Source organism: Oncorhynchus tshawytscha, linkage group LG21, assembly GCF_018296145.1.
Source record: "Oncorhynchus tshawytscha isolate Ot180627B linkage group LG21, Otsh_v2.0, whole genome shotgun sequence".
Lineage (NCBI taxonomy): Eukaryota > Metazoa > Chordata > Actinopteri > Salmoniformes > Salmonidae > Oncorhynchus > Oncorhynchus tshawytscha.
In genome coordinates, this window is record NC_056449.1 from 42,690,770 (window position 1) to 42,810,534 (window position 119,765).

Here is a 119,765-nt window from a genome sequence, read left to right on the forward strand (position 1 = left end):
AAACAGAGAACATCCCTGGTCATCCCTACTGCCTATGATCTGGCGGACTCACTAAACAGAGAACATCCCTGGTCATCCCTACTGCCTCTGATCTGGAGGACTCACTAAACAGAGAACATCCCTGGTCATCCCTACTACCTCTGATCTGGAGGACTCACTCAGAGAACATCCCTGGACATCCCTACTGCCTCTGATCTGGAGGACTCACTAAACAGAGAACATCCCTGGACATCCCTACTGCCTCTGATCTGGAGGACTCACTAAACAGAGAACATCCCTGGACATCCCTACTACCTCTGATCTGGAGGACTCACTAAACAGAGAACATCCCTGGTCATCCCTACTGCCTCTGATCTGGAGGACTCACTAAACAGAGAACATCCCTGGACATCCCTACTGCCTCTGATCTGGAGGACTCACTAAACACAAATACTTTGTAAATTATGTTTGAGTGTTGGAGTGTGCCACTGACTATCCATCAAAAAGAATAATATAATATATATAATAATAATATATATATAAGCTTAATATAAGGAATTTGAAATGGTTTACTTTTATTTTTTTACTTTAGATACTTATTAAGTACATTTTAGCAATTACATTTACTTTTGATACTTATGTCACGTTCGCTGTCTTCAAACTCCCTGTCATAAATGAGCCAAGGCGCAGCGTGCGTGTAGTTCCACATCTTTAATAGAAGTGAAACCTTCACAAAAAAAAACAGGTAAACAGAAACCGAACGTGACGCACACAAACACACACAGAAAATAAATAATTACCCACAAACACAGGTGAGGAAAATGGCTGCCTAAGTATGATTCCCAATCAGAGACAACAATAGACAGCTGCCTCTGATTGGGAACCATACCCGGGCCAACAAAGAAACAGACAAACTAGAATGCCCACCCAAATCACACCCTGACCTAACCAAATAGAGAAATAAAAAGGCTCTGACAACTTAAGTATATTTCAAACCAAATACTTGTAGACTTTTACTCAAGTAGAAATTTACTGGGCGACTTTCACTTTTGAGTCATTTTCTATTAAGGTATCTTTACTTTTACTACAGTATGACATGTTAGTACTATTTCCACCATTGCTTTTTATAGGTTATTTGGAGGTTTTTAAATGACTTCCTTAAAACAATCACTGAATGTTCCAATACGCCTTTTAATAACACTGCTTCTTTTGGGTTAACTATTTTGAACGGCACAAATGAGGACACATGGAAATTCATTTCATTAGGCATTAATCATGCAAGTTTATTACATTTATTTTTTTAGTGTGACACGGCATCGGTAGTCTTCGGTTCTCTATCTATAGAATTAGTCCACCGCGCCTCCAGGATGGCCATGATTTAAAAACAAAAAAATGTTTTTTTTGCAAAACCTTTGCAAAGCTGTTCACTTTAGTCGATTCAAACAATCCCAATTTCACTGGAAAAAAGCACTCATCAAGACACACAGTTTTGTTGATGCTCAGAACTGAATGTTTTTTTAAAATAAGTTTTCTTGTGGTCTTCATGAGAAGTTTTGTGGAAAAAAAAAATGTTGAAAAAAAATTCTACTTCATATTCATCATCATCAGAGCCACCCCAAACTGGTGCTTTTCTATGTTTTGTAGTAAAAAAGATAGCGGAAGAGAAGCGTTTCTAATGACATCATCAACCAATTAGTAGACCATTAGTCGGCAAGTAGTAGTCAATTAGTATGGAAATTGCCTACTCACAATTGATCAAATCACACGATGTACACCGATGATGTAAACACTTCTCTTCCTCTGTCTGTTTTACTACAAAACATAGAAACACACCATTATCACATCTGTTGATGCTGGAGTGATGCTGGAGATGATTAATATGATGTAAAAAACATAACGTTTTGAGAACGGAATGTATGTTTAAAAAAAAAAAAATCCATAGAACATTCTCAGAATGTTACTCAATTTTCTTGTGTTTTTATCTAGGGTTTTCACAACATTCTCGGAGCAATTTGAGAACATTACTTTTAATATAACCATAAGGAAAACCTGTAGAAAACGTTATGCTGAAGTACTGAAATTCCCACAGAAAAACATTGTTTCTTATTAACGTTCTCTGAACTATTCGAGAAAATTCCCAATGTCAAACCAGTTGGAGACTGTTCCAAGAACAGGAAACGTTCTGTTAAAGTAATGAACTAACCAAGAAAATTATGTTTTTTGGTCAAGTTTTTAAATGTGCTGAGAATGTTCCAAAGCCAAGCAACAATCCTGCACCGTTCCAGAATGTTCCAAAGCCAAGCATCAGCCTGCACCGTTCCAGAATGTTCCAAAGCCAAGCATCAATCCTGCACCGTTCCAGAATGTTCCAAAGCCAAGCATCAATCCTGCACCGTTCCAGAATGTTCCAAAGCCAAGCATCAATCCTGCACCGTTCCAGAATGTTCCAAAGCCAAGCATCAATCCTGCACCGTTCCAGAATGTTCCAAAGCCAAGCATCAATCCTGCACCGTTCCAGAATGTTCCAAAGCCAAGCATCAATCCTGCACCGTTCCAGAATGTTCTGGCAAGGTTGTACACATAATAACCATAGGACAACCACCAAGCTCTAAGAAACAAAAGGTCCAATCAGAAACTATTCAGACCCCTTGACTTTTTCAACATTTTGTTACGCTACAGCCAAATTCTAAAATGGTTTGAATAGTTTTTTCCCCCTCATCAATCTACACACAATAACCCATTATGACAAAGCAGAAACAGGTTTAGATTTTTTCATTTTTTAAATTTTTTACAAATGTATGTAAAAAAAAAACGGAAATATAAATTTGCATAAGTATTCAGACCCTCAACTCAGTATCTTGCTGAACCACCTTTAGTAGCGATTAAAGCCTTGAGTCTTCTTGGGTATGAGGCTACAAGCTTGGCACACCTGTATTTGAATAATTCCTCACATTTTTCTCTGCAAATCCTCTCAAGCTCTGTCAAGTTGAATGGGGAGCATTGCTAGACAGCCATTTTCAGGTCTCTCCAGAGATGTTCTAATCCGGTTCAAGTCCGGGCTCTGGCTGGGCCACTCAAGGTCATTTAGAGATTTGCCCAGAAGCCACTCCTGCGTTGTCTTGGCTGTGTGCTTAGGGTCGTTGTCCTGTTGGATGGTGAACCTTCGCCCCCAGTCTGAGGTCCTGAGCACTCTGGAGCAGGTTTTCATCAAGGATCTCTCTGTACTTTGCTCCATTCATCTTTCCCTCGATCCTGACTAGTCTCCCAGTCCCTGCCGTTGAAAAACATCCACACAGCATGATGCTGCCACCACCGTGTTTCACCGTAGGGATGGTGCCAGGTTTCCTCCAGATGTGACGTGTGGCATTCAGGCCAAAGAGTTCAATATTGGTTTCCTCAGACCAGAGAATATTGTTTTTTCATGGTCAGAGAGTCCTGACAGCCCAACTCCAAATGGGATATGGGTTCTCCCATATCCTCAGAGAAACTCTGGAGCTCTGTTAGTGTTCCCTGACGAAGGCCCTTCTCTCCCGATTGCTCAGTTTGGCCAGGCGGCCAGCACTAGGAAGTGTCTTGGTGTTTCCAAACTTCTTCCTTTTAAGAATGATGGAGGCCACTGTGTTCCTGGGGACCTTCAATGCTGCAGAAATGTTTTGGTACCCTTCCCTAGATATGTGCCTTCCCACAATCCTGTCTCAGAGCTCTCTGGACAATTACTTTGACCTCATGGATTGTTTTTTGCTCTGACATACACTGTCAACTGTGGGACCCTATATAGACAGGTGTGTGCCTTTACAAATCATGTCCAATCAATTGAATTTACCACAGGTAGACTCCAATCAAGCTGTAGAAACATCTCAAGGATGATCAATGGAAACAGGATGAACCTGAGCTCAATTTCAAGTCTCAGAGCAAAGGGTCCGAATTATTTTGTAAATAAGGTATTTCTGTTTTTTTATTTGTAATACATGTGACCGACCGGCTAGATGTAGATGTCTAATGTAGAAAAATATGAAATTGTGTTTTTTACATTGGACAAAAGTAGAGAGCTACAAAATGGTATATCATACACAACAGTTGATGAACAATGGGAAAGTAATTCTGCTTTGAAAGTTGATGAACTTGTAACCCCACTTTTGAGAAAATAGCCTTTGAATATTTTGGTACACCTACATCTTTGTCTATACCCATTCAGCATCCGAGAATTCTGTCCTAACAACAGCAGCTAATTGGCTAATGTTGGATTGCTTGCTAGCCACTTCCGATTCAAATTAGAGAACAGCTCACTCTGATCATTTTACTCCCCCTAGCAGAGCTGGCTGTTTTCATGTTATCCAGAGCTTTGGTGACTAACTGTGCTGCTGGCAACAATTTAATTACACCTTTTTTGTCAACGTTTACCAAAACCAGCCATATTCAACGGGTGTTGAGCGTTTGTAAATTCGTCAGTATTTCTGCGCTCTGGCACACTCAGACGAGAGTGCTCTGAAATCGGAGTAGATAGCCAGAGTGAATTTACCAGCTACGTCTAATAACATTTATTGCAGTGACACCTTGAACATTCTATTGAAAGGGTTACTTGCATATTGGAGTCGTTTGTTAAGATATGTAGCTAGCTAGCTGAACCATTAACCATAATCTCAAATCATGATATTACTACCCTGCATGAATCTGCAGGTAGATCACCAACAAGGTTCAATGTTAGCTAGATAAAAAATTAGGCTATAACTAGCAAACCAAATTTCTCTAATATTATTACACAGATCATACACGTAACGTTAGCTAGTGAGCCAGCCAGCTAACGTTAGAGAGGCTAGCTAACAGTACACTTTCACTTGAAATGAAAATGACTTTCTGACAAAACTAGAAATGTGTAACATCTGAAGATTTAGCTAGCTAGACTATCTCCCTCTCTGTCATGGATGCCCTGGTTGCCCTTGGTTTGATGATGTAATCCGGAGATAGGTGTTTACTCCATCCCCTTAGTTATCATACTCTAATTCCACTGATTTCAAAACTCGGTCCTCCAGAAATTAGAGAGTAACACTTATGCAGTTCTCATACGTGATATCTTTTAAAAAAAACGCTGCGATAGAAAGGATTACCTACACATACTTACCAGCTCAAATAAACAGAAGCGTGCTACAATGGGAGACCAATCCGAACTCATTTCATGTCCAGCCCATTCATTATCTCAGCCAATCATGGCCAGCAGGAAGGTTGCTGTGTTTTTGTGTGGCTAAACCAACTAGGCTCAAAATGTAACAATGTTATTGGTATTTACAGATGAAATACAAGTTAGTTCTTAAGGCACATGAAGGTTCACATGTTCCAGAAGGCATTTCTGCCAAAAAACACGTTTTGATTTGAAAAACGGCTCTCCTGTGAAGTAGTAACGTGCAAAATATGCCTAGTTTCTTCATACAAGTCACAAATTAGCAAAACATGTCAACAAATCTGTTTTCGCTTTGTCATTATGGGGTTTTGTGTGTAGATTGATGAGAAACATTTTTTGTTTAATCCATTTTAGAATAAGGCTGTAAAGTAACAAAATTTGCAAAACGTCAAAGTGTCTGTATACCTTCCGGATGTGCTGTATGGTTCTCAGAACGTTATGTGCTAGCTGGGATGTAGTTAAACTGAAGTCTAATAGTCACACAGGCTGCTAAACTTAGCCTGCATGGCTGCTAACATAGTCTAGGTATGGCTGAACTAGTTTGGCTGAGATGATGCATTAACATTGCAGTCCAGTGGCTTGGGAGGTGGTGTAAAGATAACAGTTTACTGCAGTCCAGTGGTTTGGGAGTGGCTTGGGAGGTGGTGTAAAGATAACAGTTTACTGCAGTCCAGTGGTTGAGGGAGCAGAGGAAGAGGTAAGGCCATGATGTAATGTAGTCCAGGAAGTGGTAAGGAGATGATGTAATGGAGTCCAGGAAGTGGTAAGGAGATGATGTAATGTAGTCCAGGAAGAGGTAAGGCCATGATGTAATGTAGTCCAGGAAGAGGTAAGGCCATGATGTAATGTAGTCCAGGAAGTGGTAAGGCCATGATGTAATGTAGTCCAGGAAGAGGTAAGGCCATGATGTAATGTAGTCCAGGAAGAGGTAAGGCCATGATGTAATGTAGTCCAGGAAGGGGTAAGGAGATGATGTAATGTAGTCCAGGAAGTGGTAAGGCCATGATGTAATGTAGTCCAGGAAGGGGTAAGGCCATGATGTAATGTAGTCCAGGAAGGGGTAAGGAGATGATGTAATGTAGTCCAGGAAGTGGTAAGGCCATGATGTAATGTAGTCCAGGAAGAGGTAAGGCCATGATGTAATGTAGTCCAGGAAGGGGTAAGGCCAAGATGTAATGTAGTCCAGGAAGGGGTATGGGGATGATGTAATGTAGTCCAGGAAGTGGTATGGGGATGATGTAATGTAGTCCAGGAAGTGGTATGGGGATGATGTAATGTAGTCCAGGAAGTGGTAAGGAGATGATGTAATGTAGTCCAGGAAGTGGTAAGGCCAAGATGTAATGTAGTCCAGGAAGGGGTATGGGGATGATGTAATGTAGTCCAGGAAGTGGTATGGGGATGATGTAATGTAGTCCAGGAAGAGGTAAGGCCATGAAGTAATGTAGTCCAGGAAGTGTTATGGGGATGATGTAATGTAGTCCAGGAAGTGGTATGGGGATGATGTAATGTAGTCCAGGAAGTGGTATGGAGATGATGTAATGTAGTCCAGGAAGTGGTATGGGGATGATGTAATGTAGTCCAGGAAGTGGTATGGAGATGATGTAATGTAGTCCAGGAAGTGGTATGGGGATGATGTAATGTAGTCCAGGAAGTGGTAAGGCCATGATGTAATGTAGTCCAGGAAGGGGTAAGGCCATGATGTAATGTAGTAAGTCCAGGAAGGGGTATGGAGATGATGTAATGTAGTCCAGGAAGTGGTATGGAGATGATGTAATGTAGTCCAGGAAGGGGTAAGGCCATGATGTAATGTAGTGAGTCCAGGAAGTGGTATGGAGATGATGTAATGTAGTCCTGGAAGGGGTAAGGAGATTATGTAATGTAGTCCAGGAAGGGGTAAGGCCATGATGTAATGTAGTCCAGGAAGGAGTAAGGAGATGATGTAATGTAGTCCAGGAAGGGGTAAGGCCATGATGTAACGTAGTAAGTCCAGGAAGTGGTATGGAGATGAAGTAATGTAGTCCAGGAAGTGGTATGGAGATGATGTAATGTAGTCCAGGAAGTGGTATGGAGATGATGTATTGTAGTAGGTCCAGGAAGGGGTAAGGCCATGATGTAATGTAGTCTAGGAAGTGGTAAGGAGATGATGTAATGTAGTCCAGGAAGTGGTTTGGAGATGATGTAATGTAGTCCAGGAAGGGGTAAGGCCATGATGTAATGTAGTCCAGGAAGTGGTAAGGAGATGATGTAATGTAGTCCAGGAAGTGGTATGGAGATGATGTAATGTAGTAAGTCCAGGAAGGGGTAAGGAGATGATGTAATGTAGTAAGTCCAGGAAGTGGTAAGGAGATGATGTAATGTAGTCCAGGAAGGGGTATGGAGATGATGTAATGTAGTAAGTCCAGGAAGTGGTATGGAGATGATGTAATGTAGTAAGTCCAGGAAGGGGTATGGAGATGATGTAATGTAGTCCAGGAAGGGGTATGGAGATGATGTAATGTAGTCCAGGAAGTGGTAAGGAGATGATGTAATGTAGTCCAGGAAGTGGTATGGAGATTATGTAATGTAGTCCAGGAAGTGGTATGGATATGATGTAATTTAGTAAGTCCAGGAAGTGGTATGGAGATGATGTAATGTAGTCCAGGAAGTGGTATGGAGAAGATGTAATTTAGTAAGTCCAGGAAGGGGTATGGAGATGATGTAATGTAGTCCAGGAAGTGGTATGGAGATGATGTAATGTAGTAATTCCAGGAAGTGGTATGGAGATGATGTAATGTAGTAGGTCCAGGAAGGGGTAAGGTCATGATGTAATGTAGTCTAGGAAGTGGTAAGGAGATGATGTAATGTAGTCCAGGAAGTGGTTTGGAGATGATGTAATGTAGTCCAGGAAGGGGTAAGGCCATGATGTAATGTAGTCCAGGAAGTGGTAAGGAGATTATGTAATGTAGTCCAGGAAGTGGTATGGAGATGATGTAATGTAGTAAGTCCAGGAAGGGGTAAGGAGATGATGTAATGTAGTAAGTCCAGGAAGGGGTAAGGCCATGATGTAATGTTGTCCAGGAATGGTATGGAGATGATGTAATGTAGTCCAGGAAGTGGTAAGGAGATGATGTAATGTAGTCCAGGAAGTGGTATGGAGATGATGTAATGTAGTAAGTCCAGGAAGGGGTATGGAGATTATGTAATGTAGTCCAGGAAGGGGTAAGGCCATGATGTAATGTAGTAAGTCCAGGAAGTGGTATGGAGATGATGTATTGTAGTAGGTCCAGGAAGGGGTAAGGCCATGATGTATGTAGTCTAGGAAGTGTTAAGGAGATGATGTAATGTAGTCCAGGAAGTGGTTTGGAGATGATGTAATGTAGTCCAGGAAGGGGTAAGGCCATGATGTAATGTAGTCCAGGAAGGGGTATGGAGATGATGTAATGTAGTAAGTCCAGGAAGTGGTATGGAGATGATGTAATGTAGTAAGTCCAGGAAGGGGTAAGGCCATGATGTAATGTAGTCCAGGAAGGGGTATGGAGATGATGTAATGTAGTAAGTCCAGGAAGTGGTATGGAGATGATGTAATGTAGTAAGTCCAGGAAGGGGTATGGAGATGATGTAATGTAGTCCATGAAGGGGTAAGGCCATGATGTAATGTAGTAAGTCCAGGAAGTGGTAAGGAGATGATGTAATGTAGTCCAGGAAGGGGTAAGGTCATGATGTAATGTAGTAAGTCCAGGAAGGGGTAAGGCCATGATGTAATGTAGTCCAGGAAGTAGTATGGAGATGATGTAATGTAGTCCAGGAAGTGGTATGGAGATGATGTAATGTAGTCCAGGAAGGGGTAAGGCCATGATGTAATGTAGTAAGTCCAGGAAGGGGTATGGTGATGATGTAATGTAGTCCAGGAAGGGGTAAGGCCATGATGTAATGTAGTGAGTCCAGGAAGGGGTATGGAGATGATGTAATGTAGTCCAGGAAGGGGTAAGGCCATGATGTAATGTAGTGAGTCCAGGAAGTGGTATGGAGATGATGTAATGTAGTCCTGGAAGGGGTAAGGAGATGATGTAATGTAGTCCAGGAAGGGGTAAGGCCATGATGTAATGTAGTAAGTCCAGGAAGTGGTATGGAGATGAAGTAATGTAGTCCAGGAAGTGGTATGGAGATGATGTAATGTAGTAATTCCAGGAAGTGGTATGGAGATGATGTAATGTAGTAAGTCCAGGAAGGGGTATGGAGATGATGTAATGTAGTCCAGGAAGTGGTATGGAGATGATGTATTGTAGTAGGTCCAGGAAGGGGTAAGGCCATGATGTAATGTAGTCTAGGAAGTGGTAAGGAGATGATGTAATGTAGTCCAGGAAGTGGTTTGGAGATGATGTAATGTAGTCCAGGAAGTGGTTTGGAGATGATGTAATGTAGTAAGTCCAGGAAGGGGTAAGGCCATGATGTAATGTAGTCCAAGGAAGTGGTAAGGAGATGATGTAATGTAGTCCAGGAAGTGGTATGGAGATGATGTAATGTAGTCCAGGAAGGGGTAAGGTCATGATGTAATGTAGTAAGTCCAGGAAGGGGTAAGGCCATGATGTAATGTAGTCCAGGAAGTAGTATGGAGATGATGTAATGTAGTCCAAGGAAGTGGTAAGGAGATGATGTAATGTAGTCCAGGAAGTGGTATGGAGATGATGTAATGTAGTAAGTCCAGGAAGTGGTAAGGAGATGATGTAATGTAGTCCAGGAAGGGGTAAGGTCATGATGTAATGTAGTAAGTCCAGGAAGGGGTAAGGCCATGATGTAATGTAGTCCAGGAAGTAGTATGGAGATGATGTAATGTAGTCCAGGAAGTGGTATGGAGATGATGTAATGTAGTCCAGGAAGGGGTAAGGCCATGATGTAATGTAGTAAGTCCAGGAAGGGGTATGGAGATGATGTAATGTAGTCCAGGAAGTGGTATGGAGATGATGTAATGTAGACCAGGAAGGGGTAAGGCCATGATGTAATGTAGTGAGTCCAGGAAGGGGTAAGGAGATGATGTAATGTAGTCCTGGAAGGGGTAAGGAGATGATGTAATGTAGTCCAGGAAGGGGTAAGGCCATGATGTAATGTAGTCCAGGAAGGAGTAAGGAGATGATGTAATGTAGTCCAGGAAGGGGTAAGGCCATGATGTAATGTAGTAAGTCCAGGAAGTGGTATGGAGATGAAGTAATGTAGTCCAGGAAGTGGTATGGAGATGATGTAATGTAGTAAGTCCAGGAAGTGGTATGGAGATGATGTAATGTAGTCCTGGAAGGGGTAAGGCCATGATGTAAAGTAGTCCAGGAAGGGATATGGAGATGATGTAATGTAGTAATTCCAGGAAGTGGTATGGAGATGATGTAATGTAGTAATTCCAGGAAGTGGTATGGAGATGATGTAATGTAGTAAGTCCATGAAGGGGTATGGAAATGATGTAATGTAGTCCAGGAAGTGGTATGGAGATGATGTATTGTAGTAGGTCCAGGAAGGGGTAAGGCCATGATGTAATGTAGTCTAGGAAGTGGTAAGGAGATGATGTAATGTAGTCCAGGAAGTGGTTTGGAGATGATGTAATGTAGTCCAGGAAGGGGTAAGGCCATGATGTAATGTAGTCCAGGAAGTGGTAAGGAGATGATGTAATGTAGTCCAGGAAGTGGTATGGAGATGATGTAATGTAGTAAGTCCAGGAAGGGGTAAGGAGATGATGTAATGTAGTAAGTCCAGGAAGTGGTAAGGAGATGATGTAATGTAGTCCAGGAAGGGGTAAGGAGATGATGTAATGTAGTCCAGGAAGGGGTAAGGCCATGATGTAATGTAGTCCAGGAAGGGGTATGGAGATGATGTAATGTAGTCCAGGAAGTGGTATGGAGATAATGTAATGTAGTCCAGGAAGGGGTATGGAGATGATGTAACGTAGTCCAGGAAGTGGTAAGGAGATGATGTAATGTAGTCCAGGAAGTGGTAAGGAGATGATGTAATGTTGTCCAGGAAGGGGTATGGAGATTATGTAATGTAGTCCAGGAAGTGGTATGGAGATTATTTAATGTAGTCCAGGAAGTGGTATGGAGATGATGTAATGTAGTCCAGGAAGTGGTAAGGAGATGATGTAATGTAGTCCAGGAAGTGGTATGGAGATGATGTAATGTAGTCCAGGAAGTGGTAAGGAGATGATGTAATGTAGTCCAGGAAGTGGTAAGGAGATGATGTAATGTTGTCCAGGAAGGGGTATGGAAGGTGGTTATGGATGATGTTCCTGCAGTGTCACTCAGTGGAATTAGCTCGGGAGCAACATTTGTGCTGCTGCATGTTCTTCAACAGTAAACGGAAAGGGTTCCTCCGGTGCCTTCCCCTTGTTCCCTCCGGCTCCCCACTCTTCCTGGCTGAGCGCTTACCTGACAACACCTGGGTAACCCCAGAGGCTGGAGGAGGGGTGGTGGGCAGGGGCATGGTGGCTGGGTTTAGGGGAGGAGGGGTGGTGGGCAGGAGCATGGTGGCTGGGTTTAGGGGAGGAGGGGTGGAGGGCAGGAGCATGGTGGCTGGGTTTAGGGGAGGAGGGGTGGAGGGCAGGAGCATGGTGGCTGGGTTTAGGGGAGGAGGGGAAGGCAAGGCAGGAGATGGATGCTTTCTGAGTTTCTGAACCTGTTTCTCCAGGTGTTTCTGTATGGCTGACCCCAGGACGGCTACCTCTACCACCGCCCCATACACCTCCCACGTCATGCCCCTCTCGTCCCACCTCACTTCCTGCACCAGCTCGTCCGACCTCTTCTCTTCCTTTGTCTGCTTTACTTGCTCCTTTGCTTTGGCTTCAGTTTTCTCTTCCATTGTCTCCTTCGTTCTTTCCTCCTTGTTTCTCTCCTCTGTTGGCTTATCAGGTTCCTCTTCCCTTCTCTCCTCCTTCTCTTCCCTTCTCTCCTCCTTCTCCTCTTCCCTTCTCTCCTTCTCTTCCCTTCTCTCCTCCTTCTCTTCCCTTCTCTCCTCCTTCTCTTCCCTTCTCTCCTCCTCCTCCTCCTCCTCTCCCATTCTCTCCTCCTTCTCCTCTTCCCTTTTCTCCTCTTTCTTCTCCTCCCCCTCTCTCCCGTTGAGCTCTGGGAAGGCTGCGGGGGTGGCGGGAGCCGTTTTTGGAGACATGGGTGCCGTGGAGAGAGAATGAAACTCCACCTGCCGACCTACTTGCAACTCAGTGTCATTAATCTCCACGCCCGTCCTCCTAGACGATGATAGGAAAAGGAAGGCATCTGCGCTGAACCCCTGGGGTGAGGTCATGGGGCTGGTGGCTACAGAGTGGTACTGAACCACCTCCAGACTCCTAGAGGCTGCTGGGAAGAGGAAGGCATCGGCCCCCTGGGAGGGGGTCATGGGGCTGGTGGCTACAGAATGGTACTGAACCACCTCCAGACTCCTAGAGGCTGCTGGGAAGAGGAAGGCATCGGCGCTGAACCCCTGGGGTGGGGTCAATGGGCTGGTGGCTACAGATTGGTACTGAACCACCTCCAGACTCCTAGAGGCTGCTGGGAAGAGGAAGGCATCGGCCCCCTGGGGTGGGGTCATGGGGCTGGTGGCTACAGAGTGGTACTGAACCACCTCCAGACTCCTAGAGGCTGCTGGGAAAAGGAAGGCATCGGCCCCCTGGGAGGGGGTCATGGGGCTGGTGGCTACAGAATGGTACTGAACCACCTCCAGACTCCTAGAGGCTGCTGGGAAGAGGAAGGCATCGGCCCCCTGGGGTGGGGTCATGGGGCTGGAGGCTACAGAGTGGTACTGAACCACCTCCAGTCTCCTAGAGGCTGCTGGGAAGGGGAAGGCATCGGCCCCCTGGGGTGGGGTCATGGGGCTGGTGGCTACAGAGTGGTACTGAACCACCTCCAGACTCCTAGAGGCTGCTGGGAAGAGGAAGGTGTCGGCGCCGACCCCCTCGGGTGGGGTCAATGGGCTGGTGGCTACAGAGTGGTACTGACCCACCTCCAGACTAACCTGTGTCTGCTGCTTCTGGGCCAGGGAGCCAGGGACTGGATGGCTAATTAGAGGGGGCTGGAGCTGTTCTGTCTGGTTGGTTCGGGCAGTTCCATTCCTGTCCAGTAGACTGCACTGCTCTGTCTGGTTGGGCTGGGCAGTTCCACTCCTGTCCAGTAGGCTGCGCTGTTCTGTCTGGTTGGTTTGGGCAGTTCCACTCCTGTCCAGTAGGCTGCGCTGTTCTGTCTGGTTGGTTTGGGCAGATCCACTCCTGTCTAGTAGGCTGCGCTGTTCTGTCTGGTTGGTTTGGGCAGTTCCACTCCTGTCCAGTAGGCTACGCTGTTCTGTCTGGTTGGTTTGGGCAGTTCCACTCCTGTCCAGTAGGCTGCACTGTTCTGTCTGGTTGGGTTGGGCAGTTCCACTCCTGTCCAGTAGGCTGCGCTGTTCTGTCTGGTTGGTTTGCTCCTCACTAAAGCGGAGCATCGCTTCTTCTCCTATGTGTTCTGGGTGCTTGTTTTTAGTCAGAGATTGTGGTGATGTCATTTGCTTCGTTTCCGTTCGGATGTCTTCACCGGATGGAGGGAGAGAATCTTCCTGTCTGTTTCCGTGTGAGTGTAGGTTCATGACAGTCCCTGTTGTTTTGGGTTGAGCTGTATCGTCACTCTTCCCATCGTCCAGGCTGTTTTGGGGCACCGGAGGAACGACTTTCACCCCTTCACTGTTGTCTATCTCCACAGACCCTTCAGGCTCAGTGCAGTGAATAAATGACATAGTCTCCCTTCTCTCCTCCTCCTCTTCTTCCTCAACTCCAAAGCGGTCATGATGGGTCACCAGAATGGTGATCTCTTGATCAACAGTGTCCCCAGTCGCACCATGTCGCCCTCTCCTTTTAACCTCCACTGGTTCTGGTTCACCAGCGTAGTTGTGACAGAGTCCGTCAGTCTGAGGATCTGAGTAAACCAAGCTATCTGGAGGGATGTTGGACTGAGACTTTGTCTCTTCAGCCACCTCCTCTTTCGGAGCGCTACATTTCAGTACCGGGGCTAACATCAGACGAGGAGTAACTACAACAGGGTCCGATGTCGTTTCCCTTTCGTCCCCCCCCTGTTTCTCTCTCCTCTCCTCCTTCCTCTCCTCGTCTTCTCTCCTGCTGAGCTCTGGGAAGGCAGCGGGGAAGATGGGGGTGTTGTTTGAAGTGATGGATGCTGTGGCAACAGAACAGAACTCCAGCTGGTGCCCCTCTTGCAGCTCTGCATCTTTAGTCTTCACCCCCGGCTCCATACAGGCTGCTGGGAAGAGGAAGGCATCGGCCCCCTGGGGTGGGGTCATGGGGCTGGTGGCTACAGAGTGGTACTGAACCACCTCTAGACTCCTAGAGGCTGCTGGGAAGAGGAAGGCATCGGCCCCCTGGGATGGGGTCATGGGGCTGGTGGCTACAGAGTGGTACTGAACCACCTCCAGACTCCTAGAGGCTGCTGGGAAGAGGAAGGTGTCGGCCCCCTGGGGGGGTCATGGGGCTGGTGGCTACAGAGTGGTACTGAACCACCTCCAGACTCCTAGAGGCTGCTGGGTAGAGGAAGGCATCGGCCCCCTGGCGTGGGGTCATGGGGCTGGTGGCTACAGAGTGGTACTGAACCACCTCCAGACTCCTAGAGGCTGCTGGGAAGAGGAAGGCGTCAGAGCCGGCCCCCTGGGGTGGGGTTATAGGGCTGGTGGCTACAGAGTGGTACTGAACCACCTCCAGACTCCTAGAGGCTGCTGGGAAGAGGAAGGCGTCAGAGCCGGCCCCCTGGGGTGGGGTTATAGGGCTGGTGGCTACAGAGTGGTACTGAACCACCTCCAGACTAACCTGGGTCTGCATGTGTTGTCTCTCACTCTGCTCCTCTCTCTTCTTCTCTTTCTCTCTCTCTTTGTCTTTATTTATCTCTCCATCTTTCTCTTCACCGAACTCCTTCTCTTTATCCCTCTCTCCATATTTCTTTCTAACATCCTCTATCCCTCTCTTCTCCACTTTCTCTCTCTCCTCCTCCAGGGAGAATTCTCTGTGTTTCAATGTGTTTAAGAATGAGTCCTCCTCTGTTGCATGGTCCTGTACTGAGGGGAATATTTGAACAGCGGGCGTTTCAAGCCCTGTAATCTGAGTGCTTTCCACCACAGGGTGTGAGTCCAGCTGAACAGAAACATCACCTGAGTCCACTGCTCTAATAGCTGTGATAGGTATGATAGTTGTGTCTCCATGCTCCAACGACTCCCCATCCACCCCCACACCAATCATAGTGTGCACGTGAGGTTTTGGTTGACAGTCTTGATTAACAGACTGGTGACTGCTATCCATACGAGGCTCCTCAGGGGCAGTGGTGATGTCAGAGGTTCATGTGCACACAGTGGTGATGTCAGAGGTTCATGTGCACACAGTGGTGATGTCAGAGGTTCCTGTGCACACAGGGGTGATATAGTAAATATCTACAGTAGTACAGTGATGCTCTACAGATACCATTTGAGATTTAAGGCATGTGAATCAAGATACCATTTCAGCTCTAAGGCATGTGATTCAAGATAACATTTCAGCTTTAATTAAGGCATGTGATTCAAGATAACATTTCAGCTTTAAGGCATGTGATTCAAGATAACATTTCAGCTCTAAGGCATGTGATTCAAGATAACATTTCAGCTTTAAGGCATGTGATTCAAGATAGCATTTCAGCTTTAAGGCATGTGATTCAAGATACCATTTCAGCTTTAAGGCATGTGATTCAAGATACCATTTCAGCTTTAAGGCATGTGATTCAAGATACCATTTCAGCTTTAAGGCATGTGATTCAAGATACCATTTCAGCTTTAAGGCATGTGATTCAAGATACCATTTCAGCTCTAAGGCATGTGATTCAAGATACCATTTTCAGTCAATCAACGTTGGTACAACATACTCTGAAGAGTCGCACTATCGTGACTTCGGTTGAAGGATCTACAATCACACCTGACAACGACAATGAAATCTTCACCTCACTGGACTCCCAGCCTGCCACAGGTGATAAGCATGAGCCTCGGATTCATTCCTTCAATTATTTACCCTCTTCACCTTGGTGTGAACAGGAACAATTCACACTACTAAAACAAACAATTGGAAAATGTTACGCCAACTAAACTGTCTAGTGTGGAGATCATGCCCCAAGTCATGCGGTTTTAGCATTTCTCCAGAAGATACTCACAATCTATGTGTAGATTGTCTTGGCGTGGAGCACGGTCAGGCGGCCCTCACTCAAACCAGTCCGTGTGCGCATTGCCACGTACTGCGTACAAACTCCCTGGAAAGACGTGTAGCATCCTAGAGGAAGTTTGTAGTTACCGATGGCGACTTGACTTTCCCGGATGCCAGTACCTCGGCTGGGACCGAGGAACAGGAAGTGGAGATGGATTGGGTGGTCAGAGCAAATGTCTCCTCTGCCTGGGTGTGTGGTATGTGGTGTCTGCCTGGGTGTGTGGTGTCTGCCTGGGTGTGGGGTATGTGGTGTCAGCCCGGGTGTGGGGTATGTGGTGTCTGCCTGGGTGTAGGGTATGTGGTGTCTGCCTGGGTGTAGGGTATGTGGTGTCTGCCTGGGTGTGGAGTATGTGGTGTCTGCCTGGGTGTGGGGTATGTGGTGTCTCCCTGGGTGTGGGGTATGTGGTGTCTGCATGGGTGTGGGGTAGGTGGTGTCTGCCTGGGTGTGGGGTATGTGGTGTCTTCCTGGGTGTGGGGTATGTGGTGTCTGCCTGGGTGTGGGGTATGTGGTGTCTGCCTGGGTGTGGAGTATGTGGTGTCTGCATGGGTGTGGGGTAGGTGGTGTCTCCCTGGGTGTGGGGTATGTGGTGTCTGCCTGGGCGTGGGGTATGTGGTGTCTGCCTGGGTGTGTGGTATGTGGTGTCTGCCTGGGTGTGAGATATGTGGTGTCTGCCTGGGTGTGTGGTATGTGGTGTCTGCCTGGGTGTGTGGTATGCTGTGGCTGCCTGCACCCAAACCTGCTCCTGTGCTCGCTGTTGCTGGTTATGGGAGGCTACTTGAAGAGAGGGGATGGTCAGATTTGGTGGGCACCTTCCGCCACCTGTGTCTGCCTCGGTCAAGCACCACTTGCCTCTCTTCCCAGACTTGTTGATGAAGGGTCCAGTCCCACCTTGGTGATCCGATCCTACGTGGGCTTTCGTGACCGGGCTAGATAAATTAGCGCTGCATAGTGTGCTAGCCATGTTGGTTAACTCGCCGAGGCGAGCTAGCTATTGTTAACTATTCCTGCCTCGCCAAGGTGGAGTTGCTGGGGTAGCTCTTTTGTTTAGTATACATAGTGTTAATTCACTTGGTTTTCACTCCCTCCTGACTAACATCGACTAGCACTAGCTAGCACTAGCATCAACTAGCACTAGCTAGCACTAACATCAACTAGCACTAACTGGCACTAACATCGACTAGCACTAGCTAGCACTAACATCAACTAGGACTAGCTAGCACTAACATCAACTAGCACTAGCTAGCACTAACATCAACTAGCACTAACTAGCACTAACATCGACTAGCACTAGCTAGCACTAACATCAACTAGCACTAGCTAGCACTAACATCAACTAGGACTAGCTAGCACTAACATCAACTAGCACTCGCTAGCACTAACATCGACTAGCACTAGCTAGCACTAACATCGACTAGGACTAGCTAGCACTAACATCAACTAGCACTAGCTAGCACTAACATCGACTAGCACTAGCTAGCACTAACATCGACTAGCACTAGCTAGCACTAACATCAACTAGCACTAGCTAGCACTAACATCGACTAGCGCTAGATTAACTTCCGGCGAATGAAACTTACTAGCTTTCTCCCTGCTTTATAGCAACCCCCCGGGGTGACAGTGACAAGTTTGGTCACTGTCCACAAGGGGGCGGCCCTCCCCCATAGGCGGCTCAGTACTGGGATTCATTGGTGATTCCTGCCTGTAGCTCACTAGTCCCTATGAGGTGTCTAGTGATACAGTTTATGGGCTCTATAGGTGATTCATTATTGGTAGCAGAGTCGAGGGAACGAGCAAGGTTGGACAAGACCATGCTATTATCCCACATGTAGTTTATGTGGTTCATAGGAGACCCCAAATGAGCTCCCTGTCTCCAGCTCAATGCTTTTCATTCCTGGGAATAAGATTAATTTATGTACAGCATCGTTTGTCCCATTCCCAGCTAAGTTACAAGGTGCTTTGTCACCAGTACCTCTGACTGGTCGGTAGGGTAAGCTCCATGATAAAGTTCCTGCAATGTGTCTATTTTTAATGCGTCAGGTCCACGATTGGGTGCCAGCCGGTTACCGGAACTCATCTTACCGCCTAAACCAAGTGAGGCTCTTTGTGACAACAGTACCCCCAGGTGGCCAAACGGGGTACGTCACTGATCGCTGGAGACCGTGTACACTGGGTGGGTCTGGGCTTTAGCCAAACCTTGGCTTATAAACACAGTTTTTCCAACCGAGTTCCACAGTGTTAAATGTCTTATCTCCCATATGTGAGTTCAGTGAAAAGTCTTCCTTGTCGACGTTCAGACACACGGTTGTCAGGAGAGGTGGAAATGGAAGAAGCCCCAATCTCTCTCAGTCCACAAGGTGGCGCCCCTTCAGGGCATCCCGCTGTCTGCTCCGACCAACTGTGCGCATGTGCAGTGTCTCCCTGGATTATGCGAACTGTGATGTCAGGGTACAGGCATTCAGTCTGCAAGGGTGCTTTCCACAAGAGGGTTGTATGCGTAAAAATGGCAAGCATTTGAGCTCTGGTCCCAAGATAAAGGACTTGTTCCTTTTCAGTCCTCTGTAAGGGACATTCTTATGTTCCTACAGGAGCTTTTCAAGTATTCTCCACTTGAAAAGTGTACATGGCCGCTGTCTCTGCGTGTCATGTGGGAATTGACGGAACCTCACCGGGTACTCATCCCCTGTTGGTGCCATTCTGGAAAGGTCTAAATCGTCTCAGACCGGTCCCGCACGGGCCGCTGGTTTTGGAGGCAATTGAACAGAACCAGGATATCCGATTATGTGACCCAACTTTTTTGTCTGTTTTTACTAATCCAGCTAGCAGCAGGGCGCTCTCTAAGCGGTGTCTCTCCCAATCTATTGTGGGGGCTATCTCCCTGGCGTATAACAGCAAGAGGCAAAGGTTACCTAGCGGTGTACACATTCACACCACCAGGGGTCTGGGCAGCGTCTTGGGTTTAAAAGGGTTCAATGTTTCTGCTGCGGGGAGTTGGGCATCGCTACATGCTTTTTGTGAGGTTTTTATCCCTTGGATGTCATTGTTCTCAGTATAGTCCACGGTGTGACAGGGACAAAGGAGGAAGTCACTAGGCAGTGTGCCATGTGCAAAATACCCAGACTGACGCCTCTGGCAGGGTAAGTCTGGGTGGTCTGCCATCGGCTGTTACTTTAGTGTCCGTTTTGGGTCGGCTTGAGGGCGTGATTATATTTCCCCATAGTATGTTGTACCGAAGTTGACTGACTGGAAGGGAACGTAATGTTATGACTACTGTTCCCTGAAGGAGGGAAAAGAGGTATAACACCTGTTTGGCACTGCACTGCCCAGGCTCGGTGAAGAGCGGTATTAAACTGAGTGAATTAATCCGAGCTTCACGCTTATCACCTGTGTAAATCGGGCTTCCAGAGAGGCGCAAGGTTTCATCTCATGTCAAGCGTGATTGTAAATATATCAATCAAAGTCGTAAGAGTGTGACTCCGCATAAGTATGTTGTACCTTGTTTTCCCTCCTTCTGGGAACACTAGTTATAGTCATAACGTTACGATATAATTTCACCTCGATGGCCTGAGAATCAAGATAACAAAATAGTGTCAATGTCAAATGAGGGTTAGAAAGCATTACGTTGTTGTTTGTTGAAGAATCAACATCTACCACTTACTCAGGCGTGTAAGTTTAACCGACCAATATAGAACTAGTCCCTATCCTACATGTCGTATCACTAAATCCATTAACGTTAATCCAAATGACGCTGAATTTCCTTTTAATATGTAATCTGTGATATGATTACATTGGTATTTACACGGGGGGGGGGAATATTTCCTGCCAAACAAGCTGTATCAAAGATAAAGAGACTACCAAGTTTACAAAAGTATCCTGAGTGTTTTTTGTTGTTTTTTTGTTCTAAATTAAAATGACAAACATTAAAACACTTTATTATCATCAGATACAGCTCTTCACAATAACGTGCTGCAACTTGCTGATTTGCATTTTTATGATAAGGAATAATGTCTTTCAATGATTCCAATTTTAATTGACGTCTACATTTCATAAACCTCTTCCATAACGCATCCTTGAGACATGCAAAGAAACGTACTCTGATATCAGAAAACCCAGACCTTAAGAGTCAATACTGATAAGAATACCGCTCAACATGAACATTTATCCTCAGAATATGACACTGGAATCACAACACAGTGGAATCTCAGTAGCCAACAGCTAACGATACATACCTCAGCAGTCCAACAGAGAGAGGACTCTTCCCATGATCCTGAGTACAGGTCTCCTATTGCAGCCACGTCTCATCTCTGTGACTCAAGCTACCTATCTCTGTCCTCCTGCGTGTTGTTGATAGATTCTGCTTGCAGTGAGCTGCAGTTTCTGGTTACAGAAGGATCTGTTTCGGTGTTTGGCAGGCAGAAAGGCAGGCAGGCAGGCAAGAGGCAGGCAGCCAGTTCTCCTTGCTATCTGCTCTGTGTGTTAGTGTGTTGTATTGAAAAGGTTCTGATAGCCAGTTTCCCTGGAAACCAGAGTTCTGTGTTCTGGCAGGAAGTGAGTTTAAAAGTAACAATGTCTCTCAAAGAGAGAGCAGTTGTCTTTCTCAGCAGCAAAGGATGATCATTACAACCTTTGCTCTCAAAACAATGCCACTGCTGTAGTCGTGACTGGGCTATATTACAAATACATTAAATAGTTGTGACTGGGCTATATTACTAATAAATTAAATAGTATTGACTGGGCTATATTACATAGTAATAAAATAGTATTGACTGGGCTATATTACATAGTAATAAAATAGTATTGACTGGGCTATATTACATAGTAATAAAATAGTATTGACTGGGCTATATTACATAGTAATTAAATAGTATTGACTGGGCTATATTACTAATAAATTAAATAGTATTGTCTGGGCTATATTACTAATCAATTAAATAGTATTGACTGGGCTATATTACTAATAAATTAAATAGTATTGACTGGGCTATATTACTAATAAATTAAATAGTATTGTCTGGGCTATATTACTAATCAATTAAATAGTATTGACTGGGCTATATTACTAATAAATTAAATAGTATTGTCTGGGCTATATTACTAATAAATTAAATAGTATTGACTGGGCTATATTACTAATCAATTAAATAGTCGTGACTGGGCTATATTACTAATAAATTAAATAGTATTGACTGGGCTATATTACTAATAAATCAAATAGTTGTGACTGGGCTATATTACTAATCAATTAAATAGTCGTGACTGGGCTATATTACTAATAAATTAAATAGTTGTGACTGGGCTATATTACTAATAAATTAAATAGTATTGACTGGGCTATATTACTAATCAATTAAATAGTCGTGACTAGGCTATATTACATAGTAATAAAATAGTATTGACTGGGCTATATTACTAATCAATTAAATAGTATTGACTGGGCTGTATTACTAATAAATTAATTAGTATTGACTGGGCTATATTAAATCAATTAAATAGTGACTGGGCTATATTACATAGTAATAAAATAGTATTGACTGGGCTATATTACTAATAAATTAAATAGTATTGACTGGGCTATATTACTAATCAATTAAATAGTCGTGACTGGGCTATATTACATAGTAATAAAATAGTATTGACTGGGCTATATTACATAGTAATAAAATAGTATTGACTGGGCTATATTACTAATAAATAAAATAGTATTGACTGGGCTATATTACATAGTAATAAAATAGTATTGACTGGGCTATATTACATAGTAAGAAAATAGTATTGACTGGGCTATATTACATAGTAATTAAATAGTATTGACTGGGCTATATTACTAATAAATTAAATAGTATTGTCTGGGCTATATTACTAATAAATTAAATAGTCGTGACTGGGCTATATTACTAATAAATTAAATAGTATTGACTGGGCTATATTACTAATAAATTAAATAGTATTGTCTGGGCTATATTACTAATAAATTAAATAGTATTGTCTGGGCTATATTACTAATAAATTAAATAGTATTGACTGGGCTATATTACTAATAAATTAAATAGTATTGTCTGGGCTATATTACTAATAAATTAAATAGTATTGACTGGGCTATATTACTAATAAATCAAATAGTTGTGACTGGGCTATATTACTAATCAATTAAATAGTCGTGACTGGGCTATATTACTAATAAATTAAATAGTATTGACTGGGCTATATTACTAATAAATTAAATAGTTGTGACTGGGCTATATTACTAATAAATTAAATACTATTGACTGGGCTATATTACTAATCAATTAAATAGTATTGTCTGGGCTATATTACTAATAAATTAAATAGTATTGACTGGGCTATATTACTAATAAATCAAATAGTTGTGACTGGGCTATATTACTAATAAATTAAATAGTATTGTCTGGGCTATATTACTAATCAATTAAATAGTCGTGACTGGGCTATATTACATAGTAATAAAATAGTATTGACTGGGCTATATTACTAATAAATTAAATAGTATTGACTGGGCTATATTACTAATCAATTAAATAGTCGTGACTGGGCTATATTACATAGTAATAAAATAGTATTGACTGGGCTATATTACATAGTAATAAAATCGTATTGACTGGGCTATATTACATAGTAATAAAATAGTATTGACTGGGCTATATTACATAGTAATAAAATAGTATTGACTGGGCTATATTACATAGTAATAAAATAGTATTGACTGGGCTATATTACATAGTAATAAAATAGTATTGACTGGGCTATATTACATAGTAATAAAATAGTATTGACTGGGCTATATTACTAATCAATTAAATAGTCGTGACTGGGCTATATTACATAGTAATAAAATAGTATTGACTGGGCTATATTACTAATAAATTAAATTGTTGTGACTGGGCTATATTACTAATAAATGAAATAGTATTGACTGGGCTATATTACTAATAAATTAAATTGTTGTGACTGGGCTATATTACTAATAAATTAAATAGTATTGACTGGGCTATATTACTAATCAATTAAATAGTATTGTCTGGGCTATATTACTAATAAATGAAATAGTATTGACTGGGCTATATTACTAATAAATGAAATAGTTGTGACTGGGCTATATTACTAATCAATTAAATAGTCGTGACTGGGCTATATTACTAATAAATTAAATAGTATTGACTGGGCTATATTACTAATAAATTAAATAGTTGTGACTGGGCTATATTACTAATAAATTAAATAGTATTGACTGGGCTATATTACTAATTAATTAAATAGTCGTGACTGGGCTATATTACATAGTAATAAAATAGTATTGACTGGGCTATATTACTAATAAATTAAATAGTATTGACTGGGCTATATTACTAATCAATTAAATAGTCGTGACTGGGCTATATTACATAGTAATAAAATAGTATTGACTGGGCTATATTACATAGTAATAAAATAGTATTGACTGGGCTATATTACATAGTAATAAAATAGTATTGACTGGGCTATATTACATAGTAATAAAATAGTATTGACTGGGCTATATTACATAGTAATAAAATAGTATTGACTGGGCTATATTACATAGTAAGAAAATAGTATTGACTGGGCTATATTACATAGTAATTAAATAGTATTGACTGGGCTATATTACTGATAAATTAAATAGTATTGTCTGGGCTATATTACTAATAAATGAAATAGTCGTGACTGGGCTATATTACTAATAAATTAAATAGTATTGACTGGGCTATATTACTAATAAATTAAATAGTTGTGACTGGGCTATATTACTAATAAATTAAATAGTATTGACTGGGCTATATTACTAATCAATTAAATAGTATTGTCTGGGCTATATTACTAATAAATTAAATAGTATTGTCTGGGATATATTACTAATAAATTAAATAGTATTGACTGGGCTATATTACTAATAAATCAAATAGTTGTGACTGGGCTATATTACTAATCAATTAAATAGTCGTGACTGGGCTATATTACTAATAAATTAAATAGTATTGACTGGGCTATATTACTAATAAATTAAATAGTTGTGACTGGGCTATATTACTAATAAATTAAATAGTATTGACTGGGCTATATTACTAATCAATTAAATAGTATTGACTGGGCTATATTACTAATAAATTAAATAGTATTGACTGGGCTATATTACTAATAAATCAAATAGTTGTGACTGGGCTATATTACTAATAAATTAAATAGTATTGTCTGGGCTATATTACTAATCAATTAAATAGTCGTGACTGGGCTATATTACATAGTAATAAAATAGTATTGACTGGGCTATATTACTAATAAATTAAATAGTATTGACTGGGCTATATTACTAATCAATTAAATAGTATTGACTGGGCTATATTACATAGTAATAAAATAGTATTGACTGGGCTATATTACTAATAAATTAAATAGTATTGACTGGGCTATATTACTAATCAATTAAATAGTCGTGACTGGGCTATATTACATAGTAATAAAATAGTATTGACTGCTATATTACATAATAATTAAAATAGTATTGACTGGGCTATATTACATAGTAATAAAATAGTATTGACTGGGCTATATTACATAGTAATAAATAGTATTGACTGGGCTATATTACTAGTAATAAAATAGTATTGACTGGGCTATATTACATAATAATAAAATAGTATTGACTGGGCTATATTACATAGTAAATAAAATAGTATTGACTGGGCTAATTACTAATCAATTAAATAGTCGTGACTGGGCTGGGCTATATTAAAAATAGTATGTGACTGGGCTATATTACTAATAATTAAATAGTATTGACTGGGCTATATTACTAATAAATTAAATAGTATTGACTGGGCTATATTAAATAAATTAAATAGTTGTGATTGTATTGACTGGGCTATATTACTAATCAATTAAATAGTCGTGACTGGGCTATATTACATAATAATAAAATAGTATTGACTGGGCTATATTACTAATAAATTAAATAGTATTGACTGGGCTGTCGTGACTGGGCTATATTACTAATAAAATTAAATAGTATTGACTGGGCTATATTACTAATAAATTAAATAGTATTGACTGGGCTATATTACTAATAAATAAAATAGTATTGACTGGGCTATATTACTAATAATAAAATAGTATTGAAATTACATAGTAATAAAATAGTATTGACTGGGCTATATTACATATAAGAAAATAGTATTGACTGGGCTATATTACATAGTAATTAAATAGTATTGACTGGGCTATATTACTGATAAATTAAATAGTATTGTCTGGGCTATATTACTAATAAATAAAATAGTATTGACTGGGCTATATTACTAATAAATTAAATAGTATTGACTGGGCTATATTACTAATAAATTAAATAGTTTGACTGGGCTATATTACTAATAAATTAAATAGTATTGACTGGGCTATATTACTAATAATTAAATAGTATTGACTGGGCTATATTACTAATAAATTAAATAGTCGTGACTGGGCTATATTACTAATAAATTAAATAGTATTGACTGGGCTATATTACTAATAAATTAAATAGTTGTGACTGGGCTATATTACTAATAAATTAAATAGTATTGACTGGGCTATATTACTAATTAATTAAATAGTCGTGACTGGGCTATATTACATAGTAATAAAATAGTATTGACTGGGCTATATTACTAATAAATTAAATAGTATTGACTGGGCTATATTACTAATCAATTAAATAGTCGTGACTGGGCTATATTACATAGTAATAAAATAGTATTGACTGGGCTATATTACATAGTAATAAAATAGTATTGACTGGGCTATATTACATAGTAATAAAATAGTATTGACTGGGCTATATTACATAGTAATAAAATAGTATTGACTGGGCTATATTACATAGTAATAAAATAGTATTGACTGGGCTATATTACATAGTAAGAAAATAGTATTGACTGGGCTATATTACATAGTAATTAAATAGTATTGACTGGGCTATATTACTGATAAATTAAATAGTATTGTCTGGGCTATATTACTAATAAATGAAATAGTCGTGACTGGGCTATATTACTAATAAATTAAATAGTATTGACTGGGCTATATTACTAATAAATTAAATAGTCGTGACTGGGCTATATTACTAATAAATTAAATAGTATTGACTGGGCTATATTACTAATAAATTAAATAGTATTGTCTGGGCTATATTACTAATAAATTAAATAGTATTGTCTGGGCTATATTACTAATAAATTAAATAGTATTGACTGGGCTATATTACTAATAAATCAAATAGTTGTGACTGGGCTATATTACTAATCAATTAAATAGTCGTGACTGGGCTATATTACTAATAAATTAAATAGTATTGACTGGGCTATATTACTAATAAATTAAATAGTTGTGACTGGGCTATATTACTAATAAATTAAATACTATTGACTGGGCTATATTACTAATCAATTAAATAGTATTGTCTGGGCTATATTACTAATAAATTAAATAGTATTGACTGGGCTATATTACTAATAAATCAAATAGTTGTGACTGGGCTATATTACTAATAAATTAAATAGTATTGACTGGGCTATATTACTAATCAATTAAATAGTCGTGACTGGGCTATATTACATAGTAATAAAATAGTATTGACTGGGCTATATTACTAATCAATTAAATAGTCCTGACTGGGCTATATTACATAGTAATAAAATAGTATTGACTGGGCTATATTACTAATAAATTAAATAGTATTGACTGGGCTATATTACTAATCAATTAAATAGTCGTGACTGGGCTATATTACATAGTAATAAAATAGTATTGACTGGGCTATATTACATAGTAATAAAATCGTATTGACTGGGCTATATTACATAGTAATAAAATAGTATTGACTGGGCTATATTACATAGTAATAAAATAGTATTGACTGGGCTATATTACATAGTAATAAAATAGTATTGACTGGGCTATATTACATAGTAATAAAATAGTATTGACTGGGCTATATTACATAGTAATAAAATAGTATTGACTGGGCTATATTACTAATCAATTAAATAGTCGTGACTGGGCTATATTACATAGTAATAAAATAGTATTGACTGGGCTATATTACTAATAAATTAAATTGTTGTGACTGGGCTATATTACTAATAAATGAAATAGTATTGACTGGGCTATATTACTAATAAATTAAATTGTTGTGACTGGGCTATATTACTAATAAATTAAATAGTATTGACTGGGCTATATTACTAATCAATTAAATAGTATTGTCTGGGCTATATTACTAATAAATGAAATAGTATTGACTGGGCTATATTACTAATAAATGAAATAGTTGTGACTGGGCTATATTACTAATCAATTAAATAGTATTGACTGGGCTGTATTACTAATAAATTAATTAGTATTGACTGGGCTATATTACTAATCAATTAAATAGTCGTGACTGGGCTATATTACTAATCAATTAAATAGTCGTGACTGGGCTATATTACATAGTAATAAAATAGTATTGACTGGGCTATATTACTAATAAATTAAATAGTATTGACTGGGCTATATTACTAATCAATTAAATAGTCGTGACTGGGCTATATTACATAGTAATAAAATAGTATTGACTGGGCTATATTACATAGTAATAAAATAGTATTTACTGGGCTATATTACATAGTAATAAAATAGTATTGACTGGGCTATATTACATAGTAATAAAATAGTATTGACTGGGCTATATTACATAGTAATAAAATAGTATTGACTGGGCTATATTACATAGTAATAAAATAGTATTGACTGGGCTATATTACATAGTAATAAAATAGTATTGACTGGGCTATATTACTAATAAATGAAATAGTTGTGACTGGGCTATATTACTAATCAATTAAATAGTCGTGACTGGGCTATATTACTAATAAATTAAATAGTATTGACTGGGCTATATTACTAATAAATTAAATAGTTGTGACTGGGCTATATTACTAATAAATTAAATAGTATTGACTGGGCTATATTACTAATCAATTAAATAGTCGTGACTGGGCTATATTACATAGTAATAAAATAGTATTGACTGGGCTATATTACTAATAAATTAAATAGTATTGACTGGGCTATATTACTAATCAATTAAATAGTCATGACTGGGCTATATTACATAGTAATAAAATAGTATTGACTGGGCTATATTACATTGTAATAAAATAGTATTGACTGGGCTATATTACATAGTAATAAAATAGTATTGACTGGGCTATATTACATAGTAATAAAATAGTATTGACTGGGCTATATTACATAGTAATAAAATAGTATTGACTGGGCTATATTACATAGTAAGAAAATAGTATTGACTGGGCTATATTACTAATAAATTAAATAGTATTGTCTGGGCTATATTACTAATAAATTAAATAGTTGTGACTGGGCTATATTACTAATAAATTAAATAGTTGTGACTGGGCTATATTACTAATAAATCAACGAAAACAGAAAGGTTACATAATCTATGTACAGTGCATTCGGGGGTATGTATGTTTGTATGTACATGTATGTGTTTATTTCCCTATAGTCATGGATTAATAGGCAGGGCCCGGTTTCCCGATAGTGATGGATCAATAGGCAGGGCCCGGTTTCCCGATAGTGATGGATTAATAGGCAGGGCCGGTTTCATGACAGTGATGGATTAATAGGCAGGGCCCGGTTTCCCGATAGTGATGGATTAATAGGCAGGGTCCGGTTTCCCGATAGTGATGGATTAATAGGCAGGGCCCGGTTTCCCGATAGTGATCGATTAATAGGCAGGGCCCGGTTTCCCGATAGTGATGGATTAATAGGCAGGGCCCGGTTTCATGATAGTGATGGATTAATAGGCAGGGCCCGGTTTCCCGATAGTGATGGATTAATAGGCAGGGCCCAGTTTCCCGATAGTGATGGATTAATAGGCAGGGCCCGGTTCCCCGATAGTGATGGATTAATAGGCAGGGCCCGGTTTCCCGATAGTGATGGATTAATAGGCAGGGCCCGGTTTCCCGATAGTGATCGATTAATAGGCAGGGCCCGGTTTCATGATAGTGATGGATTAATAGGCAGGGCCCGGTTTCATGATAGTGATGGATTAATAGGCATGGCCCGGTTTCATGATAGTGATCGATTAATAGGCAGGACCCGGTTCCCGATATTGATGGATTAATAGGCAGGGCCCGGTTTCCCGATAGTGATGGATTAATAGGCAGGGCCCGGTTTCCCGATAGTGATGGATTAATAGGCAGGGCCCGGTTTCCCCCGATAGTGATGGATTAATAGGCAGGGCCCGGTTTCCCGATAGTGATGGATTAATAGGCAGGGCCCGGTTTCCCTATAGTGATGGATTAATAGGCAGGGCCCGGTTTCCCGATAGTGATGGATTAATAGGCAGGGCCCGGTTTCCCGATAGTGATGGATTAATAGGCAGGGCCCGGTTTCCCGATAGTGATGGATTAATAGGCAGGGCCCGGTTTCATGATAGTGATGGATTAATAGGTAGGGCCCGGTTTCCCGATAGTGATGGATTAATAGGCAGGGCCCGGTTTCCCGATATTGATGGATTAATAGGCAGGGCCCGGTTTCCCGATAGTGATGGATTAATAGGCAGGGCCCGGTTTCCCGATATTGATGGATTAATAGGCAGGGCCCGGTTTCCCGACAGTGATGGATTAATAGGCAGGGCCCGGTTTCATGATAGTGATGGATTAATAGGCAGGGCCCGGTTTCATGATAGTGATGGATTAATAGGCATGGCCCGGTTTCCCGATAGTGATGGATTAATAGGCAGGGCCCGGTTTCCCGATAGTGATGGATTAATAGGCAGGGCCCGGTTTCCCTATAGTGATGGATTAATAGGCAGGGCCCGGTTTCCCGATAGTGATGGATTAATAGGCAGGGCCCGGTTTCATGATAGTGATGGAATTGAAGTTATCGGTGGTCACAGAGAGACGGATGAATATCTTGATTCTATGTTTAGCGTAGATCTCCTGTGTATAATGTGGCGTGGAAGGGCAAATAAGCATCTAAACACCCAGTTAGCTGTTCTACGAGTGGTCGGAGGCAGTTTGTAAATAACACGTGTTTTCAAGGGCAACTTTAGTAATTATGGTTTTGGGAAACAGCTCTGAAATTAACAATGAGTCTATGAAGGTTTTAACTATGAACTTATTATTAGCCTTAAGATAATTTTAGGAAACCAGGCCCTGGACAAGAAATTATGTGAGACAAAACACTTACATTTTTTAAAACATAATTTAAAGTGCAAATGACCTTTTCAAAAGGCAATGGTAAGCATTGGTCTGAAGGAAATTCACATGAGCACCACAATGCCAACTCCACCCAGACTCTATAGCCAGTAAAAAAAAACAGTTTTACTCCTGAACTCATTTATAACCAAATCAAATCAAATTTTATTTTGTCACATACACATGGTTAGCAGATGTTAATGCGAGTCTAGCGAAATGCTTGTGCTTCTAGTTCTGACAATGCAGTATTAACCAATGAGTAATCTAGCTAACAATTCCACAACTACTACCTTATACACACAAGTGTAAAGGGATAAAGAATATGTACATAAAGATATATGAATGAGTGATGGTACAGAGCGGCATAGGCAAGATGCAGTAGATGGTATCGAGTACAGTATATACATATGAGATGAGTATGTAAACAAAGTGGCATAGTTTAAAGTGGCTAGTGATGCATGTATTACATAAAGATGCAGTAGATGATATAGAGTACAGTATATATGTATACATATGAGATAAATAATGTAGGGTATGTAAACATTATATTAAGTAGCATTGTTTAAAGTGGCTAGTGATATATGTTACATCAATTCCCATTATTAAAATGGCTGGAGTTGAGTCAGTGTGTTGGCAGCAGCCACTCAATGTTAGTGGTGGCTGTTTAACAGTCTGATGGCCTTGAGATAGAAGCTGTTTTTCAGTCTCTCAGTCCCAGCTTTGATGCACCTGTACTGACCTCGCCTTCTGGATGATAGCGGGGTGAACAGGCAGTGGCTAGGGTGGTTGTTGTCCTTGATGATCTTTATGGCCTTCCTGTGACATCAGGTGGTGTAGGTGTCCTGGAGGGCAGGTAGTTTGCCCCCGGTGATGCGTTGTGCAGACCTCACTACCCTCTGGAGAGCCTTACGGTTGTGGGCGGAGCAGTTGCCGTACCAGGCGGTGATATAGCCCGACAGGATGCTCTCGATTGTGCATCTGTAGAAGTTTGTGAGTGCTTTTGGTGACAAGCCGAATTTCTTCAGCCTCCTGAGGTTGAAGAGGCGCTGCTGCGCCTTCTTCACAACGCTATCTGTGTGGGTGGACCAATTCAGTTTGTCTGTGATGTGTATGCCGAGGAACTTAAAACTTACTACCCTCTCCACTACTGTTCCATCGATGTGGATAGGGGGGTGTTCCCTCTGCTGTTTCCTGAAGTCCACAATCATCACCTTAGTTTTGTTGATGTTGAGTGTGAGGTTATTTTCCTGACACCACACTCCGAGGGCCCTCACCTCCTAGGCCGTCTCGTCGTTGTTGGTAATCAAGCCTACCACTGTTGTGTCGTCCGCAAACTTGATGATTGCGTTGGAGGCGTGCGTGGCCACGCAGTCGTGGGTGAACAGGGAGTACAGGAGAGGGCTCAGAACGCACCCTTGTGGGGCCCCAGTGTTGAGGATCAGCGGGGTGGAGATGTTGTTACCTACCCTCACCACCTGGGGGCTTGATGACGAGTTTGGAGGGTACTATGGTGTTAAATGCTGAGCTGTAGTCGATGAACAGCATTCTCACATAGGTATTCCTCTTGTCCAGATGGGTTAGGGCAGTGTGCAGTGTGGTTGAGATTGCAACGTCTGTGGACCTATTTGGGCGGTAAGAAAATTGGAGTGGGTATATGGTGTCAGGTAGGGTGGAGGTGATATGGTCCTTGACTAGTCTCTCAAAGGACTTCATGATGACGGAAGTGAGTGCTACGGGGCGGCAGCCATTTAGCTCAGTTACCTAAGCTTTCTTGGGAACAGGGACAATGGTGGCCCTCTTGAAGCATGTGGGAACAGCAGACTGGGATAGGGAGTGATTGAATATGTCCGTAAACACACCAGCCAGCTGGTCTGCGCATGCTCTGAGGGCGCGGCTGGGGATGCCGTCTGGGCCTGCAGCCTTGCGAGGGTTAACACGTTTAAATGTTTTACTCACCTCGGCTGCAGTGAAGGAGAGTCCGCATGTTTTGGTTGCGGGCCGTGTCAGTGGCACTGTATTGTCCTCAAAGCGGGCAAAAAAGTTATTTAGTCTGCCTGGGAGCAAGGCATCCTGGTCCGCGACGGGGCTGGTTTTATTTTTGTAATCTGTGATTGACTGTAGACCCTGCCACATACCTCTTGTGTCTGAGCCGTTGAATTGCGATTCTACTTTGTCTCTATACTGACGCTTAGCTTGTTTGATTGCCTTGCGGAGGGAATAGCTACACTGTTTGTATTCGGTCATGTTTCCGGTCACCTTGCCCTGATTGAAAGCAGTGGTTCGAGCTTTCAGTTTCACGCGAATGCTGCCATCAATCCACGGTTTCTGGTTTGGGAAGGTTTTAATCGTTGCTATGGGAACGACATCTTCAACGCACGTTCTAATGAACTCGCTCACCGAATCAGCGTATTCTTCAATGTTGTTGTTTGACGCAATACGAAACATATCCCAGTCCACGTGATGGAAGCAGTCTTGGAGTGTGGAATCAGCTTGGTCGGACCAGCGTTGGACAGACCTCAGCGTGGGAGCTTCTTGTTTTAGTTTCTGTCTGTAGGCAGGGAACAACAAAATGGAGTTGTGATCAGCTTTTCCGAAAGGAGGGCGGGGGAGGGCCTTATATGCATCACGGAAGTTAGAATAGCAATGATCCAAGGTTTTACCAGCCCTGGTTGCGCAATCGATATGCTGATACAATTTAGGGAGTCTTGTTTTCAGATTAGCCTTGTTAAAATCCCCAGCTACAATGAATGCAGCCTCAGGATGTGTGGATTCCAGTTTGCAAAGAGTAAAATAAAGTTCGTTCAGAGCCATCGATGTGTCTGTTTGGGGGGGAATATATACGGCTGTGATTATAATCGAAGAGAATTCCCTTGGTAGATAATGCGGTCGACATTTGATTGTGAGGAATTCTAAATCAGGTGAACAGAAGGACTTGAGTTCCTGTATGTTGTTGTGACCACACCACGTCTCGTTAACCATAAAGCATACCCCCCGCCCCTCTTCTTACCAGAAAGATGTTTGTTTCTGTCGGCGCGATGCGTGGAGAAACCAGCTGGCTGCACCGACTCCGATATCTTCTCTCGAGTGAGCCATGTTTCCGTGAAGCAAAGAACGTTACCCTCCATGACAAAGGGGTTGAATGCTTATTGACTCAAGTCATTTCAGCTATAATTTTTTTTATTAATTTGTAAACATTAAAATATATATATATATATATAACACTTTGACATTATGGGGTATTTTGTGTAGGCCAATGACACAAAATCTAAATGTAATCTATTTTAAATTCAGGCTGTAACATAACAAAACATGGAAAAAGTCAAGGGGTGTGAATACGTTCTGAAGGCACTGTATGTACAGATGTAAGATCTTAATTTGAAAATAATCCTGCAGCAACAGGAAATGTGAATTATTATGTGGATTATAATTAATGGAAATGTTTGCCGTGGTTGATACATAAACCCTGAATCGCAGCAAAATTCTCAGCAAGAAAAGAGTGATCAAATTAAGATCCTACATGTGTAAGAATGCTGTTCATTGACTACAGCTCAGCATTCAACACCATAGTCCCCTCCAAAAGCTCATCACCAAGCTCAGGACCCTCGGACTGAACGACTCCCTCCACAACTGGATCCTGGACTTTCTGACGGGTGGTAAGGGTAGGCAACAACACATCCGCCACGCTGTCCATCAACATCGAGGGCCCTCAGGGGTGCGTGCTTAGTCCCCTCCTGTACTCTCTGTTCACCCACGACTGTGTAGCCAAGACCATCATCCAGTTTGCTGACGACACAATGACATCGATGAGGTTGTAGTGGAGTGGGTCGAGAGCTTCAAGTTTGTCCACATCATTAAGGAATTAACACGGTCCACCACACACCCCCACACAGTTGTGAAAAGGGCACGTCAGGAAGTTCCCCCCTCAGGAAGTTCCCCTCAGGATGTTCCCCCTCAGGAAGTTCCCCCTCAGGAAGTTCCCCCTCAGGAAGTTCCCCCTCAGGAAGTTCCCCCTCAGGAAGTTCCCCCTTAGGAAGTTCCCCCTTAGGAAGTTCCCCCTCAGGAAGTTCCCCCTCAGGAAGTTCCCCCTCAGGAAGTTCTCCCCTCAGGAAGTTCCCCCCTCAGGAAGTTCCCCCCTCAGGAAGTTCCCCCCTCAGGAAGTTGAAAAGACAGCATTGGCCCTCAGATCCTCAAAATGTTCTACAGCTGCACCGTTGAGAGCATCTTGACTGGCTGCATCACCGCCTGGTACGGCACCTTTACCCCCGAGCCATGTGACTCCTAAACAAGACTGCTAAATAGCTAATCAAATGGCTACCCGGACTATCTGCATTGACCCTTTCTTGCACTAACTCTCTATGACTCTATGTACACACACTCGACTCTACCCACACACTCACAGATACACTACATGACCAAACGTATGTGGACGCCTCATTCCAAAATCATGGACATTAATATGGAGTTGGTCCTTTGCTATAACAGCCTCCACTCTTCTGGGAAGGCTTTCCACTAGATGTTGGAACATTGCTGCTATAACAGCCTCCACTCTTCTGGGAAGGCTTTCCACTAGATGTTGGAACATTGCTGCTATAACAGCCTCCACTCTTCTGGGAAGGCTTTCCACTAGATGTAGGAACATTGCTGCTGTAACAGCCTCCACTCTTCTGGGAAGGATTTCCACTAGATGTTGGAACATTGCTGCTATAACAGGCTCCACTCTTCTGGGAAGGCTTTCCACTAGATGTTGGAACATTGCTGCAGGGACTTGCTTCCATTCAGCCATAAGAGCATTAGTGAGGTCAGGCAGTGATGTTGGGCGATAAGGCCTGGCTCGCAGTCGGCGTTCCAATTCATCCCAAAGGTGTTTGATGGGGTTGAGGTCAGGGCTCTGTGCAGGACAGTCAAGTTCTTCCACACCGATCTTGACAAAACATTTCAACCTCACTTTGTGCACGGGGGCATTGTCATGATGAAACAGGGAAGGGCCTGTCTAGAATGTCATTGTATGCTGTAGCATTAAGATTTCCCTTCACTGGAACTAAGGGGTCTGGACCATGAAAAATAGCACCAGACCATCATTCCTCCTCCACCAAACGTTACAGTTGGCACTATGCATTGGGTCCAGTAGCGTTCTCCTGGCATCCACCAAACCCAAATTCATCCTTCGGCCTGCCAGATGGTGAAGCGTGATTCATCACTCCAGAGAATGTATTTCTACTGCTCCGGAGTCCAAGAGTGACGAGCTTTACACCACTCCAGCCGACACTTGGCATTGCACATGGTGATGTGCTGCTTGTATGCAGCTGCTCTGCCATGAAAACCCATTTCATTAAGGTCCCGACTAACAGTTATTTTGCTGGCGTTGCTTCCAGAGGCAGTCTGGAACTCGGTAGTGAGTGTTGCAACCAAGGACAGACAATGTTTACGCACTACAGCACTTGGCCCTCACGTTCTGTGAACTTATGTGGTCTACCAGTTTAAACTGAAAGTCACTGAGCTCTTTATTAAGGGCATTCTACTGTGAATGTTTGTCTATGGAGATTGCATGGGTGTGTGCTGGATTTTATACACCTGTCAGTAGTGGGTGTGGCTGAAATAGAATTCACTAATTTGAAGGGGTGTCCACATACTGCTGTATATATGGTGTACTTACACTGTCACCCCAACACACACACACACACACACACACACATACACACACACACACACTTTCCCGCTCACCACATACGCTGCTGCTACTGTCTATTATCTATCCTGTTATCTAGTGACTTTATCCCTACTTATATGTACATAGCTACCTCCATTACCTCTTGCCCCTTCACAATGACTTGGTACTGGTACTCCCTGTATATAGCCATGTTATTTTCTACCCCCTGTATATAGCCATGTTATTTTCTACTTCCTGTATATAGCCATGTTATTTTCTACTTCCTGTATATAGCCATGTTATTTTCTACTTCCTGTATATAGCCATGTTATTTTCTACTTCCTGTATATAGCCATGTTATGTTTACTCGTTATTGTTAGAAGTTAGTCTCTGTGTATTTATTCCTTGTGTGACTATTTTTGTATTTGTGTATTTTTTTTATCTTAAATTTTTAAAGGACCCGTCAGTCAGCATTTCACCTGTTGTTTACAAAGTATGTGACAAATCAAATGTTATTTGATTTGATTAAACACTCCCTTCAGCAAATCAACAAATAATTGTGTTATGTGGAAACATGCACGTGATAAACTAGCTAAGCTTTACCAATAAAAACTAAGCCAAGCTTTATCATTTCCACGGGCATCAATACATTGTGTAGGCAGGAGCAGCACCGTTTCTTTGGGGCCACAAGCTTAGCCAGAACACAGTGTTCCAATGTTCCACAGGCAGAATCCTCACTATATCACTTTCCAAGGCCTCAGCCAATCCCTGGCCACCTCACAAAACTCTGAATTCTGTTGCCTAGCAACCATTGCCGTGATGGGAGGGAGGGAGGGAGGAGTGTGAGTGAGGAGAGCTGAAATAAACAACAGATAAAATGCTCATCGGGAGGCTGATTCCCCAAAACACTGTTATCATAGCGATGACCATAGTGATGATAGTGCATCTGTTAAACAACCCCGTAGCAACAGTTTATTTGCATGATAAATGGATAAAGTGCCTAATATAGTGAGATACAGTGCCTTCAGAAAGTAGTCATACCCCTTCACTCAATCCACATTTTGTTGTGTTACAGCGTGAATTCAAAATTAATGAAAAATATTTTTTTCAGAAAAAATGACCAAGTGAAATTATATTTATTTAGTTTATTTTCAAATGTATTAAAAATGAAATACAGAAATATCTAATTTACGTAAGTATCCACACCCCTGAGACAATACATGTTAGAATCCGCTTTGGCAGTGATTACAGCTCTTTCTGGGTAAGTCTCTAAGAGCTTTGCAAACCTGAGCTGTGTTGAATACCCATACTAACATACTGTATACTACATACTAAATGAATATATACTACACACTATGTACTATTAGTTCATTTTAATATACTGTAAACTAACGGTATCCTTTCACATTCAGTTGAGTGTACTAGTGCTTCACCTCTTTACCGGAAGTTGATGCTGTTGCTATGCAACCTCTTGGTAGCTTGTTAGCATAACATATTACTAGCTAGACATTTTACGATTCGTGAATTCAATCTGGAGTGCCAGGGTGTACTTGAGATGGAGGGGGAGGGGGTGTATTTGAGATGGAGGGGGAGGGGGTGTACTTGAGATGGAGGGGGAGGGGTGTACTTGAGATGGAGGGGGAGGGGGTGTACTTGAGATGGAGGGGGAGGGTGTGTACTTGAGATGGAGGGGGAGGGGGTGTACTTGAGATGGAGGTATCTAGAATTGACATGGTAAAGCTCATATTATTAAAATATGGAGTTTAAAGTATAACTCTGACTTGTGTGTGGTTTGTAAACTCTCCATTCACTTAGTAATACAGGAAATTACCACGACAAGCGTGATCTGGGTTCCACATCTTTTGATTTCTAGGTGAAACTCACAGCCAAACAAAAACAATACATCTCAAAACGAAATGTGAAGCTAACAATAGTGCTAATAGGCAACTATCCATAGTCAAGATCCCACAAAACACAAAGGGGAAATGGCTGCCTAAATATGATCCCCAATCAGAGACAACGATAAACAGCTGCCTCTGATTGGGAACCATACCAGGCCAACATAGAAATATCTTCACCTAGATGTCCCACCCTAGTCACACCCCGACCTAACCAACATAGAGAATAAAAAGCTCTCTATGGTCAGGGCGTGACACATGATAAAATGTTCTGATGTCGTGATCTTTGTGTCCACGCGTGCGAGTGTGTGTGTGTTTGTGTGTGTGTGTGTGTGTGCGTGTGCGTGCGCGTGCGCGTGCGCGTGCGCGTGTGTGTGTGTGTGTACTGTACCTATGTTGGTTGTTTCCTTGGAGGATAAGCCTGGACAGCAACACATTAATAATGTAGTAGTCAGTTATGACGATGTTATGACAGGTTATGACACACACAGCTGTCATATCATGGTTTATGCTTCAAATAGTGTTACCCAACATTCTCCTTCAACAAGACAGAAGATTAGCTAAGGGTTTAGTGAATTTAAAAAAATTCTTTCCACTCAAAATAGATTTTCACAGACTGCTGTATGAATGAGGATTTTCTGGCACAGGAGGAATGATATTCAAAAGCAATCCAGGCCAACTTCACAGATTAAAATAATGATTATTTCAACTATTTATAAAGCACTTATAATGTAACATTTGTATTCACTGACTTGAGACACAGATAATAAACTTTACAGGTAGGATATAACTTTACAGGTAGGGTTATGGATATTATCTAAGCTGTTGAACTTTACAGGTAGGGTTATGGATATTATCTAAGCTGTTGAACTTTACAGGTAGGGTCATGGATATTATCTAAGCTGTTGAACTTTACAGGTAGGATATAACTTTACAGATAGGGTTATGGATATTATCTAAGCTGTTGAACTTTACAGGTAGGATATAACTTTACAGGTAGGGTTATGGATATTATCTAAGCTGTTGAACTTTACAGGTAGGATATAACTTTACAGATAGGGTTATGGATATTATCTAAGCTGTTGAACTTTACAGGTAGGATATAACTTTACAGGTAGGGTTATGGATATTATCTAAGCTGTTGAACTTTACAGGTAGGATATAACTTTACAGATAGGGTTATGGATATTATCTAAGCTGTTGAACTTTACAGGTAGGATATAACTTTACAGGTAGGGTTATGGATATTATCTAAGCTGTTGAACTTTACAGGTAGGATATAACTTTACAGGTAGGGTTATGGATATTATCTAAGCTGTTGAACTTTACAGGTAGGATATAACTTTACAGGTAGGGTTATGGATATTATCTAAGCTGTTGAACTTTACAGGTAGGATATAACTTTACAGATAGGGTTATGGATATTATCTAAGCTGTTGAACTTTACAGGTAGGATATAACTTTACAGGTAGGGTTATGGATATTATCTAAGCTGTTGAACTTTACAGGTAGGTTATAACTTTACAGGTAGGGTTATGGATATTATCTAAGCTGTTGAACTTTACAGGTAGGGTCATGGATATTATCTAAGCTGTTGAACTTTACAGGTAGGGTCATGGATATTATCTAAGCTGTTGAACTTTACAGGTAGGGTCATGGATATTATCTAAGCTGTTGAACTTTACAGGTAGGGTTATGGATATTATCTAAGCTGTTGAACTTTACAGGTAGGGTCATGGATATTATCTAAGCTGTTGAACTTTACAGGTAGGTTATGGATATTATCTAAGCTGTTGAACTTTACAGGTAGGGTTATGGAGTGAGTACTATTTCCAGGGTGCAGACCATGTGTTTTTGTTTTGAATGATCCTCCAGTTTAAAACATCAACTAAAAACATCAAGCAAATAATGAGGTGGGTGTGCAATGGTAATTATCTAATTAGTAACTATCTCATTTGAATTATCGAATGATCTAATTAGTAATGATCTAATTGGTAATTATCTCAATGTAATTATATCATCGTAATTATATCATTGTTATTATCTAATTATCTAATTAGTAATTATCTAATTGGTAAATATCTAATTGGCAATTATCTAATTAGTAATGATCTAATTGGTAATTATCTAATGGCCCTCTGTCCTCATGTCACTGTGGTTTCTATATATCTGTCTCTCTGGTCCTCTGTCCTCATGTCACTGTGGTTTCTATATCTCTGTCTCTCTGGTCCTCTGTCCTCATGTCACTGTGGTTTCTATATCTCTGTCTCTCTGGTCCTCTGTCCTCATGTGACTGTGGTTTCTATCTCTGTCTCTCTGGTCCTCTGTCCTCATGTCACTGTGGTTTCTATATCTCTGTCTCTCTGGTCCTCTGTCCTCATGTCACTGTGGTTTCTATATCTCTGTCTCTCTGGTCCTCTGTCCTCATGTGACTGTGGTTTCTATCTCTGTCTCTCTGGTCCTCTGTCCTCATGTCACTGTGGTTTCTATATCTCTGTCTCTCTGGTCCTCTGTCCTCATGTGACTGTGGTTTCTATCTCTGTCTCTCTGGTCCTCTGTCCTCATGTCACTGTGGTTTCTATATCTCTGTCTCTCCTGTCCTCTGTCCTCATGTGACTGTGGTTTCTATCTCTGTCTCTCTGGTCCTCTGTCCTCATGTCACTGTGGTTTCTATATCTCTGTCTCTCTGGTCCTCTGTCCTCATGTCACTGTGGTTTCTATCTCTGTCTCTCTGGTCCTCTGTCCTCATGTCACTGTGGTTTCTATATCTCTGTCTCTCTGGTCCTCTGTCCTCATGTCACTGTGGTTTCTATCTCTGTCTCTCTGGTCCTCTGTCCTCATGTCACTGTGGTTTCTATCTCTGTCTCTCTGGTCCTCTGGCCCTCTGTCCTCATGTCACTGTGGTTTCTATCTCTGTATCTCTGTCTCTCTGGTCCTCTGTCCTCATGTCACTGTGGTTTCTATCTCTGTCTCTCTGGTCCTCTGGTCCTCTGTCCTCATGTCACTGTGGTTTCTATATCTCTGTCTCTCTGGTCCTCTGCCCTCATGTCACTGTGGTTTCTATATCTCTGTCTCTCTGGTCCTCTGCCCTCATGTCACTGTGGTTTCTATATCTCTGTCTCTCTGGTCCTCTGGTCCTCTGCCCTCATGTCACTGTGGTTTCTATATCTCTGTCTCTCTGGTCCTCTGGTCCTCTGCCCTCATGTCACTGTGGTTTCTATATCTCTGTCTCTCTGGTCCTCTGGTCCTCTGTCCTCATGTGACTGTGGTTTCTATATCTCTGTCTCTCTGGTCCTCTGGTCCTCTGCCCTCATGTCACTGTGGTTTCTATATCTCTGTCTCTCTGGTCCTCTGGCCCTCTGCCCTCATGTCACTGTGGTTTCTATCTCTGTCTCTCTGGCCCTCTGTCCTCATGTCACTGTGGTTTCTATATCTCTGTCTCTCTGGTCCTCTGTCCTCATGTCACTGTGGTTTCTATCTCTGTCTCTCTGGTCCTCTGTCCTCATGTCACTGTGGTTTCTATCTCTGTCTCTCTGGTCCTCTGTCCTCATGTCACTGTGGTTTCTATATCTCTGTCTCTCTGGTCCTCTGGTCCTCTGTCCTCATGTCACTGTGGTTTCTATATCTCTGTCTCTCTGGTCCTCTGGTCCTCTGTCCTCATGTCACTGTGGTTTCTATATCTCTGCCTCTCTGGTCCTCTGTCCTCATGTCACTGTGGTTTCTATATCTCTGTCTCTCTGGTCCTCTGTCCTCATGTCACTGTGGTTTCTATATCTCTGTCTCTCTGGTCCTCTGTCCTCATGTCACTGTGGTTTCTATATCTCTGTCTCTCTGGTCCTCTGTCCTCATGTCACTGTGGTTTCTATATCTCTGTCTCTCTGGTCCTCTGTCCTCATGTCACTGTGGTTTCTATATCTCTGTCTCTCTGGTCCTCTGCCCTCATGTCACTGTGGTTTCTATATCTCTGTCTCTCTGGTCCTCTGGTCCTCTGCCCTCATGTCACTGTGGTTTCTATCTCTGTCTCTCTGGTCCTCTGTCCTCATGTGACTGTGGTTTCTATCTCTGTCTCTCTGGCCCTCTGCCCTCATGTCACTGTGGTTTCTATCTCTGTCTCTCTGGTCCTCTGTCCTCATGTGACTGTGGTTTCTATCTCTGTCTCTCTGGCCCTCTGTCCTCATGTCACTGTGGTTTCTATCTCTGTCTCTCTGGTCCTCTGTCCTCATGTCACTGTGGTTTCTATCTCTGTCTCTCTGGTCCTCTGTCCTCATGTCACTGTGGTTTCTATCTCTGTCTCTCTGGTCCTCTGTCCTCATGTCACTGTGGTTTCTATCTCTGTCTCTCTGGTCCTCTGTCCTCATGTCACTGTGGTTTCTATATCTCTGTCTCTCTGGTCCTCTGTCCTCATGTCACTGTGGTTTCTATATCTCTGTCTCTCTGGTCCTCTGTCCTCATGTCACTGTGGTTTCTATCTCTGTATCTCTGTCTCTCTGGTCCTCTGTCCTCATGGCCCTGTGGTTTCTATATCTCTGTCTCTCTGGTCCTCTGTCTCCTTGGAGGCGCTGGTCCTCTGGTTCTGGTCCGGACAGCAGCAGTGGTACAGTAGAGCGGGTTAGAGAGGGGCAGTACAGAGAGCACTGGTGCAGAGAGAGGGAGGTTTAATACCCTCTGTTAGTGGCCCGGGGCTACTGGATGTTCCGGATGGATTAACCAGACTAAACCTCACTACACAGCCTAGATTACACAGACATCTCAGCTATAACAGGGCCTACCTCACTACACAGCCGAGATTACACAGACATCTCAGCTATAACAGGGCCCTCCTCACTACACAGCCGAGATTACACAGACATCTCAGCTATAACAGGGCCCTCCTCACTACACAGCCGAGATTACACAGACATCTCAGCTATAACAGGGCCCTCCTCACTACACAGTCTAGATTAATTACACAGACATCTCAGCTATAACAGGGCCCTCCTCACTACACAGCCTAGATTAATTACACAGAAATCTCAGCTATAACAGGGCCCACCTCACTACACAGCCTAGATTAATTACACAGACATCTCAGCTATAACAGGGCCCACCTCACTACACAGCCTAGATTAATTACACAGACATCTCAGCTATAACAGGGCCCACCTCACTACACAGCCTAGATTAATTACACAGACAGCTATAACAGGGCCCACCTCAGCGAATTCTAAACAGTCTGTTGGTATGTCTGTTATCACAGAGGCACAGACAGACAGACAGACAGACAGACAGACAGACAGACAGACAGACAGACAGACAGACAGACAGACAGACAGACAGACAGACAGACAGACAGACAGACAGACAGACAGACAGACAGACAGACAGACAGACAGACAGATAGATAGATAGATAGATAGATAGATAGATAGATAGATAGATAGATAGATAGATAGATAGATAGATAGATAGATAGATAGATAGATAGATAGATAGATAGATAGATAGATAGATAGATAGATAGATAGATAGATAGATAGATAGATAGATAGATAGATAGATAGATAGATAGATAGATAGATAGATAGATAGATAGATAGATAGATAGATAGATAGATAGATAGATGGTGTGTGTGTAAAGAGGTCTGTACTTCCTGGTTTGAACATTCTAATAAACAACCCAGACTTGGCTTCTTTTTTCTCACGTTTTTATTTACAGAAGGTGTGTTAGTTTGTCTGCGTTGACACATTAACCTTTATATTGATAAGTCCTGCACTTTAAAGCACATATTGATCTGACAACCATTGTGATTTCAAGACATAATATATTGACTTTAACTTGTTAAAATCTTCAGTACACACAAACACACACAAACAAACACACACACACACATACATACAAACAAACACACACACAAACACACACACAAACACACACACACAAACACACAAACACACACACACACACACACAAACACACACACACACAAACACACACACACACACAAACAAACACACAAACACACACACACAAACACACACAAACACACACACAAACACACACACACACAAGCACACACACACACAAACACACACATACAAACACACATACAAACACACACATACAAACACACACACACACAAACACACACACAAACACACAAACACACACAAACACACACACACACATGTAGTTTATCCATTTCTAACAGATAGTTCCACCAGAATGATTTCACAAGCAACTATAAAGATACAATGTATAAAACTCTGACGTAAAAATATGTTAAATAAATAAAAACTTGCTCCAAAAGTAAATTCAAAAGAGAGAACCCACAAACAGGCATTGTACACACTTATAGAATATTATTGGTAGTAGTCATATCTGTTTGCAACCGGATTGATAATTTTCTTTCGCTCCCAACGTCGTTGTTGGAAGATGAGAAAAATACACCTATTATTATCTCACATTTATAAATACAGAAACACACAAAGAGTCACACGCATAGAAATAGAGTCCAGTCTTGAATGGGGAGGCCTGTTCTATGGATTGTATTTCTATGGTCACAAGCCATAGGCCTGGTCCGGGGGTCTCGTTCCATTGGGAGGGAATCAAGGAAACGAGACTCGAGACAGCGGGCGGCTCTTCTACACCTCAAGAAACAACTACACGACCCAACACATTACAGCAGTAACAGGACATTTACAATACAGCATCGATTATCATAAAAGATTCGTCTTCAAGACGAAGGAAGAACAATTCTTGTTTGTGTTTTTTTTTTTGTTTTTTTTTTTTGCAACAGGATTAGATTTGTATTATTGTGGTACTTTCGGCGTTTGTCCTTTTTGTTGTAATAAATTGTGCTGCTGGTTGGATGGAGATTTGCAGTGATGGTTTTTATGCTTCTTGTTCGTAGTCCTGGCCCTGCTCCTTGGAGAGAAGAGAGAGACACAGAGCTCAGAGAGAGGGACAGTATTTAAATAGAGAGAGAGAGACAGAGCTCAGAGAGAGGGACAGTATTTAAATAGAGAGAGAGAGACAGAGCTCAGAGAGAGGGAGACAGTATTTAAATAGAGAGAGAGACAGAGCTCAGAGAGAGGGAGACAGTATTTAAATAGAGAGAGAGACAGAGCTCAGAGAGAGGGAGACAGTATTTAAATAGAGAGAGAGAGAGAGCTCAGAGAGAGGGAGACAGTATTTAAATAGAGAGAGAGAGACAGCTCAGAGAGAAGGAGACAGTATTTAAATAGAGAGAGAGAGACAGCTCAGAGAGAGGGAGACAGTATTTAAATAGAGAGGAGAGAGAGACAGAGCTCAGAGAGGGAGACAGTATTTAAATAGAGAGGAGAGAGAGACAGAGCTCAGAGAGAGGGAGACAGTATTTAAATAGAGAGGAGAGAGAGACAGAGCTCAGAGAGAGGGAGACAGTATTTAAATAGAGAGGAGAGAGAGACAGAGCTCAGAGAGAGGGAGACAGTATTTAAATAGAGAGGAGAGAGAGACAGAGCTCAGAGAGGGAGACAGTATTTAAATAGAGAGGAGAGAGAGAGACAGTATTTAAATAGAGAGGAGAGAGAGAGAGACAGTATTTAAATAGAGAGGAGAGAGAGAGAGACAGTATTTAAATAGAGAGGAGAGAGAGAGACAGTATTTAAATAGAGAGGAGAGAGAGACACAGTTTCTGGGTCCCTATTCCCTTCACAGGATTCTATTTGGGACAGATACAGAGTTCACATAAGCAGAATTATGGAAGAAACAGACATAAGTGGAGTTGTTGGATCTCATCAGAAAAGCTCTTGCCCAGAGTCATCTAACGAGACAAATCAGATGAAGACAACCTGGCAATAAGGACACACTGTCCTCTTTTTAACCTGACAGGGGAAAAAGGATCATTACACTACAGTATAACGAGTACAACGTTAGAGCGACCTCAAACACAACATCTAGCAACCTCCTCAAGATCTTTGGATCTCTTTGACCGGAGTCGGGTTTGAGTCCCGACCAACAGGGACTCCCGACCGACCGCGACTCCTGACCGACCGTGACTCCCGACCGACAAATGACTCCTGACCGACCGCGACTCCCGACCGACCGTGACTCCCTTTTTAACCGACCGGGTCTCCCGACCGACCGCGACTCCAACGTTACCGCGACTCCCGACCGACCGGGACTCCCGACCGAACCTCGACTCCTGACCGACCTTTGACTCCCGACCGACCGGGACTCCCGACCACCGTGACTCCCGACCGACCGCGACTCCCGACCGACCGCGACTCCCGACCGACCGGGACTCCCGACCGACCGCTGACAATATTATCAGCTTCAGTCCAGTGTTAATTACTTTGAATTTATCCACCAGAGGGCAGCACTAGCTAACGTAAACTATAAGAGCTGCTCCAAGGAAACAGAACAGACGCATTAGTAGCATCCTCTCATTAGTATACTAGCTCTAACATCTTCAGGTTAACAGACACTGCTACTCATATAATGATGCCTTCAAGTAATTTATCTATGGAAAAGAATGTGTGGTTGGGACACATATTACATCCACATCCTCACTGTGTCTGCTGTGTTTAGATCAGGGGTGGGCAACTCCAGTCCTCGACTGCCTGATTGGTGTTACCATTTTTCTCCATCTCTAGCAAACACAGCTGATTAATCAAGTCATATTCTAAACTGAAGATCGCGATTAGGTGATTATTGGACTCAGGTGTGTTAGCTGGGGACCTGGGGGTAAAACTGTGACACCAATCAGGCTCACGAGGACTGGAGTCGCCCACCCCCTCAGGCAGATCAGCTGTACAGAAAGGCTCCATGTTGTTTACAGCAACACAGGGAATCCTCTGACACTACCCATAATGCATTGCAACTCTGATGTCATCACCACCACACCCCGTTCAGCTAAAAAGAGTGAGAGGGAGAGAGAGAGAGAGAGAGAGACAGAGAGAGAGAGGGGAGGGAGAGGGAGAGAGAGAGAGAGGGTAGAGAGAGACAGAGAGACAGAGAGAGAGAGAGAGAGAGAGAGAGAGAGAGGGAGAGAGAGAGAGAGAGAGAGAGAGAGAGAGAGAGAGGGAGAGAGAGAGAGAGAGAGAGAGAGAGAGAGAGAGAGAGAGAGAGAGACAGAGAGAGAGACAGAGAGAGATAGGGAGGGAGAGGGAGGGAGGGAGAGAGAGAGACAGAGAGAGAGACAGAGAGAGACAGAGAGAGAGAGGGAGGGAGAGGGAGAGAGAGAGAGAGAGACAGAGAGAGAGAGACAGAGAGAGGGAGAGACGTGGAGGCAGAGGAGAAGGGGGAGGAGGCGAGAGCAATAGGGGGATGGTGGAGGTTGAGAGAGAAAGAGAGAGAGAAACAGGAGAGAGAGACAAGGATGGAGATAAAGAATGATCTGGAAAAGGGAGAAATAGAGAGGGATGAGGAAGGATAGGGAGGAATATGGAATACATACCTCCCTATCCGTCATGATATTTTAGTGTAATATTACAGGAGTCATTTGCGTTAAACAGAAAGGAGTTTAATGGAGTCAAATATTCATGTAGGGCAGGAGAACATCACAGTTAATAAACCACTGAATTGGTTCTGAACCGTTCGTTTAAGATTACTCCATTGAGATTATTTGATTCGTCATTGGTTCCCTGCTGATTCTCAGGTTCCAGATGAATTGATTCGGTACTCTGTGTTTTTTGCCCTTGAGAAATGAATCCATTCAGGACAGTTTGTTTTGCCCTTGAGAGCTGCCTTCCCAAAATAACCATCTGTCTCAACCACTGAGACACACACACACACACACACACACCATATTGGAGGGGCTGTGCCCGCCTGTCTATCTGGCATTTGACAGAGTGTGCAAAGCTGTCATCAAGGCAAAGGGTGGCTACTTTGAAGAATCTCAAATATAAAATATATTTTGATTTGTTTAACACATTTTTGTTTACTACATGATTCCATTCGTGTAGTTTCATAGTTTGTTTTCACTACTATTCTACAATGTAGAAAATAGTTTAAAAAAATAAAGATAAACCCTGGAATGAATACTATACCTTAGGTCCAAACTTTGACTGTTACTGTATACAAAATATAAAAAAATGTCTAAACCTATTGAGAGAGAGACCAAGCGCCAACTCACAGAGTTCTACTGTTTAGTTTCTCCGGTACAATAGCAACAAATGGAATAGTCCCAAAAGTGCAAAACCCTAAGACAAACCAAGTGCAAGTATTTTACACGAATTTGACCAAGTCCTAGTGTGTGTGTGTGTGTGTGTGTGTGTGTAGTTTGGATTTGTTGCTTGATAAAGTAGTTTATTCCATATTAGGCATTACATGGAACAAAAGTTGTTTTTAAAAACTCGAAACGGTTTTGTTTGACTGTCGGAGGGAGTGAAGGCATGCCGTGTGCTCTCTACCAAATGTAGGCACCATATGTCACTAAATTAATTGGAAAATAATCTTCAACCAAATCAGAAATATCTTGGTCACAACGTTTATTACCTAAATGGTGTAGTCTGATGTTCTGTATTTAATTCAGAATTTTGGAGTAGGCTACATTTGCGGGAAAGATTAGCCTATACGAGAATCCGCATGTAGCCACTCCACGACACAAGACAACTTCATATGCGCTCATGAAATGTAGACTACAAGCGCTGTTTTTTTCATCCACGCTGTTTTTTCATTACGAGAAAAATATCGGCCTACCTTTCTGTAATGTCAACCATCGAAATACAACAATTCCCTTTCTGTCTCTATACAATATGTTGTGAAAATGGATCATCTGGACGAATAAGTCTTCGCTATAACAGAAGCAACCAATGGCAAAGAAAAGAGTTGCGCCGTTTTTCCATTTTTATGGACATACTGTCATCACATTCTCCAAACTGTTTTTTCTCTCCGCTCTCGCTTGATAACTAAATGAGGAAACAAGTGGAGATTGGATCAGGGAAACACCGAGCCTGGAAAGGAAATGCTTTCTGAAAGTAGCGGGTACGTTACTAGAAAATGTAGCTGTAATAATATGGTAATATTTAAAGGCAGTAACGCGTTATAATACTCCATTACGCATAAAAGTAATATTATTACATAACGATTTTCTGTTGTAACACTTTACCCCTGACACTATGTGGGTGTGTTAGAGCTCTGCTTACCCAAGCCCGACAGAACCCAGATATTATACATTGGGTTAGGGCTCGGATATCACTAAATTCAACACTAACATTTTGAAGCTCATTTGCTCGTGCTCTGCTGCTCAGTACAGTCAATCTTATCTGACTAAGATCATAGCATGGTGTCAGATCATAGCATGGTGTCAGATCATAGCATGGTGTCAGATCATAGCATGGTGTCAGATCATAGCATGGTGTCAGATCATAGCATGGTGTCAGATCATAGCATGGTGTCAGAAGTGCTTCACAGAAAGAAGATTATTTCACAGAAAAGCATCATGTTCCGTGATTTTTAGAGTGATGAAATGTAGCTTCCAGCTCACTGCTCTCTCCTGCCTCTTCATTGAGGAGCCGTTGCTATGGATACTCACAGACTGAGAGCGCCATGAGCAGAGAGCACACAGAGCGAGCTGAGCGCAGGGAGCGAGTGGATTTACTCAAATATTTGGGGTTTTGGGCAGGGCCGGGCCTTAAAATTGGCAGAAGCAATCACGCCTGGGTAGGGCTCGGGCTTAATATTCACGGCTCTAGTGTGCGTGTGTGTTTGTGTGTATGTGTGTGTGTGTGTGTGTGTGTGTGTCCCACTTACCTGCTGGTTCTCGTCATATGTCTCTCCCTCCTGCTGATCTCCCTGTGGTTCTCCTTCCATGGCCTCCTGCCCATACTCCTCAGGCTGTGGACACACACACACACACACACACACACACACACACACACACACACACACACACACACACACACACACAGACAGACAATTGTAAAACAAAACGAACACACGTCCTATTTCACCACAACACTACTTTTCATTTTACAAACAAGGAAATAAATAAATAGTAAACTGTTAGGGAGAGATAGTCCAGTACAGGAGGCAGGAAACAGTGCTTTGGCCTCCTGATGATAATGGGATCATACGGACTACAAAGGGAATCCGAGGGCTGCTTAGTGACACGAGTCTGCCAGACGAGCTAAACTACTTCTATGCTCATTTTGAGGCAAGCAACACTGAAGCATGCATGAGAGCATCAGCTGTTCCGGACGACTGTGTGATCACACTCTGCATAGGTCGATGTGAGTAAGACCTTTACTTAGGTCAACATTCACAAGGCCTCAGGGTCAGACGGATTACCAGGACGTGTACTCTGATCATGCGCTGACCAATTGGCACATGTCTTCACTGACATGTTCAAACTCACCCTGACCGAGTCTGTAATACCTACATGTTTTAAGCAGCAGACCATCATAGTCCCTGTGCCCAAGAACACCTACAGTGAGGGAAAAAAGTATTTGATCCCCTGCTGATTCTGTACGTTTGCCCAGTGACAAAGAAATGATCAGTCTATAATTGTAATGGTAGGTTTATTTGAACAGTGAAAGACAGAATAACAACAAAAAAATCCAGAAAAACGCATGTCAAAATGTTATAATTTGATTTGCATTTTAATGAGGGAATTAAGTATTTGACCACTCTGCAAAACATGACTTAGTACTTGGTGGCAAAACCCTTGTTGACAATCAGAGGTCAGACGTTTCTTGTAGTTGGCCACCAGGTTTGCACACATCTCAGGAGGGATTTTGTCCCACTCCTCTTTGCAGATCTTCTCCAAGTCATTAAGGTTTCGAGGCTGACGTTTGGCAACTTGAACCTTCAGCTCCCTCCACAGATTTTCTATGTGATTAACGTCTGGAGACTGGCTAGGCAGCTCCAGGACCTTAATGTGCTTCTTATTGAGCCTCTCCTTTGTTGTCTTGGCTGTGTGTTTTGGGTCATTTTCATGCTGGAATACAAATCCACGACCCGTTTTCAATGCCCTGGCTGAGGGAAGGAGGTTTTCACCCAAGATTTGACGGTACATGGCCCCTTTCCATGTAATAATAATAATAATTATATCATTATAATAATAATGTCATAAATGTACATTTTACATAAGAATATCAACCCCTTTGGTTTGATACTCGAAATTGAGCTCAGGTGCAACCAATTTCCTTTGATCATCCTTGAGATGTCACTACAACTTGATTGGAGTCCACCTGTGGCTAATTACATTTTTTTGGACATGATTTAGTAAGAAACACACCTGTATATATAAAGGTCCCACAGTTGACAGAGCAGGAACTATACCATGAAGTCCAAGGAAGTGTCCGTAAATCTCTGAGATAGAATTGTGAAGAGCCATATATCTGGGGAACGGTATTAAACCATTTCTAGAGTATTGAAAGTTTCCAAAAGCACAGTGGTCGTCATCATTAGGAAATGGAAAGAAATATGGAACTACACATACTCTGCCAAGACCTGGCTGTCCAACCAAACCGAGCAGCCTGGCAACAAAGACCTTGGTCAGGGAGATGACCAAGAACCCAATGACCACACCAACAGAGTTCCTCGGGTGATATGGGAGAACCTGCCAGAAGGAGAACAGTCTCTACAGCACTTCACCAATCTGGGATTTATGGGAGAGTGGCCAGATGGACACTACTCCTGAGACAAAGATACACGACAACATGTCTGGAGTTTGCAAAGAGGCACCTGAAAGACTTTGAGAGCATAAGGCAAAATATTATGTGGTTTGATAAGACACAAATTGAACTCTTCGGCCTGAATGCAAAGCGCTATATCTGGAGAAAAAACAACAACAGGCACAGCTCATCACCTGTCTAACACCATCCCTACCATGAAGCATGGTGATGGCAGCATCATGATATGGGGATGCTTTTCAGCAGTAGGGACTGGGAGACTGGTAAGGATGGAGGGAACAATGAATGGAGCCAAATACAGGCAAAGCCTTAATGAGAACCTGCTCCAGAGAGCAAACGACCTTAGACTGTGGCGATTTACCTTTCAACAGGACAATGACCCCAACCATACAGCTAAAGCAATGCTGGAATGGCTTCAGAACAAGAGTGAGTGGCCCTGCCAAATCCTAGACTTCAATCCCATTGAAAATCTGTGGAAGGACTTGAAGATTGCTGATCATTGCCACTCCTCATCTAATTTAACGGAGAATGAGAAAATCTGCAAGGAAGAATGGGAGAAAATTCCCAAATCCAGATGTGCAAAGCAGATACAGACATACCCATGACGACTCAAAGCTGATCCAGACATACCCAAGATGACTCAAAGCTGATCCAGACATACCCAAGATGACTCAAAGCTGATCCAGACATACCCAAGATGACTCAAAGCTGATTCAGACATACCCAAGACGACTCAAAGCTGATACAGACGTACCCAAGACGACTCAAAGCTGATACAGACATACCCAAGACGACTCAAAGCTGATACAGACATACCCAAGACGACTCAAAGCTGATCCAGACATACCCAAGACGACTCAACGCTGATACAGACATACCCAAGACGACTCAAAGCTGATACAGACATACCCAAGACGACTCAAAGCTGATACAGACATACCCAAGATGACTCAAAGCTGATACAGACATACCCAAGACGACTCAACGCTGATACAGATATACCCAAGACGACTCAACGCTGATACAGACATACCCAAGACGACTCAACGCTGATACAGACATACCCAAGATGACTCAAAGCTGTAATCGCTGCCAAAGGTGCTTCTACAAAGTATTGACTCAGTTGTGTGAAAACGTATGTAAATAAGATATTTTTGTATTTAATTTAGCAAAAAAATCGAGAGAAAAAAACATGTTTTCACTTCATCATTATGGGTTATTGTTTGTAGATGGGTGAGATTTATTTATAGATATACATTTTAAATTCAGGGTGTAACAACAAATTGTGGAATAAGTCAAGGGGTATGAGTACTTTCGGAAGCAGTCACGATAACAGATGAAAACTCTATTGGGCAGTAGATGGGTCGACATTTGACCATTAGGTATTCTAAGATGGGTGGACAATGGATTGAGTCTTCCACTACGTTAGAGTAAGAACAACATGTTCTGTTGATGAAGAGGCATATCCCTCCACCCTCTAGATTTCCTTCAATCAAATCTCCTGTCTGCTTGGTGAATGGAAAATCCACGGCGTTGGATAGATCATAATACAGTTATGAGAGTCCCTTTGACAGCCAATCCACGATCAGAGATCATACATCTCATTATCAAGAGACTATACATCGGCCAATAGAACGGAGGGAAGAGGTGGCTTCCCCTCTCCTACCTTTTTTCCCCCCAGACCGTTTCCTGTTGGATAGCCCAAAACATTGGGTCGGAATTACACAAAGAGACCAGAACTCGGTTGAACTCGGTTGAAGTTGAATTCGGAATTGAAGTTAGTAACTGCCGATCTGATGTTCAACTGTTCTTGTCGATCACAGAAAAATTACAAGGGGATACATTTGATGCAAGAAAAGATAAACGCCAAAATAGCAGAGTTGGGTCAGAGCTTGTAAGACAGCAGACATACAGTACCACAGAGTTGGGTCAGAGCTTGTAAGACAGCAGACATACAGTACCACAGAGTTGGGTCAGAGCTTGTAAGACAGCAGACATACAGTACCACAGAGTTGGGTCAGAGCTTGTAAGACAGCAGACATACAGTACCACAGAGTTGGGTCAGAGCTTGTAAGACAGCAGACATACAGTACCACAGAGTTGGGTCAGAGCTTGTAAGACAGCAGACATACAGTACCACAGAGTTGGGTCAGAGCTTGTAAGACAGCAGACATACAGTACCACAGAGTTGGGTCAGAGCTTGTAAGACAGCAGACATACAGTACCACAGAGTTGGGTCAGAGCTTGTAAGACAGCAGACATACAGTACCACAGTACTTGTAAGACAGCAGACATACAGTACCACAGAGTTGGGTCAGAGCTTGTAAGACAGCAGACATACAGTACCACAGAGTTGGGTCAGAGCTTGTAAGACAGCAGACATACAGTACCACAGAGTTGGGTCAGAGCTTGTAAGACAGCAGACATACAGTACCACAGAGTTGGGTCAGAGCTTGTAAGACAGCAGACATACAGTACCACAGAGTTGGGTCAGAGCTTGTAAGACAGCAGACATACAGTACCACAGAGTTGGGTCAGAGCTTGTAAGACAGCAGAACATACAGTACCACAACCACAGAGTTGGGTCAGAGCTTGTAAGACAGCAGACATACAGTACCACAGAGTTGGGTCAGAGCTTGTAAGACAGCAGACATACAGTACCACAGAGTTGGGTCAGAGCTTGTAAGACAGCAGACATACAGTACCACAGAGTTGGGTCAGAGCTTGTAAGACAGCAGACATACAGTACCACAGAGTTGGGTCAGAGCTTGTAAGACAGCAGACATACAGTACCACAGAGTTGGGTCAGAGCTTGTAAGACAGCAGACATACAGTACCACAGAGTTGGGTCAGAGCTTGTAAGACAGCAGACATACAGTACCACAGAGTTGGGTCAGAGCTTGTAAGACAGCAGACATACAGTACCACAGAGTTGGGTCAGAGCTTGTAAGACAGCAGACATACAGTACCACAGAGTTGGGTCAGAGCTTGTAAGACAGCAGACATACAGTACCACAGAGTTGGGTCAGAGCTTGTAAGACAGCAGACATACAGTACCACAGAGTTGGGTCAGAGCTTGTAAGACAGCAGACATACAGTACCACAGAGTTGGGTCAGAGCTTGTAAGACAGCAGACATACAGTACCACAGAGTTGGGTCAGAGCTTGTAAGACAGCAGACATACAGTACCACAGAGTTGGGTCAGAGCCAGCAGACATACAGTACCACAGAGTTGGGTCAGAGCTTGTAAGACAGCAGACATACAGTACCACAGAGTTGGGTCAGAGCTTGTAAGACAGCAGACATACAGTACCACAGAGTTGGGTCAGAGCTTGTAAGACAGCAAACATACAGTACCACAAAGTTGGGTCAGAGCTTGTAAGACAGCAGACATACAGTACCACAGAGTTGGGTCAGAGCTTGTAAGACAGCAGACATACAGTACCACAGAGTTGGGTCAGAGCTTGTAAGACAGCAGACATACAGTACCACAGAGTTGGGTCAGAGCTTGTAAGACAGCAGACATACAGTACCACAGAGTTGGGTCAGAGCTTGTAAGACAGCAGACATACAGTACCACAGAGTTGGGTCAGAGCTTGTAACCACAGACAGCAAACATACAGTACCACAAAGTTGGGTCAGAGCTTGTAAGACAGCAGACATACAGTACCAGAGTTGGGTTGGTACCACAGTCAGAGCTTGTAAGACAGCAGACATACAGTACCACAGAGTTGGGTCAGAGCTTGTAAGACAGCAGACATACAGTACCACAGAGTTGGGTCAGAGCTTGTAAGACAGCAGACATACAGTACCACAGAGTTGGGTCAGAGCTTGTAAGACAGCAGACATACAGTACCACAGAGTTGGGTCAGAGCTTGTAAGACAGCAGACATACAGTACCACAGAGTTGGGTCAGAGCTTGTAAGACAGCAGACATACAGTACCACAGAGTTGGGTCAGAGCTTGTAAGACAGCAGACATACAGTACCACAGAGTTGGGTCAGAGCTTGTAAGACAGCAAACATACAGTACCACAAAGTTGGGTCAGAGCTTGTAAGACAGCAGACATACAGTACCACAGAGTTGGGTCAGAGCTTGTAAGACAGCAGACATACAGTACCACAGAGTTGGGTCAGAGCTTGTAAGACAGCAGACATACAGTACCACAGAGTTGGGTCAGAGCTTGTAAGACAGCAGACATACAGTACCACAGAGTTGGGTCAGAGCTTGTAAGACAGCAGACATACAGTACCACAGAGTTGGGTCAGAGCTTGTAAGACAGCAGACATACAGTACCACAGAGTTGGGTCAGAGCTTGTAAGACAGCAGACATACAGTACCACAGAGTTGGGTCAGAGCTTGTAAGACAGCAGACATACAGTACCACAGAGTTGGGTCAGAGCTTGTAAGACAGCAAACATACAGTACCACAAAGTTGGGTCAGAGCTTGTAAGACAGCAGACATACAGTACCACAGAGTTGGGTCAGAGCTTGTAAGACAGCAGACATACAGTACCACAGAGTTGGGTCAGAGCTTGTAAGACAGCAGACATACAGTACCACAGAGTTGGGTCAGAGCTTGTAAGACAGCAGACATACAGTACCACAGAGTTGGGTCAGAGCTTGTAAGACAGCAGACATACAGTACCACAGAGTTGGGTCAGAGCTTGTAAGACAGCAAACATACAGTACCACAAAGTTGGGTCAGGCCTTGTAAGACAGCAGACATACAGTACCACAGAGTTGGGTCAGAGCTTGTAAGACAGCAGACATACAGTACCACAGAGTTGGGTCAGAGCTTGTAAGACAGCAGACATACAGTACCACAGAGTTGGGTCAGAGCTTGTAAGACAGCAGACATACAGTACCACAGAGTTGGGTCAGAGCTTGTAAGACAGCAGACATACAGTACCACAGAGTTGGGTCAGAGCTTGTAAGACAGCAGACATACAGTACCACAGAGTTGGGTCAGAGCTTGTAAGACAGCAGACATACAGTACCACAGAGTTGGGTCAGAGCTTGTAAGACAGCAAACATACAGTACCACAAAGTTGGGTCAGAGCTTGTAAGACAGCAGACATACAGTACCACAGAGTTGGGTCAGAGCTTGTAAGACAGCAGACATACAGTACCACAGAGTTGGGTCAGAGCTTGTAAGACAGCAGACATACAGTACCACAGAGTTGGGTCAGAGCTTGTAAGACAGCAGACATACAGTACCACAGAGTTGGGTCAGAGCTTGTAAGACAGCAGACATACAGTACCACAGAGTTGGGTCAGAGCTTGTAAGACAGCAGACATACAGTACCACAGAGTTGGGTCAGAGCTTGTAAGACAGCAGACATACAGTACCACAGAGTTGGGTCAGAGCTTGTAAGACAGCAGACATACAGTACCACAGAGTTGGGTCAGAGCTTGTAAGACAGCAAACATACAGTACCACAAAGTTGGGTCAGAGCTTGTAAGACAGCAGACATACAGTACCACAGAGTTGGGTCAGAGCTTGTAAGACAGCAGACATACAGTACCACAGAGTTGGGTCAGAGCTTGTAAGACAGCAGACATACAGTACCACAGAGTTGGGTCAGAGCTTGTAAGACAGCAGACATACAGTACCACAGAGTTGGGTCAGAGCTTGTAAGACAGCAGACATACAGTACCAGTTGGGTCAGAGCTTGACAGCAGACATACAGACCACAGAGTTGGGTCAGAGCTTGAGACAGCAGACATACAGTACCACAGAGTTGGGTCAGAGCTTGTAAGACAGCAGACATACAGTACCACAGAGTTGGGTCAGAGCTTGTAAGACAGCAGACATACAGTACCACAGAGTTGGGTCAGAGCTTGTAAGACAGCAAACATACAGTACCACAAAGTTGGGTCAGAGCTTGTAAGACAGCAGACATACAGTACCACAGAGTTGGGTCAGAGCTTGTAAGACAGCAGACATACAGTACCACAGAGTTGGGTCAGAGCTTGTAAGACAGCAGACATACAGTACCACAGAGTTGGGTCAGAGCTTGTAAGACAGCAGACATACAGTACCACAGAGTTGGGTCAGAGCTTGTAAGACAGCAGACATACAGTACCACAGAGTTGGGTCAGAGCTTGTAAGACAGCAAACATACAGTACCACAAAGTTGGGTCAGGCCTTGTAAGACAGCAGACATACAGTACCACAGAGTTGGGTCAGAGCTTGTAAGACAGCAGACATACAGTACCACAGAGTTGGGTCAGAGCTTGTAAGACAGCAGACATACAGTACCACAGAGTTGGGTCAGAGCTTGTAAGACAGCAGACATACAGTACCACAGAGTTGGGTCAGAGCTTGTAAGACAGCAGACATACAGTACCACACCATTGCTAATAGATCATATCGTTCAAGAGAAAATTGCAAAATTAATGAAAAAAAGAACAATGAGATTATTTTTAATTCATTCCATTTGACTTAATGGACCCTAGACTCTATGGGGTCTTAATGGACCCTAGACTCTATGGGGTCTTAATGGACCCTAGACTCTATGGGGTCTTAATGGACCCTAGACTCTATAGGGGTCTTAATGGACCCTAGACTCTATGGGGTGTTAATGGACCCTAGACTCTATGGGGAGAATTCTGACCTGAGTTAATCGACCGTAAATGGAACTTTTCTCTCTGTGCAAGATATTGATTAGAGATATTGATTAGAGCTATTGATTAGAGATATTGATTAGAGCTATTGTTTAGAGATATTGATTAGAGCTATTGTTTAGAGATATTGATTAGAGATATTGATTAGAGATATTGATTAGAGATATTGATTAGAGCTATTGTTTAGAGATATTGATTAGAGATATTGATTAGAGCTATTGATTAGAGATATTGATTAGAGCTATTGTTTAGAGCTATTGATTAGAGATATTGATTAGAGATATTGATTAGAGCTATTGATTAGAGATATTGATTAGAGCTATTGATTAGAGCTATTGATTAGAGATATTGATTAGAGATATTGATTAGAGATATTGATTAGAGCTATTGATTAGAGCTATTGATTAGAGCTATTGATTAGAGCTATTGATTAGAGCTATTGATTAGAGATATTGATTAGAGCTTGATTAGAGCTTGATTAGAGCTATTGATTAGAGATATTGATTAGAGCTATTGATTAGAGAGATATTGATTAGAGATATTGATTAGAGCTATTGATTAGAGCTATTGATTAGAGCTATTGATTAGAGATATTGATTAGAGCTATTGATTAGAGATATTGATTAGAGATATTGATTAGAGCTATTGATTAGAGATATTGATTAGGGCTATTGATTAGAGCTATTGATTAGAGATATTGATTAGAGATATTGATTAGAGATATTGATTAGAGCTATTGATTAGAGCTATTGATTAGAGCTATTGTTTAGAGCTATTGATTAGAGCTATTGATTAGAGCTATTGATTAGAGATATTGATTAGAGATATTGATTAGAGCTATTGATTAGAGATATTGATTAGAGCTATTGATTAGAGATATTGATTAGAGATATTGATTAGAGATATTGATTAGAGCTATTGATTAGAGATATTGATTAGAGCTATTGATTAGAGCTATTGATTAGAGCTATTGATTAGAGATATTGATTAGAGCTATTGATTAGAACTATTGATTAGAGCTATTGATTAGAGATACTGATTAGAGCTATTGATTAGAGCTATTGATTAGAGATATTGATTAGAGCTATTGATTAGAGCTATTGATTAGAGCTATTGATTAGAGATATTGATTAGAGATATTGATTAGAGCTATTGATTAGAGCTATTGATTAGAGATATTGATTAGAGCTATTGATTAGAGATATTGATTAGAGCTATTGATTAGAGATATTGATTAGAGCTATTGATTAGAGCTATTGATTAGAGCTATTGATTAGAGATATTGATTAGAGCTATTGATTAGAGCTATTGATTAGAGCTATTGTTTAGAGCTATTGATTAGAGATATTGATTAGAGATATTGATTAGAGATATTGATTAGAGCTATTGATTAGAGCTATTGATTAGAGCTATTGTTTAGAGCTATTGATTAGAGCTATTGATTAGAGCTATTGATTAGAGCTATTGATTAGAGATATTGATTAGAGCTATTGATTAGAGCTATTGATTAGAGCTATTGTTTAGAGCTATTGATTAGAGCTATTGATTAGAGATATTGATTAGAGCTATTGATTAGAGATATTGATTAGAGCTATTGATTAGAGCTATTGATTAGAGATATTGATTAGAGATATTGATTAGAGATATTGATTAGAGATATTGATTAGAGCTATTGATTAGAGCTATTGATTAGAGCTGGGTAAATGAGGAAGCTGGTTGGATAAGGGCATTGTGAATATAAAGGAACATCAATCTAGAATCTCACCTCATGATAACTGCATGCTGCTATTCACCAGCTATTCATACTGTAATACCCCTTCATAAGAGAGAGGTAAATGAGGAAACCGCTTGGATAAGGGAATTGTAAATATAATTATTTTAGATTTATTTGACCTTATGATCGCTGGAGACAAATGTGAAACCAGTCATATGGCAGCCAACTGAAGTATATCAACATATCAACTTTTATATAGTCAAGGTTATGAAATGCTGGCCTTTTTATTTCATAAACAGTCAAGTTTATGACATTTTAGAGACCCAAGCAATAGTCTTCTGTAGCCATGCACAAACGAATATATAGCGCCAAACCTACAGAGATGATTTAATATTTTTTGAACGTTTTAATTATATGCCAAGACTTTTCACTGTAGTGTTTACAATTGTTGTCATGTTAAACATTAGCCATTAACCAACAGTTATAGAGACTATAATGATGTAGGGGCTGGTGATAGTCTATAGTGATATAGGGGCTGGTGATAGTCTATATGCTAGTAATATAGGGGTTGGTGATAGTCTATATACTAGTGATATAGGGGCTGGTGATAGTCTATATACTAGTAATATAGGGGCTGGTGATAGTCTATAGTGATATAGGGGCTGGTGATAGTCTATAGTGATATAGGGGCTGGTGATAGTCGATAGTGATATAGGGGCTGGTGATAGTCTATAGTGATATAGGGGCTGGTGATAGTCTATAGTGATATAGGGGCTGGTGATAGTCTATAGTGATATAGGGGCTGGTGATAGTCTATAGTGATATAGGGGGTGGTGATAGTCTATAGTGATATAGGGGGCAGTGATAGTCTATAGTGATATAGGGGCTGGTGATAGTCTATAGTGATATAGGGGCTGGTGATAGTCTATAGTGATATAGGGGCTGGTGATAGTCTAAAGTGATATAGGGGCTGGTGATAGTCTATAGTGATATGGGGGCTGGTGATAGTCTATATTGATATAGGGGCTGGTGATAGTCTATAGTGATATGGGGGCTGGTGATAGTCTATAGTGATATAGGGGCTGGTGATAGTCTAGTCTATAGTGATATAGGGGCTGGTGATAGTCTATATACTAGTGATATAGGGGATGGTGATAGTCTATATACTAGTGATATAGGGGTTGGTGATAGTCTATATACTAGTGATATAGGGGCTGGTGATAGTCTATATACTAGTGATATAGGGGCTGGTGATAGTCTATATACTAGTGATATAGGGGTTGGTGATAGTCTATATACTAGTGATAAAGGGGCTGGTGATAGTCTATATACTAGTAATATAGGGGTTGGTGATAGTCTATATACTAGTGATATAGGGGCTGGTGATAGTCTATATACTAGTAATATAGGGGTTGGTGAAAGTAGTAGTCTATAGTGATATAGGGGCTGGTGATAGTCTATAGTGATATAGGGGCTGGTAATAGTCTATAGTGATATAGGGGCTGGTGATAGTCTATAGTGATATAGGGGCTGGTGATAGTCTATAGTGATATAGGGGCTGGTGATAGTCTATAGTGATATAGGGGCTGGTGATAGTCTATAGTGATATAGGGGGCAGTGATAGTCTATAGTGATATAGGGGCTGGTGATAGTCTATAGTGATATAGGGGCTGGTGATAGTCTATAGTGATATAGGGGCTGGTGATAGTCTAAAGTGATATAGGGGCTGGTGATAGTCTAAAGTGATATAGGGGCTGGTGATAGTCTATAGTGATATGGGGGCTGGTGATAGTCTATAGTGATTTAGGGGCTGGTGATAGTCTATAGTGATATGGGGGCTGGTGATAGTCTATAGTGATATAGGGGCTGGTGACAGTCTAGTCTATAGTGATATAGGGGCTGGTGATAGTCTATATACTAGTGATATAGGGGATGGTGATAGTCTATATACTAGTGATATAGGGGTTGGTGATAGTCTATATACTAGTGATATAGGGGTTGGTGATAGTCTATATACTAGTGATATAGGGGCTGGTGATAGTCTATATACTAGTAATATAGGGGTTGGTGATAGTCTATATACTAGTGATATAGGGGCTGGTGATAGTCTATATGCTAGTAATATAGGGGTTGGTGATAGTCTATATACTAGTGATATAGGGGCTGGTGATAGTCTATATGCTAGTAATATAGGGGTTGGTGATAGTCTATATTCTAGTGATATAGGGGCTGGTGATAGTCTATATACTAGTAATATAGGGGCTGGTGATAGTCTATAGTGATATAGGGGATGGTGATAGTCTATAGTGATATAGGGGCTGGTGATAGTCTATAGTGATATAGGGGATGGTGATAGTCTATAGTGATATAGGGGCTGGTGATATTCTATAGTGATATAGGGGCTGGTGGTAGTCTATAGTGATATAGGGGCTGGTGATATTCTATAGTGATATAGTGGCTGGTGATGTGTGTCGTGTGTCTGTGTGTGTGTGTGTGTGTTCGTGTGTGTGTGTGTGTTAGTCTTACGTTCATGTCAGATGGGAACTCGTCCTTCTTCCCCAGGCCGGTGGCTGCAGCGATATTCCCCATGGCTCCACCAGCAAGGTCCTTTGCTGCATCATCACACACACACATTAACACACATTATTAACACACACACATTAACACACACACACATTAACATACATTATTAACACACATTAACACACATTATTAACACACACACATTAACACACACACATTAACACACATTAACACACATTATTAACACACACACATTAACACACACACACATTAACACACATTATTAACACACACACATTAACACACATTATTAACACACGCACAGTAACACACACACATTAACACACACACACATTAACACACACACACATTATTAACACAAACACACACACACACACATTAACACACACACACATTAACACACACACACATTAACACACACACACATTATTAACACACATCAAACACACACACACACACATTAAAGCACATACACTGATGTTGTTGTTCTCTAGTACACTAGTCTCTAAGGCGTTGTATCTTTACCAGTCTAATCCTGTTTGGTTTGTTGTCCGAGTTTGACTCTAAAGCGTTTTAAACGGTATCTTTACCAGTCTAATCCTGTTTGGTTTGTGCACCAGAAGCAGGTCAAACTGATCCAGGATAAGTATCTTGCTGGTGTGATACTGTACCACTGATGTCAGTGTCTGACCTAGAGACTTAACAATACGCTCACCTGAACCAACACCATCTTTGGCCTTGGTGCCTGAAAAGAGAGAAAAATAGAAAATTACTTATGTTACTACATTAAAATATCCCTCCATTATCATACATGGTGTCTTTACTACATAAAAATGCTACATTACCCCACTATTATCAAACATCAATTATTACTACCTTCCAATCCTACATTACCATACATAATGATGATTATCACGCTCAATAGAGTTACCAGCATATTCCTCTTTTCTACACAGACAGCATATGAGGCATTACCGTATAAACAAACCTCTAATGCCTTACTAGACAGACAGTAAATGAGGCATTACCTTATAAACAAACCTCTAATGCATTACTAGACAGACAGTAAATGAGGCATTACCATATAAACAAACCTCTAATGCATTACTAGACAGACAATAAATGAGGCATTACCATATAAACAAACCTCTAATGCCTTACTAGACAGACAGTAAATGAGGCATTACCGTATAAACAAGGCTGTAATGCCGTGCTAGACAGACAGACAGACCAGTCAGTCAGAGACCAGACAGACAGGTGAGTGACGGTGCTCTAGAGACGAGGATGAGCTGAGCGAAGAGCACCCAGAGTCGTGATGTAGAGAGAGAGAGAGTTTGGGTTAACTTCAGAGCTAGGAGCCATCAGAGCAAAGAGCCATCAGAGCTAGGAGCCATCAGAGCAAAGAGCCATCAGAGCAAAGAGCCATCAGAGCAAAGAGCCTTCAGCGCTTGGAGCCATCAGGGCTTGGAGCCATCAGAGGCAAAGAGCCATCAGAGCAAAGAGCCGTCAGAGCAAAGAGACATCAGAGCTAGGAGCCATCAGAGCTTGGAGCCATCAGAGCTAGGAGCTATCAGAGCTTGGAGCCATCAGAGCTAGGAGCCATCAGAGCAAAGAGCCATCAGAGCTAGGAGCCATCAGAGCTAGGAGCCATCAGAACTAGGAGCCATCAGAGCAAAGATCCATCAGAGCTAGGAGCCATCAGAGCTTGGAGCCATCAGAGCTAGGAGCCATCAGAGCTTGGAGCCATCAGAGCTAAGAGCCATCAGAGCTTGGGGCCATCAGAGCTAGGAGCCATCAGAGCAAAGAGCCATCAGAGCTAGGAGCCATCAGAGCAAAGAGCCATCAGAGCTAGGAGCCATCAGAGCAAAGAGCCATCAGAGCAAAGAGCCATCAGAGCAAAGAGCCATCAGAGCTAGGAGCCATCAGAGCTAGGAGCCATTAGAGCTTGGAGCCATCAGAGCTAGGAGCCATCCGAGCAAAGAGCCATCAGAGCTAGGAGCCATCAGAGCAAAGAGCCATCAGAGCAAAGAGCCATCAGAGCTAGGAGCCATCAGAGCTTGGAGCCATCAAAGCTAGGAGCCATCAGAGCTAGGAGCCATCAGAGCTAGGAGCCATCAGAGCTAGGAGCCATCAGAGCAAAGAGCCATCAGAGCTTGGAGCCATCTGGAGTAAGGTACAGTACATTAATTCTCATTCTAGAGGTAGAAAATTGAAGCCTCTGAGCAGTCTGTTTTATCCATTCCTTCCACAATACATTATTTAGATGAATAATTCACTAATGTATGTGGAACTGTTCAAGAACGGTCCATATTTCTCTGGAGGGTGTTTACTAACATGGCTAATATGGAACGACTGCATGTGATGTCATTTAGAATGCTCTTTGATTGGTTGAAAACCACAATGACCAAACAAACTCGTTGGCTCATGCCAAATGCCACATTATTCCCTAAAAAATCCTATGGGTCCTATGGGCCCTGGTCAAAAGTAGTGCACTAAATAGGGAATAGGGTGCCCCCTTGTGCATATCTGCTGCCCAGTGAGAACATCCCTACTGCCCTCTACTGCCCCCTGTCTATCTGTTGCCCCGTGAGAACATCCCTTACTACCCCCCATCAGTCTATCTGTTGCCCAGTGAGAACATCCCTTACTGCCCCCTGTCTATCTGTTGCCCAGTGAGAACATCCCTTACTGCCCCCTGTCATCTGTTGCCGCATGAGAATATCCCCTACTGCCCCCTGTCTATCTGTTGCCCGTGAGAACATCCCTTACTGCCCCCTGTCTATCTGTTGCCCTGTTAGAACATCACTTACTGCCCTCTACTGCCCCCTGTCTATATGTTGCCCCGTGAGAACATCACTTACTGCCCTCTACTGCCCCCTGTCTATCTGTTGCCCCATGAGAACATCCCTTACTACCCCCTGTCTATCTGTTGCCCCGTGAGAATATCCCCTACTGCCCCCTGTCTATCTGTTGCCCCGTGAGAACATCCCTTACTGCCCTCTACTGCCCCCTGTCTATCTGTTGCCCCGTGAGAACATCCCTTACTGCCCCCTAATGCCCCCTGTCTATCTGTTGCCCCATGAGAACATCCCTTACTACCCCCTGTCTATCTGTTGCCCCGTGAGAACATCCCCTACTGCCCCTGTCTATCTGTTGCCCCGTGAGAACATTCCTTACTACCCCCTGTCTATCTGTTGCCCCATGAGAACATCCCTTACTGCCCCCTGTCTATCTGTTGCGCCCCGTGATAATATCCCCTACTGCCCCCTGTCAATCTGTTGCCCCATGAGAACATCCCTTACTACTCCCTGTCTATCTGTTGCCCCGTGAGAACATCCCTTACTGCCCTCTACTGCCCCCTGTCTATCTGTTGCCCGTGAGAACATCCCTTACTGCCCCCTGTCAATCTGTTGCCCCATGAGAACATCCCTTACTACTCCCTGTCTATCTGTTGCCCCATGAGAACATCCCTTACTACCCCTGTCTATCTGTTGCCCCGTGAGAACATCCCTTACTGCCCCCTGTCTATCTGTTGCCCCGTGAGAACATCCCTTACTGCCCCCTGTCTATCTGTTGCCCCGTGAGAACATCACTTACTGCACTCTACTGCCCCTGTCTATCTGTTGCCCCGTGAGAACATCACTTACTGCCCTCTACTGCCCCCTGTCTATCTGTTGCCCCGTGAGAACATCCCTTACTGCCCTCTACTGCCCCCTGTCTATCTGTTGCCCCGTGAGAACATCCCTTACTGACCCCTGTCTATCTGTTGCCCCGTGAGAACATCCCTTAATGCCCTCTACTGCCCCCTGTCTATCTGTTGCCCCATGAGAACATCCCTTACTGCCCTCTACTGCCCCCTGTCTATCTGTTGCCCCGTGAGAACATCCCTTACTGCCCCCTAATGCCCCCTGTCTATCTGTTGCCCGTGAGAACATCCCTTACTGCCCCCTGTCTATCTGTTGCCCCGTGAGAACATCCCTTACTGCCCCCTAATGCCTCCTGTCTATCTGTTGCCCGTGAGAACATCCCTTACTGCCCCTGTCTATCTGTTGCCCAGTGAGAACATCTCTTACTGCCCCCTAATGCCCCCTGTCTATCTGTTGCCCCGTGAGAACAACCCTTACTGCCCCCTAATGCCCCCTGTCTATCTGTTGCCCCGTGAGAACATCACTTACTGTCCTCTACTGCCCCCTGTCTATCTGTTGCCCCGTGAGAACATCCCTTACTGCCCCCTGTCTATCTGTTGCCCAGTTAGAACATCTCTTACTGCCCCCTGTCTATCTGTTGCCCCGTGAGAACATCACTTACTGTCCTCTACTGCCCCCTGTCTATCTGTTGCCCCGTGAGAACATCACTTACTGCCCTCTACTGCCCCCTGTATATCTGTTGCCCCGTGAGAACATCACTTACTGCCCTCTACTGCCCCCTGTCTATCTGTTGCCCCATGAGAACATCCCTTACTACCCCCTGTCTATCTGTTGCCCCGTGAGAATATCCCCTACTGCCCCCTGTCTATCTGTTGCCCCGTGAGAACATCCCTTACTGCCCTCTACTGCCCCCTGTCTATCTGTTGCCCCGTGAGAACATCCCTTACTGCCCCCTAATGCCCCCTGTCTATCTGTTGCCCCATGAGAACATCCCTTACTACCCCCTGTCTATCTGTTGCCCCGTGAGAACATCCCCTACTGCCCCCTGTCTATCTGTTGCCCCGTGAGAACATTCCTTACTACCCCCTGTCTATCTGTTGCCCCATGAGAACATCCCTTACTGCCCCCTGTCTATCTGTTGCGCCGTGATAATATCCCCTACTGCCCCCTGTCAATCTGTTGTCCCATGAGAACATCCCTTACTACTCCCTGTCTATCTGTTGCCCCGTGAGAACATCCCTTACTGCCCTCTACTGCCCCCTGTCTATCTGTTGCCCGTGAGAACATCCCTTACTGCCCCCTGTCAATCTGTTGCCCCATGAGAACATCCCTTACTACTCCCTGTCTATCTGTTGCCCCATGAGAACATCCCTTACTACCCCCTGTCTATCTGTTGCCCCGTGAGAACATCCCTTACTGCCCCCTGTCTATCTGTTGCCCCGTGAGAACATCCCTTACTGCCCCCTGTCTATCTGTTGCCCCGTGAGAACATCACTTACTGCACTCTACTGCCCCTGTCTATCTGTTGCCCCGTGAGAACATCACTTACTGCCCTCTACTGCCCCCTGTCTATCTGTTGCCCCGTGAGAACATCCCTTACTGCCCTCTACTGCCCCCTGTCTATCTGTTGCCCCGTGAGAACATCCCTTACTGCCCCTAATGCCCCCTGTCTATCTGTTGCCCCGTGAGAACAACCCTTACTGCCCCCTAATGCCCCCTGTCTATCTGTTGCCCCGTGAGAACATCACTTACTGTCCTCTACTGCCCCCTGTCTATCTGTTGCCCCGTGAGAACATCCCTTACTGCCCCCTGTCTATCTGTTGCCCAGTTAGAACATCTCTTACTGCCCCTGTCTATCTGTTGCCCCGTGAGAACATCACTTACTGTCCTCTACTGCCCCCTGTCTATCTGTTGCCCCGTGAGAACATCACTTACTGCCCTCTACTGCCCCCTGTATATCTGTTGCCCCGTGAGAACATCACTTACTGCCCTCTACTGCCCCCTGTCTATCTGTTTCCCGTGAGAACATCCCTTACTGCCCTCTACTGCCCCCTGTCTATCTGTTGCCCCGTGAGAACATCACTTACTGCCCTCTACTGCCCCCTGTATATCTGTTGCCCCGTGAGAACATCACTTACTGCCCTCTACTGCCCCCTGTCTATCTGTTGCCCCGTGAGAACATCACTTACTGCCCTCTACTGCCCCCTGTATATCTGTTGCCCCATGAGAACATCACTTACTGCCCTCTACTGCCCCCTGTATATCTGTTGTCCCGTGAGAACATCCCTTACTGCCTCCTAATGCCCCCTGTCTATCTGTTGTCCCGTGAGAACATCACTTACTGCCCTCTACTGCCCCCTGTATATCTGTTGTCCCGTGAGAACATCCCTACTGCCTCCTAATGCCCCCTGTCTATCTGTTGTCCCGTGAGAACATCCCTTACTGCCCCCTGTCTATCTGTTGCCCTGTGAGAACATCCCTTACTGCCCCCTAATGCCCCCTGTCTATCTGTTGCCCGTGAGAACATCCCTTACTGCCCCCTGTCTATCTGTTGCCCCATGAGAACATCCCTTACTACCCCCTGTCTATCTGATGCCCCGTGAGAACATCCCTTACTACCCCCTGTCAATCTGTTGCCCCATGAGAACATCCCTTACTGCCCCCTGTCTATCTGTTGCCCCATGAGAACATCCCTTACTGCCCCCTGTCTATCTGTTGCCCGTGAGAACATCCCCTACTGCCCCCTGTCTATCTGTTGCCCCGTGAGAATATCCCCTACTGCCCCCTGTCTATCTGTTGCCCCGTGAGAATATCCCCTACTGCCCCCTGTCTATCTGTTGCCCCATGAGAACATCCCTTACTGCCCCCTGTCTATCTGTTGCCCCATGAGAACATCCCTTACTGCCCCCTGTCTATCTGTTGCCCCATGAGAACATCCCTTACTGCCCCCTGTCTATCTGTTGCCCGTGAGAACATCCCTTACTGCCCCTGTCTATCTGTTGCCCCATGAGAACATCCCTTACTGCCCCCTGTCTATCTGTTGCCCAGTGAGAGCATCTCTTACTGCCCCGTACTGCCCCCTGTCTATCTGTTGCCCCGTGAGAACATCCCTTACTGCCCTCTACTGCCCCTGTCTATCTGTTGCCCCATGAGAACATCCCTTACTGCCCCTGTCTATCTGTTGCCCAGTGAGAGCATCTCTTACTGCCCCGTACTGCCCCCTGTCTATCTGTTGCCCCGTGAGAACATCCCTTACTGCCCTCTACTGCCCCCTGTCTATCTGTTGCCCCGTGAGCATATCCCTTACTGCCCTCTACTGCCCCTGTCTATCTGTTGCCCAGTGAGAACATCTTTTACTGCCCCCTGTCTATCTGTTGCCCCATGAGAACATCCCTACTGCCCTCTACTGCCCCTGTCTATCTGTTGCCCAGTGAGAACATCTCTTACTGCCCCCTGTCTATCTGTTGCCCCGTGAGAACATCACTTACTGCCCCCTGTCTATCTGTTGCCCCATGAGAACATCCCTACTGCCCTCTACTGCCCCCTGTCTATCTGTTGCCCCATGAGAACATCCCTACTGCCCTCTACTGCCCCCTGTCTATCTGTTGCCCCATGAGAACATCCCCTACTGTCCCCTGTCTATCTGTTGCCCCATGAGAACATCTCTTACTGCCCCCTGTCTATCTGTTGCCCCGTGAGAACATCCCTACTGCCCTCTACTGCCCCCTGTCTATCTGTTGCCCCGTGAGAACATCCCTTACTGCCCCCTGTCTATCTGTTGCCCCGTGAGAACATCCCCTACTGTCCCCTGGGGGCCACTAACAGAGTTGGGATAGCCTCTTTCAAAAGAAGAGCACCTAAGTTGAACAGAGAGAGAGAGAGATGCTTTCATTGAAGCTCAATGTTGTGTGGACGGTCACAAAGATGAAGTGTATTGTACTCCAACGAGAAGTACTGGAAGACGATATAATGAGGTGTACTATGGTTTTCTGATTCCACTTTGCTGTAAGCTCTTGTCTTTCTGCTGGGAAGGAAAAAAATGGTAATGGCCACTTATCATGAAAGGTATGAAACTGAGGAGCGTCTGAATAATAGCTGAAGTAAGTGGCATTGAATAACATCATTTTCTCCATTTCTACAACCAGGAACAACATGTTCAAATGTCTGTGCTTTTAGAGGTGGGTAGCTCTATTAGGATCTCTTCCTTCCCTCCCCTCCCCTCCCTCTCTTCCCCCTCCCTCCACTTCCCCTCCCCTCTCCTCCCCTCCCCTTCGCCTCCCCTCTCCTCCCCTCCCCTCCACTTCGCCTCCCCTCTCCTCCCCCTCCCCTCCCCTTCGCCTCCCCTCTCCTCCCCTCCCCTCCCCTTCGCCTCCCCTCCCCTCCCCTCCCCTTCGCCTCCCCTCCCTCCCCTTCCCTCCCCTCCCTCCCCTCCCCTCCCCTTCGCCTCCCCTCCCCTCCCCTTCGCCTCCCCTCTCCTCCCCTCCCCTCCCCTTCGCCTCCCCTCTCCTCTCCTCCCCTCCACTTCGCCTCCCCTCTCCTCTCCTCCCCTCCCCTCCCCTTCGCCTCCCCTCTCCTCTCCTTTCCTCCCCTCCCCTTCGCCTCCCCTCTCCTCTTCTCCCCTCCCCTTCACCTCCCCTCTCCTCTCCTCCCCTCCCCTTCGCCTCTCTCTCCTCTCCTCCCCTTTGCCTCTCCTCTCCTCCTCTCCTATCCTCCCCTTCGCCTCCCCTCCCCTCCCCTCCCCTTCGCCTCTCCTCTCCTCTCCTCCCTCTCCCTCCCTCCTCTCTCCCTCCTCCCTCCCTCTCCTCTCCTCCCTCCTCCCTTCCCTTCCCTTCCCTTCCCTTCCCTTCCCTTCCCTTCCCTTCCCTTCCCTTCCCTTCCCTTCCCTTCCCTTCCCTTCCCTTCCCTTCCCCCTTCCCTTCCCTTCCCTTCCCTTCCCTCCCTTCCCTCCCCTCTCCTCTCCTCCCCTCCCCTCCCCTTCGCCTCCCCTCCTCCCCTTCGCCTCCCTCCCTCCCCTTCCCTCCCTTCCCTTCCCTCCCTCCCTCTCCTCCCCTCCCTCCCCTTCCCTCCCCTCCCCTCCCCCTTCCCCTTCCTCTCCCTCCCTCCCCCCTCCCCTCCCCTCCCTCTCCTCTCCTCCCCTCCCCTCCCCTCCCCTCCCCTCCCCTTCTCTTCCCCTCCCCTCCCCTTCCCTTCCCTTCCCTTCCCTCCCCTTCCCTCCCCTCCTCTCCCCTCCCCTTCCCTTCCTCTCCTCTCCTCCCCTTCCCTCCCCTCTCCTCTCCTCTCTTCTCCTCTCTTCTCCTCTCCTCTCCTCTCCTCTCCTCTCCTCTCCTCTCCTCTCCTCTCCTCTCCTCTCCTCTCCTCTCCTCTCCTCTCCTCTCCTCCCTCCCCTCCTCTTCCCTTCCCTCCCCTTCTCCTCCCCTCCCCTCCCTCCCCTCTCCTCCCCTTCGCCTTCCCTTCCCTTCCCTTCCCTTCCCTTCCCTTCCCCCCTTCCCTTCCCTTCCCTTCCCTTCCCTTCTCTTCCATTCCCTTCCCTTCCCTTCCCTTCCCTTCCCTTCCCTTCCCTTCCCTTCCTTCCCTTCCCTTCCCTTCCCTTCCCTTCCCTTCCCTCCCCTCCCCTCGCCTCCCCTCTCCTCTCCTCCCCTCCCCTCCCCTCCCCTCCCCCTTCCCTTCCCTCCCCTCCCCTTCCCTTCCCTTCCCTTCCCTCCCCTCCCTCCCCTCTCCTCTCCTCTCTAGGCAGTCTGCTAAGCTGGCTAGTCCGTCTACAGCAGCAGCTGTCAAAAGTGGTCTGTCGACCTATCGACTTCTCTCTCACCCGTCCTCCACCAATCACATTCTCGCCCACCCATCCTTCATTTGGGCGATTATTAGCGAGCTGGACAACAGTCAAGAAACTGTATGAATGTATATATGTACATTAGAATTTATACAAAGTTTCAATGTGGTTTTATTCATTTCTAAGTATATTGTTTTGGATACCTCCCCCGAGCTGGATTGGACTCCCCCGTGGGCCGGATGTTCGACATCACTGCTAGAGATCCATCTTTATCTGGGCTCTGGATTCTGGTATCCATTATATACATACTGTACTGTACATGTCATACTTTACGTCAGACACAGGTATTCTATACATCTGTAACGTTCTCTATACATGTATACTGTACCTGTATACTCTATACATACTGCAAATAACACCTATTCTATGCACGTCTATGCACATATATGCACATCTATGCACATCTCTGTTAGTCAGCGTTATAGAAGGCAACATAAAGCCCTGTAATTGTCCCTCTGGTCCCCTGGAGACAGCTTCTCACTGTGTCCCTGACTCACAAGCTGTCACCATACAATACACCTAATACATTGACATAAGGCATGATGGCCTGCTGTCTTCACCCATAGCCCCCCCTGCCATCTAGCTCCCCCTGCCATCTAGCTCCCCCCCCGCCATCTAGCTCCCCCTGCCATCTAGCCCCCCTGCCATCTAGCCCCCCGCCATCTAGCTCCCCCTGCCATCTAGCTCCCCCTGCCATCTAGCTCCCCCTGCCATCAAGCCCCCTGCCATCTAGCTCTCCCCCTGCCATCTAGCCCCCTGCCATCTAGCTCCCCCCTGCCATCTAGCCCCCCCTGCCATCTAGCTCCCCCCTGCCATCTAGCCCCCCCTGCCATCTAGCCCCCCTGCCATCTAGCTCCCCCTGCCATCTAGCTCCCCCTGCCATCTAGCTCCCCTGCCATCTAGCCATCTAGCTCCCCCTCTGACCATCTTGCCCCCCTCACCCCTCCATCTAGCCCCCTGCCATCTAGCTCCCCCTCTCTCCTCACCTCTTGGTCCAATTATCCTCACCCCTCCTCCCTAACCCATATCTCCAATACCTCCCCTCTACCCCTACCCCTCTCCTCCATCCTCTCTCCCCTCCTCCCTAACCCCTATCTCCAATACCTCCCCTCTACCTCTATCCTCTATCCTCTCACCCCTCTCCCCTCTCCCCTCTCCCCTCTACCTCTACCCCTCTCCTCTATCCTCTCACCCCTCCTCCCTAACCCTATCTCCAATACCTCCCCTCTACCTCTATCCTCTATCCTCTCACCCCTCTCCCCTCTCCCCTCTACCCCTCCCCTCCCCTCTATCCTCTCACCCCTCCCCCTCTCCCCTCTACCTCTACCCCTCCCCTCTATCTTCTCACCCCTCTCCCCTCTCCCCTCTCCCCTCTCCCCTCTACCTCTACCCCTCCCCTCTATCCTCTCACCCCTCCCCCTCTCCCCTGTCCCCGTGCAGGTCAGGTTAGACGACCTCTGTACCGCTACAGCCCAGGGTCCTGTTCAGTAGGTGGAAAATGTTTTTAAAATAGAGTAAAAAACAAACACAGATTATTACTTGACATTGCAAAACATTTTGCTACAATGTTGCCTGCTGAACACGACCTTGATTTTCTAAAGAAAGCCAGAGAGATACAGGGCCTAATGTATATGAACAGGACCTAATGTATATGTACAGGGTCTAATGTATATGTACAGGACCTAATGTATATGAACAGGGCCTAATGTATATGTACAGGACCTAATGTATATGTACAGGGCCTAATGTATATGTACAGGGCCTAATGTATATGTACAGGGTCTAATGTATATGTACAGGACCTAATGTATATGTACAGACAGGGCCTAATGTATATGTACAGGGCCTAATGTATATGAACAGGGCCTAATGTATATGAACAGGGCCTAATGTATATGTACAGGACCTAATGTATATGTACAGGACCTAATGTATATGTACAGACAGGGCCTAATGTATATGTAATGTACAGGGCCTAATGTATATGTACAGGGTATATGAACTAATGTATATGTACAGGACCTAATGTATATGTACAGACAGGGCCTAATGTATATGTACAGGGCCTAATGTATATGAACAGGGCCTAATGTATATGAACAGGGCCTAATGTATATGTACAGGACCTAATGTATATGAACAGGACCTAATGTATATGTACAGGGCCTAATGTATATGTACAGGGCCTAATGTATATGTACAGGACCTAATGTATATGTACAGGACCTAATGTATATGTACAGGGCCTAATGTATATGTACAGGACCTAATGTATATGTACAGGGCCTAATGTATATGTACAGGACCTAATGTATATGTACAGGGCCTAATGTATATGTACAGGGCCTAATGTATATGTACAGACAGGGCCTAATGTATATGTACAGGGCCTAATGTATATGAACAGGGCCTAATGTATATGAACAGGGCCTAATGTATATGTACAGACAGGGCCTAATGTATATGTACAGGGCCTAATGTATATGAACAGGGCCTAATGTATATGTACAGGGCCTAATGTATATGTACAGGGTCTAATGTATATGAACAGGGCCTAATGTATATGAACAGGGCCTAATGTATATGTACAGGGCCTAATGTATATGAACAGGGCCTAATGTATATGAACAGGGCCTAATGTATATGAACAGGGCCTAATGTATATGTACAGGGCCTAATGTATATGTACAGGGCCTAATGTATATGTACAGGGCCTAATGTATATGTACAGGGCCTAATGTATATGAACAGGGCCTAATGTATATGTACAGACAGGGCCTATGTACAGACAGGGCCTAATGTATATGTACAGGGCCTAATGTATATGTACAGGGCCTAATGTATATGTACAGGACCTAATGTATATGAACAGGGCCTAATGTATATGTACAGGGCCTAATGTATATGTACAGGGCCTAATGTTGTTACATTCCCCAGATTATGTGTTGTAGTTTGTGTATTTACATGTGTTTATTTCAGGAAATGGCTTCCTGAAATCCCTCAAGCAGCTGATTGGTCGACTCCAGGGCTAATTGGAGAGCTGACCCCGCCCCCTCGTTAAGACGCAGCTGTCTCCAATTACCCATTCCTTCTGACACTATATAAAAGCCAGTGTTCTGTTCAGGGGGGAGATCTCTTCTTTTTGGAGGTAGAGATTTTGCTGGAGGTAGGGATTGCTGAGATTGATTGTGATAGAGGTTGATTTTGTTGGAAAGTGGTATGTTCTGTGAGTTTGTTGCTCAGATAGAGCTTATTTGACATCCTTTTGTTTCTTAGTTTGTTTAAAATGGTTTAATATTCTGTTTCATTTGTTCCCAGGGGGGAAGGGGAAGGCACCTAGGGAGTGCTTAGGCAAGAGGCCCGCGGGCATACATATACCTGTAGCATATTCGCTGTCTAGACACACTAGGTAAGACCTGGGCGGACCACCCCTTGTATTTTGGTTAGGGCACCAGGTGGTGCTAAATTAGGTAAGTAGTGGGTAGGCAGGTAAGATAGGAGAGGGGGCTTTGAGATTTACTTTCTTTGCTTTGGTTCCGTCCAGCCCCTTTTCCCCATATTACCGTGTAAAGGAATAAAGTCCTTGTAAACGGTACCACATTCTGCTTGTTGTCATTTTTACTCGCACCTACAGTCCATACCTTTTTCGCTTCACAGAGAGTTTAGTTGTAGCAGGGTGTTGCGTTCCCTCTTCATAGAGGCGTGCGTAACAATGTATATGAACAGACAGGGCCTAATGTATATGAACAGACAGGGCCTAATGTATATGAACAGACAGGGCCTAATGTATATGAACAGACAGGGCCTAATGTATATGTACAGACAGGGCCTAATGTATATGTACAGACAGGGCCTAATGTATATGTACAGACAGGGCCTGTAGGGCCAGGGCCTAATGTCAGGGCCTATGTACAGACAGGGCCTAATGTATATGTACAGACAGGGCCTAATGTATATGTACAGTACAGGGCCTAATAATTATATGTACAGGGTCCTAATGTATATGTACAGGGCCTAATGTATATGTACAGGGCCTAATGTATATGTACAGACAGGGCCTAATGTATATGTGTATAGGGCCTAATGTACAGACAGGGCCTAATGTATATGTACAGACAGGGCCTAATGTATATGTACAGGGCCTAATGTATATGTACAGGGCCTAATGTATATGAACAGGGCCTAATGTATATGAACAGGGCCTAATGTATATGAACAGGGCCTAATGTATATGAACAGGGCCTAATGTATATGAACAGGGCCTAATGTATATGAACAGGGCCTAATGTATATGTACATACAGGGCCTAATGTATATGTACAGACAGGGCCTAATGTATATGTACAGGGCCTAATGTATATGTACAGGCCTAATGTATATGTACAGACAGGGCCTAATGTATATGTACAGACAGGGGCCTAATGTATATGTACAGACAGGGCCTAATGTATATGTACAGACAGGGCCTAATGTATATGTACAGGGCCTAATGTATAGGGGGCTAATGTATATGAACAGGGCCTAATGTATATGTAGAGACAGGGCCTAATGTATATGTACAGGGCCTAATGTATATGTACAGGGCCTAATGTATGTATATACAGGGCCTAATGTATATGTATATGACAGGGCCTAATGTATATGAACAGGGCCTAATGTATATGAACAGGGCCTAATGTATATGAACAGGGCCTAATGTATATGAACAGGGCAGGTATATGTAGAGACAGGGCCTAATTTATATGAACAGGGTCTAATGTATATGAACAGGGCCTAATGTATATGAACAGACAGGGCCTAATGTATATGTACAGGGCCTAATGTATATGTACAGACAGGGCCTAATGTATATGTACAGGGCCTAATGTATATGTACAGGGCCTAATGTATATGAACAGGGCCTAATGTATATGTACAGGACCTAATGTATATGTAGAGACAGGGCCTAATTTATATGTACAGGGCCTAATGTATATGTACAGGGCCTAATGTATATGTACAGGGTCTAATGTATATGAACAGGGCCTAATGTATATGTACAGACAGGGCCTAATGTATATGAACAGGGCCTAATGTATATGTACAGACAGGGCCTAATGTATATGTACAGGGCCTAATGTATATGAACAGGGCCTAATGTATATGAACAGGGCCTAATGTATATGTACAGGGCCTAATGTATATGTAGAGACAGGGCCTAATTTATATGTACAGGGCCTAATGTATATGTACAGGGTCTAATGTATATGTATATAACTCTACTCCCTGTAAGGTCTACTACACCTGTTGTATTCAGCATTTCACTGTGAGGTCTACTACACCTGTTGTATTCAGCATTTCACTGTGAGGTCTACATACACCTGTTGTATTCAGCATTTCACTGTAAGGTCTACTACACCTGTTGTATTCAGCATTTCACTGTAAGGTCTACTACACCTGTTGTATTCAGCATTTCACTGTAAGGTCTACTACACCTGTTGTATTCAGCATTTCACTGTGAGGTCTACTACACCTGTTGTATTCAGCATTTCACTGTAAGGTCTACTACACCTGTTGTATTCGGCATTTCACTGTAAGGTCTACTACACCTGTTGTATTCAGCATTTCACTGTGAGGTCTACTACACCTGTTGTATTCAGCATTTCACTGTAAGGTCTACTACACCTGTTGTATTCAGCATTTCACTGTAAGGTCTACTACACCTGTTGTATTCAGCATTTCACTGTAAGGTCTACTACACCTTTTGTATTCGGTTTACGTGAAAACAGGTTTTTAGAATATTTTGCAAATATTGCAAGTATTACAAATAAAAAACAGAAATACCTTTATTTATATAAGTATTCAGACCCTTTGCTATGAGACAGGAAATTGAGCTCAGGTGCATCTTGTTTCCATTGATCAACCTTGAGATGTTTCTATAGCTTGATTGGAGTCCACCTGTGGTCAAGTCTAGTAATTGGACATTTGGAAAGCCACACACCTGTCTATATACGGTCCCACAGCTGACATGTCATTGAAAAAAAACAAGCCATGAGGGCGAAATAATTGTCCGTAGAGCTCCGAGTCAGGATTGTGTCGAGGCACAGATCTGGGGAAGGGCACCAAAACATTTCTGCAGCATTGAAGGTCCCCAAGAACACAGTGGTCTCCTTCATTCTTAAATGGAAGAAGTTTGGAACCACCTAGACTCTTCCTAGAGCTGGCCGCCCGACCAAACTGAGCAATCAGAGGGAGAAGTGCCTGGTCGGGAGGTGACCAAAAACCCTATGGTCACTCTGACAGAGTTTTAGAGTTCCTCTGTGGAGATGAGAGAACCTTCCAGAAGGACAACCATCTCAGCAGCACTCCACCAATATGACCTTTGTAGTAGAGTGGCCAATCGAGAGCCAGTCCTCACTAAAAGGCACATGACAGCCCGCTTGCAGTTTGCAGTTACACCGACCAAACCCGGACATAATGAATCCATAGTAACCTACATAATAAACCCATAGTAACCTATAGAATGAATCCATAGTAACCTACATAATAAACCCATAGTAACAAACCCATAGTAACCTACATAATAAACCCATAGTAACCTATAGAATGAATCCATAGTACCCTACATAATGAATCCATAGTAACCTATAGAATGAAAAATCAAATCAAATCAAATCTTATTTGTCACATACACATGGTTAGCAGATGTTAATGCGAGAGTAGCGAAATGCTTGTGCTTCTAGTTCCGACAATGCAGTAGTAACGAGCAAGTAATCTAACTAACAATTCCAAAAAAAACTACTGTCTTATACACAGTGTAAGGGGATAAAGAATATGTACGTAAGGATATATGAATGAGTGATGGTACAGAGCAGCATAGGCAAGATACAGTAGATGATATCGAGTACAGTATATACATATGAGATAAGTATGTAAACCAAGTGGCATAGTTAAAGTGGCTAGTGATACATGTATTACATAAGGATGCAGTCGATGATATAGAGTACAGTATCAACGTATGCATATTAGATGAACAATGTAGGGTAAGTAACATTATATAAGGTAGCATTGTTTAAAGTGGCTAGTGATATATTTACATCATTTCCCATCAATTCCCATGATTAAAGTGGCTGGAGTAGAGTCAGTGTCATTGACAGTGTGTTGGCAGTAGCCACTCAATGTTAGTGGTGGCTGTTTAACAGTCTGATGGCCTTGAGATAGAAGCTGTTTTTCAGTCTCTCGGTCCCAGCTTTGATGCACCTGTACTGACCTCGCCTTCTGGATGACAGCGGGGTGAACAGGCAGTGGCTCGGGTGGTTGATGTCCTTGATGATCTTTATGGCCTTCCTGTAGCATCGGGTGGTGTAGGTGTCCTGGAGGGCAGGTAGTTTGCCCCCGGTGATGCGTTGTGCAGACCTCACTACCCTCTGGAGAGCCTTACGGTTGAGGGCGGTGCAGTTGCCATACCAGGCGGTGATACAGCCCGCCAGGATGCTCTCGATTGTGCATCTGTAGAAGTTTGTGAGTGCTTTTGGTGACAAGCCGAATTTCTTCAGCCTCCTGAGGTTGAAGAGGCGCTGCTGCGCCTTCCTCACGATGCTGTCTGTGTGAGTGGACCAATTCAGTTTGTCTGTGATGTGTATGCCGAGGAACTTAAAACTTGCTACCCTCTCCACTACTGTTCCATCGATGTGGATGGGGGTGTTCCCTCTGCTGTTTCCTGAAGTCCACAATCATCTCCTTAGTTTTGTTGACGTTGAGTGTGAGGTTATTTTCCTGACACCACACTCCGAGGGCCCTCACCTCCTCCCTGTAGGCCGTCTCGTCGTTGTTGGTAATCAAGCCTACCACTGTTGTGTCGTCCGCAAACTTGATGATTGAGTTGGAGGCGTGCAAGGCCACGCAGTCGTGGGTGAACAGGGAGTACAGGAGAGGGCTCAGAACGCACCCTTGTGGGGCCCCAGTGTTGAGGATCAGCGGGGAGGAGATGTTGTTGCCTACCCTCACCACCTGGGGGCGGCCCGTCAGGAAGTCCAGTACCCAGTTGCACAGGGCGGGGTCGAGACCCAGGGTCTCGAGCTTGATGACGAGCTTGGAGGGTACTATGGTGTTGAATGCCGAGCTGTAGTCGATGAACAGCATTCTCACATAGGTATTCCTCTTGTCCAGATGGGTTAGGGCAGTGTGCAGTGTGGTTGAGATTGCATCGTCTGTGGACCTATTTGGGCGGTAAGCAAATTGGAGTGGGTCAAGGGTGTCAGGTAGGGTGGAGGTGATATGGTCCTTGACTAGTCTCTCAAAGCACTTCATGATGACGGATGTGAGTGCTACGGGGCGGTAGTCGTTTAGCTCAGTTACCTTAGCTTTCTTGAACCCATAGTAACCTATAGAATGAATCCATAGTAACCTACATAATAAATCCATAGTAACCTATATAATGAACCCATAGTAACCTATAGAATGAATCCATAGTAACCTACATAATGAATCCATAGTAACCTACATAATGAATCCATAGTAACCTATAGAATGAAACCATAGTAACCTATAGAATGAATCCATAGTAACCTACATAATGAATCCATAGTAACCTACATAATGAATCCATAGTAACCTATAGAAGGAACCCATAGTAACCTATAGAATGAATCCATAGTAACCTACATAATGAATCCATAGTAACCTACATAATGAATCCATAGTAACCTATAGAATGAACCCATAGTAACCTATAGAATGAATCCATAGTAACCTACATAATGAATCCATAGTAACCTACATAATGAATCCATAGTAACCTATAGAATGAACCCATAGTAACCTATAGAATGAATCCATAGTAACCTGCATAATGAATCCATAGTAACCTATATAATGAACCCATAGTAACCTATAGAATGAATCCATAGTACCCTACATAATGAATCCATAGTACCCTACATAATGAATCCATAGTAACCTACATAATGAACCCATAGTAACCTATAGAATGAATCCATAGTAACCTATAGAACAATCCATAGTAAACTACATAATGAATCCATAGTAACCTATAGAATGAACCCATAGTAACCTATTGAATGAATCCATAGTAACCTACATAATGAATCCATAGTAACCTATAGAATGAACCCATAGTAACCTATAGAATGAATCCATAGTAACCTACATAATGAATCCATAGTAACCTACATAATGAATCCATAGTAACCTACATAATAAACCCATAGTAACCTACATAATAAACCCATAGTAACAAATCCATAGTAACCTATAGAATGAATCCATAGTAACCTACATAATAAACCCATAGTAACCTTTAGAATGAATCCATAGTAACCTACATAATAAACCCATAGTAACCTATAGAATGAATCCATAGTAACCTACATAATAAACCCATAGTAACGAATCCATAGTAACCTACATAATAAACCCATAGTAACGAATCCATAGTAACCTATAGAATAAACCCATAGTAACCTATAGAATGAATCCATAGTAACCTACATAATAAACCCATAGTCACCTAAAGAATGAATCCATAGTAACCTACATAATGAACCCATAGTAACCTATAGAATGAATCCATAGTAACTTACATAATGAATCCATAGTAACCTACAAAATAACCCATAGTAACCTATAGAATGAATCCATAGTAAGCTACATAATGAATCCATAGTAACCTACATAATGAACCCATAGTAACCTATATAATGAATCCATAGTAACCTACATAATGAACCCATAGTAACCTATAAAATGAACCCATAGTAACCTACATAATGAATCCATAGTAACCTACATAATGAACCCATAGTAACCTACAGAATGAATCCATAGTAGCCTACATAATGAATCCATAGTAACCTACATAATGAACCCATAGTAATCTATAGAATGAACCCATAGTAACCTATATAATGAATCCATAGTAACCTACATAATAAACCCATAGTAACCTACATAATGAACCCATAGTAACCTACATAATAAACCCATAGTAACCTACATAATGAACCCATAGTAACCTACAGAATGAATCCATAGTAACCTACATAATGAACCCATAGTAACCTACATAATAAACCCATAGTAACCTACAGAATGAATCCATAGTAACCTACAGAATGAACCCATAGTAACCTACATAATGAACCCATAGTAACCTACATAATAAACCCATAGTAACCTATAGAATGAATCCATAGTACCGTACATAATGAACCCATAGTAAACTACAGAATGAATCCATAGTACCCTACATAATGAACCCATAGTAACCTACAGAATGAATCCATAGTAACCTACATAATGAACCCATAGTAATCTACATAATGAACCCATAGTAACCTATAGAATGAATCCATAGTAACCTATAGAACAATCCATAGTAACCTACATAATGAATCCATAGTAACCTACATAATGAATCCATAGTAACCTATAGAATGAATCCATAGTAACCTACATAATGAACCCATAGTAACCTATAGAATGAATCCATAGTAACCTATAGAACAATCCATAGTAACCTACATAATGAATCCATAGTAACCTACATAATGAATCCATAGTAACCTACATAATGAATCCATAGTAACCTACATAATGAATCCATAGTAACCTATAGAATGAACCCATAGTAACCTATAGAATGAATCCATAGTAACCTACATAATGAATCCATAGTAACCTACATAATGAATCCATAGTAACCTACATAATAAACCCATAGTAACCTACATAATAAACCCATAGTAACGAATCCATAGTAACCTATAGAATGAATCCATAGTAACCTACATAATAAACCCATAGTAACCTTTAGAATGAATCCATAGTAACCTACATAATAAACCCATAGTAACCTATAGAATGAATCCATAGTAACCTACATAATAAACCCATAGTAACGAATCCATAGTAACCTACATAATAAACCCATAGTAACGAATCCATAGTAACCTATAGAATAAACCCATAGTAACCTATAGAATGAATCCATAGTAACCTACATAATAAACCCATAGTAACCTAAAGAATGAATCCATAGTAACCTACATAATGAACCCATAGTAACCTATAGAATGAATCCATAGTAACTTACATAATGAATCCATAGTAACCTACATAATAACCCATAGTAACCTATAGAATGAATCCATAGTAAGCTACATAATGAATCCATAGTAACCTACATAATGAACCCATAGTAACCTATATAATGAATCCATAGTAACCTACATAATGAACCCATAGTAACCTATAAAATGAACCCATAGTAACCTACATAATGAATCCATAGTAACCTACATAATGAACCCATAGTAACCTACAGAATGAATCCATAGTAACCTACATAATGAATCCATAGTAACCTACATAATGAACCCATAGTAACTATAGAATGAACCCATAGTAACCTATATAATGAATCCATAGTAACCTACATAATAAACCCATAGTAACCTACATAATGAACCCATAGTAACCTACATAATAAACCCATAGTAACCTACATAATGAACCCATAGTAACCTACAGAATGAATCCATAGTAACCTACATAATGAACCCACAGTAACCTACATAATGAACCCATAGTAACCTACTTAATGAATCCATAGTAACCTATAGAATGAACCCATAGTAACCTATTGAATGAATCCATAGTAACCTACATAATGAATCCATAGTAACCTACATAATGAATCCATAGTAACCTACATAATGAATCCATAGTAACCTATAGAATGGACCCATAGTAACCTATAGAATGAATCCATAGTAACCTACATAATGAATCCATAGTAACCTACATAATAAACCCATAGTAACCTACATAATAAACCCATAGTAACGAATCCATAGTAACCTACATAATAAACCCATAGTAACCTATAGAATGAATCCATAGTAACCTACATAATAAACCCATAGTAACCTATAGAATGAATCCATAGTAACCTACATAATAAACCCATAGTAACGAATCCATAGTAACCTACATAATAAACCCATAGTAATGAATCCATAGTAACCTACATAATAAACCCATAGTAACCTATATAATGAACCCATAGTAACCTACATAATAAACCCATAGTAACCTACATAATGAACCCATAGTAACCTACAGAATGAATCCATAGTAACCTACATAATGAATCCATAGTAACCTATAGAATGAATCCATAGTAACCTATAGAATGAATCCATAGTAACCTATAGAATGAACCCATAGTAACCTATTGAATGAATCCATAGTAACCTACATAATGAATCCATAGTAACCTACATAATGAATCCATAGTAACCTACATAATGAATCCATAGTAACCTATAGAATGAACCCATAGTAACCTATAGAATGAATCCATAGTAACCTACATAATGAATCCATAGTAACCTACATAATAAACCCATAGTAACCTACATAATAAACCCATAGTAACGAATCCATAGTAACCTACATAATAAACCCATAGTAACCTATAGAATGAATCCATAGTAAACTACATAATAAACCCATAGTAACCTATAGAATGAATCCATAGTAACCTACATAATAAACCCATAGTAATGAATCCATAGTAACCTACATAATAAACCCATAGTAACGAATCCATAGTAACCTATAGAATAAACCCATAGTAACCTATAGAATGAATCCATAGTAACCTACATAATAAACCCATAGTAACCTAAAGAATGAATCCATAGTAACCTACATAATGAACCCATAGTAACCTATAGAATGAATCCATATTAACCTACATAATAAACCCATAGTAACCTATAGAATGAATCCATAGTAACCTACATAATGAACCCATAGTAACCTATAGAATGAATCCATAGTAACTTACATAATGAATCCATAGTAACCTACATAATAACCCATAGTAACCTATAGAATGAATCCATAGTAACCTACATAATGAACCCATAGTAACCTATAAAATGAACCCATAGTAACCTACATAATGAATCCATAGTAACCTACATAATGAACCCATAGTAACCTACAGAATGAATCCATAGTAGCCTACATAATGAATCCATAGTAACCTACATAATGAACCCATAGTAATCTATAGAATGAACCCATAGTAACCTATATAATGAATCCATAGTAACCTACATAATAAACCCATAGTAACCTACATAATGAACCCATAGTAACCTACATAATAAACCCATAGTAACCTACATAATGAACCCATAGTAACCTACAGAATGAATCCATAGTAACCTACATAATGAACCCACAGCAACCTACATAATGAACCCATAGTAACCTATAGAATGAATCCATAGTAACCTATAGAACAATCCATAGTAGCCTACATAATGAATCCATAGTAACCTACATAATGAATCCATAGTAACCCATAGAATGAATCCATAGTAACCTACATAATGAACCCATAGTAACCTATAGAATGAATCCATAGTAACCTATAGAACAATCCATAGTAACCTACATAATGAATCCATAGTAACCTACGTAATGAATCCATAGTAACCTACATAATGAATCCATAGTAACCTACATAATGATTCCATAATAACCTACATAATGAATCCATAGTAACCTATAGAATGAACCCATAGTAACCTATTGAATGAATCCATAGTAACCTACATAGTGAATCCATAGTAACCTACATAATGAATCCATAGTAACCTACATAATGAATCCATAGTAACCTATAGAATGAACCCATAGTAACCTATAGAATGAATCCATAGTAACCTACATAATGAATCCATAGTAACCTACATAATAAACCCATAGTAACCTACATAATAAACCCATAGTAACGAATCCATAGTAACCTACATAATAAACCCATAGTAACCTATAGAATGAATCCATAGTAACCTACATAATAAACCCATAGTAACCTATAGAATGAATCCATAGGAACCTACATAATAAACCCATAGTAACGAATCCATAGTAACCTACATAATAAACCCATAGTAACGAATCCATAGTAACCTACATAATAAACCCATAGTAACCTACATAATGAACCCATAGTAACCTACATAATAAACCCATAGTAACCTACATAATGAACCCATAGTAACCTACAGAATGAATCCATAGTAACCTACATAATGAACCCATAGTAACCTACATAATAAACCCATAGTAACCTACAGAATGAATCCATAGTAACCTACAGAATGAACCCATAGTAACCTACATAATGAACCCATAGTAACCTACATAATAAACCCATAGTAACCTATAGAATGAATACATAGTAACCTATAGAACAATCCATAGTAACCTACATAATGAATCCATAGTAACCTACATAATGAATCCATAGTAACCTATTGAATGAATCCATAGTAACCTACATAATGAATCCATAGTAACCTACATAATGAATCCATAGTAACCTACATAATGAATCCATAGTAACCTATAGAATGAACCCATAGTAACCTATATAATGAATCCATAGTAACCTACATAATGAATCCATAGTAACCTACATAATAAACCCATAGTAACCTACATAATAAACCCATAGTAACGAATCCATAGTAACCTACATAATAAACCCATAGTAACCTATAGAATGAATCCATAGTAACCTACATAATAAACCCATAGTAACCTATATAATGAATCCATAGTAACCTACATAATAAACCCATAGTAATGAATCCATAGTAACCTACATAATAAACCCATAGTAACGAATCCATAGTAACCTATAGAATAAACCCATAGTAACCTATAGAATGAACCCATAGTAACCTACATAATGAACCCATAGTAACCTACAGAATGAATCCATAGTAACTTACAAAATGAATCCATAGTAACCTACATAATAACCCATAGTAACCTATAGAATGAATCCATAGTAACCTATAAAATGAACCCATAGTAACCTATAGAATGAATCCATAGTAACCTACAGAATGAATCCATAGTAACCTACATAATAAACCCATAGTAACCTACATAATGAACCCATAGTAACCTACATAATAAACCCATAGTAACCTACATAATGAACCCATAGTAACCTACAGAATGAATCCATAGTAACCTACATAATGAACCCATAGTAACCTACATAATAAACCCATAGTAACCTACAGAATGAATCCATAGTAACCTACATAATGGACCCATAGTAACCTACATAATGAACCCATAGTAACCTATAGAATGAATCCATAGTAACCTATAGAACAATCCATAGTAACCTACATAATGAATCCATAGTAACCTACGTAATGAATCCATAGTAACCTACATAATGAATCCATAGTAACCTACATGATGAATCCATAGTAACCTACATAATGAATCCATAGTAACCTATAGAATGAACCCATAGTAACCTATAGAATGAATCCATAGTAACCTATTAATGAATCCATAGTAACCTACATAATAAATCCATAGTAACCTACATAATGAATCCATAGTAACCTATAGAATGGACCCATAGTAACCTATAGAATGAATCCATAGTAACCTACATAATGAATCCATAGTAACCTACATAATAAACCCATAGTAACCTACATAATAAACCCATAGTAACGAATCCATAGTAACCTACATAATAAACCCATAGTAACCTATAGAATGAATCCATAGTAACCTACATAATAAACCCATAGTAACCTATAGAATGAATCCATAGTAACCTACATAATAAACCCATAGTAACGAATCCATAGTAACCTACATAATAAACCCATAGTAATGAATCCATAGTAACCTACATAATAAACCCATAGTAACCTATATAATGAACCCATAGTAACCTACATAATAAACCCATAGTAACCTACATAATGAACCCATAGTAACCTACAGAATGAATCCATAGTAACCTACATAATGAATCCATAGTAACCTATAGAATGAATCCATAGTAACCTATAGAATGAATCCATAGTAACCTATAGAATGAACCCATAGTAACCTATTGAATGAATCCATAGTAACCTACATAATGAATCCATAGTAACCTACATAATGAATCCATAGTAACCTACATAATGAATCCATAGTAACCTATAGAATGAACCCATAGTAACCTATAGAATGAATCCATAGTAACCTACATAATGAATCCATAGTAACCTACATAATAAACCCATAGTAACCTACATAATAAACCCATAGTAACGAATCCATAGTAACCTACATAATAAACCCATAGTAACCTATAGAATGAATCCATAGTAAACTACATAATAAACCCATAGTAACCTATAGAATGAATCCATAGTAACCTACATAATAAACCCATAGTAATGAATCCATAGTAACCTACATAATAAACCCATAGTAATGAATCCATAGTAACCTATAGAATAAACCCATAGTAACCTATAGAATGAATCCATAGTAACCTACATAATAAACCCATAGTAACCTAAAGAATGAATCCATAGTAACCTACATAATGAACCCATAGTAACCTATAGAATGAATCCATATTAACCTACATAATAAACCCATAGTAACCTATAGAATGAATCCATAGTAACCTACATAATAAACCCATAGTAACCTACATAATGAACCCATAGTAACCTACAGAATGAATCCATAGTAACTTACAAAATGAATCCATAGTAACCTACATAATAACCCATAGTAACCTATAGAATGAATCCATAGTAACCTATAGAATGAACCCATAGTAACCTATAGAATGAATCCATAGTAACCTATAGAACAATCCATAGTAACCTACATAATGAATCCATAGTAACCTACATAATGAATCCATAGTAACCTATAGAATGAATCCTTAGTAACCTACATAATGAACCCATAGTAACCTATAGAATGAATCCATAGTAACCTACATAATGAATCCATAATAAACTACATAATGAATCCATAGTAACCTACATAATGAATCCATAGTAGCCTATAGAATGAACCCATAGTAACCTATAGAATGAATCCATAGTAACCTACATAATGAATCCATAGTAACCTACATAATGAATCCATAGTAACCTACATAATAAACCCATAGTAACCTACATAATAAACCCATAGTAACGAATCCATAGTAACCTATAGAATGAATCCATAGTAACCTACATAATAAACCCATAGTAACCTAAAGAATGAATCCATAGTAACCTACATAATGAACCCATAGTAACCTATAGAATGAATCCATATTAACCTACATAATAAACCCATAGTAACCTATAGAATGAATCCATAGTAACCTACATAATAAACCCATAGTAACCTACATAATGAACCCATAGTAACCTACAGAATGAATCCATAGTAACTTACAAAATGAATCCATAGTAACCTACATAATAACCCATAGTAACCTATAGAATGAATCCATAGTAACCTATAGAATGAACCCATAGTAACCTATAGAATGAATCCATAGTAACCTATAGAACAATCCATAGTAACCTACATAATGAATCCATAGTAACCTACATAATGAATCCATAGTAACCTATAGAATGAATCCATAGTAACCTACATAATGAACCCATAGTAACCTATAGAATGAATCCATTGTAACCTATAGAACAATCCATAGTAACCTACATAATGAATCCATAGTAACCTACATAATGAATCCATAGTAACCTATAGAATGAACCCATAGTTACCTATTGAATGAATCCATAGTAACCTACATAATGAATCCATAATAAACTACATAATGAATCCATAGTAACCTACATAATGAATCCATAGTAGCCTATAGAATGAACCCATAGTAACCTATAGAATGAATCCATAGTAACCTACATAATGAATCCATAGTAACCTACATAATGAATCCATAGTAACCTACATAATAAACCCATAGTAACCTACATAATAAACCCATAGTAACGAATCCATAGTAACCTATAGAATGAATCCATAGTAACCTACATAATAAACCCATAGTAACCTATAGAATGAATCCATAGTAACCTACATAATAAACCCATAGTAACCTATAGAATGAATCCATAGTAACCTACATAATAAACCCATAGTAACGAATCCATAGTAACCTACATAATAAACCCATAGTAACGAATCCATAGTAACCTATAGAATAAACCCATAGTAACCTATAGAATGAATCCATAGTAACCTACATAATGAACCCATAGTAACCTATAGAATGAATCCATAGTAACCTACAGAATGAACCCATAGTAACCTATAGAATGAACCCATAGTAACCTATATAATGAATCCATAGTAACCTACATAATAAACCCATAGTAACCTACATAATGAACCCATAGTAACCTACATAATAAACCCATAGTAACCTACATAATGAACCCATAGTAACCTACAGAATGAATCCATAGTAACCTACATAATGAACCCATAGTAACCTACATAATAAACCCATAGTAACCTACAGAATGAATCCATAGTAACCTATAGAATGAATCCATAGTAACCTATAGAACAATCCATAGTAACCTACATAATGAATCCATAGTAACCTACGTAATGAATCCATAGTAACCTACATAATGAATCCATAGTAACCTACATAATGAATCCATAGTAACCTATAGAATGAACCCATAGTAACCTATAGAATGAATCCATAGTAACCTACATAATGAATCCATAGTAACCTACATAATAAACCCATAGTAACCTACATAATAAACCCATAGTAACGAATCCATAGTAACCTACATAATAAACCCATAGTAACCTATAGAATGAATCCATAGTAACCTACATAATAAACCCATAGTAATGAATCCATAGTAACCTACATAATAAACCCATAGTAACCTATATAATGAACCCATAGTAACCTACATAATAAACCCATAGTAACCTACATAATGAACCCATAGTAACCTACAGAATGAATCCATAGTAACCTACATAATGAATCCATAGTAACCTATAGAATGAATCCATAGTAACCTATAGAATGAATCCATAGTAACCTATAGAATGAACCCATAGTAACCTATAATGAACCCATAGTAACCTACATAATGAATCCATAGTAACCTACATAATGAATCCATAGTAACCTACATAATGAATCCATAGTAACCTATAGAATGAACCCATAGTAACCTATAGAATGAATCCATAGTAACCTATATAATGAATCCATAGTAACCTACATAATGAATCCATAGTAACCTACATAATAAACCCATAGTAACGAATCCATAGTAACCTACATAATAAACCCATAGTAACCTATAGAATGAATCCATAGTAACCTACATAATAAACCCATAGTAACCTATAGAATGAATCCATAGTAACCTACATAATAAACCCATAGTAATGAATCCATAGTAACCTACATAATAAACCCATAGTAACGAATCCATAGTAACCTATAGAATAAACCCATAGTAACCTATAGAATGAATCCATAGTAACCTACATAATAAACCCATAGTAACCTAAAGAATGAATCCATAGTAACCTACATAATGAACCCATAGTAACCTATAGAATGAATCCATAGTAACCTACATAATAAACCCATAGTAACCTATAGAATGAATCCATAGTAACCTACATAATAAACCCATAGTAACCTACATAATGAACCCATAGTAACCTACAGAATGAATCCATAGTAACTTACAAAATGAATCCATAGTAACCTACATAATAACCCATAGTAACCTATAGAATGAATCCATAGTAACCTATAGAATGAACCCATAGTAACCTATAGAATGAATCCATAGTAACCTATAGAACAATCCATAGTAACCTACATAATGAATCCATAGTAACCTACATAATGAATCCATAGTAACCTATAGAATGAATCCATAGTAACCTACATAATGAACCCATAGTAACCTATAGAATGAATCCATTGTAACCTATAGAACCATCCATAGTAACCTACATAATGAATCCATAGTAACCTACATAATGAATCCATAGTAACCTATAGAATGAACCATAGTAACCTATTGAATGAATCCATAGTAACCTACATAATGAATCCATAATAAACTACATAATGAATCCATAGTAACCTACATAATGAATCCATAGTAACCTATAGAATGAACCCATAGTAACCTATAGAATGAATCCATAGTAACCTACATAATGAATCCATAGTAACCTACATAATGAATCCATAGTAACCTACATAATAAACCCATAGTAACCTATATAGTAACCTATAATGAATCCATAGTAACCTACATAATAAACCCATAGTAACCTATAGAATGAATCCATAGTAACCTACATAATAAACCCATAGTAACCTATAGAATGAATCCATAGTAACCTACATAATAAACCCATAGTAACCTACATAATAAACCCATAGTAACGAATCCATAGTAACCTATAGAATAAACCCATAGTAACCTATAGAATGAATCCATAGTAACCTACATAATGAACCCATAGTAACCTATAGAATGAATCCATAGTAACCTACATAATAAACCCATAGTAACCTATAGAATGAATCCATAGTAACCTACATAATAAACCCATAGTAACGAATCCATAGTAACCTACATAATAAACCCATAGTAACGAATCCATAGTAACCTATAGAATAAACCCATAGTAACCTATAGAATGAATCCATAGTAACCTACATAATGAACCCATAGTAACCTATAGAATGAATCCATAGTAACCTACAGAATGAACCCATAGTAACCTATAGAATGAACCCATAGTAACCTATATAATGAATCCATAGTAACCTACATAATAAACCCATAGTAACCTACATAATGAACCCATAGTAACCTACATAATAAACCCATAGTAACCTACATAATGAACCCATAGTAACCTACAGAATGAATCCATAGTAACCTACATAATGAATCCATAGTAACCTATAGAATGAATCCATAGTAACCTATAGAATGAATCCATAGTAACCTACATAATGAATCCATAGTAACCTACATAATGAATCCATAGTAACCTACATAATAAACCCATAGTAACCTACATAATAAACCCATAGTAACGAATCCATAGTAACCTATAGAATGAATCCATAGTAACCTACATAATAAACCCATAGTAACCTATAGAATGAATCCATAGTAACCTACATAATAAACCCATAGTAACCTATAGAATGAATCCATAGTAACCTACATAATAAACCCATAGTAACCTAATCCATAGTAACCTACATAATAAACCCATAGTAACCCCATAGTAACCTATAGAATAAACCCATAGTAACCTATAGAATGAATCCATAGTAACCTACATAATGAACCCATAGTAACCTATAGAATGAATCCATAGTAACCTACAGAATGAACCCATAGTAACCTATAGAATGAACCCATAGTAACCTATATAATGAATCCATAGTAACCTACATAATAAACCCATAGTAACCTACATAATGAACCCATAGTAACCTACATAATGAACCCATAGTAACCTACATAATGAACCCATAGTAACCTACAGAATGAATCCATAGTAACCTACATAATGAACCCATAGTAACCTACATAATAAACCCATAGTAACCTACAGAATGAATCCATAGTAACCTATAGAATGAATCCATAGTAACCTATAGAACAATCCATAGTAACCTACATAATGAATCCATAGTAACCTACATAATGAATCCATAGTAACCTACATAATGAATCCATAGTAACCTACATAATGAATCCATAGTAACCTACATAATGAATCCATAGTAACCTATAGAATGAACCCATAGTAACCTATTGAATGAATCCATAGTAACCTATATAATGAATCCATAGTAACCTACATAATGAATCCATAGTAACCTACATAATGAATCCATAGTAACCTATAGAATGAACCCATAGTAACCTATAGAATGAATCCATAGTAACCTACATAATGAATCCATAGTAACCTACATAATAAACCCATAGTAACCTACATAATAAACCCATAGAATGAATCCATAGTAACCTACATAATAAACCCATAGTAACCTATAGAATGAATCCATAGTAACCTACATAATAAACCCATAGTAACCTCCATAGTAACCTACATAATAAACCCATAGTAATGAATCCATAGTAACCTACATAATAAACCCATAGTAACCTATATAATGAACCCATAGTAACCTACATAATAAACCCATAGTAACCTACATAATGAACCCATAGTAACCTACAGAATGAATCCATAGTAACCTACATAATGAATCCATAGTAACCTATAGAATGAATCCATAGTAACCTATAGAATGAATCCATAGTAACCTATAGAATGAACCCATAGTAACCTATTGAATGAATCCATAGTAACCTACATAATGAATCCATAGTAACCTACATAATGAACCCATAGTAACCTACATAATAAACCCATAGTAACCTACATAATGAACCCATAGTAACCTACAGAATGAATCCATAGTAACCTACATAATGAATCCATAGTAACCTATAGAATGAATCCATAGTAACCTATAGAATGAATCCATAGTAACCTACATAATGAATCCATAGTAACCTACATAATGAATCCATAGTAACCTACATAATAAACCCATAGTAACCTACATAATAAACCCATAGTAACGAATCCATAGTAACCTATAGAATGAATCCATAGTAACCTACATAATAAACCCATAGTAACCTATAGAATGAATCCATAGTAACCTACATAATAAACCCATAGTAACCTATAGAATGAATCCATAGTAACCTACATAATAAACCCATAGTAACGAATCCATAGTAACCTACATAATAAACCCATAGTAACGAATCCATAGTAACCTATAGAATAAACCCATAGTAACCTATAGAATGAATCCATAGTAACCTACATAATGAACCCATAGTAACCTATAGAATGAATCCATAGTAACCTACAGAATGAACCCATAGTAACCTATAGAATGAACCCATAGTAACCTATATAATGAATCCATAGTAACCTACATAATAAACCCATAGTAACCTACATAATGAACCCATAGTAACCTACATAATAAACCCATAGTAACCTACATAATGAACCCATAGTAACCTACAGAATGAATCCATAGTAACCTACATAATGAACCCATAGTAACCTACATAATAAACCCATAGTAACCTACAGAATGAATCCATAGTAACCTATAGAATGAATCCATAGTAACCTATAGAACAATCCATAGTAACCTACATAATGAATCCATAGTAACCTACGTAATGAATCCATAGTAACCTACATAATGAATCCATAGTAACCTACATAATGAATCCATAGTAACCTACATAATGAATCCATAGTAACCTATAGAATGAACCCATAGTAACCTATTGAATGAATCCATAGTAACCTACATAATGAATCCATAGTAACCTACATAATGAATCCATAGTAACCTACATAATGAATCCATAGTAACCTATAGAATGAACCCATAGTAACCTATAGAATGAATCCATAGTAACCTACATAATGAATCCATAGTAACCTACATAATAAACCCATAGTAACCTACATAATAAACCCATAGTAACGAATCCATAGTAACCTACATAATAAACCCATAGTAACCTATAGAATGAATCCATAGTAACCTACATAATAAACCCATAGTAACGAATCCATAGTAACCTACATAATAAACCCATAGTAATGAATCCATAGTAACCTACATAATAAACCCATAGTAACCTATATAATGAACCCATAGTAACCTACATAATAAACCCATAGTAACCTACATAATGAACCCATAGTAACCTACAGAATGAATCCATAGTAACCTACATAATGAATCCATAGTAACCTATAGAATGAATCCATAGTAACCTATAGAATGAATCCATAGTAACCTATAGAATGAACCCATAGTAACCTATTGAATGAATCCATAGTAACCTACATAATGAATCCATAGTAACCTACATAATGAATCCATAGTAACCTACATAATGAATCCATAGTAACCTATAGAATGAACCCATAGTAACCTAAAGAATGAATCCATAGTAACCTACATAATGAATCCATAGTAACCTACATAATAAACCCATAGTAACCTACATAATAAACCCATAGTAACGAATCCATAGTAACCTACATAATAAACCCATAGTAACCTATAGAATGAATCCATAGTAACCTACATAATAAACCCATAGTAACCTATAGAATGAATCCATAGTAACCTACATAATAAACCCATTGTAATGAATCCATAGTAACCTACATAATAAACCCATAAACCCATAGTAACCTATAGAATAAACCCATAGTAACCTATAGAATGAATCCATAGTAACCTACATAATAAACCCATAGTAACCTAAAGAATGAATCCATAGTAACCTACATAATGAACCCATAGTAACCTATAGAATGAATCCATAGTAACCTACATAATAAACCCATAGTAACCTATAGAATGAATCCATAGTAACCTACATAATAAACCCATAGTAACCTACATAATGAACCCATAGTAACCTACAGAATGAATCCATAGTAACTTACAAAATGAATCCATAGTAACCTACATAATAACCCATAGTAACCTATAGAATGAATCCATAGTAACCTATAGAATGAACCCATAGTAACCTATAGAATGAATCCATAGTAACCTATAGAACAATCCATAGTAACCTACATAATGAATCCATAGTAACCTACATAATGAATCCATAGTAACCTATAGAATGAATCCATAGTAACCTACATAATGAACCCATAGTAACCTATAGAATGAATCCATTGTAACCTATAGAACAATCCATAGTAACCTACATAATGAATCCATAGTAACCTACATAATGAATCCATAGTAACCTATAGAATGAACCCATAGTTACCTATTGAATGAATCCATAGTAACCTACATAATGAATCCATAATAAACTACATATTGAATCCATAGTAACCTACATAATGAATCCATAGTAGCCAATAGAATGAACCCATAGTAACCTATAGAATGAATCCATAGTAACCTACATAATGAATCCATACTAACCTACATAATGAATCCATAGTAACCTACATAATAAACCCATAGTAACCTACATAATAAACCCATAGTAACGAATCCATAGTAACCTATAGAATGAATCCATAGTAACCTACATAATAAACCCATAGTAACCTATAGAATGAATCCATAGTAACCTACATAATAAACCCATAGTAACCTATAGAATGAATCCATAGTAACCTACATAATAAACCCATAGTAACGAATCCATAGTAACCTACATAATAAACCCATAGTAACGAATCCATAGTAACCTATAGAATAAACCCATAGTAACCTATAGAATGAATCCATAGTAACCTACATAATGAACCCATAGTAACCTATAGAATGAATCCATAGTAACCTACAGAATGAACCCATAGTAACCTATAGAATGAACCCATAGTAACCTATATAATGAATCCATAGTAACCTACATAATAAACCCATAGTAACCTACATAATGAACCCATAGTAACCTACATAATAAACCCATAGTAACCTACATAATGAACCCATAGTAACCTACAGAATGAATCCATAGTAACCTACATAATGAACCCATAGTAACCTACATAATAAACCCATAGTAACCTACAGAATGAATCCATAGTAACCTACAGAATGAACCCATAGTAACCTACATAATAAACCCATAGTAACCTACAGAATGAACCCATAGTAACCTACATAATGAACCCATAGTAACCTACATAATAAACCCATAGTAACCTATAGAATGAATCCATAGTGACCTACATAATGAATCCATAGTAACCTATAGAATGAATCCATAGTAACCTACATAATGAACCCATAGTAACCTATATAATGAATCCATAGTAACCTATAGAACAATCCATAGTAACCTACATAATGAATCCATAGTAACCTACGTAATGAATCCATAGTAACCCACATAATGAATCCATAGTAACCTACATAATGAATCCATAGTAACCTACATAATGAATCCATAGTAACCTATAGAATGAACCCATAGTAACCTATTGAATGAATCCATAGTAACCTACATAATGAATCCATAGTAACCTACATAATGAATCCATAGTAACCTACATAATGAATCCATAGTAACCTATAGAATGAACCCATAGTAACCTATAGAATGAATCCATAGTAACCTACATAATGAATCCATAGTAACCTACATAATGAATCCATAGTAACCTACATAATAAACCCATAGTAACCTATAGAATGAATCCATAGTAACCTACATAATAAACCCATAGTAACCTATAGAATGAATCCATAGTAACCTACATAATAAACCCATAGTAACGAATCCATAGTAACCTACATAATAAACCCATAGTAACGAATCCATAGTAACCTATATAATGAACCCATAGTAACCTATAGAATGAACCCATAGTAACCTACATAATGAATCCATAGTAACATACATAATGAACCCATAGTAACCTACAGAATGAATCCATAGTAGCCTACATAATGAATCCATAGTAACCTACATAATGAACCCATAGTAGCCTACATAATGAATCCATAGTAACCTACATAATGAACCCATAGTAACCTATAGAATGAACCTAAAGTAAACTATATAATGAATCCATAGTAACCTACATAATAAACCCATAGTAACCTACATAATGAACCCGATAGTAACCTACATAATAAACCCATAGTAACCTACATAATGAACCCATAGCAACCTACAGAATGAATCCATAGTAACCTACATAATAAACCCATAGTAACCTACAGAATGAATCCATAGTAACCTACAGAATGAACCCATAGTAACCTACAGAATGAACCCATAGTAACCTATATAATGAACCCATAGTAACCTACATAATAAACCCATAGTAACCTACATAATAAACCCATAGTAACCTACATAATGAATCCATAGTAACCTACAGAATGAACCCATAGTAACCTACAGAATGAACCCATAGTAACCTATATAATGAACCCATAGTAACCTACATAATAAACCCATAGTAACCTACATAATAAACCCATAGTAACCTACATAATGAATCCATAGTAACCTACATAATGAATCCATAGTAACCTACATAATAAACCCATAGTAACCTACAGAATGAACCCATAGTAACCTACAGAATGAATCCATAGTAACCTACAGAATGAACTCATAGTAACCTACATAATGAACCCATAGTAACCTACATAATAAACCCATAGTAACCTACAGAATGAATCCATAGTAACCTACAGAATGAACCCATAGTAACCTACATAATGAACCCATAGTAACCTACATAATAAACCCATAGTAACCTACAGAATGAACCCATAGTAACCTATATAATGAACCCATAGTAACCTACATAATAAACCCATAGTAACCTACATAATAAACCCATAGTAACCTACATAATGAATCCATAGTAACCTACATAATGAATCCATAGTAACCTACATAATAAACCCATAGTAACCTACAGAATGAACCCATAGTAACCTACATAATGAATCCATAGCACAGACAAAATGCAATGTAGGCAAGTGAGGGATCAATTATGCTTTCACCACTACACGCTTCAAAAAGATGCCATAACATCCTATTAAAAAGGATGACAAAAAGACCCACCCCTATTCCAACCAATCAAGGAAAAGTACATTGTCTCTGGACCTATAGCGTCGCTTTACGAAGCGTTCTAAATGTCAGCGCTCTCAACTCTTATTGGTCGATTTCTGCTGTACATAATAACTTGCTCGTTCGGCAGGCGCTCGTGATGTGCATGCATTAAATTGAAGCCGTGAACGTCACAGGTACCGGATTATCCAACTCAGAGTGATTTCGGTCTAACGTTCTAAAGCTCGGGTCTTACCGATAAACATGGCGCCTTCCTTAGTCTTTTCCGCCGCCAGCGCAGCTCCCTCCTTAGTCTTCTCCGCGGCCATAGCCATGCCGTCTTTAGCTTTGGACAACCCTTTCATGAACACATCCATCTCGACCCTGGTCCTGGAGCTCTGGAGAGATGCAAAGAACCATGAATCACGTCCCATGTAGTCTATTGTATCGGCCTATAGTCCTATACCGTAGTAATGTGGTAGGCCTAGTACTAGTTATATGCTAACGGAAAGCTAAATCTAAAGAGGAAACAAAAGTCCTGAAGCAGCGCGTTGTAATTATGTATGATGAATTATTTTGTATTCGGTAGGGTCCTGGAGATCTGGAGAGGAGGCAATAGGATCCCATTACAACACTGATTGTCAGTAGTTTACCATGCGTTATTATATACAGTTATGTGGCACTAGTTACACGGTAATGAATGACTGTTTTTGACGGATTGATTGCGCTGGAGAGAGATGGATAGCCATACCCAATAAAATGATAACTGTCCATGGTGCTGAAAGAGCGCCTTTTAATGACGTTTCTGAATGAGTTTTATTCGGTATTTCTCGGTTATGGACTGTAGTTGATTTATTGTCAGATGAGGAGGATGTTAATAGCTTAACGCATGTAACTAGCTTTCACTGTTCCCCTTTTCTCTTTCGTGTTTTCTTCCTTCTAATACCATAGATGTCACTTTGTGTCTTGGTTTTCATTGGTTGCGATGACGGAAGAATGGGGATTGGAGGAAGCCTCCGGTCTCCGTTCACAGTTGGCCTCGATATCCGAACCTCTCTGCCACAGACCAGTCATTATAGTAAAGGACGAAAAATTCGCACCTCCTCCCTTCTCTTTCTCCAAATTTCATGAAATATCCAGAGAGAGCGAGAGAATGGGGGAAAATGTTTATATGAAATGGTTAAACGTGCTCGCGGTCATTAATTATTACTTGTAATATTACTCTTAATGTCCGCGCGAGCCGAGGACAAGTCAGGAAGTTGGATTTAAAATAGCGCCTATGTGATCTACCTATTTAACCAAGCGCATTACATGTGATATTGCCTAGCACTACTATTCTATGTGGGGGAAGGGGAGGGAGAAAACTACGTGATGCTCATCACGGGCACCAAGAACAATATGTATTTTGTCAATAAATACGTATATCTCTACAGGGTAGAATATGACATAAAAACAAATATTTCTATTCATTTTTTAAAATCAAATACACGATTTAATCAATCATTTCGATGTGTTAATATGATAATAAGTATTAGGCTACTTGTACCTTATAGAGAACGCCCATTCAGGAAATTATGTCTCGTCAATTTTCTCATCAAATGCAACAATTGCTCTTTCGGCCTTTCATCAGGTTTCCATTTGACACTGATTTAATTCAACGTGTTGGTTATCTATAATTGACACGGATCAGTTACATAATAAAGTCAAATATTTGTAGCCTTCAATGATCCCCCCCCCCCTCTCCTATAAAACGTACCGTTATAATGTCGATATTATTTCTATACAACCTCCTAAATGTTTTTCCTTTCTCTCGACGCCAAACACAAATATCACAACAAACATCATGAAATCCTCTTACCTTTTCTTTACAAAGATGACTTGTTTCCTCAAGGTTCTTATTGCCCAGCTGATTCAAATATCGCCTAGAACGGGAGCTGCTGTCAGTAACTGATCTCTAGGTAGGTGGGCCTTTCTCGGGATTGTCTGTCTGTCGACCAATAGGAAGCGACTGATCACGTAGCCCCCTTTTTCATTGATCATTCCAACAGCACGACATCAACATCACCATCATCATCATCGTGACCATCAACAATATAGTCTTTACCCCTTTAAAATAGAAAACACATAACATCATTTGTTATTATGAGTATGTGTCCGACAGACAATTAGTCAAAGTAGTATTAGCAACAGCAGTGGTAGTATCAGCAGGCCTGCCAATTATAAGATGATTATCAATGTTCTGAAAATGTTCTCTAACTGAAAATGGGGAACTAACAGATGATGCTGTTATGTCGTTTGTTTCATTTGTTTTGCACGTGCACGAAGTGAAGATGGGCAATTATGTTCTGTGACGACGTGAAACGGAGAGAGCCGATAGAGAGAAGGAGGGCGAGAAAGAGTGGAATCTCCCCCTCTTTTGCCCACATCAATTCCCCCTTGGTCAAGAAGAGCGGTGACTTGATGACATCAGGCCATCCAGCAGAAGTGCCTTATTGATTACTGTGACATTAGGATAAATAGAAAAGCTTTCAGGCAGTTCCCCAGGTGTGACTTTCAAACTATTGGACCCGTGAATACTGTAATGTGGCCTTCCATCAGCTGTTTCTGCCTGCTAGTTTAACTACCGCCGCCAGAACTGCGCTGTCCATGGTTCAGCACGATATATGCTACTTACTCTAGGCTCTCAGGTTGGTTCTTAAAATGTGTATTATTGATTCGTAGGTGGTGCAGAACCGATTATTCTTTTCACGCTGCCCATGTTTCTGAAAGTTAGTACGGGATCCCAGGCGGGGCCGTTCACGGTGCTGAAATGTATAGTAGACTGGAGGCCCTATGGTTTCAGGTGGTGTTGAACAGAAAACAAATCCAGGTGGGGCTGTCAAGTGTCCTGAACGTTATATAAAAGACTCGCAGGTGGTACTGAACGGACAATGACAACAGGCGCTGTCCATGGTGCTGATTTTTTATAGTTAGCGTAGAAACAGGTAACTGCTCAGATAAAGGAACAACAAACGTAAAGCGTCATAATGGGTCGGCCGCCACGGCCACCACGGTCACCACGGCCACCACGGTCACCACGGCCACCACGGTCACCACGGCCACCACGGTCACCACGGCCACCACGGTCACCACGGTCACCACGGCCACCACGGTCACCACGGCCACCACGGCCGCCACGGCCACCACGGCCACCACGGCCACCACGGTCACCACGGCCACCACGGTCACCACGGCCACCACGGTCACCACGGCCACCACGGTCACCACGGCCACCACGGTCACCACGGCCACCACGGTCACCACGGCCACCACGGTCACCACGGCCACCACGGTCGCCACGGCCACCACGGCCGCCACGGCCACCACGGCCACCACGGCCACCACGGTCCCCACGGCACCACGGCACCACGGTCACCACGGTCACCACGGGATGTTACGGCCACCACGGCCACCACGGTCACCACGGCCACCACGGTCACCACGGCCACCACGGCCGCCACGGCCACCACGGCCACCACGAGCCAGAACAGCTTCAATGCACCTCGGCATAAATTCTACAAGTGTCTGGTATGATGGGATGTTAATTGCTTAATTAGGAACTGTGTGGAAACACCTGATTTTTTTTGTTTTTGTATTCCTCATTTCCTCCAGAGTTTCCATTATTTAGGCAGTTACCTGTATAAGGATTACTATGGCTGCTATGGGAGTCAGTGTGTAACAGAAGCCAATTAAACTACCCTCCTTACAAGGGTTTTATGTGCAGCAGTTAGCAATGTTCCCCTCTATGCTGCTCGCAGTAGCTCCAGGACTTCAGCTCCAGGACTCCAGCTCCAGGACTCCAGCTCCGGGACTCCAGCTCCGGGACTCCAGCTCCGGGGGCTTCAGCTCCGGGACTCCAGCTCCGGGACTCCAGCTCCGGGGGCTTCAGCTCTGGGACTTCAGCTCCGGGACTTCAGCTCCGGGACTTAAGCTCCGGGACTTCAGCTCCGGGACTCCAGCTCCGGGACTTCAGCTCCGGGACTTCAGCTCCGGGACTTCAGCTCCGGGACTTCAGCTCCGGGACTTCAGCTCCGGGACTTCCAGCTCCGGGACTTCAGCTCTGGGACTTCAGCTCCAGGACTCCAGCTCCGGGACTTCAGCTCCGGGACTTCAGCTCCGGGACTCCAGCTCCGGGACTCCAGCTCCGGGACTGCCCATGCACAGTATACAGAGAGAAACATGAGATTGAACTTCATCCAACGTTCTAGAGTTTTCCCTGTTTAACACTATCGACAGTTTCCCTTTACTGAGGCAGTTGTGATCGAATCAATTTTAGCCGATTCCAACGCAACATACCGAAACAAAACAAACTATGCAAGAAATGTTGTCGTAGGCAGAACGCGTCAGAGTAAGATTATATTTATTGCTCACGACTCAGTGCTGCAGTAAGCCTATATGCAAATAGACCATTAGCAAATATGGATCTGTGCCATTTACTTTGAACTGGACTGGGTTTACAGCATGAGTCGTCGTGGGTAGATGAGCTTGTTTCGAGGTTAAAGCAAGAGCTGCATGTAGCCACGTCGGCATATTCTGTTCATATCCTTTGCTAGTTAGTGAGTTATTAGCCCAGTTATAGATCATTTGTAGTCAGCATTGGAGGAGTTGGTTGCTTCCTACAAGAGCACAAAACATGTACATCTCTAGACATCTTTGAAAAGCAAGTCAGGTAAAGAGCTTTTTATCTGTCTTAAAGGGGCAGTGTGTTATATTTTTTAGAGCAAGCTTGAATAAGCTAAGTAGCCAATAGGCAGAGGGTAGCATAATTTGTCTGATTCTCTCTACTAATGGTATGGGACTAATAATGCATTTTAATTTGTGAAGTGGTTTCTTGCATCAAACAACACAACATTTTCATTCACCACCTTGTCTGAAGGACAAGTGGATAATCAGGTTAATGTCAAGTCCCGCATGTTTTTATTTCAAATGTCTCATGGAATGTAGACCTACATTGAACACCACACATTGTCTGCTCCTGTAGACTGACTGATAGAACAGCTAATTCCATGTTAAAGTGTTATGGGATGCATTTTCTCCATTGTTGTTTGAGGGTAGGCCACTCTGGTAGGCCTACATTATGATCACATAGCCACAGTAGTCTACTTGACCACTGTTAAAAAATGTTACTTAAAGCGGGTGCAGCCTCAGTGTTCACAGTAAACGCTCGCTGAAAGTTGCACAGAATTTTCACAACGTTCAAGTTTGTGGTCAACAGAACTGAAATTTGCTCAGGGACCAAAAAATAATTAGAGTGAACATTGGTTGTTAGTGAATGTGGTGATGAAGGGGAAATGACTTCCTTAGTCACAGCTGCCCTCTGCTGGTGAAACTCAAACATTACACAGAAAGTTGGTACACCACTCAAAGCAAACAAACCTCTGGAATAAACATCCCAATGTTATGTTTCTGTGTATTGGACATGTTCTTCATGAGAAACATGTCACAATTTATCCATCTTTTCTTTATTCTTTTCTGAATTGACTGGAATTGAAATATAATTGATCCCAACCCAGGTGATCACCAAAACATCCAAAAATGTCCATATCTCTAAGGTGCTGGACTACAGAGCTCAGGAGAGAGTTAAAGATATTTCACACACACACACACACACACACACACACACACACACACACACACACACACACACACACACACACACACACACACACACATGCACGCGCACACACACACACACACACGCACGCACGCACGCTCACGCACAAACACACCACGCACACACACACACGCACGCACGCGCACACACACACACACGCTCACGCACAAACACACCACGCACACACACACACGTTCGCACACAAACAAACACAGACAACAGCTCTGTGTATCTGTGGTGTCTAGCTTAATGTTTTTCCCCAGGAACCTTCTGGTAACTTAGAGAAGTTCCTGGAATCAAACCTATTCTTTAATCCTCTCCAGTACAGTTAAATTACAAACGAAGAGGATGAATTCAATGAATTTAAAGTTACAGGACGAATATACAGTTATTTTCTGTCGGTCATCGTAAACTTCTGTACTGAACCAACAAACCCAACTAGGTCTACACCTAACCCCGGTTCTTTACAGCCGCCCAATAACTCTGTGTGGTGCTGTAACTTCAAATCTGTCAACCTGTCACATTATACGGGCTGAGGCTGTCTTGACATGGGCTGAGGCTGTCTTGACACAGGCTGAGGCTGTCTTGACACGGGCTGAGGCTGTCTTGACACAGGCTGAGTTTGTCTTGACACAGGCTGAGTTTGTCTTGACACGGGCTGAGGCTGTCTTGACACGGGCTGAGGCTGTCTTGACATGGGCTGAGTTTGTCTTGACACGGGCTGAGGCTGTCTTGACACGGGCTGATGCTGTCTTGACACGGGCTGAGGCTGTCTTGACACGGGCTGAGGCTGTCTTGACACGGGCTGAGGCTGTCTTGACATGGGCTGAGTTTGTCTTGACACGGGCTGAGGCTGTCTTGACACGGGCTGAGGCTGTCTTGACACGGCTGAGGCTGTCTTGACACGGGCTGAGGCTGTCTTGACACGGGCTGAGGCTGTCTTGACACAGGCTGAGTTTGTCTTGACACAGGCTGAGTTTGTCTTGACACGGGCTGAGTTAGTCTTGACACGGGCTGAGTTTGTCTTGACACGGGCTGAGTTTGTCTTGACACGGGCTGAGTTTGTCTTGACATGGGCTGAGGCTGTCTTGACACAGGCTGAGTTTGTCTTGACACAGGCTGAGTTTGTCTTGACACGGGCTGAGTTTGTCTTGACACAGGCTGAGTTTGTCTTGACACGGGCTGAGTTTGTCTTGACACAGGCTGAGTTTGTCTTGACACGGGCTGAGTTTGTCTTGACACGGGCTGAGTTTGTCTTGACACAGGCTGAGTTTGTCTTGACACGGGCTGAGTTTGTCTTGACACAGGCTGAGTTTGTCTTGACACGGGCTGAGTTTGTCTTGACACAGGCTGAGTTTGTCTTGACACGGGCTGAGTTTGTCTTGACACGGGCTGAGTTTGTCTTGACACGGGCTGAGTTTGTCTTGACACGGGCTGAGTTTGTCTTGACACGGGCTGAGTTTGTCTTGACACGGGCTGAGTTTGTCTTGACACAGGCTGAGTTTGTCTTGACACGGGCTGAGTTTGTCTTGACACGGGCTGAGTTTGTCTTGACACAGGCTGAGTTTGTCTTGACACGGGCTGAGTTTGTCTTGACACAGGCTGAGTTTGTCTTGACACGGGCTGAGTTTGTCTTGACACAGGCTGAGTTTGTCTTGACACGGGCTGAGTTTGTCTTGACACAGGCTGAGTTTGTCTTGACACGGGCTGAGTTTGTCTTGACACAGGCTGAGTTTGTCTTGACACGGGCTGAGTTTGTCTTGACACAGGCTGAGTTTGTCTTGACACAGGCTGAGTTTGTCTTGACACGGGCTGAGTTTGTCTTGACATAGGCTGAGGCTGATGCTGCTCTCTGCAGGAGGATTTACAGCATTTTGGCCCACGAGTCATTTCCCTGTGACACAGTAGATCAGTGCTGACTCCCAGGCAGGGAGGAAGAGAGACAGGCAGGGAGGAAGAGAGACAGGAAGGGAGGAAGAGAGACAGGCAGGGAGGAAGAGAGACAGGAAGGGAGGAAGAGAGACAGGAAGGGAGGAAGAGAGACAGGAAGGGAGGATGAGAGACAGGAAGGGAGGATGACAGACAGGAAGGGAGGAAGAGAGACAGGAAGGGAGGAAGAGAGACAGGAAGGGAGGAAGAGAGACAGGAAGGGAGGAAGAGAGACAGGAAGGGAGGAAGAGAGACAGGAAGGGAGGAAGAGAGACAGGAAGGGAGGAAGAGAGACAGGAAGGGAGGAAGAGAGACAGGAAGGGAGGAAGAGAGACAGGAAGGGAGGATGTGTGTTGACGCTATAGAACCAGAACCAGACATGCTGCAGGATGGGGAGGAGAGAGGTTGGTATTACAGGCACAGCAGAACCAGAACCAGACATGCTGCAGGATGGGGAGGAGAGAGGTTGGTATTACAGGCACAGCAGAACCAGAACCAGACATGCTGCAGGATTGGGAGGAGAGAGGTTGGTATTACAGGCACAGCAGAACCAGAACCAGACATGCTGCAGGATGGGGAGGAGAGAGGTTGGTATTACAGGCACAGCAGAACCAGAACCAGACATGCTGCAGGATTGGGAGGAGAGAGGTTGGTATTACAGGCACAGCAGAACCAGAACCAGACATGCTGCAGGATGGGGGAGGAGAGAGGTTGGTATTACAGGCACAGCAGAACCAGAACCAGACATGCTGCAGGATGGGGAGGAGAGAGGTTGGTATTACAGGCGCAGCAGAACCAGAACCAGACATGCTGCAGGATGGGGAGGAGAGAGGTTGGTATTACAGGCACAGCAGAACCAGAACCAGACATGCTGCAGGATGGGGAGGAGAGAGGTGGGTATTACAGGCACAGCAGAACCAGAACCAGACATGCTGCAGGATGGGGAGGAGAGAGAGGTGGGTATTACAGGCACAGCAGAACCAGAACCAGACATGCTGCAGGATGGGGAGGAGAGAGGTGGGTATTACAGGCACAGCAGAACCAGAACCAGACATGCTGCAGGATGGGGAGGAGAGAGGTGGGTATTACGGGCACAGCAGAACCAGAACCAGACATGCTGCAGGATGGGGAGGAGAGAGGTGGGTAATTACATGCATACTAAAAGGCCTTCGCTGGTGTGTACTTCCAGAACCCACCACTAGGGGGAGACAAAGACTGATCCTTTTCCCGAAGGCTTGTAATTTGAGACCAGGGGTGACCGGACCAGTACAGTCTAAAGCAACTGGTAACAGATGATTGATTGCAGTGGTGTGACATGTTTCTATGCTGTGGTGTTGTACTACCCTCGACACTCAGTCATGCTAACTGGCTTCGATTGGATACAGTCCATAGCACCATTTCATTTAGATGTAGAGTCAAATCCTTTTTCCATCGAGTCCATATACAAGGTGCTACTCTGTCAAGCGACTGTATTGATCTGAGCTGTAGAGTAGTAGAGCGTTGACTCCATCTGGACCACAAATGGCACCCTATTCCCTTTCTAGTGCACTACACTACACAGGGCCCTATTCCCTTTCTAGTGCACTACACTACACAGGGCCCTATTCCCTTTCTAGTGCACTACATTTGACCCATAAGTTATGAACTATATTTATTTTCTTTTTTAACCTTTCTTCAACTAGGCAAGTCAGTTTTAAGAACAAATTCTTATTTACAATGACGGCCTAGGAACAGTGGGTTAACTGGCCTAGGAACAGTGGGTTAACTGGCCTAGGAACAGTGGGTTAACTGGCCTAGGAACAGTGGGGTTAACTGGCCTAGGAACAGTGGGTTAACTGCCTTGTTCGGGGGCAGAACGACACATTTTTACCTTGTCAGCTCGGGGATTCGAACTAGCAACCTTAACATCCTAGAACAAACCATAACATCCTAAAACCAACCCTAACAACCTAGAACCAAACATAACATCCTAGAACAAACCATAGCATCCTAGCACCAACCCTAATAACCTAGAACCAACCATAACATCCTAGAACCATACCTAACAACCTAGAACCAACCCTAATAACCTAGAACCAACCACAACAACCTAGAACCAACCGTAACACCCTAGAACCAACCCTAACAACCTAGAACAAACCATAACGTCTTAGAACCAACTCTAATTACCTAGAACCAACCATAACATCCTAGAACCAACCCTAACAACCTAGAACCAACCCTAAAAATCTAGAACCATCCATAACAATCTAGAACAAACCATAACATATTTCAACCAACCCTAATAACCAACAACCAACCATAACATCCTAAAACAAACCATAACATCCTAGCACCAACCCCAATAACCTAGAACCAACCATACCATCCTAGAACCATACCTAACAACCTTGAACCAACCCTAACATCCTAGAACCAACCACAACAACCTAGAACCAACCCTAATAACCTGGAACCAACCACAACAACATAGAACCAACTGTAACATCCTAGAACCAACTCTAATAACCTAGAACCAACCGTAAGATCCTAGAACCAACCCTAACAACCTAGAACCATCCATAACAACCTGGAACCAACCCTAACATCATATAACAAACCAGAGCATATCTGAACCAACCCTAATAACCTAGAACCAACCATAACATCCTAAAATCAACCCTAACAACCTAGAACCAACCCTAACAACCTAGAACCAACCATAACAACCTAGAACAAACAATAACATCCTAGCACCAACCCTAATAACCTAGAACCAACCATAACAACCTAGAACAAACCATAGCATCCTAGAACCAACCCTAATAACCTAGAACCAACCACAACATCCCAGAACCAACCATAATAACCTAGACCCAAACCTAACTACCTAGAACCAACCATAACAACCTAGAACCAACCATAACATCCTCAAACAATCCCTAACAACCTAGCACCATCCCTAACAACCTGGAACCAACCTAACATCCCAGAACCAACCATAACAACCTAGACCCAACCCTAACTACCTAGAACCAACCATAACAACCTAGAACCAACCATAACATCCTAGAACAATCCCTAACAACCTAGCACCATCCATAACAACCTAGAAACAACCCCAACATCCTAGAACCAACCGTAACATCCTAGAACCAACTCTAAAAACCTAGAACCAACCATAACATCCTAGAACCAACCCTAACAAACTAGAACCAGCCCTAAAAACCTAGAACCATCCATAACAATCTAGAACAAACCATAACATATTTGAACCAACCCTAATAACCAAGAACCATCCCTAACAACCTAGAACCAACCCCAACATTCTAGAACCAACCCCAACATCCTAGAACCAACCCTAATAACCTAGAACAAACAATAACATCCTAGAACCAACCCTAATAACCTAGAACTAACCACAACATCCCAGAACCAACCATAATAACCTAGACCCAACCCTAACTACCTAGAACCAACCATAACAACCTAGAACCAACCATAACATCCTCGAACAATCCCTAACAACCTAGCACCATCCCTAACAACCTGGAACCAACCCTAACATCCCAGAACCAACCATAACAACGTAGACCCAACCCTAACTACCTAGAACCAACCATAACAACCTAGAAACAACCCCAACATCCTAGAACCAACCGTAACATCCTAGAACCAACTCTAAAAACCTAGAACCAACCATAACATCCTAGAACCAACCTTAACAAACTAGAACCAGCCCTAAAAACCTAGAACCATCCATAACAATCTAGAACAAACCATAACATATTTGAACCAACCCTAATAACCAAGAACCATCCCTAACAACCTAGAACCAACCCCAACATTCTAGAACCAACCCCAACATTCTAGAACCAACCCTAACATCCTAGATCCAAACCCAACAACCTAGAACCAACCCTAACATCCTAGAACCAACCCTAACAACCTAGAACCAACCCTAACAACCTAGAACCAACCCTAACAACCTAGAACCATTCCTAACATCTTAGAACCAACCCTAACAACCTAGAACCAACCCAAACAACCTAGAACCAATCCTAATAACCTAAGTCCAACACTAATAACCTAGAACGATCCCTAATAACCTAGAACCAACCCTAGTAACCTAGAACAATCCCTAACAACCTAGAACCAACCCCAACATTCTAGAACCAACCGTAACATCCTAGAACCAACCCTAACAACCTAGAACCAACCATGACAACCTAGAACCAACCCTAACAACATAGAACCAACCCTAACATCCTAGAACCAACCCAAACAACCTAGAACCAATCCTAATAACCGAGAACCAACCCTAATAACCTAGAACCATCCCTAATAACCTAGAACCAACTCTAGTAACCTAGAACCATCCCTAACAACCTAGAACAAACCCCAACATTCTAGATCCAACCGTAACATCCTAGAACCAACCCTAACATCCTGGAACCAACCCTAACAACCTAGAACCAACCCTAATAACCTAGAACCATCCCTAATAACCTAGAACCAACCCTAATAATCTAGAACCAACCCTAATAACCTAGAACCAACCCTAAAAACCTAGAACCAACCCTAACAACCTAGAACCAACCCTAACATCCTAGAACGAACCATAACAACCTCCTTGCTGTCCCCAGTCCACCTGGCCATGCTGCTGTTCCAGTTTCAATTGACCTGAGCCCTAGGACCATGCCCCAGGACTACCTGACATGATGACTCCTTGCTGTCCCCAGTCCACCTGGCCATGCTGCTGCTCCAGTTTCAACTTCCACCTGACTGTGCTGCTGCTCCAGTTTCAACTGTTCTGCCTTATTATTATTCGACCATGCTGGTCATTTATGAACATTTGAACATCTTGGCCATGTTCTGTTATAATCTCCACCCGGCACAGCCAGAAGAGGACTGGCCACCCCACATAGCCTGGTTCCTCTCTAGGTTTCTTCCTAGGTTTTGGCCTTTCTAGGGAGTTTTTCCTAGCCACCGTGCTTCTACACCTGCATTGCTTGCTGTTTGGGGTTTTAGGCTGGGTTTCTGTACAGCACTTTGAGATATCAGCTGATGTACGAAGGGCTATATAAATAAATTTGATTTGATTTGATTTGAACAACCTAGAACCAACCCTAACAACCTAGCACCATCCCTAACAACCTACAACCAACCCCAATATACTAGAACAAACCATAACATATTTGAACCAACCCTAATAACCAAGAACCATCCCTAACAACCTAGAACCAACCCCAACATCCTAGAACCAAACCCAACATCCTAGAACCAACCCTAATAACCTAGAACAAACAATAACATCCTAGCACCAACCCTAATAACCTAGAACCAACCATAACAACCTAGAACAAACCATAGCATCCTAGAACCAACCCTAATAACCTAGAACTAACCACAACATCCCAGAACCAACCATAATAACCTAGACCCAACCCTAACTACCTAGAACCAACCATAACAACCTAGAACCAACCATAACATCCTAGCACCAACCCCAATAACCTAGAACCAACCATACCATCCTAGAACCATACCTAACAACCTTGAACCAACCCTAACATCCTAGAACCAACCACAACAACCTAGAACCAACTGTAACATCCTAGAACCAACCCTAACAACCTAGAACCAACCCTAACATCCTAGAACCAACCATAACAACCTAGAACCAACCCTAATAACCTGGAACCAACCACAACAACCTAGAACCAACTGTAACATCCTAGAACCAACTCTAATAACCTAGAACCAACCGTAAGATCCTAGAACCAACCCTAACAACCTAGAACCATCCCTAACAACCTGGAACCAACCCTAACATCATATAACAAACCAGAGCATATCTGAACCAACCCTAATAACCTAGAACCAACCATAACATCCTAAAATCAACCCTAACAACCTAGAACCAACCCTAACAACCTAGAACCAACCATAACAACCTAGAACAAACAATAACATCCTAGCACCAACCCTAATAACCTAGAACCAACCATAACAACCTAGAACAAACCATAGCATCCTAGAACCAACCCTAATAACCTAGAACCAACCACAACATCCCAGAACCAACCATAATAACCTAGACCCAAACCTAACTACCTAGAACCAACCATAACAACCTAGAACCAACCATAACATCCTCGAACAATCCCTAACAACCTAGCACCATCCCTAACAACCTGGAACCAACCCTAACATCCCAGAACCAACCATAACAACCTAGACCCAACCCTAACTACCTAGAACCAACCATAACAACCTAGAACCAACCATAACATCCTAGAACAATCCCTAACAACCTAGCACCATCCATAACAACCTAGAAACAACCCCAACATCCTAGAACCAACCGTAACATCCTAGAACCAACTCTAAAAACCTAGAACCAACCATAACATCCTAGCACCATCCCTAACAACCTAGCACCATCCCTAACAACCTACAACCAACCCCAATATACTAGAACAAACCATAACATATTTGAACCAACCCTAATAACCAAGAACCATCCCTAACAACCTAGAACCAACCCCAACATCCTAGAACCAAACCCAACATCCTAGAACCAACCCTAATAACCTAGAACAAACAATAACATCCTAGCACCAACCCTAATAACCTAGAACCAACCATAACAACCTAGAACAAACCATAGCATCCTCGAACAATCCCTAACAACCTAGCACCATCCCTAACAACCTGGAACCAACCCTAACATCCCAGAACCAACCATAACAACGTAGACCCAACCCTAACTACCTAGAACCAACCATAACAACCTAGAACCAACCATAACATCCTCGAACAATCCCTAACAACCTAGCACCATCCCTAACAACCTGGAACCAACCCTAACATCCCAGAACCAACCATAACAACGTAGACCCAACCCTAACTACCTAGAACCAACCATAACAACCTAGAACCAACCATAACATCCTCGAACAATCCCTAACAACCTAGCACCATCCCTAACATCCCAGAACCAACCATAACAATGTAGACCCAACCCTAACTACCTAGAACCAACCATAACAACCTAGAAACAACCCCAACATCCTAGAACCAACCGTAACATCCTAGAACCAACTCTAAAAACCTAGAACGAACCATAACAACCTAGAACCAACCCTAACAACCTAGAACCAACCCTAACAACCTAGAACCAACCATAACATCCTAGCACCATCCCTAACAACCTAGCACCATCCCTAACAACCTACAACCAACCCCAATATACTAGAACAAACCATAACATATTTGAACCAACCCTAATAACCAAGAACCATCCCTAACAACCTAGAACCAACCCCAACATCCTAGAACCAAACCCAACATCCTAGAACCAACCCTAATAACCTAGAACAAACAATAACATCCTAGCACCAACCCTAATAACCTAGAACCAACCATAACAACCTAGAACAAACCATAGCATCCTAGAACCAACCCTAGTAACCTAGAACTAACCACAACATCCCAGAACCAACCATAATAACCTAGACCCAATCCTAACTACCTAGAACCAACCATAACAACCTAGAACCAACCATAACATCCTCGAACAATCCCTAACAACCTAGCACCATCCCTAACAACCTGGAACCAACCCTAACATCCCAGAACCAACCATAACAACGTAGACCCAACCCTAACTACCTAGAACCAACCATAACAACCTAGAATAAACCATAACATCCTAGAACAATCCCTAACAACCTCGCACCATCCATAACAACCTAGAAACAACCCCAACATCCTAGAACCAACCGTAACATCCTAGAACCAACTCTAAAAACCTAGAACCAACCATAACATCCTAGAACCAACCTTAACAAACTAGAACCAGCCCTAAAAACCTAGAACCATCCATAACAATCTAGAACAAACCATAACATATTTGAAACAACCCTAATAACCAAGAACCATCCCTAACAACCTAGAACCAACCCCAACATTCTAGAACCAACCCCAACATCCTAGAACCAACCCTAATAACCTAGAACCAACCCTAATGACCTAGAACCAACCCTAAACCTAGAACAAACCCTAACAACCTAGAACAAACCCTAACAACTTAGAACCAACTCTAACATCCTAGATCCAAACCCAACAACCTAGAACCAACCCTAACATCCTAGAACCAACCCTAACAACCTAGAACCAACCCTAACAACCTAGAACCAACCCTAACAACCTAGAACCATTCCTAACATCTTAGAACCAACCCTAACAACCTAGAACCAACCCAAACAACCTAGAACCAATCCTAATAACCTAGGTCCAACACTAATAACCTAGAACGATCCCTAATAACCTAGAACCAACCCTAGTAACCTAGAACAATCCCTAACAACCTAGAACCAACCCCAACATTCTAGAACCAACCGTAACATCCTAGAACCAACCCTAACAACCTAGAACCAACCATGACAACCTAGAACCAACCCTAACAACATAGAACCAACCCTAACATCCTAGAACCAACCCTAACAACCTAGAACCAACCCTAACAACCTAGAACCAACCCTAACAACATAGAACCAACCCTAACATCCTAGAACCAACCCTAGTAACCTAGAACCATCCCTAACAACCTAGAACAAACCCCAACATTCTAGAACCAACCCCAACATCCTAGAACCAACCGTAACATCCTGGAACCAACCCTAACAACCTAGAACCAACCCTAATAACCTAGAACCAGCCCTAATAACCTAGAACCAACCCTAATAATCTAGAACCAACCCTAACAACCTAGAACCAACCCTAACAACCTAGAACCAACCCTAACAACCTAGAACCAACCATAACATCCTAGAACCATCCCTAACAACCTAGCACCATCCCTAATAACCTACAACCAACCCCAATATACTAGAACTGACCGTAACACCATAGAACCAACCCTAACAACCTAGAACCAACCATAACAACCTAGAACCAACCCCAACATCCTAGAACCAAACCTAATGACCTAGAACCAACCATAATAACCTAGAACCAACCCTAATAACCTAGAACCAACCCTAACAACCTAGAACCATCCGTAACAACCTAGAACCAACCATAACATCCTAGAACCATCCCTAATAACCTAGAATCAACCCTAACAACCTAGAACCAACCCTAACAACCTAGAACCAACCCTAATAACCTAGAACCAACCCTAACAACCTAGAACCATCCGTACCAGTGCTTAGATTTAAAATCAGGTAAAACTAATCTAAGATGTAATTACAACTTTCAGAGTACAGATAGAGAGATAGAGAGAGAGAGAGAGGACTCTCTCCTCAGACTAAACGAATCCAAGCTTTCCTTTATTCCAGCCGTATTACCTTGTCTTCCAACTAAAGCTCTGACGAAGGCCGTGAGGCCGATACGTAAAGCTTATTGAAGATTAGTGATACGATCAAGAGCAGTGTGCGGGTTCCTTCTTCTTCCTCAACTTATGCAACTGTTACCATACACCTGCACAAAATCAAATCAAATCAAATGTATTTATCACATACACATGGTTAGCAGATGTTAATGTGAGTGTAGCAAAATGCTTGTGCTTCTAGTTCCGACAATGCAGTAATAACCAACAAGTAATCCAACTAACAATTCCAAAACTACTACCTTATAGACACAAGTGTAAAGGGATAAAGAATATGTACATAAAGATATATGAATGAGTGATGGTACAGAACGGCATAGGCAAGATGCAGTAGATGGTATCGAGTACAGTATATACATATGAGATAAGTATGTAAACAAAGTGGCATAGTTTAAAGTGGCTAGTGATACATGTATTACATAAAGATGCTGTAGATGATATAGAGTACAGTATATACATATGAGATGAGTAATGTAGGGTATGGAAACATTATATTAAGTAGCATTGTTTAAAGTGGCTAGTGATATATTTTACATCAATTTCCATCAATTCTCATTATTTAAAATAAAGATAGCTCAGATGTGTGAGTGCCTTTTGAATTTTGAATTCCATCTGTATTACCTGTCCCTTTAATCCAACTGTAATACCTGTCCCTTTAATCCATCTGTATTACCTGTCCCTTTAATCAATCTGTATTACCTGTCCCTTTAATCCATCTGTATTACATGTCCCTTTAATCCATCTGTACTACCTGCCCCTTTAATCCATCTGTATTACCTGTCCCTTTAATCCAACTGTATTACCTGTCCTGTATTACCTGTCCCTTTAATCCAACTGTATTACCTTTCCTATATTACCTGTCCCTTTAATCCATCTGTACTACCTGTCCTTTTAATCCAACTGTATTACCTTTCCTGTATTACCTGTCCCTTTAATCCATCTGTATTACCTGTCCCTTTAATCCAACTGTATTACCTTTCCTATATTACCTGTCCCTTTAATCCATCTGTACTACCTGTCCTTTTAATCCAACTGTATTACCTTTCCTGTATTACCTGTCCCTTTAATCCATCTGTACTACCTGTCCCTTTAATCCATCTGTATTTACCTGTCCCTTTAATCCAACTGTATTACCTGTCCTGTATTACCTGTCCCTTTAATCCAACTGTATTACCTGTCCCTTTAATCAATCTGTATTACCTGTCCCTTTAATCCATCTGTATTACCTGTCCCTTTAATCCAACTGTATTACCTGTCCCTTTAATCCACCTGTATACCCTGTCCTGGATTACCTGTCCCTTTAATCCATCTGTATTACCTGTCCCTTTAATCCATCTGTACTACCTGTCCCTTTAATCCATCTGTATTTATCTGTCCCTTTAATCCAACTGTATTACCTGTCCTGTATTACCTGTCCCTTTAATCCAACTGTATTACCTGTCCCTTTAATCAATCTGTATTACCTGTCCCTTTAATCCATCTGTATTACCTGTCCCTTTAATCCAACTGTATTACCTGTCCCTTTAATCCACCTGTATACCCTGTCCTGGATTACCTGTCCCTTTAATCCATCTGTATTACCTGTCCCTTTAATCCATCTGTACTACCTGTCCCTTTAATCCATCTGTATTACCTGTCCCTTTAATCCATCTGTATTACCTGTCCCTTTAATCCATCTGTATTACCTGCCCCTTTAATCTATCTGTATTACCTGCCCCTTTAATCCATCTGTATTACCGGTCCCTTTAATCCATCTGTATTACCTGTCCCTTTAATCCATCTGTATTACCTGTCCCTTTAATCATTCTGTATTACCTGTCCCTTTAATCCAACTATATTACCTGTCCCTTTAAGCCATCTGTCTTACCTGTCCCTATAATCTAACTGTATTATGAGATCTGAGATCCCTCTAGGATGCAGAAGATGTCTTCATTAAAGTATGGGGATTCTATTGGGGGATATAGGTAGCACACAGGAGGACATTTTCTCTGTTGAGATAATTTCCTTATTCATTTCTAGCCAAATGTAAAATGTTCCTGTTTTGACAAATTGAATAGAATGGTCTGCTCTATGCCTGCAAACCCCCTGAGTCTCTTTCCTGTTTCACACCTGGTAGTTTTATGGATGGGACTACCAGCTCTCTGTAACCTAGAGGACAACCAGTGGGTCCATCTCCTCTATACCACCCACCTGGTAGTTTGGTGGATGGGACTACCAGCTCTCTGTAACCTAGAGGACAACCAGTGGGTCCATCTCCTCTATACCACCCACCTGGTAGTGTGGTGGATGGGACTACCAGCTCTCTGTAACCTAGAGGACAACCAGTGGGTCCATCTCCTCTATACCACCCACCTGGTAGTTTGGTGGATGGGACTACCAGCTCTCTGTAACCTAGAGGACAACCAGTGGGTCCATCTCCTCTATACCACCCACCTGGTAGTGTGGTGGATGGGACTACCAGCTCTCTGTAACCTAGAGGACAACCAGTGGGTCCATCTCCTCTATACCACCCACCTGGTAGTTTGGTGGATGGGACTACCAGCTCTCTGTAACCTAGAGGACAACCAGTTGCTCCATCTCCTCTATACCACCCACCTGGTAGTGTGGTGGATGGGACTACCAGCTCTCTGTAACCTAGAGGACAACCAGTGGGTCCATCTCCTCTATACCACCCACCTGGTAGTTTGGTGGATGGGACTACCAGCTCTCTGTAACCTAGCGGGCAACCAGTGGGTCCATCTCCTCTATACCACCCACCTGGTAGTGTGGTGGATGGGACTACCAGCTCTCTGTAACCTAGAGGACAACCAGTGGGTCCATCTCCTCTATACCACCCACCTGGTAGTTTGGTGGATGGGACTACCAGCTCTCTGTAACCTAGCGGGCAACCAGTGGGTCCATCTCCTCTATACCACCCACCTGGTAGTGTGGTGAATGGGACTACCAGCTCTCTGTAACCTAGAGGACAACCAGTGGGTCCATCTCCTCTATACCACCCACCTGGTAGTTTGGTGGATAGGACTACCAGCTCTCTGTAACCTAGAGGACAACCAGTGGGTCCATCTCCTCTATACCACCCACC

The 119,765-nt window shown here is 41.9% G+C and overlaps 1 protein-coding gene across 2 annotated transcripts; it reads right to left on the reverse strand.

The window, feature by feature from the left end:
* Positions 1–45,038: 45,038 nt before the first annotated feature.
* sncb (synuclein, beta) lies at positions 45,039–101,709 on the reverse strand. Of its 2 annotated transcripts, none has more exons than XM_042303553.1 (6): positions 101,584–101,709; positions 99,982–100,123; positions 63,380–63,409; positions 62,647–62,732; positions 49,894–49,977; positions 45,039–45,081 (listed from the first exon to the last, which is right to left on the reverse strand). In XM_042303553.1, the coding sequence occupies exons 2-6, from the start codon at positions 100,100–100,102 to the stop codon at positions 45,049–45,051; spliced, it is 354 nt and encodes a 117-aa protein (XP_042159487.1). In that variant the 5' UTR covers positions 100,103–100,123; positions 101,584–101,709; the 3' UTR covers positions 45,039–45,048. The 2 variants fall into 2 exon arrangements, with proteins under 2 accessions (XP_042159487.1, XP_042159488.1); XM_042303554.1 differs by having other exon boundaries at positions 45,039–45,075; positions 101,584–101,707.
* Between the last annotated feature and the right edge of the window lie 18,056 nt (positions 101,710–119,765).

Bases quoted from the DNA above. Each gene is read 5' to 3' on its own strand.
- sncb (XM_042303553.1), bottom strand. From the start codon at position 100,102: ATGGATGTGTTCATGAAAGGGTTGTCCAAAGCTAAAGACGGCATGGCT. The intron at 62,733-63,379 runs GTGAGCGTATTG...GTGATGATGCAG, and splicing joins CAAAGATGGTGTTGGTTCAG to CAAAGGACCTTGCTGGTGGA. The intron at 45,082-49,893 runs GTAAGTGGGACA...CTTCTCTCCAAG, and splicing joins CATATGACGAGAACCAGCAG to GAGCAGGGCCAGGACTACGA.